Below are 144,179 nucleotides of genomic sequence, written 5' to 3' on the forward strand. Positions count from 1 at the left end.
AGAATATGAGAAGGGTTGTTTCATCAAATACTACAAGGACCATGGGATAGTTTAGCAGTTCATATTACCCCACACTCCTCAACAGAATGGAATTGTAGAGAGGAAGAACATAACCCTTGTGGAGTGTGCTCGAAGCATGTTAAAAGGTAAGAACCTGTCTAATGGATTTTGGGTAGAAGTAATAAATACTGCAATATATTTGAAGAATAAGAGTCCAACAAAAAACCTTGATTTTAAAAATCCATTTGAAGCTTTATTAGGTTTTAAGCCTGAAGTTAATCATTTAAGAGTTTTTGGCTCCAAAGATTTTTCTCATGTTCCAAAAGTGGATAGGAAGAAACATGATTCAAAGGCCATTAAATGCATTTTTGTTGGGTACTGTATAAATTTTAAAGCTTATAAATTGTTTATGATCCAGGTGGATATTGGTGGCCACCCGCCTATTCCACTTGGACCCCCACCATTATTTCTTTCATTTTTTTAGTTTCCTTATTTGTAGCACAATTTACTATTTTTGGAAATTTTTTGGGTCCTGAACTTCCGAAGCCGTTTTGAGGCCCTAAATGACGTTTTTTTTGGGAAAAATGGGACCAAATTGAGTCATATATCAATGTTGGTCACTCAAAAGTTGCAGTCCTCGGATAGATCTTTCTAACGAGGTATTGCGTGTGTCAAACAGAGATCGTATGCCAAAGTTATAACCCCGGGAAGTTGATGTACCAAGTTACCCAAACAGGGCCCATAGTTTGGTGCTTCATCTCCTATGGTTATGTTTTTGGATGTTTAGGGTTTTTCATTGTTTCTCAACAATAAATAGGCCTTCGAGCCTCATTGTAACACAGTTTAGAGGCATGTAGCCACCACATCTCTTCTCAGAGATAAGCTACCATCGCTCGAGCTAGTCTTATTTCCATTATGTTTGTAAGCATATTTCAGTATTTGATATTAATGAAATGAAGTGTTATTTCTATTGCATCTTTGTATCTATGGTTATATCTGTAATTTGTTTCATTCCTATTTAAATCCAGATCAGTGGTATCAGAGCGGTCTGCTCTTTCTCTGTTTTTCTTTGCATGTCCCCAATGAGGTCGGGATATAAGGAGTTAGGTCTTGAACTTGTCGAACCTTTGCAAGACCAACCTCACAAATCCCGATGGCCTCCCATGGTGGATGAAAAGAAAGATGATGGGGCAGCAGATCCTATCAAAATCTTTCTCAAAGAAGCCCTCGAGCGACAAAGGAACGCGATGATGGACAACTTTACCAAGATCCTTCAGCGGCTACCCAAGGGCGACGCATCTACTTCCGGAAACTACTCGAGAAGCGCCACACCCTTTAAGGTACAAGTTAACTTTGAAATTCCCATATTTGAGGGTCAGATAGATGCAAACGTTGTAGATAAATGGTTAAATCTGCTAGAAGGATATTTTTCCGTTCATGATTTTTCCAGCCGGATTTTCACTTCTCAAAGCAGCCCCCCATGTCAAGGACTAGTGGGAAACCTACTGTGAGTAGAAGGATGAAAGTATGAACTCATTGTTTTCAGCCACACCTACTTGGAACTCGTTCCGAGATGCCATCAAGGAGTAGTACTACCCTATTTGGAGCTATGAGGATAAATACATAAAGTGGACAATGCTGCGACAGGGAAGGGACTAAGATGTGCCGGAGTTTACCAATTTTTTTCATACCCTTCGCACGAAGTTGGGTATCAAGGATTCTGAGAAGCATTTGGTTCTCAAGTACCACAACTGCTTGCACAGGTACATCCAAGACGAGATAGAATTCCTGGACATCTCCTCGCTGGGCACAGGATACCGATATTCTGTCAAGATCAAGAAAAAGTTTAAATAGAAGAAGCGAGACTTTGGATCTATGAATCTAAAGCAAGGGAAAGGTGCCCCCAAACCGCAAAACAAAGGACAAAGCCAAGGCAGGGCAGCCCAGGACAACCTGCCAAAGCCGCAAGTAAAGAACAACGTCGCGAAGCAGAAGAAGGACACAGGAAAGTGGTGTAAGTTCCATAAGAGCTCCACTCACAACACAAGTGAGTGTCGGGCCAAGCAGTCACTGGTGGCCGAGCTAAAGGCTTCAGAATCAAATGCATGTTCCAACTCTAAGTCAGAACCTGACAAGGGGAATGGCAAAGGGAAGAAGATTATCAATGCGGAGCCCAATGCCACCATTACCACCACGAAGATCCAAAAGGAGGAACCTGAAGATCCAAAAGGAGGAACCTGAAGATCCAAAGGAGGACGACCGCCTCTTCCACTCCTAGATGTGGGTAAAGGGTTCCCTGCTATAGTTCATTGTCAACAGCAGGAGCCAAAAGAACCTCATTTCGGCAAAGGTCGTGAAGCGACTGGGCTTACCAACCATAACACATCAACAACCATACGCCATCGGGTGGCTTCACCAAGGACGAGATCTTCGTGTGAGCCAGTAGTGTCGGCTTTCATACAACGTCAAGCCCTTCACGAATGAGGTATTATGTGATGTTTCTCCCCTTGATGTTTGTGATGTATTATTAGGCCAACCATACTTATGGAAGTGACATGCTGTGTATGAGTCAAGGCCTCATGCTGTTATTGTTACTTTGGGAAATAAGTTGTACAGGATACCGGAGGTAGCACCGATTACCGCCATCTCTTTGGTTACTGCAAAACAATGCAGTAAGCTCATTTCCAAAACTGGGAAATTTGTTTTCCTGATGATACGCCCTCAGGGAAAGAAGAAGACAGTGGCCGTGACCTCAAGACAGGGCCCCTCCACATGGCAACGACAGATGGACAATGTCGTGGAGGAGTATGAGGACATCTTCACCTCCCTCACAGGGGTGCCTCTGCATTGTTAAGTCAAGCACTCCATCGATCTTACTCCAGGTGTGCTGCTGCCCAATGGACCAATCTATCGGTGCTACGTTCTAGAGAATGGCGAAATCAATAGGTAGATTCAAGAGTTGCTACAAAAAGGTCACATCCATCCAAGTTCATCACCCTGTGGGAGCCTGATCGTGTTGGTATAGAAGAAGGATGGGACTTGGAGACTTTGTATTGACTATCGGGTGCTGAACAAGATCACTGTCTGGAATAGGTACCCGATCCCACGGATTGATGACCTTCTGGACCAACTGAAGGGGGAAAAATATTTCAGCAATATCGGCTTGAAGTCCGGCTATCACCAGGTGCCAATCGAAGCCTCTGATGTGTGGAAGACTGCCTTTAAAGCCAAGGAGGGCCTTTTCGAATGGTTGGTTTTCTTTTTGGGTTGACAAATGCTTCTGCAACCTTCATGAGGCTGATGGATGACATCTTGTGGTCATCGACCGATTCTCGAAGATGGCCATTATGGCAGCCTGCAAGAAGAATATAACAACAGAAACCATTGCTAAAATCTTCTTTGAATGAGTGTGGGTACACTTTGGGATCCCACCGTCTATCATCTCAAATCAGGACAGCAGGTTCCTTAGTAAATTTTAGTCCAGTCTCTGGTTGATGCTAGACACAAAGCTCACTAAGTCCACATCTTTCCATCCCCAAACTGATGGCCAGATAGAGGTCGTCAACAGGATGATCATACACATTTTGCGCATGTACAACTCAAAGCATCCACGCACATGGGATGAGATCCTTCATTATGTCTATCACAGCTATAACCGGGCTTTCCATAGCTTGACTGGCCACAACCCTTTTCAAGTGGGCTTGGGATTCCAGCCACTATGTCCCATTGATGTGGCCATACCATTTGCAGCTACTCAGGTAGATTCGGCTCGTGTCCAATCGGAAGCCGATAAGGCAAACATCTTCATTGAGCACATCCAACATATCTACTAGCAGGTCCATGACATTATGGAAAAATCAAATGCCAAGTACAAGTAGCAACATGATCAACATCGGGCGCCACACAAGTTTCAGGTGGGTGACAAAGTCTGGTTACATTTGCAGAAGGAATGCCTTACTAGAGCCCATCGGAAACTCAGACCACTCCAATATGGTCCTTACACCATTACCAAGGCTGTGGGTGACAATGCATTTGAGCTCAGCATTCCCCCATTCCTTGACCTGCACCCAGTGCTCAATGTGGACCGCCTTCGACCATACTTCCCACCATCACTGGACACATCAGACATTGCAGAACCTAAAGAGCTGAATCCATATTGCATGGAGAAATCCACAACTGATCAGATCATGGAAACATAGATCAAGAACACATGATAGTAAAGGATCCAACTATATCTAGTTGTCAAAGTAGGCCAACTCCTTCACTTGGGCAAGTGGCTCACCAGGGACCAAGTTCAACAAAAGTTTCCTCATCTCATGGAGGAACTCAACGCAATGGGGACCATTGCTTTCTAAGGGGGAAGGAATGATCTAGGTGGATATTGGTGGCCACCCGCCTATTCCACTTGGTCCCCCAACATTGTTTCTTTCAGTTTCCTTATTTGTAGCACAATTTACTATTTTTGGCAATTTTTCGGGTCATGAACTTCCGGAGCCATTTTGAGGCCCTAAACGACGTTTTTTTGGAAAAACTTGGACCATCAAATCAAATTTTATTGATTTGATATGGTCACTCAAAAGTTGTAGTCCTCGGATAGATCTTTCTAACGAGGTATTGTGCGCGTCAAACAGAGATCGTATGCCAAAGTTACGACCCCGGAAAGTTGATGTACCAATTTACCTAAACGGGGCCCATAGTTTGGTGCTTCATATCCTAGGGTTAGGTTTTTGGATGTTTAGGGTTTTCCATTTTTTCTCAACAATAAAAATGCCTTCGAACCGCATTGTAACATAGTTCAGAGGCATGTAGCTGCCACATCTCTTCTTAGAGATAAGCTACCATCGCCTGAGCTAGTCTTATTTCCATTATGTTTGTAAGCATATTTTAGTATTTTATATGAATGAAATGAAGTGTTATTTCTACTACATCTTTGTATTTATGGTTATATCTGTAATTTGTTGCATTCCTGTTTAAATCCAGATTAGTTTAATCCCTCTACTCATGAAATTTTTGCAAGAAGAGATGTGGTATTCCATGAGCAAGTTGATGATGGAAACCATGAAAGAAGCAATGAAGAATGACACATGCCTTTTCTGGTGGAAGATGGAAGTGATGATAGGGACAACCATAAGCAACAACAACAACAATGACAACAACAACAGAAAAAGGAAGATGTGGATGGTACATATGCATGTAGCAGGCCAAGTCCACCAAGGGATGATCATAACAGATTTGAAGTCAGTCCACTATTCAGGAGATCAGGTAGGAAAATTCAGTTGCCAGTAAGATATAGGGATCATGCTCTTATAACTAGTATGTTTTGTTGAACCCTCTAATTATAAAGAAGCAAGTCAATATAGTGAATGGAGGGCATCCATGGAAGAGGAATATGAGTCAATACTGAAAAACAAAACGTGGGATGTAGTTGAACTACCTGAAGGCAAACAACCCATAGGTTGCAAATGGTTATACAAGCCTAAATTTAAAGCAGATGGGAGCATAGATAAATATAAAAGCTAGGCTGGTTGCAAAGGGGTACTCGCAGAAAGAAGCCATAGATTATGAGGAAACCTTCACCCATATAGCTAAATTAAACACAATCAGAATGTTAATTGCCTTAGCTACCAAACATCATTGGATGATACACCAACTAGATGTGAAATCTGCATTCTTAAATGGGAATTAAAAGAAGAAGTGTATTTAATGCAACTTGAAGGGTTTGTTAAATAGGGGGAGGAACATTTAGTCTATAGATTGAAGAAAGCATTGTATGGACTAAAACAGGCACCCAGGTCGTGGTATGATAAAATTGATTCATTTTTCCTACAACATAGTTATAAAAGAAGCAAGAATGACCCTAATCTGTATACCATGTTTGATGAAAAGGGGAAAATTGTTTTGATTTCTTTATATGTAGATGATCTTATCATTATAGGAAATGCTGATGAACTCATTAAAGAAATCAAAGAGTAGATGTCACAGGTTTTTGAGATGAAAGACCTCAGAGAGTTACACTATTGTTTGGGTCTTGAATTCTGGAGGGATTCTGGCTAGACTTTTTTGTCTCAAGGAAATTATGTCAGAGGTTTATTGAAAAGGTTCAGAATGGATCAGTGCAAAGTAGCATTAGTGCCTTTACAATAGAATACCAAACTTTAGAATAATGATGGTTCTAAGGAGGTCGATGCAACACTGTATAGATAGCTGGTTGGGAGTCTAATTTACTTGACTACAATTAGGCCAGATTTGGCTTTTGCAGTCAGTGTATTGAGCCAATTCATGTCAAAGCCTCTTGAGAATCATTGGGCTACAGTGAAAGGAATCTTAAGGTATCTTCAAGGAACCTTAGACTTTGGTATTAAATATACTTATTCGTTTGATGTTAGATTGACAGGTTTCTCAGACTCACACTCGGCCAGAAATCTAGATGACCGATGATCCATAACAGGTTATGTTTTCAACATTGGGTTCGAGGTCATTGCATGGAGCAATAAGAAGATGAACACTATATCCTTGTTTTCATCAGAAGAAGAGTATCAAGCAATGTGCGTAGCAACATGTGAGACAGCTTGGTTGAGGAGACTTCTCCACTATGCCGGAGAAGAACAAAAAGATGTAACTATTATCATATGTGATAACCAAAGCTCAATCAAACTTGCAAATAATTCAGTGTTTCATAAAAACACCAAGCATATTAATACACGATTTCACTTTGTTAAGGAGAAGGTTCAGTCAAAGGAAACCCATATTGAATATTGTAATACTTGTGACAATGTTGTAGATATTTTTACTAAGCCACTTGAAAGAATTAAATTTGAGTTATTTAGGGAGATGTTAGGAGTGCTAGTGAACCCTTTATCCATTAAGGGGGAGTGTTAAAGTTAATGGAGAAATGTATTCTAGGAGAGAGTCAGTTCATTAGTTACGTGTGAGACTTAGATTAGGAATTTGTTCCTATTTTCTAAGTGGTTGTTCTAACCTCCCTATTTGCTTGTAAACTATTTATTCATGGTGATTAATGATGAATGTGTAGAGCGTTCTGCCAGAGGAAGTCTCCAGGTAAAACCTTCACTTGAGAGCTGCTTAGTTTGATGAATAAAGTCTTTGTCTTCCATTTCTAACATAAATGAAGCATTATCTCCAACAGTGAGAGATACAGAGTTGAAGCCATTCCCCAATGATGCAATCTTGCCCTCGAATTGAAATGGTACGCAGAAAGGGAGGTCCATGTTGAGGAACGATGCTAGTAGGTGGCCCTCCCGGAAAACACAATAGGCTGAAAAGCAGACGATTTTAAACCTAGAGTGCAATTAACTTCTCAACATGGTTGCAACTTAACCTAAGCAACATTATTTTGTGAGCGATCATGATCGATTTTGACAATACCCAGATGTTGGAATTGCCAAAAAGTTGAATGTTGGAGACTCAATGAGTGACCCAGTCAAGTTATTAAGGTTTCTGTGATCTATATTTAGTTTCTGAGAAAACTTTTTCTGTGAAAATCACATAAAGAATCATTTGTGGACGTGTTTTGAACTAGCCAATGTGGTTCATCATCACGACAAGATGAAAAATTAGATCATGGCAGCAGGTTAAATAGAGATTAAAGTCATTCTGGCTAAATTAAAACAACTGCGTTTGACTAGGTCAGAAATTAGGTAAAAAATTATTTATATAATAATACCATTAGTCAAGTAAAATATATTTAAGATACTATTTTAATATATATAATATGTTTGACTTAGACTAAGGGATAAGAAAAAACTATTAACCAAATAAGTAAAATAAAATAAAGGAATAATGATGGCATAAAATAAAAAGAAATATATTTAAGTTAATATTTTAATATACAAATTAAGATAGACTAGAACTAAGAGAAAAGAAAAAACTAATAACCAAATAAATAAAATATAAAAGAGACTAAGGAGTAAAGAAGGAACCTCAAAATGAGACATGAGATAACTATAAAAAATGGTAAAAAATTAAAAATGGAAAAAACTAATAACTAAATAAATAAAATATAAAAAAAGACTAAGGACTAAAGAAGGGATTCTACCCAAACCTCAAAATGAGGCATGAGATAACTAAAAAAATTTGGTAAAAAATTTAAAATAAAAACTAAAGCCAATAAGACTTTAATAATTTAATCAAACCATTAATAAAAAAAAATTCAAAAAATATATATAAAAAAATCAAATTCCGTTCCAAAAGTAAAAGATAGAAAATAAAAACAAAATTAAATGACCAATAACCAAAGGGATACAAACGATCCACTAGATCATGATAATGATTTTTTTTGGGATTTTTGAAATTTTGGGATCGATTGCAATGGCGTTCGATCGCGATACTGTATCTCGAAAGCTGAAGGCGAAGTCTGAAAACAAGATCTGGTTTGATTGCATCGCGAAAAACCCCAGTTGGGCATCCGTGACAAATGGAGTATTCATTTGTCTTGATCATTCAACAATGCATTGGAGTCTTGGTGTTCATGTCAGGTTTGTGAGGGTTCTTGCAGCAATTACTGCTGCCGACGCTTTGCAAACCGAGGAAGGGAGCTTCCCAGGATTAGATCGAAGCCCTCATGCAGTCGGGCGAATAGATCTCAGGCTATGGATAGTGCTATGGCCTAGATCTAAAATAAGATATGTCTTATCTGTCGCAGATCATTCTCTCCACAGGACTGACGCGGCTAGGTTTTTCAAGTCTTGGCCAATCCAAAGCTCCGCTCATTGGAACGAGATAGGCCGCATTAGAACATGGTATGAGGGAGAGCTTCGAACGGCCATGAGCGTGTACCCAGCGACAGTCAAAGGGGCGGCGACAATCCTTGACATTTCATTAATCCCCGCACCCTGGTGGAAGGAAGCCTGGAGCTGAGGTCAGGTCTTTCTCCATAGATCTGATTCAGTTTGGTTTTGGCCGGATCTAGAACATGGGAAAGACATGGATCTCATTGAGAAGACAATCTTCAGAATCGAAGGGACTAACAATGCAGAACAGGAGAAGCTAGCCAGGGCTTTGACAGATGGATGGGAGCGTCTCTGGCTAGTTGAGCCCTCAAAGATGGCTAACTACATATCCAGGAAGCTGGGGCTGTCGAATGCAAAGATCATTCTCGATCTCTGCAAGGCCATCGAGGTAGAAGCAGTCGAAGCCACTTTAGCAGGTAAGGAAGTCCTCCAGACTGGATCCCGGCCCCAGATCGCCAGTCCTAGCTCCACCAGGACAGAACCTAATCACTTTCAAATCCTCGTCAGAACGCCCACGGGGAATACAATCTTGATCTGGACTTATGCTACAGATAGTGTAATAGATCTGAAAAACAACATAGCCAACCAGATTGGCTATCCAGCAGGCAAGCAACACCTAGTAACAGGGGGCAGATCGCTATAGGACTACAGAACCTTGAAGGAGTACAACATCAAGCCAGGATCTACAATCATTCTCAATATGAGACTACGAGGAGGTGCAGCAACCAGCAAATCAACAGAAGGAGGCAGTGGGTCCAAATCAAATCACAACCCAGATCAGCACCAGCAATACAGAAGCGAAGGAGCGTCTTACAAGCATATTTTACAAAGTGGGAAAGCTCCTCCGACAATTCCAAAGCAGGCCGGAACAGAACCAAGTCCATACATAGTGGAGCAACTGCAGCATACACCAGAACTAACAATCGATACAGCAGAAGCAGAGAAGGTATGTGACAGCTATGAAAAGCAAGCCATCATCTACCGTTTTAACGGTTTTTGGCCCAAACCTTTGGATCTGTTTCATTGGATACTCACAAAATGGTCTCTGAACTGTGAGATCTGGCCCAAACCTTTGGATCTATTTCATTGGATACTCACAAAATGGTCTCTGAACTGTGAGATCCACCTCTGTTCAAAAGGGTTTTTTATAGTTAAATTTCAGTCGCCAGAAGTTAGAGAGCTCGTGTTTCAGCAAGGACCGTGGTTCTGGGGCTCTTCGGGTCTCTTTATTACTCCATGGTTCCCGGAGTTTGATGCAAACACTTTTGTTGTCTCTCGGATGCCTGTATGGGTACGTCTTCATAATCTCCCTATCCATTTCTGGGACCAAAAGATACTTGCATGCATAGGCAACTCCATAGGTAGATTTATCAAAATGGATACACAAAGAATCGATGAAAGAATTTTTACTTTCGCACGCATATGTGTGGAAGTAGACCTTAGTAAAGGATTACTGGGAAGCATAAAACTGAAACACAAATATCGCAGCTGGTTGTAGTCATTAGACTATGAAAATACAGCTTTCAGGTGCAAAATATGTCGGCAAACTGGACACCGGCAAAATGCATGTCCAGAATACAAAAAGAACAGCCGCAAAAAGAAGAAAACAGGCAACCATCAAAAGGGATGGAAATTCTCCTATTCAGATTTGGAAGAGGAGGAAGATAATGAGGAGGAAGAACCCGCCCCAAATGAAAGCAACCAAACAAAAACTCAGAAGATCTCCCCACAAGGACCTATGGAATCACAATCAAGAAAGAACTCAAATTCAATGGAAATTAGTGGAACTAAAAGGCAGAACTCATCAGACACCTCTGATTCAGAGAAGGAAAATCCTCAACCCAACGAAGAAAATCCACTTCAACTTGTTCCCATAATTCCGTCCCAAGGAGAATGGCAAAAAGTTGAGAAGAAAAAGGGGAGGAAATCATGATTCCTCCCAATATTCTCTTTTGTTCCCGCTGTGGTCCTTTCTCATACTTTTGTTTTTGTTTTTATTTTTTAAGCTCTCCACCTGGACGGGCAATGGCCCGAGCTTTCCTCATATGAGGAGGCCGTGTATCTGTTCAGTGGTCTTCCCTACATGTTTAACTGGACGGGGCTGAAGTTTCTCATCTAGTGAGCTCTATGATTCGCAAATTATAGAGCAAAATGAATGCTGCGGCATATACTATGTAACTTTTTATCCTGGTAATAAAAAGTTCGAATTTTTTTTTTGGAAAAAAACCAAAGGGATACAAACTAAAAGAAAAGGGACCAAGTATAAGCCATTAAACCTTGGAGGCAGAAATCTAAAAAATATAATATTAAAACTACTAAATCAATCTAGCAAAGTTAGAAAACTGAACTAACCGTTGGAAACTTCACGGCCCATGAAATTATGTAATGAATAAAAATTATTACAAAGAAAAATTCTCTTCCAAAGGTCCAAATCAAATTCTTTCGAAACAAATGAGTGGACGTTGACGTAATAAAGTATACCATTCATTACTGTCAACCCTTTTGGGCTTCCAATCATAACTGCCGATATGTCGAGCAGCACAAGGTCACGGAAAAATGTTTCCCTAGTCCTAGCAGTCCTAGCATAGCACGGAAAAATGTCGTGGTCACGATCACAATCCCTGATTGTAAAAATATTGTGGAATAACAGTTGGTAACTTAACCATAACTATAAGTGACACATATACATAAAAAACAGATCAAAACTCAGCCAGATCCTTCAACTTTTTAACTACTTTAAAAAAACGAGGAACTTTAAGGCCTGGGTGAGCCGCCTTTGGTTAGTGTCGAGGTGCCCGTAGATCCATCAGTAAAGATGCAAGGCAGCCACCATGGTTGAGGTACCAATTTAAACATTATAAGTTTGGGAGTTTTTGTTAAAATAGTGATAATTTTCTTTTGATATTTGTTAGTTAAAATTGATTTTTGTTTATGTTTATAAATTCAATATATGAAAAACCTTTAAAACATTTCGATGGTAGAAAATTAATAACTTCAACTTGCTATTTCTAATAAATTCTTGCCTGATTCTGAACCAATTAAATTAGAAAATAGACCTAAAGAAATCCAAATTATATAGCAAATAGCCTACGGCTCCTTAGTAAACATGGAATTGACAACTTTCAAGAAGCTGTCCAACTCCTCAACATCTTTCTTGTATTTGATTTTCCATTCCTAGATCAACTTTCCCTCGCGACGAAGGTACTACCCACACAGGAAGCCTTCTGTCTGTACACATTTTCCGACAAGTTGAGCGGGTTTATCACTCTCAAATGTTTTTTCCACTCATGACTATGCCATGAAATCAATACAAAGATAGGAATCCGAGGTTTCATAATGACATGGCTCAGTCAATTCTTCTTCTTAAAGTTGAAGAAGTTTGCCATTACACAAAATTTAAAGTTGTAGAAGTTTGCCATTACACCAAAACTTGTCAGTATACCTGTATTTTTAAACTAAAATTTCCAAACTGGAAATTATAAATTCCACAAGAGTGCTGTGCAACAAAAATGGAGATACCAAATAAATTTGGTATCAGATTTCCAAACTAGAAATTATAGATTCCACAAAGATGCTGTAATTCCTCCAACAAAAATGGAGATACCAAATTTGGTATCTCTGGGGAAATACCTGGTCAACGTCGCTTCCAATTGGTAATTAGAATTGTAATTTAAGGAATCATCAAAACCAAAATCTTCCTTCAGAAGCTTCACCTTCTGGTTGCTACCTGCGCTGCCAACAATGCGGAAGCCCTCGACTTTGGTGGGCTGCCCAACCAGCATTCCCTATTAGCCCACTATTGCCATGACGAATAATTATTAAAAATTTTTGAATGAATTGATTTTAGTGTTTTTTTTTGGAAGTTTTTCGGGTGGGTTTTTTTGTCTAATTTCTCTAAAATCTTATAGGAATTTATTGGAATCACAAGTTTGATAGGTAATCAGTGCACATTCCAAATGCCCTAGGGATTTTTCAATATGATGAATCCATATATACTCTAAAAAAACCAATTTAAATAATACAAATTAAAATTTCACCTCAATTTTTTCCGCATCTAAAAAATACCACTAAAAACAACTCCGAAGATTAAGTTCTCTGACGATTATGAAAACAGCCCATGCAGTCTAGCCGGGCATACCCAGTACCAAATAATCAGACGGTTTTGTGATACCGGTTTTAAGTTTTCTGAACACCTAGAACAATAGTGTACTCAAAGACATAATAGAACCCAGAAATTATACTGCCCATTTCAACAGTTGGATTAGCACCGAGTGGCGTTGAAGGAGGCTCTAACGGTTCGGAAAGGCCGAGGCCAAAAAGAGGCAGGGGTTAAATTTGACGGGTGACCCTACCCGTCAAGGAATTTTTTTATGACGTTTTTATTTTTAAACTGCCCATCATATGACTTTTAAAATTTATTTGTACAAGTTTCATCTGTGCTCTGTGAACTGGTTTGTTAAGAATAAAATCAAGCATAGCATATTTTTTTAATGGATTATTTATTTATTTTTAAACTGCTTCATACTCATATACTATATCCTAATGGATTATTTATTTATTTTTAAACTGCTTATTACCGTCCATTTATATCCTAATTCATACTCATATACTATAAAATAATATTGCTGTTAATTTATATCCTAATTCATATGTTATAAAATAAAAATCAAAACCATCAAAAGTAATAACTCGTATTACAAAATAACAAAACAGTCCAAGTCACCAAGGACACTATAAATGTAAAATCCATCAAATTTAAAATTAATTCTGTTTTAAAATTCGAAACCTGGGTGAAGAGTTGTATATATCTACGTTATTTTAAATCCAATCCAAACTATATATGTAACACTCCAGGCTGCAGTTAATGTTGAGTGCTGTATATATCGCTGAAATCCAAGCAATATATACAACATTTCAAGCGGCGTGTAGTTCACTGCAGAATTGTTACCAAGCAATATATACAACATTTCAAGCGGCGTGTAGTTCACTGCAGAATTGTTATGGATCATTAAACCGTTAAGAATGAAAATTATTTCAACAGGGTATAAATTCTCATCCATAATAGTTTAGATACAAATAGTAAATACAAATTTGGTAGAAGATGAATTAAACAAAAAAAATATCAATATCTATATATAGTAATACCGGGTCCATATAATTCCATTCTGCATCCCATGCTGCAAAGGTCTCAAACTCGGGATATATTCAGATGCAGGGTATGAAATACAAAAACTGTACAGTTTTCACATTATTCACATTGACAATAATCAGCTAGGAAAAGCTCTGTTTCTGAGCTCCTTTGTTGTTTCCAGGTTCTTTACGTGTTCAGAACGACAACCAGGTTCCTTGGGATATGAGCAAATAGATGCAGATACATTTGCTAAATGGGTACATACATCTAACTCCTCTTGTTCAGGTCCATGGAGTTTACACTGTAAATTTTGACATAATGGAATTATTACCATGAACACTTATTCTTCTCCATTTCATGACAGGGGGACCGGGCTAAAACTTATCATCAGAACTTTTAGTACTATTGGTTACATAGCCTAGGAGTCAAAGGCCGTATCATTATATCCTAAATCCAATCCATTTCCAATTTTCCACCCATGAAATTAGCAGCTATAACAGTGTAATTGTTATTGTTATTTGTACAGAGAGAGAGGGAGGGATTTCAAAAACCTGGCAACGCTGGCGAATCGGCGATGTATATAAACTGATGACAGAAGCTGAAAACCCAACAGAAATCGCACCAGACACACGACCAGAACTCTGTTGGGGACCGGGGTTGATGTTGGTTTTCACTGTGTAGCATCTATGATCTCTGGTGCAAAAGTATAGTTGAACTGTTGACAACTCGGCCCTCGCAGTCGCCGCTCGAGCATACATTCCCAGAATTGTATTTTTTAATGAAAATCCAATCACCGATTCACCTTGTAAGGCTTGTAACTTGTTACTTAAGTTTCCTGTTTCCATATCTTTCCATATCTTGGACACGCGGTCAGGCCCGCGGGCCGCGGTAGTCTGGTACTTGGTATTTGGTAAGTTTACAGTGGACCAGTGGTAAATGCTCCAGCGATCACTGTCCTTTATCAGTAAATTCTAAACTTACCAATACTCAAAATCCATGCTTATCTAGAGTCTTACTAATTACACGCTGTATCTTCTCGGACCTCCAGCGGATGGGTTTCCCATCGATAACTTGTAACTTACACACCCTTTTATCAGCGAAAAAACGAGAAAAAACTCTCTGCCAAATTGCCCGGACCTGCCCGTTTGATACCTTCAAACAGGCCGCCTCGTCGCGGACAGACGATCCTAATAAAATCAAGACCCCACAAAATTTATTTCCATTCGTGAAAGTTGGTGGACGCATTTGTAGTCTCTGGGTAACGGCAGTTGCCCCCGTGGGCCGCCAACTTACAGCCTACAGCCACAGTCACTTCACTATTTATACCGACTTGGCCGGCGTCCGCGTTCCACGTTCAGTGTAAATTTAAAGGAGTCAATGCAGATAGTCCGTTACACGGGTAACAGGTTACGGGTGCCAGGTGGATTATCCCTATTAATAATAACCGTGCATTATTAAATTAAACGTTAAAAATGTTGATGAATCCTTCATTCAGCGCAACTTGCAATGTTAAATATATATATATATATATATCAAAAAATTATTAAAAAAAACTTAAAACTTTTCATTTTCAAACATGCCCGTCATATTGACGTTATTAAAAATTAATAGCAAGTTACCCCTGACGCGGATATTTGAAATTAGAACGTATTTTACGTGTAAAAAACCTAAAAACGAGCATACGGGCGTCAAATTTAACCCCTCGGTGGGCTATACATCGTGGTTTGTTAGGATCTTTGGGAAAGCGTGAGTTTGTTGCTGGATAGCAAGTAAAAGAGACAACAACGTGCGCCATAACTCGCGGGCTTCCCGAGTCGAACCAGCTGGCATCAAATTTCACAGATTCCAGATTTGATTTTCCGTTAAGATTTCCTGAGATGAAAGCGAGCAACTGTCGGCTGCAATTGGGTAGAAGTTTCGCGTACCTTATTCAAATAAAGGTGATTGGAAAAGTTGTGATTTCACATGCCTAAATCCATCAAAGATATGGTCTATAACTCATCCCAGGGAGGGGCAGCATGACACATTGATATGGTCTATAACTCATCCCAGGGAGGGGCAGCATGACACATTTCTCCTAGTCATTACTTGTTGGGATAGCCACAATGCCTCCCTTCCACATCACCCGAGAAGAAGACTCTTTAAGCCTACGCTTATATGTGACAGATACGTATACTTTTATTTTTGAATATATGATCTAAGTAATTAAATTTATATTTATCAGTAAAATTTAAAATAATTTATACTTTACTCTTAAGACATAAAATTAATAAAATAGTCGCATATTGTGGGAGATTGGGTTTAAGATTTGTTGAAGTCGCATGTCTTTTGAATGGGTTTTGTTATGGTTTTTTAATTACATTTTATCAACTTACTTTATTTTATTTTTAAATCTCAGATATTGGGGTTTAAATTGGTTTTTGATTACATGTATCGACTTAAGGCTCTTAAAGTTAACATTATTTTAAGAGCAGGTTAAGATTCTCCGCAGGATGAAGGAATATAACTTTTAATTGTGATGAGGTATTACGGTAATTCCACAACTGTGATTGTGAGTAAAACTGTTAATAAATATAAGCAGCGTGCAACGACGAGAGGAAGCTCGAGAAATTGCCGAGGAGGAATTTCAACCGCTGGATTAGCAGATGCACTACCTTCCTTACTGAACCAGTTCCAATCACCTGATTCAGCTGAGAATTTTGTAAATAAAAGCCATCATTAGATTGCTTCATAAACTGTCGGGGATATGGATCTACAGATTCTTCACAGCGACATCTCCAGGCCGTCTACCATTGCCCACGCTTCCAATGTCTAGCTGGGTTCTCTGATTTTCAAATGTGCATATATGACAGGTCCTCTTCTTCGGACAGCTGTGACTTCCTTCCAACGTGACTTCTTTTGTTTACACGGCGTCTTGTCTTTGCCCCACCAAGCTAACACTAAGAGATCGTTGCTATCTTTACATGGAAAAACTTCTTTCTTAACCTTTTACAAGGCATAAAGCATACCATCCATTAAAAAAACAACATATCATTCCTTAAATGGTTGCAGTTATTCACCATGTAGTTAAAAAAAAAATAAAAAAATGCTTCTAACAATATTAATGCTCTCATGCAAGTAATCAATTATACCTTGATCGACTGAACAGTGAATAAAGTTGAAATATGCAGCAATCATTTTAAGACTTGCCTATCACATGTTATGACGATTATGGCAATGAGATGGAATGAAAATAAGATGGAAAACTAAGGTAACGCACAACACACTAACAACGTCTAACCTTTGTAAATAAACCAATCATGGAGGACTCGCTATTGCAATCGCTACATAAACATTTCACTTTCCTATCTATGCTCATCATATATATACCAATAATACATTAATCATATATTTACATAGGAATAGTAGTGTGGTGGTGTTGCAATCATGGATTCTTTTTTGAAAATGTTATATTTATGGATTTTTTTTTTATGAAAATGTTATATTTGTATTAGTTGTAATATTATTGTAGATTTATTTTAATTTTGTATTTATCTAGTTTTTAGAGTGATCAAATTTTTTAAAATATATTTTTTTAGTTTACAAGAAATTTGATCTCTCAAGTCTTTCATAAACCCAAAATTAAGATAAATCTATACTGATTATATATATGTGTTAATTTTATTTTTAATTTTATGTAATTTGATTAAGCAAAAATATTTAGATAACATAATATAACAACACATAACATCAATCTAGATCTATATCAACTTCGAATTTACTAAAGATGAAATATCTTAAAATACAACCTTTTTTTAGAGTGGAAAAAATTATTACTCTCAAAATAACTCTAAAATTAAAATAAATTTAAATTAATTTCTATAAAACCCATCATGTGAATACATATGCTTACTAAATCTTACATTTTAAACTCAATAACCTCAAAATAGTTTTATAAACCCATCCTGCCTATATGTCGGTGTTTGCGGGTATGTTGGGAATTTCTGATAATTCCAGAACAAAAACGAACAGAGAATAATGCTCTGTTTCTTAACACAGGAAAACTAAAAATGTTTTTGGGATGACAGAGTTTCACACACACAACAAAAACTTGTATTCATTAACGAAACCAACTGTTACAAAACATCTTCGTCTTCGTCTAACAGAGGGATTACAACAAGACTGCTTCAGAGGCAGTTCCAAAAAAACTTCACTCTGTCTCTCCTGAAAATTAACACTGTTGTGTGTAATTTTTCCTTTTACTTCTTACTTTTGCGTTGCTGCGTATTACATTGCATCTACCAAAAAAACATAACATTACATTTTTCTTGTACCGTAGAAACCGACTCCCGTGAATTAAAAACAATAAAAATAAAAATCTTCACCTACATTCAACAACCGTAATAAATTTTCATTAATTACTTCACTGATAAAGCTGGTCATCAATGAAAATGCCAATTCACATCAAGTAATAAATAGCTCCATGGTGCAGGCCTTGCAAAGTGAATCCATATTCATTTACTAGTACGGACAGCCCAGAGGAGTGTACCAAAACTGCTTTTTCCCAAACACAGCCCTCACGTTTATCGGTCCCGCTGGAACTTCAACTTCTCTGTTATTGATGAATATAGTTATTTGGCGGCTGTACATCGAGCCTTGGCATTAATCGGACGGTTGTCGGCAAAATCGCATGGCCTCTTTTACCGAACTTTACGCGCCGGGGAAAGGGTTGTATTGACAAATCGCTCAGGGTATGTGTCGGCCGATGAGTGTGTTCGCTGCCCCCTCGAGAATTACCACCATTCCGTAAAAGGTGATGCGGGGAATCCCATGACGGTTTTCCGAAAAAAATATTTGCGGTCGCTATTTAATTGTCGATTCCGGCAAGCGCTGCAGTTGAAAGTAATATTTCAACACTCCCCTTTAATTTCAACTGCTGGGTTATCAGTCATACCCAGATATTTCCTCAAAAACTCAAAACTTTTCTGCCCCAATGGTTTGGTCAGAATATCTACAACCTGCTCCTGAGTTCTGCAGTGTTCTAAAACAATTTCTCCATTGTTTACCAATTTCCTGATTTTAATGAAACTTTGTGTCAATTTGTTTTGTTCTCTTATGAAACACAAAATTCTTAGATAATGCAATAGCTGAGCTATTGTCACAAAAAATCACAGTTCCTTTTGCTTGCTCTTGGCATAAACTCCTTAACATCCTTCTCATCCAAATTGCTTGACACGTTGCTGCTGTAGCTGCCACATATTCTGCCTCTGCTGTAGACAACGCTACAATAGGTTGTTTTTTAGAAGCCCATGAAATGGCTCTTGAACCCATGTGAAAAACATAACCGGATGTGCTTTTCCGATCATCTACACTTCCAGCCCAATCACTATCAGTGTATCCAATTAAATCTGAACATTCTGAAGCAGTATATAAAATGTCAAACCTTTTAGTACCTTTAACATACCTCAGAATCCTTTTTGCTGCCTGCCAATGTGCTTCTTTAGGCCTCCCCATGAATCTAGAAATCAAACTAATTGCATGCATTATATCCGGCCTAGTTGCAGTCAAATACATGAGGCTATCAACTATGCTCTTGTACAAACTAGGATCAAAATCCTTGATGTTTTCCTCTTTGCTGAGTTTTAATCCCATCACTGTGGGAGTGATTGCTGCTTTGCTCTCCTGCATATTAAATCTTTCCAACACTTCATTAACATATTTCGCTTGTGAGATAAAAATCCCATTTCCATTTTGTTCTACTTCTATTCCTAAGAAGTATCTCAACAAACCCATGTCAGTCATTTCAAATTCTTCTTTCATGACTGTTTTGAAATTTTCAATAAGGTAATCATCATTACCTATGAAAATAACATCATCAACATATAACACAACAATTAGTATTTTACCATCCTTTTCTTTGATGTAGAGGGTGGGTTCTCCCTCACACTTTTCAAATCCATTTTCTAGTAGATATGAATCTATCCTACTGTACCATGCTCTTGGTGCTTGCTTCAACCCATAAAGAGCTTTCTTCAATCTGCACACTTTGTGCTCTTGGCCTTTCTTTTCATAGCCTAGAGGTTGTTCAATGTAAACCTCTTCCATTAACACTCCATTTAGGAATGCTGACTTCACGTCCATTTGGTAAACTTTCCACTTGTTTTGTGCTGCTATGGACAGCACTGCTCTCACGGTTTCCATTCTAGCAACCGGTGCAAAAGTTTCCTCATAGTCTCTCCCATACTGTTGCTTATATCCTTTGACAACAAGTCTTGCCTTGTGTCTTTCTATTTTTCCTTCAGCATTACTCTTGGTCTTGTAGACCCATTTAACTCCAATGACTTCTTTTCCTTTTGGTAGTTCAACTAAATCCCATGTCTTGTTTCTTTCTATGGCATTGATCTCCTCATCCATAGCTTCTATCCATTTCCTATCCTTAATTGCTTCTTCGAAATGAACAGGGTCATCAACATGACAATATAAAACAAAGAAAGAGTTCATACCTTCATTTGTTGCCTCTTGTTCATAAATGTCACTTAAATTTCTGAACTTCTTACCTCTTTCGTTTGGTGTACAAGTGCTTGAAGAAGTACTTGAATTTCCTCCTTGTGGTGTGCTTGGAGAAGCACTTTCATTTCTCCTCAAGGGTGTCTCTTGTTGCCCTTGTGTTGGTGTTGCTATTTGGGGATGTATTTCAGCCATCTCCTCATCATCTTCATCATGAGACAAAGAGTTTTTAACATTCACTTTTTTCTCTATGCTTCCATCCCAAGCTTCATCCTCAATGAACTAAAAATCTCTACTCACAATAAGCTTCTTGGTGGATGGGTTATACAACCTATAAGCTTTGGATTCCTCACTGTATCCAATGAAAATACATTTCTCTCCTTTGCTATCCAACTTCTTCTTTAGTTGATCTGGAATGTGTGCATAAGCCACACATCCAAAAACTTTCATGTGGGTGACTCCTTGCTTTTTCCCACTCCATGCTTCTTTCGGCACTCTGTTCATGACTACTTTTGTAGGGCATCTATTCAAAATGTATTCTGCACAGTGTATAGCTTCAACCCAATAATCATTTGGCAAATGCTTTTCCTTTAACATACTCCTTGCCATATCCATGATTGTCCTATTCTTCCTTTCGGCAACTCCATTTTGCTGCGGAGTGTACCTAGTGGTAAATTGCTTATGAATTCCATTTTATCTACAAAAACGTAGAAATTCTTTGGAGATATACTCACCTCCTCTATCAATTCTTAGGACTTTGATATGCAGCCCACTTTGGTTTTCTACAAGTGCTTTGAAATTGCAAAATCTTTCAAACACTTCACTTTTGTTCTTCAGGAAATAAACCCAAGTTTTTCTAGTAAAATCATCAATAAATGTTAGCATATAGTGGCTGCTTGCAAGTGATGGAGTTTGCTTTGGTCCACATAAATCTGAGTGGACAATTTCTAAGGGTGCTTTTGCCCTTATGCTTTTCCTAGATGGAAAACTTTCTCTGTGTTGTTTCCCCAAGATACAGCCTTCATAAAGGCTGTCTGGTTTCTCTATCAATGGTAATCCTCTTACCATTCCTTTTCTATTCAACAAGTTAAGACCTACAAAGTTGAGATGTCCAAATCTCAAGTGCCACAAGCAATTTTCATCTTTTGGTTCACTTTGGAAAGCCTCTTATGTCACTACTGCTATTTCTTCTCCATTTTTAAATTTGCTTTCATTCTGAGAGGGAACATCCTGTTCCTTGTCATCTTCACTTCAGCAATACATTGTTTCCTGGGTGTTTTATCCATGATGGTGCATACATCATCCACAAAGAAAACATTGTACCCCTTTTGGATAAGCTGTCCAATACTTATGAGATTACATTTCATTCCAAGAACATAATAAACATCTGCTATGGTTTTCTTTTCACCTTTCCTTGTTAAGACATTTACTTATCCTTTTCCCATAACAAAAACTTTACTATTAGTCCCTAGTGTGACTTGTGACTTCACACTCTGATCTAACATAGAAAACGGGGCTATGTTTCCTGTCATATGGTTACTGCAACTGGAGTCTAGAAACCATACATTTTCACTCTTTGCTTCAGTCATATTATAGGCTAAAAACAAATTATCTTGGCTGATATTTTCTCTAGTGAAAATTGCACTAGTTCTATTACTCATATCATGCTGCTTCTTCCTACATTCATTTGCATAATGCCCATATTTTTTACAATAGCAACATTGGACATTGGATTTATCATACCTTTGTCCTTGAGCATGATGTTGTCCACTTTGTTGGCTGCTGCCTTGGCCTTGGTTCTGATTTGGATTGCTACCTCTTCCTTGAGCATTTGCTGGACTGTTTCTTCCACCTATGTTTTGGCTTCTACCTCTTTCTCTCTTGTTTCCTCTACCTTGACCTCTTCCTCTTCCAAAGAACAGCTCGGTCTTAAAGGCATGCTCTAGAGATGAGTTTTCATTTCTACTCAATCTCTGCTCATGTGTCATCAGTGATGCATGTAGTTCATCAACTGAGAAGTTTGTGAGATCCTTTGTCTCTTCTATGGTGGTGACAATCACATCGAACCTTGAGGGTAGGATCCTCAATAGTTTCTCCACAATCCTCCTTTCTTCAAGAATCTCTCCATGAGACCTTATCTGTGTGACCAGACCAATCACATGTGTGAAGAATGAGTCAATATTATCTGACTCCTTCATGCAGAGAGTCTCAAAATCTCTCCTCAGCAACTGTAGTTTTGTTGTCTTCACTTTCTCCATGCCTTGATAGGCTATCTTGAGAGTTTGCCATGCTTCTTTGGATCTCTTGGTTGCTGCTATCCTTGGAAACACACTCTCATGCACTGCTTGATACAAAAAGTAGAGGGCTTTAGAATCCTTCTTCTTATTGCTCTTCAACAGTTCTTTCTCTGCCTGAGTCAAATTATTAAACTCATCTTCATCTGCTGGTTCTTCAAAACCATCCTCAACAAATTCCCATAAGTCTTGGGAAGCAAGCAAAGCTCTCATAGTTATTGCCCAATAGTCATAGTTTTTCCCATTAAATTGTGGGAGCTGAGTATTACAGATACCCATGCTAGTGCTGGCTCCAGCCATTCTTGCACTCTTAACTATGCTTCAAAATACTTGACTATGTATTTAAAATAACTAACTATCCTCAACAGTAACACAAAAACTAACTTGAGAAATACCTTGGATTCTTTCTTGACTGAGTCTTCACTCTGCTGGAGAAGCTGCTGCAACAAGAAATCCTTCCTTCAGCTTCTTTGACACATTCAAAGAGCCTGGACAAGCTCTGATACCATGTTGGGAATTTCTGATAATTCCTGAACAAAAACGAACAAAGAATAATGCTCGGTTTCTTAACACACGAAAACTAAAAATGTTTTTGGGATGACAGAGTTTCATACACACAACAAAAACTTGTATTCATTAACAAAACCAATTGTTACAAAAAATCTTCCTCTAACAGAGGGATTACAGCAAGACTGTTTTAGAGGCAGTTCCAAAAAAAAACTTCACTCTGTCTCTCCTGAAAATTAACACTGCTGTGTGTAATTTTTCCTTTTACTTCTTACTTTTGTGCTGCTACGTATTACATTGCATCTACCAAAAAAACATAACATTACATTTTTCTTGTACCGTATAAACTGACTCCCATGAATTAAAAACAATAAAAATAAAAATCTTCACCTACATTCAACAACCGTAATAAATTTTCATTAATTACTTCACTGATAAAGATGGTCATCAATGAAAATGCCAATTCACATCAAGTAATAAATAGCTCCATGGTGTAGGCCTTGCAAAGTGAATCCATATTCATTTACCAGTATGGACAGCCCAGAGGAGTGTACCAAAACTGCTTTTTCCCAAACACAGCCCTCACGTTTATCGGTCCCGCTGGAACTTCAACTTCTCTGTTATTGATGAATACAGTTATTTGGCAGCTGTACATCAAGCCTTGGCATTAATTGGACGGTTGTCGACAAAATTGCACGGCCTCTTTTACCGAACTTTACGCGCTGGGGAAAGGGTTGTATTGACAAACCGCTCATGGTACGTGTCGGCCGATGAGTGTGTTCGCTGCCCCTCGGAGAATTACCACAATTTCGTAAAAGGCGGTGCGGGGAATCCCATGACGGTTTTTCGAAAAAAATATTTGCGGTCGCTATTTAATGGCGGATTCCGGCAAGCGCTGCAGTTGAAAGTAATATTTCAACAGGGTCCATACAAAGCCTGGTTAAGCGCAAGCGCACAACGAAATGTTATCCACTTAAAAATTGTCGATATAATTAACCTAAAGGATCTACTTTGTATTTACTTATAACCTATTGTTGATTTTACTCATAAACTTTGACAGACCAATTGGACTTGGGCAAATTATTCTAGAAATTTTCACCGAGTTTGGGAAGTATGACGCACATTCATCATTTTCTTCAGACCACCCCTAATTATAGGATGGAAAGTTGGGTTGCTTTGGATTCATTAGAGAATGGACCTATAGAAGTCCTTGGAAGAGGAGTTCAAGGGAGGACCAGAAAAGGAGAAAGATCTTGTTTGATGGCGCATTTTAATGATTCCTAAAAGTGAAAGCGCTAGGCAATAATTAATGGAGCAGGTGACTTTGGGGAGGTTACGACTCCAAATAATTCAGAAAGTAATTTTGTAAATTAAAAGTTGGAGTGAGACGCAAATAGCTGAAATGGATGGAGCAAGGACAACGTCTATAGAACGTGGTTGTTGTTTTTGGCCTTATCAGTTTGAATGAATGCTATAGTGTCGAAATGGGCATTGGTTTTGTTTTAAATGTATAAGGAAGCCAGTGAATTAAATTATTTATGGAGGTGTGAAGGCGTATGGCTATTCATCTTGCATGACTATTGATGGCTGTAAGGAGTCAATTCCTTTGTTAGAGATCAACAGAGCTCTTCCAAATGATGTTATTGAATGATATGAACATAGCCAGGCACAACAAGCTGTAATTGAAGCCAAAATTGAAGGTTTGTTTTGCTGGAAATAATCACACTATGTCAACTCACAGAACACCGCCTCACCATCACCGCCATGACCCGCTAGACTTAAAGTGGCGCCATTGCCTTAACCTATTCAACGTCGAAAGGGAAAATGACCGACTTAGTTTTATGTATAAAAGTAAATGAACAAGCATAGAAGGATACACAAAGTCCGAATTGTACGCAGTTATAGCTACTTGACGTTTTGTAAATTCATGTGTGGTTTTATGCTTTAATTGAATAGTCGTAGCTGTGTTTTGAGTGTGTTATTCTTGTGTTCTTGTTGTGCTCCGTTGTTTTCTCTGAATCCTTTCAATTGGTATCAAAGCCAAGGTATCAGAGTTGAGTCTGAGAGAATTTAAGAAACTCTTGTTTTGTGGAGCCGTTGGGCAGAGTGCATGTGTGGAAGGGCCAGTGAACTTGAGTAGAGAAATTTTGACGCTGGAGTGGCCTGCGACATGAGTTAGCATGTGATACAAGAGTCAACGTGTCTGGTATGTGTGTGGTTATCTTGAAATGTTTTTTTGTCTCGTTAGGAGTTGAACGCATATATAACCAGTAACCTGGAGTTGTGTTGAAGCTTTATATGTTAAGTGAGCTTATTGAGAATCATTATATGTAAAGTGAGTTGCTTAACACAACCAATTATTTTTTTTGAGCCATCCCTATAAAAGATACACAAGAGCTTTGTTCCAGTTTTTTTTTGTGAGATTTGTTGTTTTTATCTGTGGCCACTTGTGCTCAAAATTAGACTGCTTAGTAAAAATTATCTTTGAGGAGAGGAGTAAACTTTAAGGTCACGCACGAGGGCCATGTTTGACGTTTCTTGGTGGTGTATCAAACAACAGTAAACAGTGTGACAATTTCTGTTCCTCTGGCAAGATAATAAACACACGTTTTTAAATATAAATTAGTGTTGTTTCTGGAGCGAGAGCCGATCTCTATGTAGTGCTGTTGGAGCACGTGAAAGAAGTTGAGTGTGTAGTGTTGTTGTGTGAAAGTTGCTGCGGTTTGAGGAAGCATGAATTTTGAGTGCGAAGGTAGAGTAGCTATCAAGTTTCCTAGTACGCTATTGTTCCAGGAGGCCACCTCAGAAGAATTGACAGTAGTGTTACTAAACCATCTGATTATTTGGGACTTGTGGGGATAACCACCTTGACTTCATGGGCTACTTTCACATGCGTTGAAGATGCCGATGTTTAGGAGCAATCTGAGGAGATATGTATAGCGTGGAGCCCTGGGAGAATTCACGTGAAGCTTTTATTTTGAGCCTCCAAGTAATTTGATTGATACATTTATTCAACATAAAAGGTGAGTTGTTGGTCACCTGGAATTGTTTTCGAGTACTTTTTGCCCATATCTATATGGGATTCATCGAATACAACTAGCCCAACGAATGTGTTATAGCTACTTCCCGCTATGGTCTTTGTCTTCCATGCATATACTTTTCTACGAATTAATTCATGGTCTTTGCATGCTCCCTGGTATTTCATTATTTCCCAATTTATCTAGTTCATGTTTCTCACTCTTCACTTTGTTAGCAATATCTGCATACGGATACAATATGATCAAGTATATATGGATCGTGGGTTCGCTTAAACGTTGGTGGAACGAACATAGAATGTGGATGATAAAAGGCGTGCCGGCTTATTTCTTTACATTAACTGATGTCACTGGTCAAGAAAGAATTGTTTAGTAAGGTGTAGTAACGATTGTTGAGGCATATTATTTTTCACTCTGAATTGAGCCAAGGAAGAGCAAGGTTGATTTCGAGACGTTGCGTTGTGAAGAAGAATATAGCAGATTCAAAGAAATTTTTGAGTTTGTTGAAAAGGCGGAGGAGACAAAGCATGAATTCAGACATAAAACATGAGCCACAACTCTTCTATTGACCACACAAAACATGATTCTTACAATGAACCTGGTGAAAGGTATTTAACCTTTTCCAATTGGCGACTTGCCTAAAATATCTTACATGCAATCACATGCAACCACACACTAAAATTCGTCTATCACTTGACTTGACTCAACACTCAAACAATCAATCACTCAATTAACTGACTCTATGTTTAGCCAACTCGTCATGTGGGAGTAATTAATATTTCTAACACTCCCCCTTAATTATGACCATATGACTCAACATAACTCAAACATGACTCAATTATCACTCAAACATGCCTATTGGTTTATGTCTCATTTAGGCTTACAATGACTCAAAAATTTTACAATTTTGCATTTTCTTTTTCTCTGCTTCCAGATTCTATATCCTCGAAATTGCTTCATTCTCTATTGAACTTTCTTGTTGTAGGCTTTATTCGCTTATTGTTGCTGCAATTTTTCTTTGACTTGTTTTGAACTTGTTCTGAAAAATAATTGGATCATGTCTTCTACAACTTCCTCTTCAAATATTCGTTCAACTATGGGCTGCTGCCAAAACATTGCATCTTCAAACTGTCTTCTTTGATTTGCTTCTTGTGTTTCATATTCCTAAATTTCTTTCTACCATATTTCTAGATATCAGAATCTTATCTCTTCTTGACTCCATTGCTGAAAAATGGTTTCAATGCATTCATCTTTGTCTTTCATATTATTCTTTTCACTTTCATCATCAGGCACTGTTGCTTTTTTCTTGTAATCTACACACTCAAGATCAATATTCACCATTTCATTTAATTCTTTTATTCCAGTTGTTGCTTTAAGACTCACATCAATTTGTTCTATTGGTTTTTTAATCCATTCTTCAATAAGCTTCAAATCTGCATCAAATATATTAACAACCTTTCTTTCAACTTCTTTTCCCATGCTATTCTGAACACTTTCATATTCAAAAACAATGTTAAAAACATCTTTATTATGATCTTTAGTGAGAGCTTCTTGCTCTACCTCTTCCTTCTCTGCCTTCTTTTCAACTTCACTGAAGCTATCTTCCACTATTATGTGATCAGTGGATATTCTCATTAAAAACTCTTCAATCACTTTATCTTGTTCTTGATCATCAACTGTTGCTAGATGACATACTGCTTCATGAGCAGTTCCAACTGCTTCATATCTTGCTATTGCAATGGCAACTTCAACCTTCAATGTTTCATCAAACATTGCGCTTACCATATTGTCACAATCGATCCTTGTTTCAAAAAAGAAACCACATATATCATTAACATAATGATCATCCACACTATTTTGGGATATTCGAGCATGCATGTGCTCATTGTCAATTTCATTGACAATTTCAACTTCACCAAATCCATCAACTGCGGTCGAATTCACCAATTCACATATAACTTTGCAGTCATCATCCACATGTGTCTCATCATAGTGGGATTCACCATCATCGGTATCATCCACATTACAGTGGAGTCCTTGAGCATTTATTTTCTCTTACCCTGTTTCATACACAAAGGCTTCAACTTCTCTCTCTTCAGTCTTTGTTGCATCTTCTTTATCCATATGCATGCTTGCATAATGGGTTTCAATTTTATGGTCTTGACAACCATCATCCACTTTTGAGTGAGATTCTCCAAGCTCTGTTTTCCTCTTAGAGTCTTACTCGTTTACTTTCAGATCTGTAGCTGATTTCTTTTCTTGTGACATAACCTGTTGTTGCATGTCACTCTCCTTTGTGCCAAACTCTGCTTCCAAGACCTTCCATGCTTCCTTGGAAGTTGTAGCTTTTTCTACCTTGCACAAACACTTCTCATCCAATGCATATTTTATAAAATTCAATGTTAAAACATCAAATACTACATCATATGGGTTATTAGATTCATACTCAATTAACTCTTTAACTCAAAGAAAAGTTAACATCTTGATAACCCAATGATCAAAATATTCACTTGTAAACATAGGAGGTGGTAGCAAATCAAAGCTACACCAATCACCCTCGATTTATTCTTTGTCTTCTGCTAGACTTCTCAGTTCCTCGGCTGCGCCCAGAACCTCTCTAACCATGGCAATGATCTTTGTCTCTTCTTTTTTATTTCTTCTCTTAATATGCTTCAGTTGTGCTTTGCGACCCATGATTTCCGTCTTTCCTTTTCTTATAGCTGCTTTGCTGATTGCATGAGGTTGTCTCCCATATTTCCCCCAAAAAAAAAAATATATGATTTTCAATATGCGTCGTGGTAAGGCACAATATTCACCAAAAAAATGCTCATGCTTGACAAAACCCCAAATAATTTTGTAGACCAATGGACTTTACAAAACCCTAAATTCTCTTACCAAAAACCATTCAAAAAAATTTCTCTATACCATATATCTTTATTTTTATTTTTTCATATAAAAAAAAAACTTTAAAAAAAATATCTTCCTTCTGCACAAAACCCTCTTGCTACAATTAATCCTTTTTAATGATTCAAACCTTTTTAAAAAAACTTTTCAAGGCAAATTTTAAATCATCTCTTTACCCCTTCTTAATTGTCACCTATTAAAAATAAATTTAATGAAACAAAAAACAACTTGAATTTCACACAAAAAAAATTAATGTTTAAATTTGAGCCCTCAGTTGACTTTAACACTATTCTCATGCTCCTTTTTTTAATTTTTAAACCTTCAGCGGTGTTATACCCTTTAAATAAATCTTTCGTATTTTTGCCGACTATCTGCAACATTGTTGGCTGTGGCTTATGGAAGATTTCTCCTTTGCATGCTCTATTCGGACATAGCGATGGTTCTTGATGGCCGCAAGAATAACCAATGTTCGAATTTCTAAGCCACTACACGGCCCTTCCAATTATTAGCTCTGCAAACCGACTGATCACTAATTGGTAATTGCATCCTCTAGCTCACATAATAATAACTATAGCAAAGAAGGCTACTCACTACTTCGTTATGTTTTATCTTTTGGCTCTGATACCAATTTGTTGAAAAGGCGGAGGAGACAAATTATGAATTCACACATAAAACATGAGTTGTAGCTCTTCTATTGATCACACAAAACATGATTCTTACAATGAACTTAGTGAAGGGTATTTAACCTTTTCCAACTAGCGACTTGCCTAAAATATCTTGACATGCAATCACATGCAAACACACACTAAAATTCGTCTATCACTTAACTCGACTTGACTCAACACTCAAACACTCAATCACTCAATCACTCAGTTAATTGACTCTCTATGTTTAGCCAACTCCTCATGCGGGAGTAATTACTATTTCTAACAATACGGTTACAGTATGATCGATTATATATGGATCGTGGGTTCGCTTAAACGTTGGTGGAATGAACATAGAATGTGGATGATAAAAGACGTGTCAGCATATTTCTTTGCTTTAACTGATGTTGATGGTCAAGAAAGAATTGTTTAGTAAGGTGTAGTATTGATCGTTGAGGCATATTATTTTTCACTCTGAATTGAGCCAAGTAAGAGCAAGGTTGATTTCAAGATGTTGCGTTATGAAGAAGAACACAACAGATTCAATGAAATTTTGAGTTTGTTTGGAAATGGAAGTAATGACCAAGTAAAGAGCATTGAACCTATAGTGTTCAACCCATTTGTGAAGCAGCCATCATCAAATTATTTCTAGCTAGAGAGCAGAGGTGTATGTACCATTGAGTGCAACAAATTCCCTGTGGAGCGGTCAAAGCATCTGAGCAGTTGGTGAGGTGAAAATTTACTATGGTATTATTTATAAATTTAAAGCTTTTTCTTGAAGCAAATACTCGATATAAATCTAGTGAACAGTCCCTAAGAAAAAGGCGTAGTCATTCTACAAGAAAGAAAATGTTTGATTTTACACTGTCGTCTACATTTGGTTTCTGGAGTATATATAAAAAAAAACTATATGTTGTATATGTCACATCTATACTACCGCTGCAAGGCATAAGAGCTTCTTGTGGAAAACATTTGGTATTGCTACCTCTGTAAAGTTGCATTGGAGCTATAGTGATCCATTCCTCGTGCATATCAATGCTTGGTTTCGTTACTTTTCTTTGGATGTCGACACATTTCCTTAGCGAAATCATTGAACTAAAGAGCGTGGGACCTATAGTGTTTTTATGGGAAAAGCCAAGATGCTGAGAAAGTCAAAGCAACATCAAGAGTTGTTTGACGTGTATTTTAAAGAGTCGGATGTCAAAAGGCAAAATAATTCCTTGGCATTAAAATGGATACAGGAGTGCGTAGATGACAACATTCTTCCCCTCATTGCAGATGCAAAGATGACAAAGGAGGCTTGGGATATCCTTGAAAGGAATTTTGGTGCAAGGGGAGTAAACAAGTCGAAGATAATAGTGTTGTTCAGCCTCTTGTAGCAGTGATTGAAGATGAAAATGAAGATGGATCTGTAGCAGTGAATGTACAGAAAGATGAAGAGTTTGGCGAATCTCACTTGAAAGTGGATCACAATGTTGATGACGTGTTACTAGCAGGAGTTGATTTTGGCATAGATAATGTTACCAATGGAGAAGCAACTCGTTCAGTGGATCTATCAATCAAAATTGTTTAATTTTAAATTTGATGAAGAACAATTCAGTAGTGATGAGTGGTTGCAGATGATGCAGCATAAACATCTTATTGATATGTTGTTATTTGGCAAGAGAAACCCACTTGTGTCTAGAAACCAAGTGGAATAAAACCTCTTTGCAGAAGAAGACGTGGAGAATCAATATTATGAGACATCGACAAAGTCAAAGAATGAAAAAGAGAAGAAATCTCTCATTCTAGAGAAGAATGAACAGAACCAATATGGTTCTCAAGATGTTTTTTCATATAAACTTAACATTGATTTTGTGTGTGCATATGTTAGAAGCAACTGAGATGAAACAACAAAATTTGAAGAAGAATTAAAGTTCCTTGAATTATGGATAGAAACATCATGTGTTTATGATGTCTCCATAGAAGTTGCGGCAATGAATGTTGTAGACAGCATGGATGATGTTGAATATGAAAATGTCAATGAAATATTCATGTATTGGAGTCGTGAAGAGATAAAATTCTATTATGAACTTATGCTGCAGCAAATTGATAATCAGAAGATTGATGATGAAGAACAAACTATCGAAGATGACATGTGGCAACAATCCACATACGAGCAGATTCATGAAAAAGTAGAGGACATGCTTGAAAAACTTGAAATGTTTTTTTTCTTTTTATGATAAACAAAGATTTAACGATGGAAGAGTTGAAACCACAAATGAAGAAACTAAAATTTGGAGCATACAAAAAAGAGACAAGATGAAGCAGTTCAGAGGATATCGGATCTGGAAGAAAAGGAAAAAGAAGTCCAGCACAAGAGCTGATGTCAAAGCTTTTGAGTCATTGTAAGCCTAGCTGAGACTTAGGCCAGCATGCATGTTTAAGTTGTGTTGAGTCATGGTTAAGTTGTCAGTCGTAATTAAGGGGGAGTGTTGGAAATAATTATCGCCTGTCAACTCACCGAACACCGCCTCACTGTCAGCACTGCCATGACCTGCTCAGACTTAAAGTGGCACCACCGAATTAACATATTCAACATCGAAAGGGAAAATAACCGACTTAGTTTTGTGTATAAAAGTAGATGATCGGGCATAGGAAGATACACAGAGTGTGAATTGTACGCAGTTGTAGCTACTTGAGGTTCTGTAAATTCATGTGTGGTTTTATGCTTTAATTGAACAACCGTAGCTGTGTTTTGAGTGTGTTTTTCTTGTGCAGTTGTGTTTTGAGTGTGTTGTTCTTCTGTTCTTGTTGTGCTCCGCTGTTTTCTCTAAATCCTTTCATGTTTTATTTCCCATACTATAACATTCCATCTGAAATAGACAAGTGTGTACAAATTTTGGATTGTTCAAACCCTAAATGTTTAAATTTCTTCATTTATTCAATGTAAGAAGCCGAGTCACTTACGATTAAGTTGTGAAGAGGTTGAGAAAAAGTTTTTCATGCTAAACTAAAGAATAACTCTCAACACAACAAATCCAAATAAATATAAAATTTCACATGTTTCTTCCAAATCAAAATTGTTGGCCGATTAGAGCAGAGAAGTTGGGGCATCATATGTAATGTTTGTTTCCATATCAAAATCACACCTTCACTAGAATTACAAGCATTTGGTGATCAACCTGCAAATACGGGTGGAAATTTACATGTTTTTTCCAAATCAAAATTGTTGGCACTTTAGAGCAAAGAAGTTGGGGCATCATATGTAGTGTTTGTCTCCATTCGAAATTATACCTTCATCGAAATTCCAAGCATCTGGTGATCAACCTGCAAATACGGTCATACCTCCACTGCCACCTCAGCCACAATTCTTGAATATTGGTGAGCAACGTGGAAAGGTGGTTGTACCTCCAGCGCTGCCTCCACAAGAATTTTCAGATTTGGTAATAAGTTGGTAAACATGGATGTACTTGCATTGTTACCTCCGCAACAATTTTTCAAATTTGGTAATCAAATTGCAAACATGGTTGTACCTCCCTCATTACCTCTGCCATAATTTTTCACATTTGGTTCTTAGCTTGCAAACAAGGCTGCACATCTGCAAAATTTCTTCAGATTTGATGACGGTGTTCAACTTGCAAACACATTTGTACCTCCGCCACAAGACTTCTTCCTGTTAGATGGGGGTAGTCAGCTTGAAAAAATTGTTGAATATATATAATATTTATTTTTATATAAAAGATAAAATCATGGTTTCTCAAAACCAGTAACTCACACATTTACACTTTAAATTAATTATTTTATTTTTATTTTTATATAATGTAATTTAATTAAGTCAACATATTTATATAACATTACAACATTTCTTCCATATTAAACTAAAAAGTTACTCTCAAAATTTTCCATAGTAATATAAATAAATAAAAAAGTACTCAACATTATTTTTCCAAATCAAAATTTTAACATTATTTTTTAACACATTAATATAAAATTAATAATTTCAATGACGTATCAATCTAAAAATTAAATAATTGAAGAAAACTTCAATATATTTAACATCTTAGAATATAAAAAGAAACATTTTAAATAAACACAAATTATATTTCACACAACATGTTAAAATATAAATAGAAACATTTTAAACAAATACAAATTCTATTTCACATTGATTAATAGAATAACAAACAATAATACTTGATATGATTAAACCTAAAATGTTATTAGTTCCATAATTAATAAAAAAACATTTTAAATAAATACAAATTCTCTTTCACACTGATTAATAGAATAACAAACAATAATACTTTATATGATTAAACCTAAAATGTTATTAGCTCCATAATTAATAAAAAATTATAAATTTAATCGCACCTTTCATACATGTATATGGATGAGGAGATTGGAACCATGTATTGTAGGATAATTTAATTCCAACCACTTGCTAGGTGTTACAATTGTCTATCCAAGTGTCATAATCTATTTTAGTTTAGTCCAATTATTTTGATTTCACTTCAGTGTCACTGCAGTCATTTATTACAAATGTCTTCAATGTAATCTTATTTCACTGATTCATAATATTGAAAAGAGAAACCATCTACTCCAAGATTTATCTTCTTTCTTTGTCATGGTATCAAAGCATAGGCTACATAAGACTCCTTAAGAGCAACACAGAGAAGAACTGCCAGGTCGCATAAGGCTCCACATAGAGAAGCAAATGTCATCAAAGTTTGTGGACAAGAGGCCGAGGAGAAAATACGAAAGCAACTTGAATGTCACACATGTGAAGAAAAAATTACATCAGTTTCACACTTGTCAAGAAAGAAAAATGCATCACTTTCTCACCCCAACAAATAAGAAAGTGCGCAAAAGTGTAAAAAACTTACCAAACTGTGAAATTTTTAAGGTCGACGCACCTTGGGAGTTGAAAGAGTGCGAAAAATTGCACATAGAACCTATGTCGTGCAAAAGACAAAGCCACCAAATTTTCAAAAAGGAGGATTACTTTTTTTAAAAGTGATGACGAGGTCAGCGTCAAGGTCCTCTCCGAACCACGAAGCACAAATTTTATTACTAGCTACAAGTATTAGGAGCACGAAGCACTAAATCCGAAAAATCATTTGGCAGCACCAATGTTTGGAGGACGAAGTTTGAAAGGTCCAAAGGTACATACACATGTATAAATTCAATAAGTCGTTGTTTAATAAGCTGTTTTTTAAAAAGGGGCTTCTATCATGTTTATTTAGGTGCCTTCATATTAAAACAACCAAGGCTTTGTTTTAAATTTTTTTTAATAACCTTACGATATGCCTTTATGAAATATGATATGCCCTCATTGTTAAATTTCCATAAGGAAATATATATTTTATTAATCAAATAATGTTAGAAATAAATACGTGAGGTGTTCTCTCAAGATAGGGAAACTATCTTGGACACACAATCTGTTGGTTGGGAGAATATCTCCACCACACACAAAACTAGGAAACAAAATAGGAACAGACTCCTCTAGTTAGAAAGAATCACAACTGAGACAAGTTGGAATTACATATGCCAACACACCCCCTTAATGAGTACTTGTCTCGATATCAATGTGCAAAGTCTAGTTGTGGTCAAACATAACAGAAGAATATATTGACGTCCATATAAAGGAGCAGCTATCCACCAGAATGCATGGGTTCCAATTGTTGCAACCATTCTTGTTGCAACATAACAGAAGAATATGTTGACCTCCAGTCTTGTAGGATGTCCTTCGCATACATGGTTTTGTCAACCATTATAACTAGATAAATGTACATGTACCTATAAATCCCTCTCCAATATCATCATCATGGGTTTTATCGAATTACCCGTAACCATGCTTTGGGTTTTATCAAATCACCCTCAACCATGCCACCAAGGGATCTCAGCCACCACGGCTCAACTCAACCACCAAGGCTCAACACAACCATGAAGGCTCAACTTAGCCACGAAGGCTCTCTAGCCACTCTGGGCCACAAATCTACCACTAAGGCACTCCAACCACTCTGGGCCACAAACCTACCACTAGGGCACTCCAGCCACTCTGGGCTACAAACTTGCCACTAGGGCACTCCAGCCACTAAGGCTCACCAAAGACCCGACTCAATGAGGCCGAGGGTTTTCTCGGCTAACCCTAAACCATCCCAACAATAATCTCTATCCCACTTCACTCTTACATGTGGTTTATGGCTTACCACAAACTGACACTGCAAATACAAAGTGGGTTTTAGATTACCACAAACTGTATGGGGGTACACATACCTCGTTAGGCTTACATTACACACTTCAACTCTTGGAGTTACCAGGTACATATATTACAAAGACCACTACAAAGCATCCTAGACTTGCTTATTAATCAATGTATGTGACACATAATACATCATGAGTCTATTCCACAAACCCACACTAATTTACACAAACTCGATTATCCATCATCCTCCATTATGTGACGTTTCCATTTTCAGTGTCATGTCTTCATTATATCTTACATCCCTTGAAAACACAACGCCAATAAATTCAAAAAGGAATAGATACATTTTTGAGGAAGTATATGAGAAGTTATTTTCAGGCATAGTACAACAAAGAGAAATTCTCCATGATTTTGAGGATCCTTTGAAAAACCTATTGGAACCTTTAACAAAACTAAATTCTGTGTTGGTTATGGATTATGAAGGCTCCAGCCAGAATTTTGAGTTTCCATTTTTTGTGTTTATTTTTCTATTTGGAGAAATGGAATGCAAACTTCAAATTAGTAGTCATCTGCATGACTGGTTGCATTGGAAATTTGTTATTACCTGATATTATAGTCATTTCATCAGATTAGAGTGAGTAGGGGTGTGCAAATAAACTCAGTGCTCTGAGCATCTTTTTCAAGCATTCTTTTCAGTTTCAGTTTCAATTTGCAATACAGTTTTCAGTTCAATGTATATTTCTTATTTCAGTGTGCATAATGGTTTTGGTTTCAGTTTAAAAGTTTCAGTGACAGAGCTGTTATGACAGAACATGTTGCAGATTTGGGATTAGCCCAATGGATTAAGCTACTAGTATACAATGTTCTTGGCATCTCACAAGGAGAATGCCATCCCCAGCTGGAGCCACTGTTAGGGTCTTATAATTTTTATAGGATCGTTTGATTATAGCTAATCATTACTATGTTTGAGATGTTGTAAATAATATTTCATCTTGCAAATTATTTCCAAATAAACATCAAGTATTAGGATTTAAGGATATTTTTGGATGAAAATGTTTGGATCATATCAGAATGCAGGTGTTTTCATCAGAAAGTGCTCAGAAGCATCTTTCCAACGGTATATCCTGCGCTCAAATGTGATTCCTGGATTGAAAGATAGGCCAAAACGAAGTTGAACTTCAAAAGTAGATAAAGGCTTGAGAACTATTTCCACTACAGTTTCAAATTATATTTGCATCTATCCTTTGTGAAAAATATTTTCCCCATTATGAATATTCCATATGATTTTTAACTCTAGTTGGGACGCACATAATCACCGCCTCATAGATTTATTCCATTATCCCTTCATTTTACTGGGGTTCTCGGAAAAATCCAATGCAGGAAAATAGGTGCAACAACTGAGGGTTTGTATTATTAAGCATTAGTTTTCTTAATACAATTTGTTGGATGCCCAACTAGCTATCCAGTACAGAGAGAAACTAGGCAAAAAAAATAGTGAGATGATCTCACCCTATCACTGGAAAAACCGACACTAATCTGCATTGGAGATGAGCCTCTCCGTTGCCTCTGCGCAGTTCTATGCCACTCCCATGCAGTCATTGTGTCACTGCAATTGGGACTGCGTTGCACCTCCTTCTGATCCTCTGCTGGCTGGAAACTTCATCTCTCTGGCCTCCCGGTCTCACACCTTGGCTCTAGCACTAATTCTTGACTGTTCCTCACTAGAATTTCGATCTCCCTCTGAAGCTCTGCGTGGCCCTGCGTCAGCCTCTCTAGACATCTTTCTGCCCTCTCTGCCTTGTACTCTCTGGACCAAGAAAAATTCCCTCCAGAAACTATTTTTGCCCCTTACTGCAAGAAATCTCCTCGATCGATTCTATAGAAACCACTCCGCTACCCTCTCTGAGAAATTCGATCTCTTGATCTCTCTTTGATGTATGTTCCAAATGGCCATCGAAGTCCTTCTTATAATCCTCCAATTGAATAATCAACGGCCCACATTAGATTCTAATCAATGGCTCAAATCATTTGAGCTCGATCTTCGTCTTCTTTTAGAAGTTTCACCCTCAGTTTAATTAGTACCCTTTAATTATTTTAATTTCTTAAGTTTATACTCAGGCCTCCATTAAAAATAATTAATTATTTTAATAAAACTATCTCCATGTGGAATTTCCGAAAACAATTTATGGGTATTCTAGAATATATGTGTCATAGCCTCCCTGCAAATTTTGTGGCTTAGATCACATTCGATGATACCAGAAATCAACACTACCTCTTAGCGAGGAATGTGCTCTAGTAATGAAACATGCTAAATTATCACCCTTCTCTGTAACATCTCCCTCTGCGTTGTTGATGTCTAACATCATCAGGGCTCTGATACCATGTTATAATTTCCTGAACCCAACACCCAGTATTCAGTTCACAACAATTATTAACTGAACGGATACACAACCATATTCCTAGGAATCAAAATTACTCAATTTGAATCACATACACACAATTTATTTTTTTCCTAACCAACAATTCTTCATTAATAAACTAATAACAAAACTTACTTAGGCTCCCATCCTCAAATAATGGCTCAAATGAGAAAATATAATCACTAGACTCACTGCACTATCTTGGACCCAACACACGCTCACTAAGAAGCCTCTCTCAATATTGTGATGTTGTTGGGTCTTAGCATCAATACTTAGGCTCAATTTATAACTTTCATAAGCTAAGATTGACAGTCAAAATTAGCTGGTCAAGTTAACTGAAGATAGGTGGCTTTACTTTAGTTAATTATCCTATCTTTAGTAATCTCTACTTTAACTGATGTATGAGTCATAAATTTAGCTTGATTTACATGCACATCTCATGCATGTCACATGCATCACATTAGCATGTGTGCAACTCACTTGCACACTTGGCATGTCGCATGCAAGCTCTTAAAGAGGAAAATCAAGGTCCTTCTATTCAAGACACAATACTAGAAGTTCCTTTCAAGCTACAAAACTCAACAGAGCAAGAGTTTTAGCTACACAATTCCATGAAATAACCCCTATTGGATAGGTTGAAAGGCATAGTTTAGTTCCTTAATGAATAGATTTCAAAGTGTAACCACATTATCAATTTATAAGTTACACTAACAAATAGGACCAAATGATTTCTCATCATCCTCAAAGTATTTTGTTTTTATTTTATACACCATCTCTCTGTGACATTACAATAGCTTCTTGGGTTTCATATCTTAGATCTATGATCGACATTTTTCTATAAGACATGGCTATAGCTTTAATCATGGGTTTGATATTCGCTATGTGCCATCAACACTATAAATTATCACTAATATAATAGATCTGTTTGAATAGCTTTACAATATTGGCCAATAGATGAATGTGTAACAATTTTTTATTTTATCTTAAACAAGATAGATTTTGTTCTTGTTTTATATAAATCATTACATGAGTTACGGTGCAGTTGTTGCCACAATGCATTTCATTGTGCTTATACTACTTGCACATTTCATTGTTCCATGTTAGCTTGCATCCTAAATCCTCATCTTTGCTGAATAAAAATTAGCTATGCAAATGTTAAGCTTCAGGACCAGGTTCATAAATTTATAGGAATTTTACTTTAGAATAAAAAATTGCTTATGAAATTCTTAATTAACTTTGATTCTACTCTCTTTATTGGTCATTTCATATATATAAATATATCCTCAACTTTGTTGAATAAAAATGATCTATGCAAATGTTGAGCTATAGGAACAAGATCATATATTTATAGGAATTTTAGTTTTGAGTAAAAAAGTGCTTATGAAATTCTTAATTAAATTTGAGTCCATTCTTTTTATTTATCATTTCTCATGTGTGTGAGGTAGAAATTAGAAGAATAAAAATTTGGTTCAGGCTCACTCACGTCACACATAATCGCTACAATTACAACTTTTAGGTGAGGCCACATGATACATGACTCACTAGCTCAAGAGGGTGTATTTGGACCTTGGGTCACATATTTTACATAATACTTCATAAAATGACCATAGCCAATTGACTTTCCCCGAGTACTTCTCTTGTAATATACTTAATAATTAACTTTTTATTATAATGTGCCTTTAATGTAGTTATTTTGGGTATTTGGACCTTAGATCACATATTTTACATAATACTTTAAAACATGACCATAGCCAATTGACTTGACCAGAAGGATTCTCTTATAATATGCTTAATAATAAACTTTTATTATTAAGTGTCCTTAATGCAATTATGTGGTTATATCTGATTTTTGTTATTCATTTATGTTTTCTTTTATAACATTTATATTTTCTTTTATAATTTTATAATTTTTTGAAAATGAGCTTTATAACCTAGTATGGAGAAGATGTTGTATTATTAATAAAATGAAGTGTGTGTTATATCAAACTCATAATAACAATAATAAGACATTATACAAAAAGTAATAAAAATAATAAATCAATTTAATTCAATTTGTTATATAGTAATATTTTTTTTAAATAAAATTAACAAATCTATAATATACTTAACATATTAAAGTAAAGTTAAATAATAATGATTCATATTCTTTCTCTCTCTAATTTTTTTACTACAGTGGAATTTGTAGTTGGGAAGGCCTAATGTGACCCCACCCGAGATCATCAAGCTTGGTTGTTGCCTCTATAACCACTAGAGAACTGGCCCGACCCATATTGAGCTAGAGAGAGATTCGAATAATATTATCAAGAAATAACATAAATCTATATTCATTTTGGATCTACCAAATTTGGAGAGGAATCAAATATTTTGAAGTGCAAACTATTTTCTTAAATTTTACACTAAAAATAAGTTTACATATTAAATTATTTGATCCTCTAGACACTTGATAAATATTTAATTAAAATGAATATATATTAATAAATTTAATAATAATTTTTTTATTATAATTTTTTTATTTTTCTAATAAATTTTTACTTTTAATATTTTTCTAATTCAAAAATAATTTTTAAATATTATAATAATTTTTAAAGTATTTTAAATATTATTAAAAAAAAAATCCACATATTATATTTTAGTCATCCATCTTATATTTTTATTTATTCATTAAATTTAATTCTTTAGATTCTAATGTTGTCTTACCAACTGTTATATGCATGTAGACCATAGTAGGGAGGTGGCTATAACGAGACTACAAGGTCTCCATCATATGCATGATAGACTATACTATGAGAGGTGGTTGTAACAAGAGTACAATGTGTGGACCTAAATTCAAAAATACCTAGCATAATGATTCCTGATTTAAGCTCAATTTTTGTCATGTTTTCCACCTTCATCATTGTGAAAAAGAAAATTATTATTGTTTTTTAAATTATCAATTTCAAATAAAATTATAACTAAGAAATATTATTGTTTTTTAAATTAATTAATTTTAAATAAGAATAAAATTTATTATGAAATCATTATTATTTATTATAATGAATATTCTTAATATTAAATATAGCATAGGGAAAGCTTACGAAAATTATTAATTTCGAATAAAATAAGATTTAAATAAAAATAAAAATATAAGATTGGTTAAGTTTGAATCATGAATCAACCTTCAACAAATTTTGAACTCCATTTTATTGGATGTAGTTTTTCTGATGATTATTTATATACTATTATGTATATAGCATCTCATAGCATAATAATCATTCTAACTAATATTTGGGAATTGAAGAAAAAAATAGTTAAGAAAGCTAGATAATGGATGATTAAAATTGAAGCCCTAAGGGATAGCTTAATTGACTGATTTCTTGTTGCTAAGTACCTCGCTTATTGGAATGTCACGGGGTGAAATATTATCGACGCCCTTGGGGTTAGGCCTTGTTAGTTTGGTTGACGGGTAGATTCCTTTGCATTGATGTACCTAGATTTTCAGGTGGACGTAGCGGCCACTCAATGTCCATGAACAACATTAAAAAAAAATAGATGGCCAAAATAGAATGAGGATAAAAAATTAAAAAGAAACTAATCTCTGACCCTTAGAGAGTATGTTTTTTTTCCTTTTGGTAAGCTAAATATTTTCTATTGATAATTTAGGAAAATGCAAGTCTAGAGAGTCATTTAATTCCCTAGTTTTCTACTATGAAAACCAAACTAGTGGCAATGCATTAAGTCCTTGGCCATGAGATGTTTGAAATCAAAGTTTAAACAAAATATGACATATTATTTTTTCTCAAAACTAAAACTTTCTATCAAGCTACTAGGAGAAATAAGAAATCTAGTAAATCATGGAATTGTGTAGCTTATGAGGATTCAAAAGGGTCCATCTCAATTGTTTCTATAGCTTGATTTTTGAAGTTTGTTATACCAAGTGGATGAGCCAATTGAGCTTTAATGTTATCCAATGCTTAATCTAGATCCTTCATTTGTAGATTAAACTCACTTGACATGAGCGAGATTCCATGTTTGGAATCATTGCTGTTTGTACACACTTTTCCAAGCAACTTTTTCATCTACCAATATAAAGATATTGTTCATGTACTAATTTTTTCTTCCTCAAGTGTGTCCTTTAGCTAGAATCCAAGAGGTCACCTTTGTTGCAATGTTGAAATCTAAAAGACACCCTTTTTCTCCCAGCACTTCCTCTTCAGTTGCTTGGATTTCAAGTTGTATCTAGATAGGATTTTATTCACGGAACTGATACGCTAAGATTTTTTTCCCTAAATTGGGCCTACAAACCACCCTAAGCTTCATAATATGCCGAATTTTGTGAGCTCTTTTACTTGTCATTGTTAAGAAAAGTGCAAAATGCAAAGGTTGGACTAGGATTACGTTGGAGGGAGAAGGGAAATAAACACCGAGGGGAAGGGAAATAAACACCGAGGGGATTCAGAAGAGATGGGTGAGGAGAAAGCTAGTACTAGAGCTATGCCAAATGCAAACAATATTGTTCTTTGTGATCTATGAGAGGAGGGAAGGGCAACCAATTTTGAGAAAAAACTAACTGAATGGTTTTGGAGAATTAGAAGGGGAGGAAACAACAAATGAAACAAGTAGAAGATTTAGAACTTGGTGAATGATTAAGAGAGAAATCCTTCCCAAATGATAGTAGAAAGTGTTGATAATAAGTTCCCATTAATAATACAACGAAAAACAAACAAACAATAACCATGAAACAAGCACATATATCCCTCCCACTTCGCCTTATAAAAAAACCCTTCAAACATATATATATATATATATATATATATATAAACCTATACTCATATACAATAAATACATATAATTTTCATTTTGAATATATGATCCAAATAATTATATTTATAAATAAAATTTAAAATAATTTATACTTTAATCTTCATACTTAAAATTTTATTATAATACTTAAATATAATAAAAAATAAAATTAGCATGACTTGAAAACATGTTGACTGACTAAATAAGATTAGCACGACTAGATATATATCATAAATTATAATGAGAAGTTTATTATCAAATGTATATATAACTATTATTTAATTATAATAAGAAGTTATTAATAAGCATAGTTGCAGTGTAAGCCATACGACCTCCATCATCACATTCGCAGGGCCAGTGAAGTGTCAACAATAGTAAAGTTTGTTATTAAGTATATTACGGTAAAAATAGTAAATAAATATAGCAGATACAAAGACCATTAATAATTTTACAACATTGTTTAATTCGCAAAAATATATAATCACATAGCTTAACATTTGTGTAAATCATTTTCATCAAAGCTGAGCATTCTAGGATGCAAGGTAACGAGTGATGCAGAATGGAAACAACTGCCGATATAGACAAACACGATTGCGAGTACAGTGGAATGCACTGTGATCGCAGTAGCATACTGGTAAAGACTATCCATTATATAGAGCAGCTTTAAAGCCTTAAATGTAAGTTGTCATTTACCTTCTCTTAAAAGATATGTCATGGTTTATGAGTATGAGCATTGTATATGAAATTTTGAGATATTTTTAGTGGAATTATGTTTTATGAGTATGAGCATTGCATATGAAATTTTGAGATATTTTTAGTGGAATTATGAGTGTAAAGTATTTTATTTGACAATTCACCTTTAAGATAAATATGTATAATAATTAAATTTTATAAAATACACAGAAACCATCTAGTTCAATCAGTTATAAAATAAAAACTGTTAGCCACCGAATTTGTAAAGATAATCAAACAAATCTATTCTATTATATTAGCCCATACCCATCTTTTTGTTCCAGTATCAAGGTTACCAATATTTGATACCTAGCTAATATCAACTCATGGTTGCGCAGAGCCATGTCTTACAGAAAAAGACGTAAATCATATATCTAAGACATGGCACCGAAGAATCTGTTGAAATATCAGAGGTAGATCTGGTATAAAAGAGAAGAAAACCCTTGATGAATATGCTAAATCATTTGATCCGATTGTTATTGTAACTCATATTTTGAGAATATGATTAGTGTGCAATCTGGTAATCAATTACAATTAAACTACGCTCTTTAATTCATCGAAGACGAGCCATTTGGTGGAGTTGTATAGCTTGGATTCCTGTTCTCTCCTTTAGCATGTCCCTGCAATAGTTTGACCAGAGCATTTTTTCCTTTACCATGTCCCTGCATTAGTTTGAATAGAGCATTTTTTGAAGCAGGATTGGAGGCTGATGAGACTGGAATGTATAAGCGTTTTGAATCCGAATGATGTATAAACAAAGCAAAGGAAGTGAGTGGAAATAATTGAAATTGGAGATACAGTATATAGAAATATATTTAAAATAATATAATATAATCATGATCGTGGTTTCAAATTCCAAACTTGATTTTAAATTCCAAATATGAATATAGATGTAAACATATTCTCTTAACAAAATCCCAAACCAACTCTGAGCTCAACCCATTACATTAAATAAAATATTATCTCCAACCGTGAGAGATGCAGAGCTGAAGCGGTGACCCAATGATGCAATCTTTCCCTCCAATCGAAATGCTACGCAGAAAGGGAGGTCTACGTTAAGGAACCGCGCCAGCAGGTGGCCCTCCGGGAAAACGCCATAGGCCGAAAACCGGACGATTTTAAACCTAGAGGCGCGATTAACTTCTCAACGTGGCTGCAACTTAACCTGAGCAATGTTATTTTGTGAGCGATCATGATTGATTTCGACAATACCTAGGTGTTGGAATTGCCAAAACGTTGAACGTTGAGACTCGAGTCAAGTTATTAAGGTTTTTTTATTTATATTTAGTTATTGATTTCGACAATACCTAGGTGTTGGAATTGCCAAAACGTTGAACGTTGAGACTCGAGTCAAGTTATTAAGGTTTTTTTATTTATATTTAGTTTTTGGGAAAAAAGTTTGGGTGAAAATCATATAAAGAATTATTTGTCTATGTGTTTAGAATCAGTTAAAATAAGTTAAGATGAAAAATCAGATCATGACAGCCGATTAAATAGAGATTCAAGCTATTCCAATGACTAAATTGAAACAACTACATTTAACTAAATCAGAAATTATGTAAAAAATTATCTATATAATAATATCATTAGTAAAATAATGATTCGATAAAATAAATATAATATATATATATATATATATTTTAATGTACAAATTAAAATAGACCAGGATTAAAAGAAAGCTAAAAACTAACAACCAAATAAAAAAAATATAAGAAGAGACTTTTTTTTTTTAAAAAGAGACTAATAATAAGGTATGACTAAAGAATGGTAAAATATTAAAATTAAAAACTAAAAGTAATAAGACTTAAATAATTTAATCCAAATTTTTTTTAAAAATATATATATATATATATATATATAAATCAAATTCCCTTTCAAAAGTAAAAAGCAGAAAATAAAAACAAAATTACATAAAATGAAAGGACCAAAGAGACACAAACTAAAGGAAAGGGGACCACGTATAAGCCACTGGGGCAGAAATCTAAAAAATATAATATTAAACTACTCAATCAAACTACCAAACTTAGAAAACTGAACTAACCGTTGCAAACTTCATGGCGCCGGAGATTATGTAACCGTTGGATACTTCGCGGCCCAAGCAATTATGTAAGGGACTAAAGATGGTTTCAAAGTAAACTTCTCTTTTTCCAAATGTCCAAATCAAATATTTTCGAAACAAATGAGTCGACGTTGACGGTAATAAAGTATACCATTCATTATTGTCAAGCCTTTTGGGCTTCCAATCATAACTACCGACATGTCGAGCAGCACAAGGTTTGTTAGACACATTATTTCCCTAGTCCTCTCATAGCACGGAAAAATGTCGTGGTCATTCTTGCAACTATTTGTGGCCAGGATCCCAATCCCTGATTGTAAAAATATTGGGGAACAACCATTGTTATCTTAACCATAACTATAACTGATAAATAAACATTTAAAAATGGAACAAAACTCAGTCATATCGTTCAACTTTTTGACTACATATAATTGTTTGAAGAAAAACTATGGGTACGTTAAGGCCTGGGTGAACCGTCTTGGTTAATCTCGAGGTGCCCCACAGATCCAACGGTAAGATGGCCGCCACCATTGTCGAGGGTATTTAAATATTTTAAGTTTCAGATTTTTTGTTGGAATCCTGCAAAACTCTTTTTCTTTATTTTGAAATCTTGATATTTGGGGTTAAATTGATTTTTGATTAACACTACAAAAGAGTTCTGGAGCCCTCGGATCGTAAAAAGTCAACATTATTTAAGAGCAGGTTAAGATTTCCCGCAAGATGAAAGAAAACAACTTCCAGTTGCAACTGGGTAGAAGTTGTTACTGCATTTCTTCAGCAGATGCACTACCTTCCGTACTGAACCAATTCCGATCATGTGATTCAACTCAGAATTTTGTAAATAGAGATTCTTCACGGCGACATCTCCAGGCTGTCTATCGTTGCCCACGCTTCCAACGTCTATCTCCAGGCTGTCTATCTCTGATTTTCAAATGTGCATATATAACGGGTCCTCTTCTTCGGACAGCTATGACTTCCTTCCAACGTGACAAACCTTCCCTTTTGTGGCCCTACAAGTGGCTTTTGCTTACGCGGTGTCTTGACTTTGACCCACCAAACTAATGTTAAGAGATCGTTGCTGTCTTTACACGGAAAAACTTCATTCTTAACCTTTCAGAAGGCATAACGCGTACCATCCACCAAGAAAACCAACCTATCATTCCTTAATGCTTGCAACAACGTTTGTGCTCTCGTAAAAAAATCATTTATCTATCAAGATGAAAAATCAGATTAACGGGTTAAATAGAGATTCAAATCATTTCAATGGTTAAATGTAAACAATTATATTTGAGTAGGTCAGAAATGGAGTAAAAGATTATTTATATAATAATGTCATTAGTAAAGTAAAATATATTTAAGATACTATTTTAATATATATAATATGTTTGATTTAGATTAAAAATAGAAAAAACTATTAATTAAATAAATAAAATAAGTTAAAGAAATAATGATTAGATAAAATAAAAAGAAATATATTTAAGTTAATATTTTAATATACAAATTAAAATAAACTAGGATTAAAAGAAGGTTAAAAACTAATAACCAAATAAAAAATATAAAAAGAGTCTAAGGACAAAAGAAAGGGATTCTATCCAAACCTCGAAATAAGGTATGACTAAAAATGGTAAAATATAAAAAATAAAAACTAAAACTAATAAGACTTAAATAATTTAATCTAAAAAAAATATGATATATATATATATATAATTTAATCTAAAAAAAATATGATATATATATATATATATATATATATATATATATATATATATATATTAAAATTAAAATTAAAGTAAAATTTAATAAAATAAAAACAAAATTAAATTAAAATAAAAGGACCAAAGAGACCCAAACTAAAAGAAAGGGGACCACGTATAAGCCATTAGGGCAGAAATCTATAAAATATAATATTAAAACTACTCAATCAAACTAGCAAAGTTAGAAAACTGAACTAACCGTTGGAAACTTCATGGCGCAAGAGATTATGTAGCCGTTGGAAACTTCACGGCCCAAGAAATTATGTAATGGACTAAAAATGATCACAAAGCGAAATTCTATTCCAAATGTCCAAATCAAATTCTTTCTAAACAAATGAGTGGACGTTGACGTAATAAAGTATACCCTTCATTATTGTCAATCCTTTTGGGCTTCCAATCATAAGTGCCGATATGTGGAGCAGCACAAGGTATCCTAGACACATTATTTCCCTAGTCGTAGCATAGCACGGAAAAATGTCGTGGTCATTCTTGCAACGGTTTGTGGTCACGATCCCAGTCGTTGATTGTAAAAATATTGTGGAATAACAGTTGGTAACTTAACAATAACTATAAGTGATACATATACATAAAAAATGATCAAAACTCGGCCAGTTCCTTCAACTTTTTAACTACTTGAAAAAAAACGAGGTACTTTAAGGCCACAGATCCAACAGTAAAGACGCAAGGGTAAAAGTTAAGATTTTCCGTTAAGATTTCCTGAGGTGGAGGAGAACAACTACGAGCTGCAATTGGGTAAAAGTTTCGCATCCCTTATTCAAATAGAGATGATTGGAAAAGTGATGATTTCACATGCCTAAATCCATCAAAGATATGGTCTATAACTCATAGAAGAGGGGCAACATGACACATTCCTACTGGTCATTACTTGTTTGGGATAGCGACAATGCGTCCCTCCCACATCACCCCATGTTGCAAAGGAAATGTCGTAAGTCAATAGTGTAGGAAATAATAGAATTAAGGATATGATTAACGTGTAAACACAAGCTCACTATATTGTAAATTAAAATGAATAGAATTTGTACACTACAAGATCATACACACATGGGAAAATAGTTCCATGCAATAACATTAACAATGACAACTTTATCGTCAGCTTATTCGAACTTACTCCATAGATAAAGGAACATCAATCATACCCATGCATTTTTGGGTATAAACAATATATGCATTTGCATATCCAAGGTTAACGTGAACACCATTATGAAAATGCAACTGGTTGTGCCATAACTTTGCAAGTCAAGAATGGAAGTATATTTTCCATCCTAATCAAGGACCTTTTAAGCTTCTTTTGTGGTTTAAAGACCATGCATACTATGAGGCTACACAGACTTATGGATAAATGTAACCAATAGTTTCGGAAGAGCAGGACCTCTCAATTGTGGTCTACTCATACCCAAATCCATTTCATTACTACCCATGAAAAGAAGGCCTGAACATGTGAAAGCCTATGTTGTGGAATACAATAATTCACATTAGATTGAGCCTAATTCATATTAAATTTGTGTTGATAAAGGAGACCTAATTTGTTTTAAATTTATATTGAGAAAGGAGGAAAAACAAGAATTTAGATAGACATAAAAAATGGGAAGTTACGAGAGTTACCTACACTGCACAACTGTGATAATTTGAATTAAAAATAGCAAGGTAGACAGTGCACAATTTTAAGCAAGACAATGTACATTTGCTTTATTCACACTTTATAAAAATAAATGTTCACAATGTGAAATGTAGGTGACTTGTCTATGGGCTGAGTTAGTTCGATTGCCACTAGAATCACAACTAGATTTCCCCAAAAATTAGAGAAGATTATTAGACTTCAATCCCAAAATAACACACTACATCTATAAATTAAAATGCTTATTATTTCCCAAGTTATATGATTGAAATGGCAAGCCAGTACCATCAATTTGGATGATAAAAGCCACTAGTTCCACAAAGATATACTACTACTCCAAGTTCCACAACCCTACCAATGACCACCTTTCCGGGCGGTAGGAACTTCCTCTTCATTTGACTCAATATCCCTGTACTGCCATATATTCAACTTGTCGTGCCTGACTTTTTACTGGTGCTCTTCTAAATTATCAAGGGTAGATTGTCTTTCCTTGGTTTCAAATTTTTTCTGCCTTTCCGATCAAGATAGGCCTTCTTATAAGAAGAAAAACAATGTAATCAATAATTTTTCAAGAAATACTTAGGGAAGGAGACAAACAGAATGTCATAAAATCATCATGCCAAAGTTTGGAAACACAACTATGAATGACTCGACGAAACTCAGAAAAATACTCAGTAACATATTACATTTCTCAAATTGAATATCATTTCTATAAAGCAACCAAAACAATTTTCTAGTTGTAGCACATGGGTAACAACATTGAATACTTTGTTTCAATAAAATATATAAAAAATATTTTTGAGAGTTCAAAGAAGAGAAGCTTCCTTTGAAAATATGGATTTCAAGATTGCCTCTAGGACGTTGAAGCACTTCTAATGTAAAAGAGGAAAGGGGTCAGAAATCTTAGTATTAGAAGCAACCCCAGTATTAGAAGCCTTGTGTAATGGAAAAGGATCCGAACTCTGAATTAGAATAAAAATCGACAACAGGTGGGAGCAACACTTCCGAATGCCAAAATGCAAATCAACCATGAATTTTGTCAAATTTTGACAAACTGGCTAGGTATTTTGATAATAGAAGTTGTAAGGTGCAATAAATTCAACAGGCATGAGAAAGTGTTCAAACATTTCCACAATCTCTTCCCCGTGAGATATAAATTAGATAATTAGCATAAAAATGCAAAAGCCATAATAGAGGTAGAAGGTGCAGATCATAGTGAGAGGCCCTCATGGTTATTTCCTAAGGAACCCTAAGATATTGGAACTTGTTATTCATTAATAGTGCATGAAGGGAATGAATCATTGATCATATATACCTACTGAAAATAAGTTTAATTTTAATATTTTCTAGGTAGAGCCCATACAAGAATGCCTTGAAATTTGAACTTGGACTGGTTATAGTAGATTCCCACCAATCTGAATCAAATAGGGCCTGCACGAATTGTTATACTCCACAACCTAAATTGATATGGAGTTAATGGTAATGTTATTATCACTCTCTCCTAAAATTATTGCATACATATCTTCTTGGACTATAGTATCTGGTTATAGGTGGTAAGCTTTGAACCTCTCTTGAGGAATCTGAGTAACCTCCATGCCCATTGTTGGTAATGTTAGTTTCACTCTCTCCTAAAATTATTCCATACCTATCACTACCATATATGTCAAAAAAATAACTAATTAAAATAATGTGTTAGCTTAAATTCCATACTAATAAGAGATGATATGACAAAAAGATTATAACATATCTGTAATGTTAGTATCACTCTCCTAAAATTATTCCATACCTATCACTACCATATCTATTAAAAAATGAAGAGCACTGATTAATATCATACATTAGCTTGAATTCCATACAAACAAGATATGAACTTCCAGAAAGGTTATAACATATCCACACTAATTAAGATCACACATTAGCTTGAATTCCATACGAACAAAAGAGTAATTGTGAGAAATATTATAACTACATGTTTGTTGTATATAATGCATAGATTTCAACATCATGTCATTTATCTCTTGGAAAAAGGGTCGTGAAAGGGGAGAACACGACATATGAGTATCCCTTTCTCCTCGTTTTTAATCTTTCTTTAGGGATTCAGAGTTATAGGTGCAAACATGATGATACATTGATTGACTGATATTCTTGGAACAATGACAACTATGAATTGAGTGGAAGTAATAAAAAAAATTAAGGCACCAAATAATACAAGATTGTTGGGTGAATTGCAACTCTAGGGAAAGTAATGAACTGCAGCTCTGGGGAAAACAACCATAACAGGGAAACAAGTTACAGAAATCTCATAAAGGAAGCACTCTAATTCTAAAATTGATTATACTTTCAAGTAATCTTTCAGGAAAATGATAAATCAAAGAATACGATCTAAAAATATATGTAAAACATAAAGTAGCAAATGTGAAGCACATGGGACTCCGAAACCTAAAGTGCTCTAGGGAGATTCCAATTTCAAACCAAAAAATAAACATTAAAGAAAACCCTTCTTCAACATTAGGAAACTCATTATTTTGCAACAAACTGAGTGGGAGCCTTGCTAAACATGCCATACTTTAAAGGCAACAACTAATATGAGATTGTTGACCAAACTACAACTATGGGGAAAGAAACCATAATAGGGAAACAAGTAGCAAGAGTCTCATAAGGAAAGCAATCTAACTCTAAAATTGATTATCCTTTCAAGTAATCTTTTAGACAAGTGATACATCAAAGAACATTATCTAAAAATACCTGCAAAACACAATGCAACAAATGTGAAGAACATAGGACTCAAAAACCCAAAGTGCTATAGACGGATTCCAATTTTTTATCAGAAAATAACATTAAAGAAAATCATACTTCATTATAGGAAAATTGTTATTTTGAAAGAAACTAAATGGGAAGAGTGCACAATGAGGTGCATTATCTCCTACTAAAATCGGAAAACTTTTCCTATCCTATTCTAACTTCTATTATGCAACCAACTCACAAAATAGAAGAAAAAATAGATCAAAGGCTTCAGAATCAACCTCTTCGAGGGGGCAACCTCATTTTCATTACATAAATGAACAATTCTTGGATGATTCAAATGACAAGACCTCCTTTCTATATATAGGGGTCTAAGGGGTCCCAATATAATCAGAGCCGACATAAAAATAATAATGTAAGGGCACAACAATAACAATATGGGTCACAATAATAATAATATGGGGACTACATGGGGCACAACAATACAATAAGGGGGTACACTGACAATAACAATGAGGGAATACACTAGTATTATAGGGACCTAACATGTCCCTCTCTGTCAAAAAAGTGTTGTCCTCAACGCTTGAGTAGTTCTGGATGTTTTTGTATAAAATTCTCATCCTCCCATGTGGAATCTTCATCGAGTAAGTAAGTTCTTCCACTTGATGAGATACTCTGAAATTGATCAATTTCATAGCTGTCGAGTTCTTGTTTCTGTGACTACTTCAGGTTCCAATATTATTTTTCCTTCCTCATCAAGTTCTGGTAATATTTTTTGAACTGGGAGTTTATCACCTATAACATTCTTTAAGCATGAAAAATGGAAAACTGGGTGCACTCGGGAAGATGTAGGAAGCTCCAATTTGTATGCCATAGTACCAATATTTTGCAACACCTTGTAAGGACCATAATACTTTGGTGATAATTTATTATCCTTCTTAGCTTGATTGAGGGACATTTATTTGTATGGTTGTAACCGTAAAAATACCTAGTTGCCTACATCAAAACTTCTTTCGTTGTGATGTTGATTTGCCTATTGTTTCATTCTATTTTGTGCCAAAGTGAGGTTATCCTTTAAGAGTTGGAGAACTTGTTGTTGATGCTCGATGTGATATTCCATTGCTTGAACCTTAGAATTTTCTCTTAAACATGATGTGATAGATGGTGGATGATATCCATAAAGTGCCATAAATGGGGTCATTTTTGTTGCAGTATGGAAGGAAGTGTTATACCACCATTCCGCTAGAGGTAACCACTTGACCCATTGTGTTTGTTTATCAGATACAAAGCAACGAATATATCCTTCCAAACATTTGTTAACAATCTCAGTTTTCTCATCAGATTGAGGATGATACGATGAGCTATGAGTTAATTGAGTACCCAGACAAGAAAATAATTTTGTCCAAAAATTTCTAGTGAAAATGGGATCTCTGTCGCTTACAATAATCTTTGGGTTTCCATGTAGCTTTTGAATTGTTTCCATAAATGCAGTAGTAACTTTATTGGCTTTAAATGGATGCGATAATGCACAAAAATGTGCATACTTGGTAAGTCTATCAACTACCACCATGATGGGGAAATCTCATCAACTACCACTTATTTCATCATTATTCATTGAGGGGGAAATCTCATGAAGAAGCACGAAGGAACCACAAGGGAGTTTCTTAATGTAATGAAGAATCAATATGAAAGGTTCCCCCCAATTTCTCCTCTCTGATCCACATAGAAAATTTTATCATATTGTGTCTTTACTATGGAAAGAAGTAGGTGGTTATATGTCCCATGGATGGAAGGCTTGAGGCATTCATATCTTTAGCCTTGATGTGTGACTTATGAATAAGCACACTCTTCCTATTTGGTAGATTGCAAATGATCTCTCGTGCTTGGAGAAAGATTCTCATAGGGGATTTTGCATTATAAATGATGCTTCTTGATATAATTTGGCATGTGGTTAATTCTATCTATTGAAGTAAGTGTGAGAAAAGGAGTTTTCCTCCTCACCAAAATCTGGATTTTTATCTTGGGTATCTAGGGGTGTTGGCAGTCCATGGAGAGGTGTGCATGCCATGTTACTATCCCTACGAGGTATACTAAAGTTAAAAAGGAACATAGAGCACAACACTATAGCCATAGGATCAATGTAATTCAAACTAACAAGGGAAATTGCAAAGATGGGTCCAAGTAGGGAGAAAAAAAATCCTAAATGGGTGAAACCATTAAGAGTAATGATTATATTGATAAGTTTATATTTAAACACACCCCTACTCTTAGAGATTGGGAAATGGATTCCAAGGATACTATCCTCTTATTGTCCTCATCCTTCAAAGAGAGATAAATGAGTTAACTATTGGTATAGGTACTACACAATATTTGCTTGTTTATTTAGCTAAATTTGTGGATCTAAACCTCAGCAAGGTGCCCTTGTTTACTACTTAAGAGTACTACGATGAGAGTGGATATGAAAAGAGAGCAATAAATTCTTAGTGTTCTAGATTTATACATTGAGTTTAGTTATTTTTAAGAAAATGGTCCTTTTAATTTTTTATTAAAAATAGTAGTTAAGGGGCAGAAGGGGCTTATAAAAAATAGATACTCTAGCCCTTAAAGGCACAACAAGACCAAAATCATATGGTCTAGTACTAGAAATTAAGAAACTAAATATTAAAATTATAGAAAGAAATTAAAAGCATGACAAGATTAAAAAAGGTTTGGGTTGGAATGTCAACTAAAGAGGTTTTAAGGAAATGGTGTAGCAACTAAGCTAAAAGGAATTTAGAACCCTTCCTCTACTTATAAAATAGGGCATTTGGATGGCTATAAATTTTAACTTGATTAAAGTTAGTCACATTCCTCAATTTTAATGTGCTTCTCAAGGTTTTACCATTACACAGATTTTCCCCCAAGTGGGGATGGATAAACCTCCAAGGCATGTTGTTGAGGAGGTAGAGGATAACACTATGACTTGAGTTTATTTTGATGGGTCAGACTAAGATGAATCCAAGATTTGTGGAGCTAGAGGAGTCCTACTTTAACTAACTTCCACTAGTTGAAGTTCAAAGCTCAGTTGAGATAAGGTACTAGCAACTATGTTGAACTTATGGGTCTTAAACTTCTATTTTGTTGGTATGTGAAGGAGGAGTTGCAAAATCACAAACAATTGGTGATTCCTTAAATGTACTTAAAATTTGGGTGAAGGGGAAAAAACTACTTAAATTTTCTTTCATATCCATTGAAGCTTATGGTTTTGATAATGCTTTTAATGATATCTTAGGAAAAGAAATATTGTTGTTGATGCTCTTTCAAAATATGGGGCCTAGTTGGATTGGTAAATTGGCATATTCTAGAAGACAAATATGGAAAAAAATTGGTTATTATCACCCTCCTTTTCATAAGTTTACTTCTCTGGGCCTCTTCAATTATTACTATGGAACTATTTTTCATTTTTTTTATTTAGAGGGTATATATGCTTGATGATTAGTTTAATCATCATATAATGCATAATTTTGATGAAGTTGAAATGAGTTTGAGACCCATTATTATGTTATTTTTCTTTTGAAAATTTGGAACGAGTGTTCTATTTAGGGTTGGGCTCGTATGTTATAAGACTTTATACTTCATGTTGAGGATGACATGGTCATCATTGCTATGTATCCAATATTCTTTATGAGGCTTGATGGGATGATGTGTTAGCATTATGAAGACTATCATTTTGATTTTTGAAATAAAATCACAATTTTTTTTATAAGGAGAATAAAATGAGATAGAAAGATATTAAAAGCAACTGAAAAAACTAGTGGGCCATAATAAATATATTTAAACATTCAAGTAGTGACAATGGACCCCTAATTTGGAAGAGATTCACAATAATTAAGGTTGGAGCCCTACCTGATAAATGGTGGATCATGAATGAGTCAAACGACACCCCATCCATCATCTTCCCATTGCTTTGGTTGGTTCTCCATTCAAATAGATAAATCCAACTTGGATATTTTTTTATGCAACAAAAAATTAGGTGTTGGGTGATTACAAGGCTCACAACTTTAGCACTGATGTTTGTTGCACTCTCTAGGAGATCTACTCTATGGTGTGACCTACAAACATACTAATGCAAACATACCAAGCCAAAAGGAGGATAAACTTCCAAGGGACCACGTCATACCACATCCAATTCCACCTTTGCAACATCCATTTGGCATTTTTGTTAAGGATCTTGATCCATAAATAAAATCCATTTTTTATGCAAAAACAATGTCCAATATTAAAACATTAATAAGAGACTATCAAAACAATGAAATTAAATTATTACAAAATAGAAATAATCCAAAGAAATTTTACAAACATCTTATAATATATGTGCACAAACTCAAAAAAAGAAGAAGGAAAACACATATACAATATAAAAACATAAAAACCACTAAAATGCAATAATTGAAAGCAATAAGTATAGGGATCTCTCTATATAAGAATCATGTTCAATATCACATATATCCAAGACATAACATAGAAAGTAGTGAGTAGAATTGTCTTTACAAACAGACACCTAGTAGTATGGGTTAGACTTGCTCATTGACATTTATGTGGGGAATTATTCAAGAGCTTGCAAGCATAGAAAAAAATAAAAATAGATACTTGATGTCTAACTTCAATTGACTAATGAAGTAGAGAAAATAGAAAAGGTGGCCCATAGAATGAATTAACATGTTATTGAAGCCAAATAACAAGTAGATCTCTCAAGAACATTTACACCACAGGTAATCCCAATTTGGAAAAGGCATTTCCTTTCTTAAATTTGTTTATATAAAATTATTTATTAACTTATTCTCATTTTTTTATGCATATTGTTTCATCTTTTCAAGCTACATAAGATTCATCCATGTACATTGTGTGTTCTAAGATTGGTCCATCTGAGTAAAGTTTTAATAGAAAAGATTCTAAATTGTTAATGCTTTTCTGGATAGTTTTTAATGATATTTTAATAGTCATTTTCAAATAAATCAATGTGAATCCATCTTAACTTTGAAACTATCATGTACCAAGAGGGATCACATGCCTCTTGGTATAAAAAATTCCTTAAATTTGCAAAATATAAAAGGTATACATCTCCTATGATTGATACCTCTCAATGCATGATACATTCAAGTTTAAGAGGGGCTATGTTGTTATATTATTTAAAACAATGTCATTAGAATACTTGATGGAAACCATTTCGAGAAAAACCTCTCCCAGAAAAAAATGATTATATATGTTTTTTTAATTAAAGCCATATTATTCATTTTAAAAATGGAAGAATGTAAATTTTAATATTTACATTTTTGCATATCCTAGCTTTTCAAGATATGAATATTATATATCAAATATCAATTTTATGGAATTGAAATTAATTATTTTTCATTAATTAAAATTAAAATTATTCATTCTACCTCACACTCTATGCTTAAGCATAAAGAGGAAAATGGCAAAAGAACAATTTCACAATTTAACAAAATACATGCTTTTCTAATAATCATCCCATTCAACAATATGAATTATAAATTGGTATAGTGCTATCCACCTTCTAATTTGTAGCATCCCCTTAAACTAAGTGGAAAAAGAGGGAAAAAATCTTATAGGCTGTTGTCAAAAACTTCTTTTAATTGTTGTAATATTTCTCATTCATATATATGCAATTTAGAGGAAAGAAACTAACCTCCCTTGAAGCTGGAGAGTACCAAGCTAGCCCACAAGTATACTCACTTAAGAGTTCGCAAGGCTCAAAGCCAATACAACAATATTTATCAAAACATTATAAATCATCATGTCACTATTGAGGATTTGAATTTATGTAAAGATAATTTCTATTCTACCAAACCACCCAAAATAATGCATATATATAATTGTTACAGGTCTATTTTGGAACATCACTCCTGACTTTCAGATCAATACTTTTAGGGCTCATCAAACCCTAATTCAGTTGTTACATTCCCTAGAGAAGTCAACTCATTGAATGCCTCCTTCTATGAAAGTTTCATGGCCTGAAGCCTTCACGAAATGTCTCCTTGGGACACCAGCGCAGCCCAAGCCTTGAAACAGTGCACTGCAGAGCAGGCAAGTCCACTATGGCCGGCACTGTAGTGCACTTAGGCCCTCTTTAGCCTGCGCTGGGTGAGATTGAATGAAATTTGCATAGGGTTATGGGAATATTCCTTCATTCTAGATGATTCTAGAAGGTTCCCATCTCTTATCTCCTCCTATGAGCTCAAAATTGGATAGGATAAGGATCCATTAACCTCTTATCCTCTCATCCCTTACTCCATGGAAACTAACTCCAAGTTTGGAAGGCCATTCAATACCCTCATTTATGACAAAACCACCTCCATTTCCTATAAATTGAGCATTCATCATAGTAATAAGGGGGCTAGAATATGAAGTTTGTAAGGAAATTCTGTTGGTTTGAGGATTGAATTTATGTTAAGCAATGTTATGCGGCTAGAGTGTTGTGCTTTTAATGTGGCGAGGGTTGGAATGAAGCTGGAGGAGTGGCACATGATTGAACTGTATTGTGTGATACTCTTCCTTCTACATTAATAAAGAGCTTATTCCTTTTATCATATGATTGTTCATATCTGTGATGATTATGTGTTTAAATGTATTTGATTCCATTGTTTTATAGTAAATAGATCATGTATGCGTTGATCGTTTCTGGTTTCTGTTTCTCTTGATGCAGGTACCTTTTGAGCGGATTTAGTTCAAGTGGGAGCGACAGGAGCGATTCAAAAGAGATTTAGGAAGCGAAAGGCAATAAGTAAGTTCCTCCATCTCATCTATCTTCTATAAGAAAAGGTTAAACTACTTTCTTTCTGTTGTTCTAGGTGTAGTCACCCACCTAGGGAAAATGTGTTTATCTGTAGATGCAAATTCCATGTAACAAATTGGTGACCATACTGGGGAACGACTGTTGTTCTTATGGGAGCGGTAGGAGCGATTCAAAAGAGATTTAGGAAGTGGAAGGCAACAATTGATTTCCTCCATCTCATCTATCTTCTATAAGAAAATGTTAAACTACTTTCTTTCTGTTGTTCTAGGTGTAGTCACCCACCTAGGGAAAATGTGTTTATTTGTAGATGCAAATTCCATGTAACAAATTGGCAACTCCACTGGGGAATGAATGTCATTCTTGGTGGCTTACCCTCATCATATTACACCCTAGTAGACTTTTCTTATCTTTATTGATCTTATTTCATTCTTTTTGAAGTGTTTTTAGTAAAAAATCGTGCTTGAATGTCCCTTGAATTGACTCTCTGGCACTAGCGCAATGTTAGTCTTGACACAGTGCGGTGTAGAGCAACCCCTGCCTTAGAGAAAGTGAATTTTAGCGCACTGTCTCCCTCTCTGGCCTGCGCTGATTCCTCTTAGGCTAAAAACCCACCTTTGGTCTGATTTTTCGAAAGTTGATTCTCTTGTTGTTTGCTGAAAGATCAATGATGCTTGTGGTTTTGAAATCAACTTGTATATCTCCTCCTAGCCCTACTTTGGCCTTGATTGTTTAATGTTTCTTAAATGATTTATTTATCATTATCAATTCATTGTCAAAGTTAGCTTATAGCTGATTAATCTTTTCTGAAAAGAAATTGTCGTAAAAGTCTTCATTTCTTTTGAAAAGGAGCTATCGTAGAGTCTTCGTTCTTGCAGAAGATTGATTGATTGTATGTGCGTTAGTTTCCTTTTGTTCATATCAACATTAAGGGAATTGAAAAGAAAAACTTGCATTATACAATTAGAGGTTTGTGTGTGCTTATAGGAATATTTAGGGAAATTGCATTAGATGTGTTCTTTGCTCTTTGATTAAACATTTTGATTTCTCTATCCCTTGTAGTTAAGGTTTTCTTTGTTCAAAATCAAATGAAAAGAATGTTTCTCATTATAGTTGCATTCTAAGAATTTCAAATACATCACGTGGTGAACCTCAAAGAAAAACTCTTAATCAAGATCAACTTAAAAGTTATCTCAATTAACCTAATGGAGCATTGTCGCCTAACGAATAACATTTAGAGGTTCTAGGCTAGAGACGTGTTCCGGCGTCGTAAAGCATAGCAGCTTTCGTTAATTGTCTGCAATACATTCCGAGTGTGATACCTCATTCCACGTACGTAAGTATATTGTAGCTTGTCCACATATTTTGGGTATATAGGGCGGTGTTACAGTACATAAAGTATAAAGGAATGCTCTCACTGTGCGGTTTTGCATTAGACAGCGCTAACACAGATTGGGTCTTTACGTACTTTTGGGTATATATGGGAGGACTACATTAGGTTTCTATCCATCTTTAGGTAAACGAGTCGGCCACCTTGTACATTGTGATACACTAAACAAAGCATTTGGGGAGATTACCTGCATGTATGTTAAGTCCTTGGTTTACTGAGGCAGTATATTGTAGTTCATAGTTACTTGATAATCCTTTTTCCTAAATTATCCCTCTTTTGTTTTGTTATGTTATTTTGATTAAAATAAAATTAATTAACGATGGATAACATCCTCCACGTCACTCCATAGTTGATCTTAGATTGAGACATATGGAAACAACTCCGGAGTCCATGGATCAAGGAATTCCTTTTGATGGGAATCCTAGTCCTTTTTCTCCTTTCGAAAATATTGGTTCTCCATATATGGCTACAATATCCCTTCCAAGATTCACCATTGAATTGCCAGTATGGTTGTTTTCAACCTCCTTGGTTCAAAATATCATGATTTCTTCGCAATCGAGTACTCCTTCACCTAGACAAATGAACCTTCAGTTGATCCTAAAATTGACCCTTTACCTTCTTCGTCGATTGTTTCTTCCTCCCCTTCTTCCTCTTCACCTGGTGAAAGTATTCACACTAGTAACCAGGTGGATAAGAAGAAGCAGAAAGGGAAGAAGAAGAAGAAGAAGAAAATTCAACAGGGGGCAACGAAGCAACCATTGCTTTGAATGTAACTTCTCATGAGAAACCGTCTGATAAGATTCACAAACTTCGATATCTATGCAAAACTTTGTACGGGAGACCATCTTCTTTGAAACTGTTTTGGTATTCCTTAGATCTTAGAAGAATGGTCTTCTCGTTCACATCATCCTGTTTCATCAACTTCTGGAGATCATGCTGGTGACACCCCATCAACTAGTGGTAGTAAATTTCATGGAAAGAACGGTAAAGTTAAGTTTCTCGGTAGGTTATGCAAAGGGAATCACCCCATTCACATTTGTCCCTATCTGGATGAAGCCCAAAAGGTGTTGGATAACCGTCCTTCTTCTCCACAACGACTTCCATCTGGTTACAGGAGACTCTCCCTTAATCCTTCACTAGTTGATGAAGTGACTAACCCAAATCAACCATCGGTCAAACCCACTCTCTCTCAATGTGAATCCCATGAGTCTATACCTGACCAATCACAGGTCAAGGAAACAGTTGACCTGATTTAACCTTCAATTAATCGTACTGTTATCACCCCAAGAAACTCTCCTAGGTTGTAGCTCGGAGATGCTCGGGACATCACAAACTCAAATTAATGTTGGAAATGGATGAATGGAAGGAATGATGCATATTCAAGCCAAATAACCACTTCTACCTTGCTTGACTCCAGACATGCGTGAACAGCCCCAGGCTACAAGGCTTTAGACCACCAATTAGTCACAGTTTAAGGATTGAGTGAATGTGGAGAATACTGACCACACCAACAGATGCACAGGACCATGTGATGGCTGGCTACAACTAATAAAAAAAAGGTCTACAAATTTAATTCACTAGTGCACAGACAGGATGACATCTATCTGTCACTAAGTGAAAAGAAACCTGATCAATACATTCACTGATACATACAAGATTATAACACAGAGGTAGGATGATAGCTCCTCTAATGCTACACATCAAGAAATCAGGAAAAATGCATGTCAAGCACAGCCTAGAATAGAATATAAATGTAAAGTGAGCAATTAATAACAAAAGAAGCTTGCATTAGCTAAAAATGAAGACAAGATGCTTCAAGTATCAAAGCAGTTATAGTCTCCAGATGTTGAACCTCACATCAAAACAACAACCACCAACCCTGATTACATCTGTTTTTTGGGTATATATAGAGTTTGATTACAAAAATGTTCTACTATTCTAGGCGTGGAGGGGTCATAATGGACCACCAACCGCTTTAACTGCTTGGCAGAACTTCTGAGTGCACTTGCTTGCTGTAGTGAACAAAATTGATCTTCTTGGATGCTCTGTTGTACTTTTCTAGCAGGTGAAGTGTCATAGAGGATAGAATTCCATAACTGTTAAATGTGTTCACCTGCTCGGACTCTGTCCTTTTTCTCCTTAGCCATATTGTTTCTTGAATGTAGTTGTTGAAGATGAAATGTGTCGGGTACTAGTAGATGATCACCTTCGTCCTCCAGGAGCACAGAACAATCAAAGGTGGCGTACTGCATGATAGATGCACAAGCAGGGCGGAGGAGGGACATCGGCCTTTGGATCAAATGGATGGACGACAGAGGTCGCTCGGCAGAAGGTATCGGGAGGAAGTGGGAGAAAGATGATCGTGAGCTGTTGGATCTCGGGTTGGCAGATCCAACAACTATCGCGAGAAGAAGACGCACGGGGGTTAACGAGCGAAAACGGTTGGATGGGCGGTAAGCGGTATTCCCTGCACCACTGTTGGGGGAAAGAGGTAAACGTACGAGGGCTCGCAATCATAATCATCGCGTGATGCGTGGTAGACAGGGCAGGATGAAACTGCTTTTGATCACGCATTATCACGCGGTCAGTTTGACAGTGCAGGAAAAGCGACTGTCATTGGATCGCGTGGTAGGCGATCAGACGGTGGGGTTTAATGGCACATGTTTTTTGTTTGATGTGACGGGGAACGGCTTGTGAAAGCGTGCGGTCATGTGGTTATGGCCATGTGATGGTTTAAACTCAGCGCCCGGGGGCCTGAGGGAATATGGGTTTATACGGAGTTTTGGAGGAAAATAGAGATAGCGGGGGTTATGAGAGTATAAGCGGAGTGAAAGAGAATATAAAAGATGACTGATGCGAACCTTCTTTAAGCACAAACTACATGGCCAGACCTACATTTGACCCTCAAAGTGCCCAAATATGCAGCAGAGCTAACACTAGCTCCTTCTAGGGATGAGATCCTCCCTGTGAGGTCTTAAGAACTTGCAGATCAATGCCTTTCCTGTGAAAATAAAATAGAAAAATTTCCTAGTGTTCCATTGGGCATGGAGTCTAACTAAAACTGATAAAACAACATATTTACAACTTTAAGGCCAAAAGACCTTAAATCACATAAATTTTTAGAAAACGCCCATTAACTAGGTCATGAAAAATTGTCTCCCTCCCATACTCTACAGCATGAAGGTATTGTTCCCTTGGATATGAGAAATGATAAAAGGCCCTGTCCAGAAAGCATCAAACTTCCCATGGTTGCCTTTCTTTTCTTTCAATGCATCCCACTTCAGAACCAGATCTCCAACCTAAAAATTATCTGTTTTTGTCTTTCTATCAAAAGCTTCCTTGATCTTCTTCTGATGTACTGCTGACTTCGCAACCAGTTGTTCTCTAATCGGATGTACCTCTGCTAAATCAGTGATCCTTTTTGCCATGTCTTCTTCCTCATTCTGTTCTTTTTGCAGGAATTTTGCCACAGGGAGAGTTAACTGAATTGGAAACACAGCCTCAGTGCCATATACCAACCTGAATGGAGAATTCCCTATGGATTTCTTAATGGTCACTCTGTCAGCCCACAGTGCATATTTGAGCTTAGAATCCCAATTCTTTTTATTGTCTTCCAGCAGCTTTTTAATTATCCTTATCAGGCTTTTGTTGGAAGATTCTGCCAGACCATTGCCTTGAGGGTAATATGAGGTGGAATGAACCAGTTTAATGCCCATTGAACCAGACATATCCACCAATTCCTTTGCCCTGAAGACCGCTGCATTATCTGTGATTATTTTATGTGGACAACCAAATTTGGTAAAGATATTCTCTGTTAAAAACTTCATGACCACATGGTGATCAGCGTTTCTGGTAGGGATTGCTTCAATCCATTTAGTGAAGTAATTTGTGGCTACCAATATCCATCTGTGTTGGTCACTAGAACGTGGATTGATTTCTTCAATGAAATCCAAGCCCCATTGCTGAAAAGGACCATTTGCATGTATTGGTTTTAAGGGCAGGGACTTTAGTTGCTATTTTCCTTCAAATATTTGGCACCTATCACAAGATTTAACAAATGATAAGACATTAGAAAACAAGGTGGGCCAACAGTACCCAGCTCTGAGAATTTTGTGGGTTGTATTTTTCCAATAATGATGCCCTCCACACATGCTGGAATGAAATTGCTGCATGACTTTAGTGGATTGTTCTTTGTCCAGACATCTTAAAAGAATTCTAGAAGAATCCCTCCAATAGAGCAGATTTTCATGAATGCAATATTTTGTTGCCCTGAGCTTAATAGTTCTGGCTTGACTTTGAGTAAGGCCTGGAGGGATTTCTAGCTTCAACAAGAATTTAGCTATTGCAAAGTACCAATCACAAGAAGCTAGATTTTCTGCTAATGACTATTTTTTCCCTGGTTCAGCTACTTCCTCTTCTTATATTTGACCATTTTCTGCCATTGTGCCCATGAAATCTATGTCCAATGATCTGCAATTTTCTTCAGCCAATAACTTGGCAAGGCCCTGACCTCTGACAAGCTTGGTGGGCTTCAATTCTATATTAAATTCCATCAGCTTTGTAATCCATTTAGCCCTTCTTCCATCAGCATCAGGCTATGTTAAGACATCCTTTATTGAAGCCGAGGGTACATATGCAATTATCTTGGAATGTAGGATATAAACTCTGAAAGCTTTCAAGGACCTTATAAGAGCATATGCTTGTTTCTCCATAATATCATACCTCAGCTCAGCATCCCTTAAGGTTTTGTTGAAGAATGCGACTGGATGCTTTGAGCCTTGTTCATCTGCTTGCAATAAAACTGCTGCAAGGGTATCTTCAGAGGCAAAAGAAAATATATGGAACTCCTTGCTATAATCTGGACTTATTAAAGTGGGAGATTCCATAATAGCTTTCTTAATGGACTCAAAGGATTTTCTTGCTGAATCTGTCCACTTAATCTTTGACCCCTTTTTCAACATGGAGGTAATATGCTTTACAAGTTCTGCAAAATTCGGTATAAACCTCCTCACAAAATTTATTTTGCCTAGAAAGGACTGGATGTCTTTCTTTGATCTCGGGACAGACAAGGTCTATATTGCTTTTACTCTTTCTAGGTCAATTTTGACACTTGCAGTAGAAACAACATGTCCTAACAGCTTGCCCTCCTCTAAAGCAAACTGTGACTTTTTAGGATTGACTGAAATCCTGAACCTTCTGCACTTCAGGAACACTTTCTTCAAATGTTGTAAATGGTCATGATGGCTACTGGAGTATACTTTTATGTCATCAAGGTAAATAAGGAAAAACTTGTCCTTCTCTCCCACAAATTCTATATCCATAGCTCTCTGAAAGGTGGCTCTAGCATTCATCAGCCCAAAAGGCATCTTGGAATACATAAAAGTGCCCCAAGGAGTGGTGAATGCAGTCTTCTCTTGGTCGTCTGTATGTACAGCAACCTGGTTATAGCCTGAAAATCCATCCAGGAAAGACATCACTTTGGCCCCTAAGACCTTCTGCAGCAAATGCTCCATCTTGGGTAGAGGGTAATGGTCTTTTTTAGAGAATTTGTTCAAGTTTTTGAAATCAACACAGAGTCTGATTTCTCCACTTTTCTTCCTCACTACCACTAAGTTGGCTACCCATTTGGAATATCTGATAGGGACTATGATTTTGGTAGCCAATAACTTCTTAATTTCTTTTTCAATCGAAGGAAGGAGGAAAGGATTTATTGGTTTCATCTTCTACTTGAAAGGGATGGTGTCTTTCTCTAAAGGAATTTTATGTTGTATAATATTTTTGTCATATGTTTTCAGGTCACTATATTTCCAGACAAAGACATCAGCAAATTTCTTCATTAAATTGCAGTATTCAGCACTTTGGGTAGCAGAGAGGCGAGTAGATAGATTTATGTATCTTGGTTGATCTAGACTCCCTATATCGTGCTTACTGGCTACAAATTGGTCTTCCTTTTGGACAATCTTATAAGGCACATCATTCTAGTCAAACAACTTTTCTAATCGAACTAGACCCTTAGGTATATGATTGTTGGGCAGTTGGACAATGCTATCTTTACCAATTCTGTTTCTAAGCTGGGATTGGGGACTTTCTTCGAAGGCTTCATTCTCTTGGTCAATTTGCATTTTAGAAATTCATCAATGACTTGCAGAAACCGATTTACTTCATCATCATCTTCGAAGACTTTCCAATGTTGGACATTATCACGCAAGGATGGTCTATATTTCATTTGGACTTCATAAACTAGTCTGGGAGGCATGGGAGGATTAATCATGCTAGCAGACACAGCAAGGGAATCAGCAAGCTGATTTTTGGCTCTAGGGATATATGAGATACAAAAATTATCAAAAGAATCTTTGAGTCTCCATACCTCATCTCTGTATGCTTTCAGCCTTGGGTGCTTTTCTTGAAATGTTTTATTCACTTGCTGAATGATAAGATCAGCATCTCCAAACTCCTTTATATTCCTAATTCCTCTGTCTTTAGCGGCATTGAGACCCAATATCAGAGCCTCATACTCTGCTATATTGTTTGTGACTTGAAAAGCCAGCTTAAAGGACAGATGTGTACTTTCTTGTTTTGGAGATATCAGCACCACCCCTTCTCTTGCAGTTGATGAGCCCCAAAAATGGATAATTATTTGGGCTCATTCAACCTCCTAATTCGACTTAATCCATCATTCTCATTAGTTTATTGCATGTTTTTTATTATATTTATGCTAATAGAGTGAATTGGGTTATTCATTATGCCAACAAGTCTAATGTGTGCTTTGTGTAGCCTTTTTGGTCAATTTGGAGACAAAATTGAAGGTTTTAATGAGCACTTGGCAGCCAAATTCGTGGGAGAAAAAGGGAGAGGATTTGTAGGAAGGGGTCCCCTTCATTTATGGGCCCTTACCTCGAATTCTCCACCATCATCTCGGAGTTCAAGGGCCACCAAATTAATTAGCACAAGGGCAGCCAAGCAAGTCAAGTAGGACTGCTGTTAACTACAAGTTTTGGGCACCCGAGTCCCTAAAGTTTAGGAGGATTGTTGGGTCCTCAATTTGTATAAATAAGAAGGCTTAGGGCCTCATTTTGGTTAGCCAGTAGTTAGTCACTTTGTAGGCAAAATTTAGCTAGCTTGTAATTTGATTTTAGTCAGTAGATTAGCTTTGCATTTTAGCACATTTTCAAGCTTTCCCTTGTGGACAATTTTGATGTAACTCTTCTTTTCTTGCTCAATAAAGATGAATCCAGCTTTGCACCAGCTCTAAATCTCTCTTAGGAGGCTGTAGCGCTTGGGGTTGGGCCCATCTCAAGTGCCCAGTACCTCTTTTGTTTATCTTTATGTGTTTTTGCTGCATTCTTAGAATAAAATCTGTTATTTATATTTAAATCTTGCTTTGTTATTTAGATTTCTTTTGATGGTTAAAGTAGCTTCTCATGTTTAGAATAGATTGGTAGGATAATAACAAGACAAAGGCTCTAAAAAAGGGTCAGTAAACACTTTTGGTTTCACCTCTTCCTTATTGGATCAGGGGCTGGAGTTGGAATAACCGTGCTGTCCCAAACAAAAACACTAGTTTGCTTTACCATGTAATCCTTAGTGTGTTGTTTTCATTTGCAAAGGTTGGTTACATGTTCAGATCTTTGAATGCTTCATTTCATAGTTAATATACATGGTTTCCTTGCAAATAAAGCTGTTGTCCATTCTCGTTACTGTTAGCCAGATCATATTAGGGTAGCATAGCTAGATCTTTGTTTTCTTGCATGTCTGTGTTGGTTCAGTTGGAAACACAAATTGCAGAGCACCTATACCACTTCTCTATCTGCCCAGACTCCCTCAAACCCATCTTCTCCATCTCCTAACTTGGCTTCTTGCGTCACGTTGCCACATTGTCCTCATAACCCTACCTTTTGTGCATCATTATTCCAACCTTCTTGGAACAAGTCCAGCCATCTACACCTTCTCCTCAACTCCATCCTCCAAGTCTTGAACTGCCCTACACCCCTATTTCACCTCCATACTTATTCCTCCACCTTTTTCCATCCATCCATGCTCCAAAATTCCATTACTAAACATCTTGTAGAAAAATTACAGAACATCCTGTAGAAATCCCAGAACATCCTGTAGAACTCCTGCAGACTTCCTGTAGAAGCTCATAAACGTGGTTTCTTGGCAGCCAAACTTTGTGAAACTCTCTGGAAGGGTGTTAGGGACCCCTTAGACCCTCTCTGAACCTTCCCAACCTTTTCCAAGCATTTCTCCTCCTTGATCCACCCCTGCACAGTAAAAAGCTAGTTAAAAGCACATGCATGTTAATTCTAATAACTTATTCAAAAATACAAAAAGATGTTTTCTTCAGATAGTGATAACTTAGACACATGAATTTTACCTTCTTAGAAGTCAATGGCATCTCTTTCTGTAGCTTTCATCATTCTTCTTGCACCAGTAGAGTTAGGCGGTAAAATTAGGGTTTGCTAGGGTTTGCGTTTCTTTTTGGCTTTCAGTTTCTTTCCGCAAGTAGATTAGCTTCCTTCGAGTTAGCTTTCATCCATCAAATAAAAAGCTTCTTCTAAGAGCTCATAGAAGTTGGCTTAAGCTCCTAGCGGACTTGTGCCAGCTGACCAAGTGACAGCTGCGGCAAGAGCTAGTACTTGTGCATATAGCACCGTCGCTTCCAAGTTTTTTACGAACTACCGGGTTGATAAAATTAAAGAAGGGAGTTCCAGGAGTTGCAGCATTATTGCTGTAATACTGGGGCCCACCATCTTTTTGGCGCCGTTGCCGGGGAAGAGTCAGAGTATTGGTGATTGCTGCTATTCTTCTATTTTCTACTACAACCTTCTGCTAAGTAGTTTATTTCATTTCCATTATGAAATTTCATTTCTGCAAAAGTAGATTACATTTCTCGCTTTCATAGATTAGAATTTCAATTCTGCAATTTCATTTCTGCAAGCGTAGATTAGCATTTCAATTCCGCAAGCGTAGCCTAGCATTTCATTCCTGCAATTTCATTTGAGAAAAATAGATTAGTCCTTTCCTGCTTTCATTTCAATTCCGCATTTTCATTTCAGCAAGATAGTTAGTTGCAGTTCAATCTATTTTAGTTTTTGCAGGTACAAGCAGAAAAAAAGCAAAAATCAACCAAAAAGAGTTCCTTTCTTGTCTTGTAGGAGTAGAGATAAGTTAGAAAAATGTTTGCACAACACCCCCACTGCTTCACACAACCAACATTCTCTCTTCTTCGATGGCTGTGATTAAAGAACCCTTAGGTGGACAGCAAGATATATTTGAAGAACCTCAAGGGAAGAAGAAGAAGAAACCATTCCTCTGGAGCAAATGGCTACAAGAAGAAATGTTGGGAGCAGTCCCTTGTCCAAAGACGAATTTGAAGATCAGATGGAAGATTTCAAGAGTGATATGAGGCAGTTTCTTGCCATGCAATTGGATACCTTGCGGATCCAAAAGAAGCAAGAAGAAGCCAAGAGGGCTTTGGCCATTTTTTTTCCTAGGTGCACTAGAAAGCATCCTAGGAACGAATGTCCATTGTACTCCATAGAAGTGTGTTTTGTCTGTGAAGAATACCATCCTACAGATCAGTGCCCTTCCTTACCCAGAATCAAACCTACATATCAGAGAGCCAAAGAAGCCACTGAATCACTCTATTATATGAACCAAAGGAGGCCGCATGGACCTAGATCTTACCAGCAGGAACTGCAAGGGACACCCGAGACCTATTATGACCCCTATCAAGCCACTTTCATGCCTTCTTGGGGTGCCCCTTCTCATCCTTTCTCGTTCACACCTCCTCCTTGTTCCTTCACAGATCCATATCATGCCCAACCAATTGCTCATTCGTTTCACTCTTATGCTCAGCCACAGCCTCAGTGGAATGCACCTCATCAAGGGTGGAGGCCCCAGTACAACTCTCCTCCCACTCCTTTGCCTCCACCACCTGCTCAATTGCAACCATCGCCTCCTCCTCCACCAAGGCAGCCCCACATGCCTACCCAACCACAAACCCATCCACATCCATCTCAAAAATACACCTCCACTCAGCTACCTGTACCACCATTCCCAAAACCATACTATGGAGTAGCTGCATCCAATTACAATGCTGAGGCACAACATGTCCAAATGACTCCTCTTGAGCTCAATGATCTTCACCATAGCTCAGGAAGAGTATTGCAACACAGAGATTATATTGACAACATTGAAGGACCAAAGGCAAAAGAAGATTCACAAGAAAGGATCAAAGAACCATGGGCTGCTCTTGATGAAGAGAAGAGATCAGAATCAGAGATCAAGAAAGCTCCCTCATGGTTACCATCAAATCTTCCATGTATTCAAGAGAAAGATCAACAAAAAGAGGAAGATGAGAAATTCATGGTAGAAGGTGACCTGAAGCATGATCTAGATCAGAAAAAGGACCAAGGATATCAGAGCTATATTGAGATATGGTTTCAGACGGTCACTAAGTTGCAGCAGTACTCTCTTCCTTAGCTATGTTTGATCCCTTCAAAGTCAAATCATTTGGTCTCTGAAATCCGGATAGCTGTCAAAGCATGCATCTCAAGCCGCCACATAATTTTGTCTCTAATCTCGATGTGCACATGGCTCCATTGGAAGTATTCTTATACTTGAAAAGAATTTTGTTTTTCAAGTAGGGTAGGGTAAAAAAAAAAGAAAAAAGAGAAAAAAAAGATAAAAAATGAAAATAAGAGGAAAATAGAAATCTAAGGTGAAAACCTCCTCGGAGGCACCTTAGATTGGCTCATTGATTGAAAACCTCCATGAGGCGGTCAATGGGCTGGGAAGAAGAGAAAGAAAAAAGAATAAGATCCTTGGGTGAAAACCTCCCTTGGAGGCGCCCGGGGCAGGCAATTAAGGTGAAAACCTCCATGAGGCGCCCTAGTTGTTTTTCAAAAAAAAAAAGAGAAAAAGAAAAGAAAAACAAAGCCAATTCCCATTGAATAATTGCAGGTTGCAAGAAGGACATTGCAAGTTAGGAGGATCGCTCAAAACAAAGACAAAGGAAGTTCTATGCCTTCTACAGGAAGTTCTGTGTCTTCTACAGGAAGCCTACAAACAAGCCAAAATTGATCTCTAAAGAGGACCTGAAGGTCGCGAATCTTTCCATGAGGCCTGCAAGCATCCATGTTTCCATCCCTCGCCTTTTTCCATCATTTTTTCCGCCTCATTTTGCTTCTTTTATGAAAACTGTGTTTTCTACAGGAAGTTCCTGTAGAAATTACAAGAAGCTAAAAATTGATTGCAAAAAGGTGGTTTGGCGAACACGATAGCTTCTGCAAGGGTTCAGAAGTCCTCCTGCAATCTTAAAACTCCTCCTCCATCATCTCCATGCCTGCATCACAGCCCAATCTCAGCTTTTCTTTCCATGCAAAAACTTGTAGAATGCCTTGAAGCAAAAATACCTAGAATAGAATTTGTTTTTGCCGTAACTTGAAAACCATGCATCCATTTAGAAAACTATTTTACAGGGAATTGTATAGGGATGATGGCAACATGCCCGAGCAGTTTCAGCCCATTCCGATGCACGGTTTCCAAGAAACCTGCCTCCATCGCCGTCAGCGATTTTTGCATTTTCTCCATATCCGTGCATCCATTTCAAAACCTGTTTCATGGGGAGATGCACTTGGGTGATAGTAGCCCACCCAAGCAGTTTCAGCCGATTCCGATGCACGGTTTCCAAGAAATTGATCTCTAAAATCTTCAGCCATTTTCCATTTTTCTCAAAATCTGTGCATCCATTGATTGCAATTTTGCTATGGAAGGTGCATAATGATGATAAGAACATGCTCAGCAAGTTTTAGATCGATCCGATCTATTTTTCGGGAGCAATGGCGAAAACAAGTTTTGGTCCTGTGAAAATTCAGCAGCAGCAGCTTGAGGGTGCAAATCTGAACGTGGAAACGAACTCCTGCAGCTTAGATCCGGCTAGAGGATACCTGCACAAGCAAATTGACCACACATCAGACAAAAAAGAGCTTATAGCACAAAGGATCCATCATGCAACCACCGAAACATATGCATGCAGCAGCAAAAAGCACCTCACAGCAACCATTTGACTTCAAGTACGTGACTAAAACTTGTTCCTCTATTGCATGAATCTAATTGAAGAACTGCATGAACGAATGGAGTGGTGGGATTAAGCCGATAGTTCCTTGTCCAATTCTCTAGCAATCAGCCAAGAATCATGCAGCGTACATGTTAGACAACTCACGTGAAAATTAAAAAAGAAATTAAAAAATAAATAAATAAAAGAACAGACTGTGGTAGAGGCTTTAACTCCAGTGCAACTGATTAACAAGAAGAGGACATGCAGCTCATCACAGCACTGCCGTCTGCATGTGGCCACGTACACCTGGCCACCTCACTCCTTCAACACAAATCACGCAGCAATTAAAGAAGGCTCGGCTAAAACTCACAAACTGCTATTCATCTGCACTTGTCACATCCTCAACTGAAGTATGCACAAAACGATTAACTAGTCATCCTCCACCAGTTTCTCTACCTGTCTTCAAGATTTTGCTGCGTATCAGGCTTGCTCAGAGGCGTAGGGGCACTCTACAGGTGTTTCTACAGGAAACACAGAAAACAGCCATGCAGAAAGAAAACCTGGGATTTTCGGCGAATTTCAAGCTCCACACAAGGTAGGATCGGGGAAACTTCTTTGTGCATGATTTGTTGGTGCAAAATGGTGAATTGAACACGACATTAAATTGAAAAATGAGAGTAAAAAGTCTACCTGAGCATTGAGAACAGTGGAAGCCTGCCTACATGATTCAGTGAGTTTACCCATTCTTTTTTTCTGGTTCCGAAATCTCCTCATCAGTTTTAAAAAGAAAAAGAAGAAAATAAAAAAATTCCCTTGCAAGGAAGACATGCAGCAGACCAACCTGTGTGTGGAAAAACCCAAATTTACATATCTATCAATGTGTGAGAAAACCAGTGTCCTTATGCTCTGATCTGTGAAAACTTTCTTTCATAAACAGATAGACCAATTCGAGGTGACAGCAGTTTTAACACAAGGGAATTACTGCCATTTGATGTTGTAAAGAGCACGTGAAAAATTCCTTCTTGGGTTAAAAAAAGACCGAATTCAGTTGTCCTCTATTTCAGTGATTGACTGTGTTTTTTCCACTTGAGCATTTTCTCTTTTTTTTGGTTAAAACACAAACTCAACACCATGCCAACTGAAGAAATTGAGAAGAACATTGATGAGGGAGCATAAGACATGCAAATAGAGGGAAAAACAAAGGAAGAACAGAAGGAAAAAGAGGAATTTGACATGACCGTTGAGCATGAGACAGAAAAGGAGACAACAGCAAAAACATAGAGGGCAAAAAAGGAAAAAAGGATGGAAACAAGGCCAAGAAAGCCCAAATGGGAGTTTTCATACCCAAGGCAACCACAACACAAGTCAAAGAGAAGGCACCCCCAGCCATGCAAGCCAACTCAGGGAAAACTGTTTCTACAGGAAGACAGAAAACTGCTTCTACAGGACTTTCTACAGGAAGTCTGGGGAAAGGGCAGTAGAAGGAGAAATTGGCCGAGATTTTAGCTAGGGAGGCAGCAATTGTGCTGGCCACCCTAAGCACATCCCCCAAGTAGAAGGATAAGTGAAAGAGGGAGCCTTCCATGTATTTTAAGGCGAGAAGGAGCACACGGATCAAAGTGGGCAGACCCAAACCACAAACAAAGGAGAAAATTGTCATTAAGGACACAAAAGCTAAACAAAAGGAGGAGCCTCCTTCAAGGATGTCCATCACCTATAAATGAGGAAGCCAAAAACCTTCACTTGGAGAGAGAGAATTCAGATAATGGACTCAAAGACAATTCTACAAGATGTTGAGACAGTTCTACAGGAAGTTGAGAATTCTCTAGGAAAAGAAGCACAGGCAGTGGAAAGAAGCAAAGAGAAAAGCATGGTTTCATGACTGAGAAGAGGACATCACTTCAGAAGCTTAGCATGACAGGGAGGCCACCAGGGCCATCAAAGATGAGGAGATAGATTGGTTGCGCAGAGGATGAGCAACACTTTCAGTAAGGGGGTGATGATGAGCCCCAAAAATGGATAATTATTTGGGCTCATTCAACCTCCTAATTCGACTTAATCCACCATTCTCATTAGTTTATTGCATGTTTTTGATTATATTTATGCTAATAGAGTGAATTGGGTTAGTCATTATGCCAACAAGTCTAATGTGTGCTTTGTGTAGCCTTTTTGGTCAATTTGGAGACAAAATTGAAGGTTTTAATGAGCACTTGGCAGCCAAATTCGTGGGAGAAGAAGGGAGAGGATTTGTAGGAAGGTGTCCCCTTCATTTATGGGCCCTTACCTCGAATTCTCCACCATCAGCTCGGAGTTCAAGGGCCACCAAATCAATTAGCACAAGGGCAGCCAAGCAAGTCAAGTAGGACCGCTGTTAACTACAACTTTTGGGCAGCCGAGTCCCTAAAGTTAAGGAGGATTGTTGGGGTCCTCAATTTGTATAAATAAGAAGGCTTAGGGTCTCATTTTGGTTAGCCAGTAGTTAGTCACTTTGTAGGCAGAATTTAGCTAGCTTGTCATTCGATTTTAGTCAGTAGATTAGCTTTGCATTTCAGCACATTTTCAAGCTTTCCCTTGTGGACAGTTTTGATGTAACTCTTCTTTTCTTGCTCAATAAAGATGAATCCAGCTTTGCACCAGCTCTAAATCTCTCTTAGGAGGCTGTAGCTCTTAGGGTTGGGCCCATCTCAAGCGCCCAGTACCTCCTTTGTTTATCTTTATGTGTTTTTGCTGCATTCTTAGAATAAAATCTGCTATTTATATTTAAATCTTGCTTTGTTATTTAGATTTCTTTTGATGGTTAAAGTAGCTTCTCATGTTTAGAATAGATTGGTAGGATAATAAAAAGAAAAAGGCTCCAAAAAAGGGTTAGCAAACACTTTTGGTTTCACCTCTTCCTTATTGGATCAGAGGCTGGAGTTGGAATAACCGTGCTGTCCCAAACAAAAACATTAGTTTGCTTTACCATGCAATCCTTAGTGTGTTGTTTTCATTTGCAGAGGTTGGTTATATGTTCAGATATTTGAATGCTTCATTTCATAGTTAATATACATGGTTTCCTTACAAATAAAGCTGCTGTCCATTCTCGTTACTGTTAGCCAGATCATATTAGGGTAGCATAGCTAGATCTTTGTTTTCTTGCATGTCTGTGTTGGTTCAGTTGGAAACACAAATTGCAGAGAACCTATACCACTTCTCTATCTGCCCAGACTCCCTCAAACCCATCTTCTCCATCTCCTAACTTGGTTTCTTGCCTGACGTTGCCACATTGCCCTCATAACCCTACCTTTTGTGCAGCATTATTCCAGCCTTCTTGGAACAAGTCCAGCCATCTACACCTTCTCCTCAACTCCATCCTCCAAGTCTTGAACTCCCCTACACTCCTATTTCACCTCCATACTCATTCCTCCACCTTTTTCCCTCCATCCATGCTCCAAAATTCCATTACTAAACATCTTGTAGAAAAATTACAGAACATCCTGTAGAAATACTAGAACATCCTGTAGAACCCCTGCAGACTTCCTAAAGAAGCTCATAAACGCGGTTTCTTGGTAGCCAAACTTTGTGAAACTCTCTGGAAGGGTGTTAGGGACCCCTTAGACCCTCTCTGAACTTTCCCAACCATTTCCAAGCATTTCCCCTCCTTGATCCACCCCTACACAGTAAAAAGCCAGTTAAAAGCACATTCATGTTAATTCTAATAACTTATTCAAAAATACAAAAAGATGTTTTCTTCAGATAGTGATAACTTAGACACATGCATTTTACCTTCTTAGAAGTCAATGGCATCTCTTTCTGTAGCTTTCATCATTCTTCTTGCACCAGTAGGGTTAGGTGGTAAAATTAGGGTTTGCTAGGGTTTGCATTTCTTTTTGGCTTTCAGTTTCTTTCCGCAAGTAGATTAGCTTCCTTCGAGTTAGCTTTCATCCATCAAATAAAAAGCTTCTTCTAAGAGCTCATAGAAGTTGGCTTAAGCTCCTAGCGGACTTGTGCTAGCTGACCAAATGACAGCTGCGGCAAGAGCTAGTACTTGTGCATACAGTACCGTCACTTCCAAGTTTGTTACGAACTACAGGGTTGATAAAATTAATGAAGGGAGTTCCAGGAGTTGCAGCATTATTGTTGCAATACTAGGGCGCACCAGTAGTCTCCCTAAAACATGCTCCATAAAGAACATCTCTGAAACCAGACCTCCTTGCTCTTCCTTGGCCTAATTTATTTGTTTGCTGAGCTGCAATGAGGCCTTTTGGGATTCCTCAATTTGGAGGATACATGCTCCAAAATCAGTGTCCACAGCATATATGGGATGATTAAAAGGATTATTCTCATCACTGATGATGTAGTCCAGCTGTGCCTCTTTGTACAATCTCCTACTCTCTCCTCCAAAAACTAGGACAATGGCATAAGATAAGTCATTCTGTAATGTCCCACCTAGTCTCTTAATCGACCCTCTAGACAGCAACATGCCAAACTTGGGAGGGGCATCTGCTACCACAATATCCATCATCATACTCTTCATGGGCAGCTGGGTCAGGGTAATGGCCAGGTCTTTGATCAGTCCTAGGCATTTTACTTTCCTTGAATCACATGAGAATAAGTCATGATATGGTCTAGTGATATCAAGGCCTAACTCTTCCATGACAGCTTTAGGCATCAGATTGTGGCTGGCCCCTGTGTCTAGCAGGCAATTGTGGAGGATTTTGTCATGAATGGTCAAGGAGACATAAAATGATGGAGAATTATTATCAGCAGGTTCGATCATAGGGCTAAGCACAACTGCAGGCTTGTCATCTTGCAAATTGACATAGTCAGTGGAGGTTTGCATGGCTTTCAGCTCAAGAGCCTCAAGGATAGGCTTTCTAAACACTTCACTCCTTACAAGTTCTAACAGAGGCACATATATTTTTAACTTCTGGACTTCTGACTCAAAACTGAAAGGGGAAGGGGACTTATCAGGGCCTCTTACCTCTTGAGCTGGTGCTTTGAGGATGACTGGATCAGTTGCTGGTTTTTTTTGTCTGATACTCTGTGACTCTGTTTGGACAGTAGCTTTTTGGGCAGGACTCTCCTTGACATTGTTTGCTTTTGACCTCAGATTATATCTTTGTTGTTCACTAGTCTGTAGAACAGCCTCTTTGTCCCACTCTTGACTGCTTTGGTCCTGTAGTAATGATTCTTCATATGCGGCCAATGTCAAGAAGGTGGCACGACCTTTATCTTCCATGCAATGAATTTCATCCTCCTCTTCAAACCGCTCCTCCTCCATGACTACATTCTGGAAAGGAGTCTTAAATCCTTGTTCTTCATTTGCTTCTTTACCCCTTTGAATGATTTGTAATTGTTCATTTGATCTTCTGAATGGATTTGGATTTTTTGGAGCAAATGTGTTTTGAAATGTTGTTTTCCCAGAACTCTGCTCAACTTTCAGCTTAGATATCTCAGCAGCCAATGACTCTATCATTTTAGTCATTTTATCTAACTTAGGTTCTGAAGATGAAGCAGAGGAAGAAGAAGCCTCACCTCTCTGCCTTCTTCTATGAGCATGACTTTTGAGCTTTTCTGCAGCCATAATATTTGATTCCACCTCTAGTGCTGCATCTTGCATATCAACTAGAGTGGCACATCTTGTTTTTCTCAAAAGCAGGCAGAAATCCGAGTCAAAAGCATTGGCATAAGTGAGTTTGGTAGAGGTGGGGGTAGGCTTTACTTCAGCTGGTATCTTACTATACATACAGTTAAATCTTTTATTAAAGTCAGGTAAAGATTCCCCATTCTCCCTCTTTAGGTTTCCAAACTCTTTATGGTGGTAGAGCAGGTCTTTCCTATCTCCCCATTGTTTCAAGAATGCATCATCCAATGCTTCAATGTCTGTTATGGACCTATGGGGAAATTCTTTGAACCACTTTCTGGCCTCTCCATCGAGGCTCTGGAAAAACACTCTCATCCACACATCATCTTCAATGATATCAAGGTTATCAACATAACTATAGAAGGACTCAAGGTGTTCTTCAGCTGTTACTCCCTCTGTACCAGTGAATTTGGGCATATATTTTTGATATTCCCCTGCAGGCATGGCATTCAAAGGAACAGGCAAGACCAGAGGTCCATACCTAGTAACTATAGTTATTTCCATCTTCATGGGAGCTTGCTGGCCTGCCATGACTGGGATAGGTAGAAGGCTATTGATAGATTGAATGGTAGGAAGTAATGAAATAGATGACAGAACTTAAGGAAAATGATGGACTGTATGGGAGGCTTTCTTTGGACTGAGATCCAAAGGGGAACTGACTGAACAAGGAGCTCTATTAGTCTCTGAAGGAATTTCTTGACTAACAATGTTGGGCTCTAAATCTTCAAACTATATATCATCAGCTGCAATATTTTCTTTCGGAGATGCATACGTTTTCTTAGGCTTACCTGATCCTAATGCTCCTTTCTGTGATGTTTTCTTCAACTTGACAATATTCTCAAGGTTAGGCACTAGGCCAATTGGTGATTTCTGAGGATTTCTCTGGGTATGCCTCACAAATTGAGCCAGAACTGAAACGTGGAGTCGCCACCAGGTAGGTTCTCCAGTAGAGTCTCCAGATAGATGATTACAACCATAAATGTGTCCAGACTTTGTCTATCATCAAAGCATGGAACTATGTCATTCTCCCAGGGAAGCTGAGTTTCAATCTCCTCTCCCTGGCAACGGCGCCAAACTATGTTATCACCCCAAGAAACTCTCCTAGGTTGTAGCTCTGAGATGCTCGGGACATCACAAACTCAACTTAATGTTGGAAATGGATGAATGGAAGGAATGATGCATATTCAAACCAGATAACCACTTCTACTTTGCTTGACTCCAGACATGTGTGAACACCCCCAGGCTACAAGGCTTTAGACCTCCAATTACTCACAGTTTAAGGATTGGGTGAATGTGGAGAATAGTGACCACACCAGAAGATGCACAGGACCCTGTGATGGCTGGTTGCAACCAGTAAAAAAAAGGTCTACAAATCTAATTCACTAGTGCACAGACAGGATGACAACTCTCTGTCACTAAGTGAAAAGAAACCTAATCAATACGTTCACTGATACATAAAAGATTATAACACAGAGGTAGGATGACATCTCCTCTAATGCTACACATCAAGGAATCAGGAAAAATGCATTTCAAGAACAGCCTAGAATAGAATAAAAATGTAAAGTGAGCAATTAACAGCAAAAGAAGCTTGCATTAGCTGAAAATGAAGACGACATGCTGCAAGTATCAAAGTAGTTACAGCCTCCAGAAGTTGAACCTTACATCAAAACAACAACCATCAACCCTGATTACATCTGTTTTTTGGGTATATATAGAGTTTGATTACAAAAATGTTCTGTTATTTTAGGCGTGGAGGGGTCATAATGGACCACCAACTGCTTTAACTGCTTGGCAGAACTTTTGAGTGCACTTGCTTGCTGCAGTGAACAAAATTGATCTTCTTGGATGCTCTGTTGTACTTCTCTAGCAGGTGAAGTGTCGTAGAGGAAAGAATTCCATAAATGTTAAATGTGTTCCCCTGCTCGGACTCTATCCTTTTTCTCCTTAGCCATATTGTTTCTTGAATGCAGTTGTCAAAGATGAAATGCGTCGGGTATTGGTAGATGATCGCCTTCATCCTCTGGGAGCACAGAACAATCAAAGGTGGCGTACTGCATGACATATGCATGAGCAGAGCGGGGGAGGGACATCGACCGTTGGATCAAATTGATGGACGGCGGAGGTCACTCAGCGGAAGGTATCAGGAGGAAGCTGGAGAAAGATGATCGTGAGTCATTGATCTCAGGTTGGTAGATCCAATGGCTATCAGGCGGAGGAGACACACGGGGGTTAACAAGTGGGAACAGTTGGATGGGCGGTAAGCGGTATTCCCTGCACCACCGTTGGGGGAAAGCAGTAAATGTATGAGGGCTCACGATCACAATCATCGCACGACGTGTGGTAGACGGGGCGGGATGAAACCGCTTTTGATTGCGCGTTATCACGCGGTCAGTTTGACGGTGCGGGAAAAGTGACTGCCATTGGATCGCGTGGTAGGCGATCGGACGGCGGGGTTTAATGGCACATGTTTTTTGTTTGATGTGACGGGGAAAGGCCTTGTGAAAGCACGTGGTCATGTGGTTACGGCCATGTGATGGTTTAAACTCAGCGCCTAGGGGCCTGAGGGAATATGGGTTTATACGGAGTTTTGGAGGAAAACAGAGATAGCGGGGGTTATGAGAGTATATGCGGAGTGAAAGAGAATATGAAAGATGACTGATGCAAACCTTCTTTAAGCACAAACCACACGACCAGACCTGCATTTGACCCTCAAAGTGCCCAAATATGCGGCAGAGCTAACACATACCTTTCCCGTAGAGAGTGAGTATGATACCACTCAAGTTCTTTTCATTTCTTTAGATTCCAATGAGCTTGGAGGAAACCCTCCCGTTCCATCAAGACAGGAGGAAAATCCTCCCATTCTCGTAACTCAAGGGGGTAATTCTCCCATTCTGATGGTACCCCCTCCTAGTAATCTGGTTACTTCCTTTGATTGGAATCGACTAGAAGGATGCCATCTTCCTTCTTATGTGCCTTTCCAGATCATAGTACATGTTTTTAATATGATTGTATCTAGCACTTTTATGAATGAAGGTGCATCTATGAGTATCCTTTCCTCCAATGCTTGACAAGAGCTCAGTTTGCCATCACTTGTGCCTGTTACCCATAATCTATTGGCTTTTAACAGAGGAACTAGTCAACCATTAGGGATCCTTCCTCAGTTGCCTATTTCTTTGGGAGAAAAAATTGTTTATCTCAATGTGATGGTAGTCCCAGGCCCATTAGATTATAATTTACTTCTTGGGCGTGACTATGTTTATGACATGGGAGCTATTGTTTCAACACTCTTTCGAGTGATGTGTTTCTCACATGAAGACAGAATTGTCATTGTTGACCAGTTTTCATTTCCCAGTCCAAGTATGGCTTCTAGTCAACCATCTTCCCTAAATGGTCCTCTTGTCCCAGTGGTATCTTCCCTTCCACGAGTAAATTATGTGGCAACTTGTTCCATGCCTACGTCAATTGATGATGTTGTGCATTATGTACTGGGGGCATTGGAACTAGATCTCTCTAATGGATTCCTTGCTACATATCCCTTACAGAGCATTGTTTTCCCATCTGATGAGAACCACTTAGAAGTCATGACCTCTTATGGGTCGTGATCAAGGAATATGAGGATAGTTCTTTTACTGTGTCAACCTCATTAAAAAATGAAACAAGTCCATGAGGATAGTTCCTTCTCTTATGTCAACTTTGTTAAAAAAATGAAACAAAGGGTATAACAATGTAAACTTTGAAATGGGAACTGATACTGTTACCCGTTTCGTAGAGATAGCAAAAAAGTGACCTGATTTTGAAAAGGGGTGATGCAGAACGAACATGTTTTTTTTAGAGCATAGTTTTTGGAAGGAATGTCATGGGAAGGATATTTTTATGTACATTATGTTTTAGAATGGTAGTGATTTTCATGCTGATTTTGAAAAATGAGTATTCTGCATCACCGCCTTTTTTTAAAAGACCTGTTTTTTGGCTTTAAATTTCTAATGTATAAAATGTAAATAATTATTTTGTAAATTTGATCATTTTTGAAGTGGTCGTTTTCTTCACATTTTTTTTTTTTTTTTTTTTTAATTTTAACTTTTATTTTAGTGAGGTTTTTATTTTTTTGCGTTTTTAAATTAGAAGATCGATATTTAGAATTTTCGATATTCTACATATTTATACATCCTTAATTAATTTTTCAATCCACATGAAATAATTGTTTCTAAAAAACAATATTTTTTAACAATGGACATAAAAATAACCATTTTTAACATAAATATAACTAAAAAACTACACGTTTTGATAATTTTTTGCTAGAATTGACATGTCAAAATCACAATTTTTATACGATAATTTTAACTTAAAATGGTTAAATAATAGTTTTTTTTATGAATTTCATGTCAAAAAAATAATAATAATCACTTTTTTTATCAAAAAATAATGATTAACTTAAAAATCAATGCGAAAATCACATATTACAAATATTGAACGGATAACAACCCTAATTGAGTGTTTATTCTTCTCATAAAATGTCAAAGTCAAAACATTGCCAAGCTTGATTTACAAGCATAACTTAAATTTAATCACCAATGTCACGTAATCCAAACTCTTCGTCCTCTAGAGTTTCATCATTGTCTTCTTCCACAATATTTTTTGCTTCCTTTTGCTCATTTTCCTCTTCTAATGGATCTTTGATGTCTGCAAATCTCCCAATGTATGTCTTTCCAAACATTCCATGTAATGGTGGTTGGGGTTCCTTTTCCTTTTTTGCCACACGTGATTCACTAAAGTCCCCTTTCTTCAACCCAATTTCTTGCATTGCATCTGGAAGAAATTGAAGAGCATTAATTCTTTGCTGAATGAAATTGCACTGTAGTGGATCTTTTTCAATTGCAATGCAATTTTCTCCTTTTTGAAGGCAACATGCTAGTGTTGTAACTAATTATCAAGTACAAAATAAATAATGAACTAAATGTGTACAATGACATATTAATTAAAAAATAACATATTGAAATTCAATTCCATATAAGAAAACTTACGTGAGCCAGAAAATAAATCCAGAACCCAATCTCCTTCATTTGAACAAATGTCCATAAGATAGTTAATCAATAATTGTGGTTTTTGATAAATGCTAACTATCTCTCATTTTGCTTCTTTGTCTTCATATGTTAGTTTTCTCACAATAGCATCATAAGTCAGGATTTGGCTATGACTCTTTCTGTCTACCCGATTAAAAATCATAGACATATGGCTCTCATCTTTTGCCCAACTATCAATATGAATGAACTCACAATAATTTATAAATTGTTGATCTTCATTGTTAAGAAGATTTGACTTTTTCATGTAACATGAAATAGTAAAAGTTCAATTAACTTGTACATAAATGAATTTTTCCACATTAATCAAATATACATTTTAAACGTCTTACCATGTAAGCTGCATCCTTGAATTTGTTTTCCCCTTGAAGCTTGACAATATCATTGCCAATTGTGTGTCTGAATGAAATGTCACAAATCTCCATAATTGTGATGACGTGACTTCTACAAATCCTGCAACCACTTTACTAAGAGCTTGATAAGTATGAGGGTCACTATCATAGTCAATGTTTGGAATATTGAAACCAGGGGAAATATCTGCAATGACCACCTGCCATCGCCCATGCCCGCCCCACCCACTCATTCGCCCCCTCACCCACCCTCGCTAACGGCCTCGCCCACCCCACCCCCTCACCCGCCCTCGCGCCACCCCCCCACCCGTCACCCACCCTCGCGCCCCCCCCCCCCCCCACCCGTCACCCACCCTTGCTAACGGCCTCGCCCACCCCACCCCCTCACCCGCCCTCACGCCCCCCCCCCCACCCCTCACCCGCCCTCTCGCTGACCCCGTCACACACCCACCCACCACCTCACCTGCCCTCGCCCACCCCTTCACCTGCTAACCCGCCCTCGCCCACATCCTCGCTCATGCCACCCCCTCACCTGCCCTCGCCCACCCCACCCCATCACCTGCCCTCCCCCACCCCACCCCCTCATCCGCCCTTGCCCACGCCCACCCTACCCCCTCACCAGCCAATGCCCACGGCTAGGGCGCGCCACCCCGACGGCCCACCCACCTGCCCAGCTGGTGGTTGTGCAATTCTCAAGCGGGCAAACTGGGTGGCGCCAGCCCGATGGCCTGCCCGCCCGCCCAGTTGGTGGCTGGGTGATTCCCGGAATCACCCAGCCACTAGCCACCAGCCGAATCACCCAGCCACCATCCACCTGCCCGGCTGGTGGCTGGGTGATTACCGGAATCACCCAGCCACCAGCCAGGCGGCCGCCTGGTGGCTGGGTGATTCCCGGAATCACCCAGCCACCAGCTGGGCGGCCGCCTGGTGGCTGGGTGATTCCCGGAATCACCTAGCCACCAGCCGGGCGGGTGGCTAGTGGCTGGGTGATTCTGAGAATCACCCAGCCACTAGCCGAATAACCCAGCCACTAGCCGGGCGGTCACACGGTGGCTGGGTGATTCTGGAAATCACCCAATCACCAACCGCCCGCCCCGCTGGTGGCTAGGTGACTCCGGGAATCACCCAGCCATGAGGCAGCCGCCCGACTGGTGGCTGGGTGATTCGGCTAGTGGCTGGGTGATTCTCGAAATCACCCAGCGAGAATCACCCAGCAACCAGCCGGGCGGCTGCCTGGTGGCTGGGTGATTCCGAGAACCACCCAGCCTGCGGCCACCTGGTGTCTGGGTTATTCCCGGAATCACCTAGCCACCAGCCGGGCGGTGGCTGGGTGATTCCAAGAATCACCCAGCCACCAACCGGCCAGGTCGCGCCACCCCGGCAGCCCGCCCGCCCGGCTGGTGGCTGGGTGGTTCCCGACGGCCCGCCCACTCTCTCGCCGACCCCCTCACACACCCACCCAACCCCTCACCCTCCGTCACCGTCACCCTCGCCCACCCCTTCACCCGCTCACCCGCCCCCTCACCCACCCTCGCCCACGCCCACGCCTGCCACACCCCCTCAGCTGCCCTCGCCTGTACCCTCACCCGCCCTCACCCACATGCTCGCCCGCACCACCCCCTCACCTACCATCGCCCACCCCACCCCCTCACCTGCCCTCGCCCGTCCCACCCCCTCACATACCCTTGCCCTTGCCCATGCCCACCCTACGCTCTCACCCGCCCACACCCACGGTTGGGGTGCGCCACTTTAGCGTCCCACCCACCCGCTCGGCTGGTGGCTGGGCGATTCTGGGAATCACCCAACCACCATCCGGGCGGGCGGGTGGGCCACCGGGGTGGCGTCAGCCCAGGCCGCGCCACCCCGATGGCCTGCCCGCCCAGCCGGCTGGTGGCTGGGTGATTCCCGGAATCACTAAGCCACCAGCCAGGCAGGCGGTGACTAGGTGATTTCGGGAATCACCTAGCCACCAGCCGGGCGGGCGGGCGGTGGCTGGGTGATTCCCGGAATCAGCCAACCACTAGCCGGGCGGCTGCTTGGTGGCTGGGTGATTCCCGGAATAACCCAGCCACCAGCCGGGCGGGCGGCCGGTGGCTGGGTGATTCCCGGAATCACCCAGCCACTAGCCGGGCCGCTGCTTGGTGGCTGGGTGATTCCGGGAATCACCCAGCCACCAGCCGGGCGGTCGCCTAGTCGCTGGGTGACGGGAATCACCTAGCCACCAGCCAGGCGGGCGGGCGAGATCACCTAGGCACCAGCCCGGCTGGTGGCTGGGTGATTACGGGAATCTGCCCGACTGGTGGCTGGGTGATTCCGGGAATCACCCAGCAACCAGCCGGGAGGGCGGGCGGGCCGCCGAGGTGACGTGGCCTGGGCTGGCGCCACCCCGATAGCCCACCTGCCTGCCGGAATCGCCCAGCCACCAGCCGGGCGAGCGGGCGGATCACCGGGGTAGCGCCAGCCCAGGCCGCGCCACCCCGGCAACCCGCCCGCCCGCCCGACTGGTGGCTGGGTGATTCCTAGAATCACACAACCACAAGGCGGCCGCCCGGCTCGGTGATTCCCGGAATCACCAAACCACTAGTCGGGCGCCCGGCTGGTGGCTGGGTGATTCCAAGAATCACCCAACCACTAGTCGGGCAGCCGCCTGGGTGATACTGGGAATCACCCAGCCACCAGCCGGTGGGAGGCTGGTGGTTGGGTGATTCCGAGAATCACCTAGCCACCAAGCGGCCGCCCGACTGGTGGCTGGGTGATTCCCAGAATCTCCCAGCCACCAGCCAGACGGGCGGGCGCAGGCGGCTGGTGGCTGGACCCTTCCCGAAATCGCCCAGCCACCAACCGGGAGGGCATGCGGGCCGCCAGGGTGGCGTGAATCACCCAGCCACCAGCCGGGCAAGCGGGCAGGCCACCGAGGTGGTGCCAGCGGACGGGCCATCGAGGTGCCACCCGCTCGCTCGGCTGGTGGCTGGGCAATTCCGGGAATCGCCCAACCACCACCGCCTGCCTTTCTAGTGGCTGGGCGATTCCGGGAATCACCCAGCTGCCACCAGTGCAGGCGGGTGGGTCGCTGGGGTGGCACGACTTGGGCTGGCGCTACCTCGGCGGCCCGCCTGCCCGCCTGGCTTGTGGTTGGGCGATTCTGGTCAGGCTGCCGGGGTGGCACGGCCTAGGCTGGCGCCACCCCAGCGGCCCACCTGCCTACCCGCCCAGTTGGTGGCTGGGTGATTCTGAGAATCACCCAACCACCAGTCGCCCGCCCGGCTGGTGGCTAGGCGATTCCGGGAATCACCCAACCACCAGCCGAGCGGGCGGGCGGGCTGTCTGGGTGGCGCAACCCAAGCTGCGCCACCCAGGCGACCCGCCCGCCCTCACGAATAGTGGTTGGGAGATTCAGGGAATTTCCTAGCCACCAGTCGCCCGCCCAGCTAATGGCTGGGCGATTTCGGGAATCACCCAGCCACCAGTCGGACGCGCGGGTGGGCCGTCGGGCTAGCGCGGCCTGGGCTGGCACCACCCCGGCTACCCGCCCGCCCGCCTGGCTGGTGGCTGGGTGATTCTGGGAATCGTCTAGCCACCTGCCGTCCCACCTTGGCGGCCTGCCCGCCTGCCCAGCTAGTGCTAGGCAATTCCCAGAATTGCCCATCCACCAGCCGAGTGGGCAGGCTAGCCGCCGGGGTGGTGCGGCTTGAGCTGGCGGCACCCCGGTGGCCCTCCCGCCCGCTCAGCTGGTAGTTGGGCGATTCCCAGAATCATTTTTCTTTTGTATCTAGCATGTTATGGTTGAAAACATTTTGAATTTATACTTTGGAAAGAAAAATGATATCCTACCAAAAACATTAATGTGTTTTTTTCCTCATAAACAACTTTGTTTGGCACATAAAAATTCGGTTTTACCAGCATTTTTTAAAAAGTTTGAAAAGTGACCCTAAAAAAAAATCATTGTTCCAGTATCATCACTTTTGTTTTGAAGTTATATTTTGCACGAAAATTTCGTAGTGTATTTCGTAGTCACTGCCATTTTTAAAACATGTTCAAAATTGACCCCTAAAAAATAAAATCATCATTCTAGTATACACATTCTTCATTTTTAGCACTGTTTTTGATGTTTTTTCGGGGTTTTTTGGCCAGAGTTCCCGTTTCAAAGTTTAAATTGTTGTATGAGGATAGTTCTTTTACTGTGTCAATCTCATTAAAAAATGAAACAGGTCAATGAGCATAGTTCCTTGTCTTGTTTCAAGCTCGTTAAAAAATGAAACGAGGAATCAGAGCATAGTTCCTTGTCTTGTGTCAAGCTCATTAAAAGATGAAACAAGGTCCCTTGGAAAAATGTTCCAATTCGAATATTTGATTAGATCTCGTAAAATCCCATTCGAGTCTTTCACTTGATCTCGTAAATGAACCTTCATTCCATCCACCTCATATCCATGAGTAGTCTACTTAGGTGAATGCAATGAAGCTTGGGGGGCATGCACCTAGAACGCGTCATCATGCTAGGGGCATGTAAACCAATCTCAAGCATAGCTTTTCATTTCAAGCTTGTGTAAAAATGAAATTGAATCCAAGCATAGTTTTTCGTTACAAGCTTGTGTAAACATGAAACTGAATCCAAGCATAGTTCCCTATGGTTCAAGCTTGTGTAAAAATGAACCCATCTCCATTTTAACTGTCGTGATTGCCATTCTATCAGCCTCTTCCGTCAGATGAGCCTTGGGTTTTCCCTTCCATTGTCACTATCTGCCTGGCAGATCATACGCTTTCACTTGGTTGTTTTACCCTTTTTGAGGAACAATTGCAATGAGTGGTATTAGCCAACCTCTTCACATAAATCAACATGTTTTGAGAAGTTCCAACATCACCAGAACCAGTTGCTATCCTAGACACCACTCGTTCCTCTAAGTGGAGTTCTCTTTATGCACTTTTCAGACTTTCGAAATATGAAAAGATTGTGGAGTGCTTGTTCTTTTCAGCTCATTAACAGAATGGAAACGACATCTACTCAGTATAAGTTTAACCCTTTTCCAGACTAAGACAGATTACTTACGAAAAATGAATACGTTGATCGAACACGGTCAATAGGTTATCACTTGTATTATTTTACGCTTTTTCGGACTTGAGAGACAAATTTAAGAAAAAGAACTTGTGGAGTTTACTTTTTTTTCCCTTTTCAAACTCTCTAAGCATGAAAAGGACCGAGTTTCACCTTCGCTAGACTCGTTAAAACATCACATAATGATGGATTCACCCGAAGGGTGGATTTATACTACAAGCATATGTTATCCTCCTCAATTTTGTTAAAAAATAAAGAGGTAATGGTCAACAATGACTGGGGAAAATGGGAAAAGGGATAAATCACTTTATGGTAGCAAGTCGCTCTTGAACATGACACTTTCACCCCATCTTTACGACTATTTGGGTTGGGTTATCTGCTTGATGGTTATCATACCTATGGTCTATCACGCCATCCATCACTTTGGTTTTGGGTCAATGCTGCCAATTCATTCAGTGTCACCAACATGTTCAAGAGAATTCACTCAGTAAAACTCATCCTTTGCAATACTCATAAACCTTCATTTTCATAATCGCCATTCCTAAACCTTGTGACGTTAGTTACATTTCGTCTCCAAAATCATTACACTCATTTCATGTCGTTCATGTGGGATACATCAAGGCCCTCCTGCGATGAGTCGCTTCTTGTCGACATCAGCACATTATCCAAGAAGTTGACTTAGAAACACCCTTTTAGTACCTTGAGGCTTGCATACATCAATGGCAATTTTCTCACTTCTGGCAACAGGTTGACGTCACTCGCCTTCGACCGAAAGACTTTGTATGGTGTTCGACATCAAAACATACACCATGCAGAATGTACTGCAGTACCTTAAGAATCATTATCATTATCGGTGATCTCTCTCGTGTCTGTTAACAACTTACATCATTGGTTGGTAATCAGACGGTGTCTTCCCATGTTCGACTTCAGATCACATATTCGCATGGTTAAACTCGTACTTGAGTAAACAATTAGACGAGATAGAAGACCCTGGATCTAGTTTCATCCATCTCGGCTGCGATTTCAGGAGAGTACTAAATCATCTGTACGATGAATTTGATGATGATGATGATGATGATGGTTAACGTCCACTGAGACCAAATAATGATCTATCGGACCTAAAAAGACAAATTATTTATTTTGATTTAAGATTTTATTCCTATGCTCAAAAATCTTGGAGAGAAGCCTCCCGAGTTCACTATAATTTTGGCATTGTAAGAGGCTAGGAAGGTCAGTATTGTAACAAAGGTTGTGAAATTGAGATCTAATGTGGTTGTATGCAGGGCACTCTAAGAGGAAGTGGTTTTCATCCTCGATGCTCCTATTCTCACAAATATGGCAGATCCTTTCTATCCATGGCGTTTTAGGAACTGTCCAACGGCCAGTTTCACTATGGAGCTCATGAGAATTCGTTCTAATCTTTGCTATATTAATTTTCTTCTTTGAGCTAGTTAAAATAGAGAGATACTTTTGATCTTCAAGGGTGGGGTTGATGACCCTCTTATAATAACTTAATTTTCTTTTAGACGCTAAATCTTTGTCACACCATAATTTTTCTTTGAACTTAGAAGTAACAATATCTTTAATGTTATTTATGTTTTGCAAAGCATCATTCTCATTGATCTCCCAATAGTTTAACCAGGCCCTTGTGTCCTTATGCCATCCTCGGTTAAGCCTTAGGTGGTTTTGGCTGGAATTTAAAGCTAGCTTAGGAAGTCTATGATTGTCTATGTTATTGAGCTTGTGCTTGTACACCAGAAACCTGAGCCTAGCTAGGCTCTCAATAGGAGAAAGACCTGCTTCTATAAGGAGAATAGGATAGGGTGTATTACTTTTAATTTTCAGGTTATAAATTATAAAACGCTTCTGGATTTGCTCAATCTTTCTCCATGATTCTCTGGAGATGCTGCAGCCCCAAACTTCACAGCCATATAAGATAACAGGAATGACTAAAGTTTCAAAGAGGAACTTCTTTTTATCCCACATTTACACTTATGGTCATCCCATCATGGGTCTATATCTGTAGACGACTATCGATGTACATGTAATGAAAAGTTTATATGTCGAGTATGGGTATGCCTTCCCTCAATAATTCATGAAAAATCTGAAATATCATGATGTTATGTATTGTAATCGATGCAGGTCACCATCCACTTCAATTCCTTTCCGTCACATCGTAAAGCATATCACTCGACATTATCATTTTTGACTTCATGCTTTAGGGGGAAACTGTTATAGGTCTATTTGGGCACATCACTCCACAAATTCGAATCAGTACTTTTAGGGCTCATCAAACCCTAATTCAGTTATTACATTCCCTAGAGAATTCAACTCATTGAATGCCTCCTTCTATGAAATTTTCATGGCCTGAAGCCTCCCTGAAATGCCTCCTTGGGACACCAACGCAGCCCAAGCCTTGAGACACTCCGCTGCAGAGTAGGCAGGCTCACTATGGTCTGCACTGTAGTGCACTTAGGCCCTTTTTAGCCTGCGTTGGGCGAGATTGAGCGAAATTTGCATAGGGTTCTGGGAATATTCCTTCATTCTAGATGATTCTAGAAGGTTCCCATCTCTTATCTCCTCCTTTGAGCTCGAAATTGGATAGGCTAAGGATCCATTAACCTCATATCCTCTCATCCCTTGCTACATGGAAACTGACTCCAAGTTTGGAAAGCCATTCAATACCCTCATTTATGAGAAAACCACCTCCATTTCCTATAAATTGAGCACTCATCATAGTGATAAGGGGGCTAGAATCTGAAGTTTGTAAGGAAATTCTGTTGGTTTGAGGATTGAGTTTATGTTAAGCAATGTTATGCTGTTGGAGTGTTGTGCTTTTGATGTGGCAAGGGTTGGACTGAAGCTAGAGGAGTGGCACGGGATCAAATTGTATTGGGTGATACTCCTCCTTCTACATTAATAAAGAGCTTATTCTTTTTCTCATATGATTGTTCATATCTGTGATGATTATGTGTTTCAATGTATTTGATTCCATTGTTTTATGGTAGATAGATCATGTATGCTTTGATCGTTTCTTATTTCCGTTTCTCTTGATGCAAGGACCTTTTGAGCGGATTTAGTTCAAGTGGGAGTGATAGGAGTGATTCAAAAGAGATTTAGGAAGCGAAAGACAACAAATTCCTCCATCTCATCTATCTTCTATAAGAAAATGTTAAACTACTTTCCTTCTATTGTTCTAGGTGTAGTCACTCATCTAGGGAAAATGTTTTTATCCGTAAATGCAAATTCCATAAATTCCATATAACAATAATTGATTTATTTTATTAAAAAAAATTGAACTACAAAAAAAAATAAAAATCAAAACCTTTATCAAACAATTAAAACTATAATATTAACAAAATTTTATTCTATTTTAATTTACTCTTTCAAATAAATCATTTTCCTATTTCATGAGTGTGAACCATCTTTCAAATATCTATTTTTTAAATGAAAAATATATTTTCTCCGGAAATAAAAACTTTTATTTTTGTGCATTATTCTTATGGAAAAATTTACTTTATTGTGAATTTATTCAATTCCTTTTGGATTTGTCTGAATTTTTTTACTCGTAATTAAATTGTTTAATCGTAATTTAATATTTAATAACTAGTGATCAACATTCCTACCTCTTAAACTATCAAACTGCTATATATTAGGATTTGTTAAAAAAACATCAACAAACCGGTATATATTAGAATCTGTTAAAAAGAATCAACCAAAATATGAATAATAAAATTACAAAACAGGTTCAATTTCCTTTTACGGGTTGAAGCAACATATGAATATTTTTAGCAATCATGAATTCACCATAGATTCATTTAAAAGTTTTCATAAGTACAACAAAAAGTAGAAATACAAAAGGTTGCTAAAATCATTCATATATCCAAACTAAGATTGTCCCCTTTCGGCTTATAAAATATCTCCGATCCAGGACAACAAAGATCCCTATGTATAACTCAGATTTAACCTGTTTGAAATCCCAAAAAATATAATAATGGGCGGGGGTGCTTGAATCTTTCAAGGAGAAAGCAGAATAGCTAGAGGCGGCCTGCGATAAAATAGGCTTCCCATTCTCGTTGACATCTACTTCCCTTTTCCTGCGTTGCCTTTCCTTCTATCTCCAGTTTTACACTCATTGTTATTTGTTGTTTTTCTATGGTCACTCCATCTTTTGTGTTGAACTTCCACCCACTCTCCCACCGAGGTTGCGCGCATGCTGAACACAAAGTGCCAACACTGCAATAACACAAAACCAGTCAATACCATAACATGAGTAACCTTATAAATCAAATATACAGACAGATACATGCTGCTAGTTATTTTTATCATAGAAATATATTGTTGTTGGGGAAGATCGAGACCTTGGGAAATTACTGGATACCTCTGAGTTGTATATGATTTTTAAGATTGTGACAATCACCAGAATACTCCTCCGAATCACATGCCAAATCTTCGCAGTAACTTGGGAATCCATATTATCTATTTGAAGTGAAAAAGATCAAACATACAGTCTCAACCTGCTTAACAAAAATAAATAAACTACTTCAGCATATTGACTTACAGGCTTTTATCTAATTCCTGTCCTGTTATAGATATAAATCGAGAAGCTGGGGAGGGAGAATCCAGCCCCACCTCTCGTTTTGGGGTTTCAAATACAGCAGCGTGAGATTACGGCAAAGAAAAAAAGACAACCCTGGAAGAGACACCTCCAGGCACGCTGGATTGACTCTGAACACAACCCTGCAAATACTATAAAATGCACAATCCAAAGGCAACCCTGCAAATAGTATCAAATCCAAATTATTGCAGAATGTTCTACAAATCCAACACACTACCCCTCTCACTAACATGGTGTGGTGTAGAATCAGAAACAAGGTGATCTGTGCCTCTTATGTGGGACTGGCAGCCTTCTGCTGCACCCTCCAGTCATCGTTATAGCAATTGAATATCCCCATCCTAGCAGATCTTGGAGAAGGCGTCTCTTCCCATTTGAAAGCAGTTGAAGTCGTAAAAACATAGGCCGAGGAGTTATATGAATTCAAATTTTATGTTTCGGCGGGTTTCTAAATTCAAATGAGTTGTGTGAAAAGTATGATTAAAAACACACGTTAAGTACGGTGAAAAGACATACGGCGGCAGAAAGCTCTGAATTGCCCAATTCTAGAGTTTTCTGACTTCGGACAATGGGTCTATCCGTTTATTTACACTGACGTTAACAGGGACCGAGAACCGAGAGGGGCCCGCTTGGCCACGTCGACAAGGCCGAACAATGTGCAATCGAGATAAGCTCCACGATGTATGAGCAAATAAGAATAAAAGATCAGCGATAATAAGAATAAAAATAAGATTAGCCATACTAAGAATACAAATAAGATTGGCCATAAGTAAATATAGCTTAAATTACAAGGAGAAATTTATTATGAAATGTATTAAAAAATAATTCTAAATGAATAATAAGAATATGATATAACTATTATCCATGATAATTATATTTAATAAGGTTTTATTAAATATATTATGGTATAAATAGTAAACTTGTTATTCTATATATTATGGTAAAAATAGTAAATAAATATAGCAGACACAAAGATCACTAACAATTTTATAACGCGGTTTCTTCAGACAGCTATGACTTCCTTTCCTTTCCTTTTCTGGCCCTACAAGTGTCTTTTGCTTACGCGTCTTGACTTTGTCCCCACCAAATTAACATTAAAAGATCGCTGCTTTGTTTACACGGGAAACCTTCTTCTTAACCTTTCAGAAGGCATAACGCGTACCATCCATCAAGAAAACCAACCTATCATTCTTTAATGTTTGCAACAACTTTAGTGCTCTCTCATGCAAGTAATCAATCATACCTTGATCTACTGAACCGTGAATAAAGTTGAAATATGCGGCAATCAATTTAAGACTTGCCTATCACATCTTATGACGATTATGGCAATGAGATGGAATGACAATAAGATGGAAAACTAAGGTAACCCACAACACACTAACAACTTCTAACCATTGTAGTTAAACCAATCATGGAGAACTCGCTATTGCAACCACTGCATAAACATGTCACTTTCCTATTTACGCTGATGATATATATACAAAGATATATTTACATAGGATTAACATTGAACAATATCTACATTAATCCTATATTTACCAAGGAATAGTATTGTGGTGGTGTTACATTGGTGGATTATTTTTATGAAAATGTTATGTTTGTATGAGTGGTAATATTATCTTAAATTTATTTTAATTTTGGATTTATCAAGTTTGTAGAGTGATGAAATATTTCAAGATGCAAATTTTTTTAGGTGCATAATTTGATCAAAAATTTATACCTCAAGAGATTTGATTTCTGGTTTTTGATAGATCTTATATATATATATATATATATATATATATATATATATATATATATAGTAACACCCTTCTCCCAAATATACTCAAATAACGGGCCAACCAAGGTAAACATGTATCAGTTAAGGAAGTGGAATCAACCGAAACACACCATAGAGATTTTCCACATTAGTAATAAAACTCCGAGGAGCTATCCCAACCACTCAAGTAACCAAACCCTGAGACCAATTGAAGGTTTAGACAATTGAACCCTAGAAGCTCTGTTGATATGGACAAGCATGTGTCTAGAAGACTACAAACGCTCCCACAACATGGGTATGGATGCATCTCGAGACTTTTCTGCCCAATGCTATGCCTGCATCTCTAAGATTTGAACCACCTTTTTAGGCCGAGTGTAATATCCCCTAATAATAATAATAAATAAAATATTATAATATTAAAAAATAAGTAAATAAATGATAAACAATTAAAAAAAGATAATAATGGTAAATAAATAATAAAATTAAAGAAAAGATTATAATACTAAATAAATAATAAATAATAAATAATAAAGAGAATATAATAATAATAAATAAATAAATTGGAGTCTACTCTCTTTATTTATCATTTCTCATACTCTCTTTATTTATCATTTCTCATATGTGTGTGAGGGAGAAATTAGAGAAATCAAAATTTGGTTCAGGCTCATATTCAAGTCACACATAATCCCTAAAACAATAACTTTTAGGTGAAGCCACATGATACATGATTGAATTGACTCTTCCCACAGACTTCTCTTGTAATATGCTTAGTAATTAACTTTTTATTATGATGTGTATTTATTGTAGTTAGTTGGGTATTTATTCCTTAGATCACATATTTTACATAATACTTTATAACATGACCATAGCCAATTGACTTGACATGAAAAATTCTCTTGTAATATGCTTAATAATTAATTTTTTATTATTAAATGTTTTTAATTCAATTATGTGATTATATCTTATTTTTGTTATTCATTTACGTTTTCTTTTATAATTTTTATAAGATGAGCTTTGTAACTTAGTATAGAGAAAATATTGTATTATTAGTAAAATGAAATGTCTATTATATCACAATAATAATAATAGTTTTTTTAAATAAAATTAAAAAAACGATAATATACCTAAATATGAATCATTTTCTCTCTTTCAAATTTTATTTTTACTATAATGGAATTGGTAGCTGGGAAGGCCTAATCATGACGCCACCCGTGATCAAGCTTGGTTACTTACTGCCTCTATAACCACTGTAGAAGTTGCGCAACCCACAAGCACATATTACGAGCTTGAGAGGGATTCGAAGGAGGGCTGAAATGTCCCTGTACAAAGCACACAATCATTCAGCCACACCCTCACAACGTAATAATGATTTATATTCATAATCATATTATTTCAAAATATATAATTAATATATATATATAATTGAAAAAATATGAAAACATGTAAAAGAAAAATGTAAGTTTATATATATATATATATATGTGTAACTATATGTATTATGGAAGTTTTAATAAAATGAAAAATAAAAAAATTTCTATATATGTGTGAAATTTGTATAAATATAAAAAATATTATTAAGAACTAGTATAAATTTATATCCATTTTGGATCTATCAAGTTTGGAGAGGAATCAAATATTTTGAAGTGCAAACTATTTTCTCAAATTTTGAACTAAAAAAAGTTTGCGTCTTAAATTGTTTGATTCTTCTAAACACTCGGTAAATATTTAATTAAAATGAATATATATTAATAAATTTAATAATAGTTTTTTTATTATAATTTTCTTTTTCCAATAATTTTTCAGTTTTAATAATTTTTAGTTAAAAACATTTTTTTTAAGTATTTAAAATATTATAAGAAAAATTCCACATATTATATTTTAGTAATCCATCCTATATTTTTGTTATTTATTTATTTATTAAATTTAATTCTTTAGATTCTAATGCGGCCTTACCAGCTGTTATATGCATGTAGGGAGGTGGCTATAATGAGACTACAAAGTCTCTGTCATATGCATGATAGACTATAGTATGTATCATAGACTATAGTATGAGAGGTGGTTGTAACAAAACTGCAATGTGTGGACCTGAATTCAAAAATGCATAGCATGGTGATTCCTTATTTAAGCTCAATTTTTGACATGTCTTCCACCTTAATCACTATAACAAAGAAAATTATTATTGTTTTTTAAATTATCAATTTTAAATAAGATTATAACTAAGAAATTATTATTGTTTTTAAATTATTAATTTTAAATAAGAGTAAAATTTATTATGAAATCATTATTATTTATCATAATGAATATTCTTATTTATCATAATGAACATAGCATAGAGTAAGCTTAGGAAAATTATCAATTTCAAATAAAATAAGATTTAAATAAGAATAAAAATATAATATTGGTTAAGTTCGAGATGATACAAATTTTGAATTTCATTTTGTTGGATGTAGTTTTTCTTATAATTACCTATTTTCTATTAGGCATATAGTAAGTCATAGCATAATAGTCATTCTAATCAATATTTGGGAGTTGAAGAAAAAAATAGTTGAGAAAACTAGATAATGGATGGCCAAAATTGAAGTCACAAGGGATAGCTTAATTGGTTGAGTTCTTGTTGCTAAGTACCTCGTTTATCGGAAGGTCACGAGGTTAAATATTCTCAACGCCCTTGGGGTTAGGCTTTGCTAGCATTGATCTACTTGGATTTTCACGTGGATGTATAGGCCACTCAATGTCCATGAACAACATTAAAAAAAATGGATGGCCAAAATAGAATGAGGATAACAAATTAGAAAGAAACTAATCTTTGACCATTAGAGAGTGTTTTTTTCCTTTTGACAAGCTAAATATTTTATGTTGATAATTCAGGAAAATGCAAGTCTAGTGAGCCATTTAATTCCCTATTTTTCTACTAGGGAAACCAAATTAGTGGCAATTGATTAAGTCCTTGACCATGAGATGTTTGAAATCAAAGTTTAAACAAAATATGACATATTGTTTTTTCTCAAAACTAAAACTTTCTATCAAAGCTACTAGGAGAAATAAGAAAGCTAATAAATCATGGAATTGTGTAGCTTATGAGGATTCAAAAGGGTCTATCTCAATTGTTTCTATAGCTTGATTTCTAGAGTTTCTTGGACTAAGTGGATGAGCCAATTGAGATTTAATGTTATCTTGTGCTTAATCTAGATCCTTCATTTGTAGATTAAAGTCACTTGACATGAGTGAGATTCCATGTTTGGAATCATTGCAGTTCGTACACACTTTTCCAAGCAGCTTTTTCATCTAACAATATAAAGATATTGTTCATGTACTAATTTTTTCTTCCTTAAGTGTATCCTTTAGCTAGAATCCAAGTTGTCATCTTTGCTGCAATGTTGAAATCTAAAAGATACCCTTTTTCTCCCATCACTTTCTCTTTAGTTGCTTGGATTTTAAGTTGTTCCTAACTGCACCCTTGCTACCATTCATATGCAAATGCCAGGGTTTTCTCAGGGAATTACTAACATTGCTAATGTCCTGATTCCATGCCCGCGGCTCTTTCTTACCTCTCCTAGCACCACTCAGCGCCCAAGACATGACATGCCCGTTAACCTCGATACCCCCCGTCTAAGAAAATAGGTAGGGGCCTGTATCTCGGCTCAACCTAGTATTATCCATGTCGTGGCCAAGACTTTGGCTTAAAAGCAATATAAATAAAATGCAGAGCCGGGCCATGGCCCTCCCTTTCCTCCCCTTATTTCTCCCTGACAGTGCTAAGCCCCATTGGGACGGCCTCTTGCCTCTCCCTTCCCTAGTGGAACCCCCACCAGCACATGTAATTGCCACAGGAACCCAACCAGAGCATATAAATTATACAGGAGCGAGACCGGACTACATACCAGAGAGCCGTTGCAGACAAGGTTCCTCCGCCTCTCTTCCGCTCTGAATTGCCTTCCTTCTCCACTGCGAATTTCTCCTACCCGGCATGTCGAATGCCATTCCCATCTCCGCCACCCTTCCTTATTCCTCCCTCTACCACCTTGCCAGCCCACTGTCCATGCATTCATGGCTAAAGACACCGCACCCATTGCCTTGAGCATGTGGGGGGGCAGTGGTAATTATCGCCCTGGTATTAACCATGTCACCTCATGGCCTATCGCCTCTGACACCCTCTCTCATCTCGATCGCGAGCTTGGATTGCCTGTTTCCAGCTCTGTCTGAGGTCTATAAATTTATTATTAAATGTATATATAGCTATTATTTAATTATAATAAGAATTATAGATGAAATGTAAGCCATATGACCTCCATCATCACATTCGCAAGGCTGGTGAAAGTGTCAACCATAGTAAAGTTTGTTATTAAGTATATTACTGTAAAAATAGTAAATAAATAGAACATATACAGAGATCATTAACAATTTTACAACATTGCTTAATTTGCAAAAATATATAATCACATACCTTAACGTTTGTGTCGATCCTTTTCATCAACGCTGAGCATTCTAAGATGCAAGGTAACGAGGGATGCACAATTGAAACAGCAGCCGATATAGCAAACACCATTGCAAGTAGGGTGGAATGCACTGTGATAGCAATAGCATACTGACAACAATTATCCATTATATATAGCAGCTTTAAAGCCTTAAATGTGAATTGTTAATTTACTTTCTCTTAAAAGATATGTCATGGTTTATGACTATGAACATTGAATATGAAATTTTCAGATTTTTTAGTGGAATTATGAGTGTAAAGGATTTTAATTGAGAATTTACATTTAAAACTAGTCTGTATTTTACTCTCTTAAAAGATATGTCATGGTTTATGAGTATGAGAATTGAATATGAAATTTTGAGATATTTTTAGTGGAATTATGAGCGTGAAGGATTTTAGTTGATAATTTACATTTAAAACTAGTTTGTATAATGAATAGATTTTATAAAATACACAGAAACTATCTTTATATCATTTATAAAATAAAAACAATTTTATAAATACACAGAAGCCATCTAGTTCTATCAGTTATAAAATAAAAAATATTAGCCACCGAATTTGTAAAGATAATCAAACAAATCTATTCTATTATATTAGCCCATACCCATCTTTTTGTTCCGGTATCAAGGTTACCAATATCTGATACATAGCTAATATCAACTCATGGCTGAGCAGAGCCATGTCTTACAGAAAAACACGTAAATCGTATATCTAAGACATGGCACCGTTGAAATATCAGAGGGAGATCTTGTATAAAAGAGAAAAAAACCCTTGAGGAATATGCTAAATCATCTTGTTCCAATTGTTACTGTAACTCATATTTTGAGAATATAATTAGTGTGCAATCTGGTAATCAATAACAATTAAACTATGCTCTTTAATTCATTAAAGATGAGCCATTTGGTGGAGTTGTATAGCTTGGATTCCTATTCTCTCCTTTACCAGTCCCTGCATTAGTTTGAACAGAGCATTTTTTGAAGCAGCGTTGGAGGCTTATGAGACTTGAATGTATCAGAACTGAGACTTGAATGTATAAGCATTCTGAATCCAAATGATGTAAAAACGAAGCAAGGGAAGTGAATGGAAATACTTGAAATTGGAGATATAGTATACAAAAATATACTTAAAATAATATTTTTATGTTGTATATCTTATTTAATTGAAATATCATATTATATAATTGGTTCCAAATTCCAAACATGAATATAAAAATAGACATATTCTTTCAACAAAATCCCAAACCAACTCTAAACTTAACACACTACAAACATTATCTACACTATAAACATTATCTATAACCGTGAGAGATACAAAGCTAAAGCCTTTCCCCAATGATGCAATCTTGCCCTCCAGTCGAAATGGTATGCAGAAAGGGAGGTCTATGTTGAGGAACGATGCTAGCAGGTGGCCCTCCCGGAAAATGCCATTGGTCGAAAACCTGACGATTTTAAACATAGAGGCACAATTAAGGAGTTTTCTTTAGTGTGACTTTTTGGAGATTCTGGTGACGGAATCTGGTGGAAAAAATTGAGGTTAAATATTGATTTGTATTATTCAAAATGGTTTTTTAACTGCATATTTGGATTCAGCACCGTGAAAAACCCCTGGGACATTTTGATTGTGCAGAAATTAGCTATCAAACTTGCGATTCCAATAAATTGTTGCCCCTGGGACATTTTGATTGTGCAGAAATTAGCTATCAAACTTGCGATTCCAATAAATTGTTGCCGGATTTTGACCGGAAAAGCCCACAAAAAAAGCTTCCAAAAAATCTCTTTAAAGACAACTCCGGCAATTAACTTCTCAACGTGGCTGCAACTTAACTTGAGCAATGATCAATGTTATTTTGTAAGTGATCATGATCGATTTCGACAATACCTAGATGTTGGAATTTTCCGAACGTTGGAGACTCAATGAGTGATATAGTATTAAGGTTTTTGTGATTTATATTTAATTTTTCAAAAAAAAAAATTGGATTAAAATTACATAAAAAATTATTTATTTATCAAGATGAAAAATCAGATTATAATAGTTGGTTAAATAGAAATTTAAATTATTTCAACTAAATATAAATAAAAGTAAAAAATTATTTATATAATAATACCATTAGTAAAGTAAAATATATTTAAGATGTTATTTTAATATATATAATATGTTTGACTTAGACTAAAGGATAGAACTATTAGCCAAATAAATAAAAAATAATAATTGAATAAAATAAAAAGAAATATATTTAAATTAATATTTTAATATACAAACTAAAATAGATTAAGATTAAAAGAAAGCTAAAAACTAATAACCAAATAAAAAAAAATATAAAAAGAGACTAAAGACAAAAAGAAGGGATTCTTCCCAAACCTCAAAATAATAAGGTATGACTAAAGAATGGTAAACTATTAAAATAGAAATTAAAATTAATAAGAGTTAAATAATTGAATCCAAAAAACTTTAAAAAATATGTATAAAAAAAAGTCAAATTTCCTTTCAAAAGTAAAAAATAAAAACAAAATTAAATAAAATGAAAAGACCAAAAGACACATATTAAAGGAAAGGGGACCACGTATAAGCCATTTGGGCAAATCTAAAAAATATAATATTAAAACTACTCATTCAAACTAGCAAAGTTAGAAAATTGAACTAACCGTTGGAAACTTCATGGCGCAAGAGATTATGTAACCGTTGGAAACTTCACGGCCCAAGAAATTATGTAATGGACTAAAAATGATAACAAAGCAAAATTCTCTTCCAAATGTCCAAATCAATTTCTTTCGAAACAAATGAGTGGACGTTGACGTAATAAAGTATACCATTCATTATTGTCGATCCTTTTGGGCTTCCAATCATAACTGCTGATATGTCGAGCAGCACAAGGTTTGTTAGACACATTATTTCCCTAGTCCTAGCATAGCACGGAAAAATGTAGTGGTCATTCTTGCAACGGTTTGTGGTCACGATCCCATAGCACGGAAAAATGTCGTGGTCATTATTGCAACGGTTTGTGGTCATGATCCCAATCCCTGATTGTAAAAATATTGTGGAATAACAGTTGGTAACTTAACCATAACTATAAGCGATACATATACATAAAAAATGATCAAAACTCACCCACATCTTTCAACTTTTTAACTGACATATTTGCTTTAGAAAAACGAGGTACTTTAAAGCCTGGGTGAGGCGCCTTTGGTTAGTGTCGAGGTGCCTGCAGATCCAACATTAAAGACGCAAGGCAGCCACCATTGTTGAGGGTATGAATTTAAACCTTGTAAGTTTTAGAGTTTTTGTTAAAATCGGGTTAATTTTTTTGAAATTCTGATATTTGTTATTTAAAATTAGTTTTTGAATATATTTATAGATTCAACACTATACATTAAATTTTTTTAAGAACATTTTAATTATAAAAAATTAATAACTTTAACTTATTATTTCTAATAAATTCTGAATCAATTAAATCATAAAATATACGCCTAGAAAACCATCCAAAACATATAGCAAATAGGCTACGGCTCCTTAGTAAACATGGAAGTGACACATTAACATTTTTCTTGTATTTGATTTTCCATTATCAACTTTCCCTGGCGACGAAGGTATTACCCACACAGGAAGCCTTCTGTCTCTGCACATTTTCCCACAAGTTGACCGGAATTTGTCACTCTCAAATGTTGTTTCCACTTATGACTATACCAAGAAATCAATCCAAAGATAAGAATCCGAGGTTTCATAATGACATGGCTCAGAACAGGTTCCAACATGGGTCAATCTATATTGTTAAAGTTGTAGAGGTTTGTCACCAAAACCTAAACCTAAAGTTGAAGAAGTGTGCCATTATACCAAAATTTACATGTGTTAGTAAACTTTTTAAAACCTAAACCTAAAGTTGAAGAAGTGTGCCATTATACCAAAATTTACATGTGTTAGTAAATTTTTTAAACTAGTAACTAGGATTTCCAAATTAGAAATTATAGATTCTACAAAGTTGCTGTGATTCCTCAAAAAAAATTAGTAAACTTTTTAAACTAGTAACTAAGATTTTGCTGTGATTCCTAAAAAAATTAGTAAACTTTTTAAACGAGTAACTAGGATTTCCAAATTAGAAATTATAGATTCTACAGAGTTGCTATGATTCCTCCAAAAAAAAAAATAGAGATACCAAATTTGGTATCTCTGGGGAAGTACCTTGTCAACGTCGCTTCCAATCGGTCTCAGAATTGTAATTGTAATTTAAGGAATCATCAAAACCAAAATCTTCGTTCAGAAGCTTCACCTTCTGGTTGCTACCTGCGCGGTCAACAACGCGGAAGCCCTCGATTTTGGTGAGCTGCCCAACCAGCATTTCCACTGAGCCCACTACTTCCGGGACGAATATTTATCTCGAGGATTAAGTTCTCCGACGATTATGAAACCAGCCCATGCAGTCTAGCCTAGCCGGGCATACCCAGTACCAAATAATCAGACGGTTTTGTAATACCGATCTCAAGTTTTCTGAAGATCTGGAACAATAGTGTACTCAAAGACTTAATAGAACCCAGAAACGATATTGCCCATTTCAACAGCTGGATTAGCACCGAGTGCGTGTTGAAGGAGGCTCGAACAGTTGGGAAAGGCCGAGGCCGAAAAGAGGATGGTGGGCTACACATCGTGGTTTGTTAGGATCTTTGGGAAAGGGCGAGTTTGTTGCTGGATAGCAAGTGAAAGAGACAACATTCTGGGCCATAACTCGCGGGCTTACCGAGTCGAAACAGCCTGGCATTAAATTTCACAGATTCCAGATTTGATTTACCGAGTCGAAACAACCTGGCATTAAATTTCACAGATTCCAGATTTGATTTTCCGTTAAGATTTCCTGAGATGGTATCAGAGCCATGGTCGTAAAGGCTCCGAGAAAGCGAGCATGTGTTGACTGTGTACCTAGGGTTACAGTAAGTGGCTGCCGAGTGCACCAAAGATTGGAGGTTGGAGGTTGTCCTGCATGTGGAGCGGCCGCGGTGCAGGATTTGACAGTTGAGTGAGCGTGATGAGAGTTGTCACTGCTGTTTTGGATCCCGCGTGACTAGGACAGCTGATAACTGCTATATGAGCGTGGGAGAAGCTGTGTCGTATGTTGTGTGCAGACGTTGAATAGAACCTATGGAGACTGTGTTGCTGGGGATTGTGTTTAAGATTTGTTTAAGTAGCAGATCTTTTGAATGAGTTTTGTTATGATTTTTTAACTATGTTTTATCAACTTAAATCCATTTTAATTTGGGATTTCAATCTATTAAAATCTAAATTTTTTAGAATGTAAAGAGATTTAATTCTGAATACTTAGTAGATATACATTTAGTAATACAATCTTGCCCTCCAACTCAGTGAATCTAAATGGTATTCAGAAATGGAGGTTAATGAGCGCGCAGGTGACCCTCTCTGGAAAACGCCATAGGCTGAAAAGCAGACGATTGCACAATGCAAACTTAGAGGCAGCCATTAACTCCTCAACGTGGCTGCAACTTAACTTCAGCAATGTTATTTTGACGGCGATCATGTTATTTCGACAATACCTAGATGTTGGAATTGCCAAAAATGTTAAAAGTTGGAGATTCAATGAGTGACCAAGAAGTTAATAAAAAGAGAAAGTTAATAAGGAATTTAGACTTCTGTGATCCATAACATTGTTTAGATAATCTTCGGCAAAATCACGCGTTTCGAACCAACCAGTGTGGTTCATCGTCAGGACAAGTTGAAGAACCAACCCAGCTTAGCTTGTTTAAATAGAGTGTGCATAGACTCCAACGGCTATATTGCTAACGGCTACTTTGACCTAATGATCTTAGTCAAACCCCTAATATTCTTGTTATATTATTATTATTCTTAGAAAATAGTTAAATTAGGAAAATAATATATTAAAAGAAATCCTTTGTTAATTTACACAAATATCCAAAAACAAATAATATATAATATATTAGAAATTAGCTAAATGAGGTAACTTATATATCAAAAGAATTCATTGGTTAAATATATATAATCCCTATTTATTATTAAATTACTAAACTATATAATAATTCATAATTATTAAACAATCTATATTTATTATTATTCCTATATTATACAACCAAATAGTATTAAAAAACTACTATTTTTAGAATTTAGTTACATTAGTTAATTGTAAATTCAATTTAATAATTATCTAAAACTAGTTCATCTCTATTTGTTTATTATAGATAAATATGCATATCTAAAAACGAATAATATATTATTTATTATTTAAACATAATGAAATTAAATTAATAATTATGTATAATAATTTATATTTGCTAAATCATCTATATTTATAATTCCAAACAAATAAATAGTATTCTTGTTAGATAAATACTTGTTTAATAATAATTGAATATCTAACTTAGTAATATTTTCTTAGATCTCATCCTAAGATCTAATAATTTATATTCATTAAGTAATTTACATAATCTGTTATTCCAATAAAATTAGTAAGATTAACTATGTAATTAGGTAAATATATTATTCCTTATAAGGTTTAAAGAAGGGTTTTTTTTTTTTTTTTTTTTTTTACTAAATAAAGGGATTTTTAATTATAAAATAATGGAAAAATTCTACTAAAAAGGGGGACCAACCGCCTAAAACAAAACCTAAGGAGAGGGAAGACAGAAACCCTAAAACAAAAGGGGAATGAGGAGGCTAGGAAGACAAGGCTGGGACCCAGCAACTGCTAATCCTCCAGCCATCATCCCTATTAAGATTGTTCGGCCTTTTCTCAATCTCCAGGGCCTCTCTAAATTTGCGATGGTGAAACTGCGCAACTTTGGCAATGACTTGAGCCTCTTCTATACATACATGATGCATAGTCTTCCCCGCATGCTCAGCCAGGGCTGAAGATTTGGTCCTACCATGTCTCAAGTCAGCCGAATGCTCGCTAATCCTTTGATTGATGGAGCGACCGGTTTCACCAATATAGGGGATCCCACAGGAACAGGGAATGACATAGACGCCCTTCATGTCCTTAGGGTCAATAGGGTCTTTCACAGACCTGAGGGAGCCACGGATAGTGTTGAGAGGTCTAAAAGATGCGGGCACATCATACTTCCTCAGAATCCTTGCAATCCTATCAGTGGTCCCTTGGATGTAAGGAAGGTTCACACCCAAGATACGATCCTTAGGAACACTTCGGATTGAAGGCTCCTTCTTGGCCTTGAGGAAGGCTTTTTGACCGAGGTGTCTATTGTAACCATTCTTCTCAAAGACATCTAGGAGATGAGCCTTCTATTGTAACCATTCTTCTCAAAGACATCTTAATAGGGATGATGGCTAGAGGATTAGCAGTTGCTGGGTCCCAGCCTTGTCTTCCTAGCCTGCTCATTCCCCTTTTGTTTTAGGGTTTCTGTCTTCCCTCTCCTTAGGTTTTGTTTTAGGCGGTTGGTCCCCCCTTTTTTCCCATGTTTTCTTCCCGTTATTCCTTGCATCCTATAGTATTAGCACTGGTTAATAAGTTTTTTTTTTTTTCCCCGGCTAACCTTATCTCGTTAGTGTAGAATTTTTCCATTATTTATAATTAAAAATCCCTTTATTTAGTAAAAAATAAAAATAAAACCCCTTCTTTAAACCTTATAAGTAATAATATATTTACCTAATTACATAGTTAATCTTAGTAATTTTATTGGAATAACAGATTATGTAAATTACTTAATGAATATAAATTATTAGATCTTAGGATGAGATCTAAGAAAATATTACTAAGTTAGATATTCAATTATTATTAAACAAGTATTTATCTAACAAGAATACTATTTATTTGTTTGGAATTATAAATATAGATGATTTAGCAAATATAAATTATTATACATAATTATTAATTTAATTTCATTATGTTTAAATAATAAATGATATATTATTCGTTTTTAGATATGCATATTTATCTATAATAAACAAATAGAGATGAACTAGTTTTAGATAATTATTAAATTGAATTTACAATTACCTAATGTAACTAAATTCTAAAAATAGTAGTATTTTAATACTATTTGGTTGTATAATATAGGAATAATAATAAATATAGATTGTTTAATAATTATGAATTATTATATAGTTTAGTAATTTAATAATAAATAGGGATTATATATATTTAACAAATGAATTCTTTTGATATATAAGTTACCTCATTTAGCTAATTTCTAATATATTATATATTATTTGTTTTTGGATATTTGTGTAAATTAACAAATGATTTCTTTTAATATATTATTTTCCTAATTTAACTATTTTCTAAGAATAATAATAATATAACAAGAATATTAGGGGTTTGACTAAGATCATTAGGTCAAAGTAGCCGTTAGCAATATAGCCGTTGGAGTCTCTGCACACTCTATTTAAACAAGCTACGCTGGGTTGGTTCTTCACACTGGTTGGTTCGAAACGCGTCGACAAAAGATTGGTTATGTGATTTTGCCGAAGATTATCTAAACAAAGAGAAAATTAAGTCAAACGAGCAGTTCAAAAACTCAACTAACCGTTGGAAACTACATGGCCCAAGAGATTATGTAACCGTTGGAAACTTCATGCCCAAGAAATTACAGTTTCCAAGGCCCGAGAAATTATGTAATGGACTAAAAAGTATTACCAAACAAAATTCTCTATCTTACAGGGATTAAATCTATTAAATTGTAAATTTAAAAACAAAATTATCTATCTTAATAAGGGTTGATCAGGATTAAATCTATTAAGTTGTAAATTTCTTTTGAATTAAAAAAAATTAATCTTTCTAAATGATTGATAGATCCAAAACTAAATGCTCGGTAGTATTTAGTAATGCAATCTTCCCCTCCAACTCAGTGAATTTAGATGGTATTCAAAAATGGAGGTCGATGAGCGCGCAGGTGACCCTCTCTGGAAAACGCCATAGGCCGAAAAGCGGACGATTGCAAACTTAGGGGCAGCCATTAACTCCTCAACGTGGCTGCAACTCAACCTTAGCAATGTTATTTTGAGAGCGATAATGCTATTTCGACAATACCTAGATGTTGGAATGGCCAAAAATGTTAAAAGTGGGAGATTCAATGAGTGACCAAGTCAAGTTAATAAAAAGGAAAAAGTTAAGTCAAACGAGCAGTTCGAAAAACTATTAGCCACCGAATTTGTAAAGATAATCAAACAAATCTATTCTATTATATTAGCCCATACCCATCTTTTTGTTCCGGTATGAAGGTTACCAATATCTGATACATAGCTAATATCAACTCATGGCTGGGCAGGGCCATGTCTTACAGCAAAACACGTAAATCGTATATCTAAGACATGGCACTGTTGAAATATCAGAGGGAGATCTTGTATAAAAGAGAAAAAAACCCTTGAGGAATATGCTAAATCATATTGTTCGGATTGTTATTGTACTCATATTTTGAGAATATGATTAGTGTGCAATCTGGTAATGAATTATAATTAAACTATGCTCTTTAATTCATCAAAGACAAAGACGAGCCATTTGGTGGAGTTGCATAGCTTGGATTCCTGTTCTCTCCTTTACCATGTCCCTGCATTAGTTTGAACAGAGCATTTTTTGAAGCAGGCTTGGAGGCTGATGAGACTTGAATGTATCATAACTGAGACTTGAATGTATAAGCGTTCTGAATCCGAATGATGTAAAAACGAAGCAAAGGAAGTGTGTGGAAATAATTGAAAGTGGAAATATAGTATATAAAATATATTTAAAATAATATTTTTATGTTGTATATTTTATTATTTAATTGTGTTGTTTAATTAATTTCAAATTCTAAATATAAATATAAAAGTAGACTTTTTATCAACAAAATCCCAAACCAATTTTAAACTCAACTCACTATATTAAATAAAACATTATCTCCCACCCAAAGAGATGCAGAGCTTCCCAATGATGCAATCTTGCCATCCAATCGAAATGGTACGCAGAAAGGGAGGTCCATGTTGAGGAACGGCGCCAGCAGGTGGCCCTGCTGGAAAACGCCATAGGCTGAAAACCGAGCGATTTTAAACCTAGAGGCGCAATTAACTTCTCAACGTGGCTGCAACTTAAGCTGAGCAATGTTATTTTGTGAGCGATCGATTCTGAGAATACCTGGATGTTAGAATTGCCAAAGATCAGATTATGGTAGTTGGTTAAAAAAAGTTTTAAGTAATTTTAATTCTAAATTGAAATAGCTACATTTGATTGGGTCAAAATTGCGGTAAAAGATTATTTATATAATAATACTATTAGTCAAGTAAGATATATTTTATATAATAGTATTATTAGTCAAAGGATTATTTATATAATAATATCATTAGTCAATGACTAAAATATATTGAAGATACTATTTTAATATATATAATATGTTTGATTTATATTAAAATATAATATGTTTGATTTATATTAAAATATAGGAAAAAATTATTAATCAAATAAATAAAATAAGATAAAGGAATAATGATGAGATAAAATGAAAAGAAATATATTTAAGTTAATATTTTAATATACAAATTAAGATAGACCAAGACTAAGGGAAAGGAAAAATCTAATAACCAAATAAATAAAATAGAGAAAGGGATTAAGGACTACTTAATTTTTGATAGTGCACACAATATCATATATTCACATCAAATAAGATTACATATAAATACATTTAGTGTTGTCTCAAGATAAGATAGGGAAACTATCATGGACACACAATCACCTGGTTGAGAGAATATCTCAACCACACACTAAGCTAGGAATATCTAGATACAACAACTCTAAAGAATAGGAACGGATTCCTCTAGATAAAAAATCACAACTCAGACAAATAAGAATTACATATTCCAACAAGACTAAAGAAAAGATTCTACCCAAACCTCAAAATGAGACATAAAATAACTAAAAAAATAATTAAAAATAGAAATTAAAACCAATAAAACTTAAATAATTTAATTAAAACAAATAATAATAAAAATTTCAAAAAATATATATAAAAAAATTAAATTCCCTTAAAAAAATAAAAAGTAAAAAATAAAACAAAATTAAATAAAATTAAAGACGAACCAAAGAAAAAGGGACCAAGTATAAGCCATTAAATTCTCGGGTCAGAAATCTAAAAAAATATAATATTAAAACTACTCAATCAAAGTAGCAAAGTTAGAAGACTGAACTTAGTTCAATTGGAAACTGCATGATGCAAGAGATTATGTAACCGTTGGAAACTTCACGGCCCAAGAAATTATGTAATGGACTAAAATACATTACAAAACAAAATTCTCTTCCAACTGTCCAAATCAAATATTTTCGAAACAAATGAGTGGAGGTTGACATAATAAAGTATACCATTCATTATTGTCAATCTTTTGGGCTTCCAATCGTAACTGCCGATATGTCGAGCAGCACAAGGTTTGTTAGACACATTATTTCCCTAGTCCTAGCATAGCACGGAAAAATGTCGTGGTCATTCTTGCAACGGTGGAAAAATGTCGTGGTCATTCTTTCAACGGTTTGTGGTCACGATCCCAGTCGTTGATTGTAAAAATATTCTGGAATAACAGTTGGTAACTTAACCATAACCATAACTATAAGTGATACATATACATTAAAAACTGGATCAAAACTCAGCCAGATCCTTCAACTTTTTAACTACTTTAAAAGAACGACGTACTTTAAGGCGTGGGTGAGCCGCCTTTGGTTAGTGTCGAGGTGCCCGCAGATCCAACAGTAAAGACGCAAGGCAGCCACCATTGTTGAGGGTATCAATTTAAAGGAGGTGTTTTTTTGGGCGGTAAAATAGAGATAATTTTTTTTTGAAATTTTGATATTTGTTATTTAAAATTAGTTTTTAGAAATATTTGTTATTTAAAATTGGTTTTGTCATTATAGATTCAACACTATCAAAGATTACTATAAAAACTTTTAAAACATTTTGATCCTAGAAAATTATAACTTCAATAATAAATTCTTGCCTGATTCTGAACCAATTAAATCAGAAAATAGACTAAAAAAGTCCAAAACATATAGCAAATAGGCTACGCTCCTTAGTAAACATGGAATTGACAAATTTCAAAAAGCTGTCCAACTCCTTAACATCTTTCTTGTATTTGATTTTCCATTCCTTGATCAACTTTCCCTCGCGACGAAGGTACTACCCACAGAGGAAACCTTCTGTCTCTGCACATTTTCCCACAAGTTGAGCGGGAATTTGTCACTCTCAAATGTTGTTTCCACTTATGACTATACCATGAAATCAATACAAAGATAGGAATGCGAGGTTTCATAATGACATGGCTCAGAACAGTTTCCAACATCAGTTAATTCTTATTCTTAAAGTTGAAGAAGTTTGCCATTACACCAAAATTTAAAATTGAAGAAGTTTGCTATTACACCAAAACCAACCGGTGTACCGTGTTAGTAAATTTTTTAAATTAAGATTTTCAAACTAGAAATTATAGACTTCACAAAGGTGCTGTAATTCCTACAACAAAATCAGAGATACCAAATTTGCTATCGGATTTCTAAACTAGAAATTATAGATTCCACAAAGATGCTGTAATTCCTAACCCAAAAAAAGAAATACCAAATTTGGTACCTCTGGGGAAGTACCTGGTCAACGTCGCTTCCAATGGGTTTCAGAATTGTATTTTAAGGAATCATCACAATCAAATTCTTCCTTCAGAAGCTTCACCTTCTGGTTGCTACCTCCGCTGCCAACAACGCGGAAGCCCTCGATTTTGGTGAGCTGCCCAACCGGCATTCCCACTGAGCCCACTACTTCCGGGACGAATATTTATTGGTTGGGCATTCCCACTGAGCCCACTACTTCCGGGACGAATATTTATCTTGGCGATTAAGTTCTCCGACGATTATGAAACCAGCCCATGCAGTCTAGCCGGACATACCCAGTACCAAATAATCAGACGGTTTTGTAATACCGGTCTCAAGTTTTCTAAAGACCTGGAAAAATAGTGTACTCAAAGACTTGATAGAACCCAGAAACGAATTAAGTTACCAAGTTCGGCCGTATCGGCCCAAAAAATTCGGAAATCCGTCGGTACGATTCAGTTCGCGTTTTAATAGGGTACGGAGTTTTTAGTTTATGGATCCAAAGTTTGCGGGTTCTTATTATCTTCCAACCGGTCGTCGTTGCAGTTATTAGCAAAGACGCTGAGAAGAAGGCACGGCCCTTCGGAATAGCGTTTGAATCTTTTTTCATCAATTAGCAAGGATGCAATGTAAAATAAGCTGAAAAATAATAATTTTTATATTCAATAATGTGATAGAAATTTTTAGTATTAAAAAATTCTAAGTTATATATTAAAAAAATTGTAAAAATTTTAAAATAGTTTTTCTCATTCTTATTTATATGATAGTTATTAGTAAATTGGATAATAGTGGTTCATTGCAATTGTTGGTATGGAATTCGAATTTAATTTAAAGGGTTCAGAGATTAATTTATACATATTTATTATTGAATAAATTTGGATTTGAAGAAGAAAGAGATTGAGATATAAGTTTTTTGATCTGTGTTGATCACTTGAAACTTAATTTTAATATTCAATATCTAATTTTTTATATAAATATCAGGTTTGAATTTTTGTTATTTATATTATTATATTTTTTCAAATTTGTAATATTAATAAATTTTGTTTGATGCATTTTTTCTTTCATTATTAGGTAATTTTAAATAGACATAAAAGATTAATATTGGAAATAAGTATGACATTATTCAAAGTATCAAGTGAGGAAAGATTCATTTCATTTTTCTTTTTTATTTTGAAAAAAGTAAAAACATTTTAGCCTTTATAAGATGTATAGTAAAAACATTGTTAGTCTTTATAAGATGTATATTGTGAAATTTTTCTTTACATTGTCAAATTTTTTTCAGTATTGAATTGAATTGAAATCCATAACTATGGTAACTATGGAAACGATACCGCCCATTTGAATTCGAATTTGGTAACTATGGAAACGATACTGCCCATTTCAACAGCTGGATTAGCACCGACTGCGTCTTGAAAGAGGCTCGAACAGTGGGGAAAGACCGAGGCCAAAAAGAGGATGGTGGGCTATACATCGTGGTTTGTTAGGATCTTTGGGAAACGGCGAGTTTGTTGCTGGATAGCAAGTGAAAGAGACAACATCGTGGGCCATAACTTGCGGGCTTTCCGAGTCGAAATAGCTGGGCATCAAATTTCACACATTCCAGATTTGATTTTCCGTTGAGATTTCTGAGAGGGTATCAGATTTCTGAGAGGGTATCAGAGCCATGGTCGTAAAGGCTCCGAGAAAGCAAGCGTGTGTTGACTGTATACCTAGGGTTACAGTAAGTGGCTGCCGAGTGCACCAAAGGTTGGAGGTTGTCCTGCATGTGGAGCGGCCGCCCTGCAGGATTTCACAGTGGAGTGAGCGTGATGAGAGTTGTCACTGCTGTTTTGAATCCAGCGTGACTAGGATGTTGAAAATGTAATTTCAACCGCACATCAGTGGACCCATGCAGCAGCATTAAGGAAATAAACGTGCAGCATTTAATTTGCCAAAACCGCTTCAGTAAAACCTCTGACACATTTCGGACCGCCTTTTGCTGTCAGGCTGTTTCCTTAAAATCGACTCCGATGCAATGAAATGACTCCACGCGTCCTCTGTATCTTCTGCAAAATCATTCATACCAACCGTTCGATTCCACGAGGGCAAATCAACCTTTGTCGGACTTCCAAACCTGCAGCAAATTAATTTAACTTGGCGTAAAAGTTTTTTGTTTGACCGCCGTAAAAGTATTTAATGCAAAGTTATTGTGATGGGTAGACCGCCGTAAAAGTATCTAATGCAAAGTTATTGTGATGGGTAGAAAGTAGATAAAACTTTTAATTTTAATGTTTTTATTTCCCACGGAGATATGGGCATGGTAAATATGCATTTACCTGTTATTTTTTTAAGTATTGCATTGCATATACATTGTATATGTAATGTTTTTTTTGATTGAGTTGACCATTCTGTAATGAAGCAACAGAACGCACAACAGTGCGCGGGTGAATGAAAAACAAAAACGAAGACGACCAATGTGTGATGCGGGGAGTATTATGCACAGCAGTGCATAGATTATAAGTGTTGACTCTTGTAATGTAAAAACTGTGAAAACGCAGCAGCGTAAGATGAATCCAAGATTTTGGTATTGTATTTGAAAACATTTGTGAGATATTGTAACGTGCAGTAGCACATAATGTTTTTGATCTGCATATGTACAATCATTTTTATAGTAGTATATGTAAAATGTTTTTATAGCAGTGAATGTAAATGAGGTTTTTACACACAGTAGTGTAAAATCTCAGGAGGAGACAGAGTAATTTTGTTGAAATGTTTTGGTGAATCCCTCTGAGTGAAAGAGGATAAAGTTTGTATTCGACATTATATTTTAATGAATACAAATCTTTTTGTGTGTGTAATACTCTGTTCTTAGAAATTTTTAAGCTTCCCTGTGTTAAAGATCCTGGAGAGAAAAACAGAACATTGTCTATGTGTGCAGTTTGTTTGTTTGTTTTTGAGATTTTCCCAGAAAAATCTCCAACATAGGACAGCGGATCACTGCTATATGAGCGTGGTTGTTTTTGAGATTTTCCCAGAAAAATCTCCAACATAGGACAGCTGATCACTGCTATATGAGCGTGGGAGAAGCTGTGTCTATGTTGTGTGCAGACGTTGAATAGAACCTATGGAGACTATGTTGCTCGAGATTGTTTTAAGATTGCTGGAGATTGTTTTAAGATTTTTTTAAGTAGCAGATCTTTTCAATGAATTTTGTTATGATTTTTTAACTATGTTTTATCAACTTAAATCCATTTTAATTTGGGATTTAAATCTATCAAATTGTAAGTTTTTTTAGAATGTAAAGAGATTTAATTCTGAATACTCAGTACATCTACGTTAGACCATTATTTAGTAATACAATCTTGCCCTCCAACTCAGTGAATCTAAATGGTATTCAGCAATGGAGGTCCATGAGCGCGCAGTCTCTGGAAAACGCCATAGGCCGAAAAGCGGACGATTGCAAACTTAGAGGCAGCCATTAACTCCTCAACGTGGCTGCAACTTAACCTTAGCAATGCTATTTTGAGAGCGATCATGTTCTTTCGACAATAGCTAGATGTTGGAATTGCCAAAAATGTTAAAAGTTGGAGATTCAATGAGTGACCATGTCAAAGCTAGTAAAAAGAAAAGTTAAGTCAAACGAGCAGTTCGAAAACTAAACTACCCGTTGGAAATTTCATGGCCCTCCAATTTCATGGCCCAAGAGATTATGTAACCTAAACTACCCGTTGGAAATTTCAAGGCCCAAGAGATTTGTAACCGTTGGAAACTTCATGGCCCAAGAAATTATGTAATGGACTATAAAAATTATTACAAAACAAAATTCTTTTATCTTACAGGGATTAAATCTATTAAATTGTAAATTTCTTTTGAATGCAAATAAAATTAATGCTTCTAAATGTTCGATAGATCCAAAATTAAATGCTTGGTAGTATTTAGTAATGCAATCTTGCCCTCCAACTCAGTGAATTTAAATGGTATTAAAAAAAGGAGGTCTATGAGCGCGCAGGTGACCCTTTCTGGAAAACGCCATAGGCCGAAAAACGGACGATTGCAAACTTAGAGGCAGCCGTTAACTCCTCAACGTGGCTGCAACTTAACCTTAGCAATGTCATTTTCAGAGCGATAACGCTATTTCGAACAATACCTAGATGTCGGAATTGCCAAAAATGTTAAAAGTTGGAGATTCAATGAGTGGCCAAGTCAAGTTGATAAAAAGAAAAAGTTAAGTCAAACGAGCAGTTCGAAAACTCAACTAACCGTTGGAATTTCATGGCCCAAGAGATTATGTAACCGTTGGAAACTTCATGGCCCAAGAAATTATGTAATGGACTAAAAATCATTACAAAGCAAAATTCTCTTCCAAAGGAAGATATATATACAAATGAGTGGGACGTTGAGCTACTAAAATATAGTATTCATTATTGTCGACTGTAAATTATAGTGTTCATTATTGTCAACCATTTTGGGCTTCGAATCATGAGTGCCAATATGTCCAGCAACACAAGGTTTCTTAGACACATTAATTCCTTCGTCCTCGCATAGCACGGAAAAATGTCGTGGTCATTCTTTCAACTATTTGTGGCCAGGATCCCAGATTCCCAATCCCTGATTGTAAAAATATTGTGGAACAGCAATTTTTACCTTAACCATAACTATAATTGATACATAAACATTTAAAAATGGAACAAAACTCAGCCATATCCTTCAACTTTTTAACAACATATAATTGTTTGAAGAAAAACGATGGGTACGTTAACGCCTGGGTGAGCCGTCCTGGTTTATCTCGAGGTGGCCCACAGATCCAACGGTAAAAGCATGGCCGCCACCATTGTCGAGGATATTTAAACATTTTAAGTTTCAGATTTTTTGTTGGAATCCTGCTAAACTCTTTTTCTTTATTTTGAAATCTTGATATTTGGGTTTAAATTGGTTTTTGATTACATGTATGTATTTAACACTAGGAAAAAATCCTGGAGCACTCGGGTGGTGAAAAGTTAACATTATTTAAGAGCAGGTTAAGATTTCCCGCAAGATGAAAATAACTTCCAGTTGCAACTGGGTAGAAGTTGTTACTGCATTTCCACAACTGTGGTTGTGGCTCATTTCTTCCGCTGGATTAGCAGATGCACTACCTTCCGTACTGAACCAATTCCGATCACGTGATTCAACTCATAATTTTGTGGCCCTACATCTCCAGGCTGTCTATCATTGCCCACGCTTCCAATGTCTAGCTGGGTTCTTTGATTTGCAAATGTGCTGCATATATAACGGGTCCTCTTCTTCAGACAGCTGTGACTTCCTTCCAACTTCACAAATCTTACCTTTTGTGGCCCTACAAGTGTCTTTTGCTTACGCGGCGTCTTGTCTTTGCCCTACCAAACTAACGTTAAGAGATCCTCGCTGTCTTTACACGGAAAAACTTCTTTCTTAACCTTTCAAAAGGCATAACTCATACCATCCATCAAGAAAACAAACATATCATTCCTTAATGCTTGCATCAACGTTAGTGTTCTCTCATGCAAGTAATCAATTATACCTGAATCGATTAAACCGTGAATAAAGTTGAAATATGCAGCAATCAATTTAAGACTTGCCTATCACATCTTATGAAGATTATGGCAATGAGATGGAATGACAATAAGATGGAAAACTAAGGTAACCCACAACACACTGAGAACCTCTAACCATTGTAGTTAAACCAATCATGGAGAACTCGCTATTGCAATCACTACATAAACATGCCACTTTCCTATTTACGCTAATCATATATATACAAAAATATATTTACATAGGATTAGCATTGAGAATACCTACATTAATCCTATATTTACATAGGAATAGTAGTGTGGTGGTGTTACAATAGTGGATTATTTTTATGAAAATGTTATGTTTGCTTCAGTTGTAATATTGATATATTGATATGAAAATGTTATGTTTGCATTAGTTGTAATATTGATATATCAAGCTTGTAGAGTGATGAAATATTTTAAGATGTAATTTTTTTTTTTGGGTACATAACTTGACCAAAAGTTTACATCTCAAGAGATTTGATCCCTTTCAAGTTTTTTATAGATTCCAATATATATATATATATATATATAGTGACACTCTCCTCCAAGATATATCCAAGTAACCGACCAACTGAAGTAAACATGTGATAGGAAGTTACTATGATATGATTTGACTCCCTATGTGTCAGTGGAGGAAGTGGAATCGACGGAAACACGCCATACAAACCTTCCACATTAGCAATAGAACTCCTAGGAGCCATCCCAGCGACTCAAATAACTCGTTCCTGAGACCAACTGAAGATTTAGACCATTGAACCATTGGATGGTCCCTTGATATGGACAGGCATATGTCCACGAAGCTCCAAACTCCCCCACAACATGGAAATGCATGTGTCTAGGGACTTTTATGCCGAGTGCTATGCGTGCATCTATGGGATTTTAGACACTTTTTCAGGCCTAGAGCTCAGGGCATTGCTCATAACTCAATGACAATTTCAGAACTGAAAGATAACAGTGGAACAATGATACAAATGCAATTACCTGAACAAGGAATTGGCTAGACCCCTACTAGCCATGACAAGGATTTCATTAAACATGTCACAATTATGTAATCTATAGGTTTAAACAACATATCTGAGCATAGGGGTCTCATACTCATCCGAGAGTCGCTAAGAAGCATTGATGCCTTAACACATTAGCTGCAATTTTATTTGTTAGGCCATAGATACATTGTTCATTCATTTACAAGTAAAAGCTTGAACTGCGTGCATATCGATTCTTATTGCAAGCTTCATGTGACACACTGTTAGGACTCAGAATTGACTTATTTTGACCTTATATTTTTGCCTTAATATTATCCTTTTCAGTCATAAGGTGTAAGCTTTGATTACATAATGACTTAATCACCCCAAGGTACGAAGTGACTTTCCGCATATCTATATGTTTAATTGTTCATTGCATATTCGTGAGTATCTTTATATTTATCTGTGAAAAGCTGACTAAGTTGCCAAGTAATTGTCTTAAGCCTGCAGGAATTATAATTTATAGTTGCTGTAACACCAGAAACAACAACCACGCAGTTGCTGCAACACCAGAAACAGCAACTACGTAGTTGCTGCAACACCAGAAGCAGCAACTACGCAATTGCTACAGTCAACAACAACAACTATCTAAAGCAGGCTATTTTGCAACAGCTGGGAATAACAACCGACAACTATCTGAAGAACGCTGACGCGGCACGATCTGCAGCTATCTAAAGTGGGTAGAACACAGTTACCATTGCTTAAATCAGGAACAGCATGGGGAAACGGCAAAGGAATGCGAAGATCCCGAGAAGACGGTCGAAGACAGTTACTAGCTGTGTAACAACCAGAACCTAAGAAAGAATATGTTGATATACTATTGTAACAATGGTCTGTAATTCTTATTTTTGATAGAATGGGTTAACTGAATGAACTGTAATAATCTATTGTAATAGATGTCTCCTCTATAAAGAGGAGACATCTACATTAGAAGGGGGGTCAATGCGTGATCCGTAAGTGAGATTTTGAAAGACATCAGCAAAGTCTGAACTTTATTGTACTTGAGTCTTTTGGCAGATGAATAGAAGATTATTCTGAGCACTTAATCTAGCCTTTGTGTTCTGGGGAATCTTGTGAGAGGGACTGGGCCTGCCTTCCTCACAAGATTCACCCATTTACTTTTCTGTTAAAGTGTGTAAGTGTGTGATAGTTTCTTTCCGCTGGTACTTTGTTTGGATTCTATAGCATTACCTCTGGTATTTCCGCTTTGCTAGTACTCTGTTTCATTCATTGCTTGAAGTTGTGCAAGGATATTTCACCGGTGAATTAGAGTGCAGTGCGTGTTAGCAATTTGGTTACAGAGGCAGGTGCTGAACGTCCTCACCTGGAGGATAGGGTCCTGATCCTCTGCCAACAGAGCATCCATCATTTTGCTTTTCAGATTTGTAATCTTAATTAATTACTTTCATTTTATCAGTACAATGATAACTTAGCGTAAGGATTACGTATACTACAACTTTTTAATGATTTCAGGATTAAGTACATACAGTACACGGTAGCCTTTGGAATACAAAGACTTTCCCAGGTTGACAATTAATGTGGTACTTGATTGTTTAATCAATAAACAATTCAACTAGCCAACATTTTGGCGCCGTTGTCGGGGAAGGAAACTAAAGATTTCTGAAAGCATTAATGATTTCTTTGTGAAAATAACTGGTGCATGAGAGGACGCAAGAAACCTAATTTCACAGGCGGCAAGGGAGGAAGAAAGACTTATATCGACGAAATCATCTCAAAGGCTGAAACATCACAGAGGACGAGTTCCCGGAGACCTCAGATCCAATACTCCTCACAAACAGACCGACAGACGGAGGAAGTAATAGGACCTGAAAGGAAGCTGGAAGTACCAGAATACACCGAGGAACCGGTAGAAGAACCTGAAGAAACAGAAGACACAGAAGATAAAGCAAGTGATTTAGGAAAAAGACCAATGGAGGATAACATAACAGAAGGAAGAGGGGAAAACTTGCTCTCTACCCTGGAGTTCCCTATTGGGGAGCTCCTGAGAGGAACAACCCCCATGAAAAACATTCCACTCTCGGCATTACCCAACTTTCATGGGTTATCCTCTGAAGACCCGGATGAATTCCTCTTCGAATTCGACATACTATGTAGGAGTTATGATTATATAAGTCTTAATCAGAAACTAAAACTGTTTCTAGCAACACTAAAAGGGAATGCGTTGAGGTGGTTTATGAGCTTAGGAGCTCAGGCAATCACCACCTGGGACCAGATGAAAGAGGGATTTCTGGCCAAATATCAAGACTACTGCTGAACAAGAGAAAGGAAAGAAGAATTGTTTAAAATGGTTCAGAAAGAGGACAAGAATTTGGAAGATTTTGTGGAAAGGTTACAATATAATCTGCAGCGGTCTGCTCATCCTAATATGAGTAAAGATATTCTGAAGACTATACTGCTGAAAGGAGTACGAGATGACTGCCTGGACATGTTAAACATGCTGGGAAAAGGGGACATTTCCAAAGAACCCTTTGATGAAATTATCAATCTCTGCATGAGATGTTCGAGGGGAGCAGTAGGCAGATAAAAAAGCAGAGATAATGTATATTCAAGAGTTCAGAAGTCAGCAAGTGGAGGAGCAACAAGGGCTGAAATAGGTAATTTATTAGAAGAATTTAAAACTGAGATGTTAAGCTCTTTTGCTTCACAAATTGATGCTCTGCAGGCGAAGAAGAAACAGGCGGAAGCAGAAGCTGCTCTAGCTATTTTCTGTTCCAAATGCAGAGAAAAACACCCACTCAGAGAATGCCCACTGGATAAGATACCCATATGCACAATCTGCGAGAAGGACCATGAAACACAGCAATGCCCCTCTCTGCCTAGAATCAAAGGAGCACTGCAGTCAACTGAAGAAGAGGCTGAAGCAGTGTACCTGATGACACAGAGGAGGCAATGGCCACAAAGATAAGGTATGAACTCTAATACAGCATTCAGTCGTTGGAATAATAACTCTCCTTTTCAAACAAACTACCAACCCATAAACCAAATGCAGTACCCACCCTTTAATACAATGAATTTTCCACTTATGCAGCAACCAAATCTCCCTTTTCCTGATCCTACTATATGGAATCCTTGGGCTCCCCAGCAACCGTATTTTAATCAATGGAATCCAAACTGGGCAGCCCAACAGATACCATTTCCTCAACAACAACAGTCTCTTTCCTTACCATCCAATACTCCTCCAAATAATCAGGCAATGAGACCACAGCTGCCTGTGCAACCTAACCCCAATCCAAATAATAATAAAGCCCTGCAAGTTATTGACATTCAAAATCAGCCTGTCTCTCCCCTGCAATGTAATGATATTCATCTTCGCTCAGGGAGAATTGTTGAACCCATTATAGATGATATTACTGACTCTGACAAAGAAGAAGCTAGAAAAGAGAAACCAGCTAACAATAATGCTGAAACAGCAGAATCAACACCTAATAATAATGATCAAACAATAGATCCGCCATTCCCTGAACGGCTGGCTCTCACTAAAACACCTGAGCAACCTACCTTTAACCTTTTAGGAGAGCTACAGAACTTGTATGTTAAAATCCCATTATTGCAAGCATTAAGGGATGTTCCTATTTATGCTAGAACTATTAGAGACATTTGTATAAAAAAGCCTGGAAGGAAGGCTAAGGATCCCCTCACAGTTCATGTGATGGGAGAATTAACTACTTTAATGACCGAAAAAGATTATCCTGTAAAGTATGGTGACCCTGGTCACCCTACAGTAACAGTCCAGGTTGGAAAAACCTTTATCTCTAAAGTCCTAGTAGATTTAGGAGCTGCAATAATATTATGACACTCGAAATAGCACAATTGCTCCAGTTAAAAAACTTTATCAGGGAAACTCCAACTATCTTGGAGTTGGATGACCGTTCTACGATTAAACCTGAAGGGGTCATTGAAGATCTTATAATCTCTGTAGAATCCTGGAATTACCCAGTTGACTTTGTGGTGTTACAAACTAAAACAAAGTTGGGGGGTCATCCGTTGATTCTAGGGAGACCTTGGTTGGCTACAGCAGATGCTTTCATCAGCTGTAGATCTGGATCAATGACCATCTCTAATGGACAGGAAACCAAACAGCTTACCCTCTATCCTCATGCTACACCCATGATTAATAATGACAATTCTGTATGGGTAGACTATGAGGATGAAGAGACCCAACCTATATTAACTATTGGACAAGCCTTGACTTTTAAGGACTCCACCGAAGATGAATTAATCAGCAGCTTTATTTCTGAACCCTCTTCGGTCAGCCCTTAAACATATAATCACTTCACTGCAATCTTAGAATCTGAATCCTAGCAGAACATGAAAGATGAAAACTTATTTCAGACAGCAGTAGGCAGCCCTTCCAAAAGTACAACAATTGAAATTGAACCTGGCAAAACATTAAATATAAATCCTGACTTGACTGATAATGAAAAACAGAAATTAATAAAGTTACTCCAAGAAAATAAAGAGGCATTTGCATGGGACTACACAGACATGAAAGGGATCTCCCCTGAACTATGCACTCACCGTATCTATATTAAGGAGGGATCCCGACCAGTCTGTCAACCCCAACGAAGAATGAACCCCAACCTTAGAGAAATTGTCAAGGAGGAACTTCAAAAACTCCTGAATGCAGGATTTATATACCCTATATCTGATAGTGAGTGGGTTTCCCCACTTGTAATTGTACCCAAGAAAAATGGGAAATGGAGAGCATGTGTGGATTACAGAGCATTGAATAAAGCCACCCAAAAAGACCATTTCCCTTTACCATTTATTGATCAGGTATTGGATAATTTAGCAGGTAAGAAATTCTTTTCATTCTTGGATGGGTTTAGTGGATATAATCAGATTAAGATTGCACCCCAGGACCAGGAAAAAACCACATTTACTAGCCCATGGGGGACCTTTGCTTACAGAGTACTTCCATGTGTAACGCTCGAGCAACATTTCAAATAGCAGTGATAGGGATCTTTTCTGATATGTTAAATGATTCATTAGAAATATTTATGGATGACTTTACTCCCTATGGAGTGACCTTTGAGGATGCACTGCAAAATCTTGAAAAAGTACTTAAGCGGTGTATAGAAGCACACCTTGCTTTAAGCATTGAAAAGTGCCATATGATGATGAATCAAGGTATTGTATTGGGTCACTTTGTTTCATTTTTAGGAATTCAAGTCGATCCAGCTAAAATACAGGTAATTCAGAACCTTCCTATCCCCAAAACGCAAACTGATGTAAGAAGCTTTTTAGGACATGCTGGATACTGTAGAAGATTCATTAAGGATTTTTCCAAAATAGCTTCTCCTCTATTTGTGTTGTTAATGAAAAATGCTGAATTTAAGTGGACTGATGATTGTGAAAATGCATTCAATAAACTTAAACATCAGTTGTCCGCAGCTCCCATTTTGAGAGGACCTGATTGGGCATTACCCTTTCATATCTCCCCTATGCTATCTATTTTATTAGCAAGAACATGACACCAGCTGAGCTAAATTACACAGTTACTGAGAAGGAATTTCTAGCAGTTATTTATGCTATCAACAAATTTAGATATTATATTACTGGTTACACTACCTTTGTGCATACTGATCACTCGACCATTAAGTATTTAATGAATAAATCAGTTACAAATGCCCGAGTCACCAGATGGTTATTACTGTTACAAGAATTTGATATCACAATTGTAGATAGGCCAGGAAAAGAAAATGTAGTTGCTGATTTCCTTTCTCGTTTAAAAACTGATGAAAATGCTCCAGTAGATGATTCTTTTCCTGATGAGTATTTATTTGCAGTATCTGCTCACTCACCTTGGTATGCAGACATTGCCAATTATCTAGTTGCAGGAAAATTACCATCACACCTATCACACAGGGAAAGAAGAAAGATCATCCAGCAAAGTGCTAGGTACAGCTGGATAAGCGGGTGTCTGTTCCACACAGGAATAGATCAAGAAATCCGGAGATGCATTGGGGAAGACGAGATTTATGATATACTAAAAGCTTGTCACGATGGCCCTTGTGGAGGACATTTTGCAAACAAAAGAACAACACACAAGGTACTTAGAATGGGTTATTATTGGCCATCACTTTTTAAAGATGCTAGAAAATATGTGAAGGCTTGTGACAAATGTCAAAGAATGGACCAGCCTAACCATAGGGATGAAATGCCACTTAATCCCTAGGTAACTCTTGAACCTTTTGAGAAATGGGCATTAGATTTCATAGGTCCCATTAATCCTCCATCTAATCAAAGAGTCTATATATTAGTATGCACAGATTACATGACTAAATGGGTAGAGGCCAAAGCACTCATTAAAGCTAATGAAGAAGCGGTACTAACATTCTTATTTGAAGAAATCTTTGTTAGATTTGGACTACCCAGAGAATTAGTCACTGATGGAGGACCTCCTTTTAATTCTCATGGCTTCAAAAATACGCTCCAAAAATATCATATCAAGCACAAAATGACTACACCGTACCACCCCCAAGCAAATGGGCAGATGGAAAGTACCAACAAAGTCATAGAAGCCATCTTAACAAAAACGATAAAGGAGAATAGAAGGGATTGGTTTCAGAGGTTTCCCGAGGCTCTATGGGCCTATAGAACCACTTGGAGGAATACAACAGGCTTTTCACCCTATGAATTAGTTTTTGGAAAGAATGCCATTTTCCCTGTAGAGTTTGAGATTAAAACCTTAAGAACTGCCTTAGCTGTTAACCTTGACCTAAATGATGCACAGATAGCCAGGTTGTAGCAGCTTCAGGAATTGGATGAGAAAAGACTGGATGCCGTCCATCAAACAATTATGATACAGCAACAAAGAAGCAGATGGCATGACAGAACCATCAAGCAAAAGCAGTTCCAGAAAGGTAACTGGGCTCTACTTTATGATTCACGTTTTGAGAATTTCTAAGGGAAGCTAAGAACAAGATGGTTAGGGCCGTATGAAGTGGATGCTGTTTTCCCAAATGGAATAGTTAGACTTGTAACAATTGATGGAAGCAGAACACCACTGTTAGTGAATGGCTACCGACTTCGGTAATATCAGCGGCTGGTTTCCAAAGAAGATTTTAAAGCCACTTGCATGGCAATAAAACAATATTCTTTTCCAGGGGAACTTGCTGTCCCTCAAAGCACTTGAGTTTCTATTATATATGTAATTTTTTTTTAGGTTAGATATTCTTTTTTTTTTTCTTAAGAAACTAATAAATCCTGCCAAGGATTGCGATATTACATTTCAGTATTTTGCAGATTTTAGCCTGGGAAGTAGCTGAGAACAAAAGTTTCAAAGGAATTACTTTGCGGACTCGGAACTCCTGTTGCTGCAACACCATTTCCCTGTTGCTGCAACACCACTCCCGTTGCTGCAACACCATTCCCCGTTGCTGCAACACCACTCCCGTTGCTGCAACACCATTCTCTGTTGCTGCAACACCATTCCTATTGCTCCAGCACAATTCCCGTTTTTACAAACGTCTCACATCATTCCCTGTTGCCACATCAGCAATTTTCCGTGGCTGCAAAACCAATCCCAGTGCTACAACATCACTTCCCGATCACGGAATATCTTTCCCAGCAAATTCCTTCATGTACGAAAATGCCAGTCTTACCACTTCAGCCCCAAGGAACAAATTTTGATAAAATATACCAGTTCTTGTGATGATTACAGCACCCTACTATCACTTCCTGTCATTATCATTACAAATCACCAGTATTCCCATTCTTGTAGATCTGCGGTAATCATTATGATCTAGCACAAGACAAGACAAGACTTTTTGACGCAGCAATCAAAAAGGTAAAATACAAAGGTACGCATGATTATGTATGGACATTAAATAATAGATAATGCGGAGAAGTTGATAGGACTATCAAATCATTGTACTTCCAATCATATCATTGACACGTAGGAGGGGGGGATCACCAAAGAAACTCTCATGATGACATACCACGCCAACTACCGCCACCCTTAACTCTCCCGGTAATATGTAAAAGCCACCCTATCACGGCATGTTACCATTTGCGACGTTCTACTCTGAACTGAAATCGGAAGCTCGGCTCTGAACTCTGAAATTTACTGAAACAACAGCTATGGGAGGAACCCTCATTACACATGAGCCTGGCACGACAGCAGTCCTTGAACTCTTTCCGGAGATTTATCAAATTTTCTTGCAAGCGGGATGGATAGAGTACTTCAGGAGACTTCCGGACTTTGACGAGCAGCAAGTCCTTGAATTCACATGCAATTTAACAGAAGGATTCTCTGTCGTCCAGGGAATTCAAGTTCCAGTCATGGAGGAAATCATAGCCGAAGTTACCGGGCTACTAGCTAATGGCACATGGTGGTTCAGCAGAAAGCACCTGATTCTTAATGCGCAGCAGGATTTTCTCCGACCAGGCGAGCAGGTAGAGCCCAAAGGCAGAGGCGTAGCACTTCGGTTGTTACCTCAACCGTGGCTAAAAGTCGCTGAATTTGTCAAGCAATATCTGACGTGCGAGGGGCGCTACCAGGTAATTTACCAGCACGATTTCGTCCTGTTAAATAATTTGAGAAACGATCAGTTAATAAACATGCCATATTATTTATTGGGTTGTCTCCAAAATATGTCACGTTACGCTGTGAAAGCGAAGCATCCACTAGTTTCCTTAAAACACCACCGCTTAGCCCAATTGCTGATTAATAGAGCCCTCGCTCTAAATAACCCTCCACCCCCCATTAATCCCCATCAGGAGACAAAAATCCCACAGCCGGAACATGAAATTCCTCACCAAGAAGAGGAAATTCTTCACCAAGTTGAGGACATACCTCAGCAAGATGAAGAACTTCCTCAGCAAACGAAGGATATGCCTAAAAAAATCCCTTTGGAAAACCCTCAGCAAGCAGAGCACATTCCTGAACAAATCCAGCAAACACCCCCGGAAGTTGCTGAGAATGCCACAAGAACAACCCCATCTCCCAAAGGAATCAATCCTTCCATTCCCATACTGGGTATTTCTACTGATGACTCCGATGACAATATCCCCATTACCCTGCTTAAACGAAAAAGGCAGCAAGAAAAGAAAACCCCATTGAAAAGAAGGAGAACCAGGGTTTCAGCTAAGGCACCTGCTACTCCAGCTACTGTCCCCACCCTAAAGAAAGCTAGCCTAAAGAGAAAAACGCCTGAATTCCCTGCTTCTCTACCAAAGAGAAGAACTCGGTCATCGGTAGCAGCTAAATCTCCTAATTCCCCCAGTTCACCGCCCATCACTATAAGGACCCGCACTCCCACCAGTCCTCAAAACTCCTCTCCCTCACCCTCGGAAGCTGAGATGCAGAGTGTTCATAGCTTCGTGACATCATACTTTAAGGCAGCTGACACACAAGAACCAGCTGCCGACACCCAAGATAATAGTGACCAAGTGGCTGCAACACAAGAAACAACCACTACCCCAGGTGACACACAAGAACCACCTGTGGGGAATACTAATCAGAATGATGAAACACAACCTCTGCCTCCATTGGAATCTACTGCTCCGCAGGACCAGCCTACCATACTTGCCCTACAGGAAGAAATTAAATTCTTGAAATCTCAGATTCAGGACTATCAGGAGGAAATAATAAGGGTTAAGGAAGCATATCAGAATGAATTCATCCTGCATGTTTTAGCACGAGTAGCGTCTGCAGCAGAGAAAAGTAAGGATAATGAATATGTGTGTACCAATTTTGGTGAAATATACACTCAGGCAGGATATAAGGTAGTGGCAGAACCAATGAAGGAAGCCTCCGATGCTGTAGATGAAACAAAAGAGCCTGCTGTTACACAGACGGAAATGCCACAATCCTCTACTGAAATAAAAGAACCTGTTGTCACACAAGAACCAACAGGTACTCCAGAAGAAGTGCAGACAGAAGAACCTGTTGTCACACAAGAACCAACAAGCTCTCCAGAGAAGATGCAGGACCAAACTGAAGAGCTTACTGACACACAAGAACCAGTAAGTTCCCCAGAAACTGCACAGGACCAAACTGAAGAGCTTACTGACACACAAGAACCAGTAAGTTCCCCAGAAACTGCACAAGACCAAACTGAAGAGCTTACTGACACACAAGAACCAGTAAGTTCCCCAGAAACTGCACAGGTCCGAACAAAAGAACTTACTGACACACAAGAACCAGTAAGTTCTCCAGAGATGACACAAGAACCAGCAAGTTCCCCATAAATTATGCAGGAAGAAACAAGGAATGAGAAAGAGGAAAATACAGATTCACCCCGGCCTACCCAAATTGCTATGGAAGAAGTAGTTACACAAAAAGCAGGAAATGCAGAAGAAAAAACAGACTCACCCCGGCCCACTCAAAGTGTCATGGAACGAGAGGAAGAAATAGAAGAAAATCAGGAAAAAGGTATAGACTCACCTCGGCCTACCCAAACTGTTATGGAGGAAAAAGAAATAGTTTCAGGAGGAAATGAAGAAAAATTGGACTCACCCAGCTCTATTCAAATTGCCAAGGAAGCAGAAAAAGAAGAAGAAAATCAGGAAAAAGAAGAAGAAGAAGGAAATGAGGAAAAAGGCACAGACTCACCCCGGCCCACCCAAATCACCATGGAACAAAATGAATCAATACAACAGGAAGAAGAGACACTAGCCAGAAATGAAGAAAAAGATGTTGGATCATCCCAGACTATTCCTACAGAGCAGGTTATCCTTGTGGACGCCTTTACACAGATAGAGCTTCCCTCCGTTACTGATGTATGCACAGAAACAGATAGTTTTGAAGCATTAAAGGGACAGTGGTGGAGGGAATATGAGCAGTCGCAAGGCAAGGCATTCCAACAGCAAAAAGGGATCTGGTTTAGTCATGCATACAAGAACTGGGAAGCACTTGAGCAGTGCAGAGCCCAGTATAAAGAAATCAAGGAACTCAAAGCCAGATTGACCCAGATGTTTGAATTGTTCCAAAGACTACTTGCTACAAGGAAACCCTCTTTTAATTATGCAACATTTTTGAGGGAAAGACTCACATTTTTGCAGATAAAGGCTGTCAAAGAAGGTAGACCTCATCAGGTAGTTACGTCAGAGCAGTTTATGCAAACCTTTGCAGAGGCACCTAAAAATGATCAACATTTGTTATGCGAGCTCTATCTCCATAATGAAGCCATGTCCGAAGAAAGAAATATGAATATGATACATGTAGTCGGCGACATACAACTGAGAGCCTTTATCTCCTTTTTAGCTAATCAACTTACATGGCAGAACGCCTTTGCTTCAGCTCAGCATAATGAACAGAATTGTCTTCTGTGGATTAGAGCTGAACCGCAGAACGCAGCCACTTTTATTGCACAACACCTGAGAATGGTAAGTGATCCTGAAATGAAGGACCATGTTAAGCAACTGCAAGCAATGTCCTGAAAGTCTGTCAGCATTATGTAAAGACTAAGGCATCCTTGGCTATCAAGGCAAACAAACTGTTTTGGGAAAACTGCCCAAAGGAGAGGCAGGAATATCACCCTTATAATCCACCTAATTTGCAGGTGGCACTCTCAAGGGTACCTCATTATGTTAATTGCATGCAGTACTGTGCTGAAAATTGGATGGGTTACAGATTTAGATTTCCACTTTTATGGCTGTCTGGTGAACAATATAAAGGACAGTTTGGATTGTCCAGCAGGGAAGAAGCAGCAGCATGGAAGCAAATACAGACTGCCTGTGGATTCAGGAAGAAGTTTGATGCCACTTCCTATAACTATTGTCTCAGTAATCTACATTGTTCATCCCAGTACTCCGACTCAGACTCAGAGTAGCCATTGCATAGGGACATGCAATCTCTTCAGTTGGGGGGGATGTTAGGACTCAGAATTGACCTATTTTGACCTTATATTTTTGCCTTAATATTATCCTTTTCAGTCATAAGTTGTAAGCTTTGATTACATAATGACTTAATCACCCCAAGGTATGAAGTGACTTTTCGCATATCTATATGTTTAATTGTTCATTGCATATTCGTGAGTATCTTTATATTTATCTATGAAAAGCTGACTAAGTTGCCAAGTAATTGTCTTAAGCCTGCAGGAATTATAATTTATAGTTGCTGTAACACCAGAAACAGCAACCACGCAGTTGCTGCAACACCAGAAACAACAACTACGTAGTTGCTGCAACACCAGAAGCAGCAACTACGCAGTTGCTACAGTCAGCAACAACAACTATCTAAAGCAGGCTATTTTGCAACAGTTGGAAATAACAACCGTCAACTATCTGAAGAACACTGACGCGGCACGATCTGCAGCTATCTAAAGTGGGTAGAACACAGTTACCATTGCTTAAATCAGGAACAACATGGGGAAACGACAAAGGAATGTGAAGATCCCGAGAAGACGGTCGAAGACAGTTACCGGCTGTGTAACAGCTAGAACCTACGAAAGAATATGTTGATATACTATTGTAACAGTGGTCTGTAATTCTTATTTTTGATAGAATGGGTTAACTGAATGAACTGTAATAATCTATTGTAATAGATGTCTCCTCTATAAAGAGGAGACATCTACATTAGAAGGGGGGTTAATGTGTGATCCGTAAGTGAGATTTTGAAAGACATCAGCAAAGTCTGAACTTTATTGTACTTGAGTCTTTTGGCAGATGAATAGAAGATTATTCTGAGCACTTAATCTAGTGTTTGTGTTCTGGGGAATCTTGTGAGAGGGCCTGGGTCCGCCTTCCTCACAAGATTCACCCACTTACTTTTTTGTTAAAGTGTGTAAGTGTGTGATAGTTTCTTTCCGCTGGTACTCTGTTTGGATTCTGTAGCATTACCTCTGGTATTTCCGCTTTGCTAGTACTCTGTTTCATTCATTGCTTGAAGTTGTGCAAGGATATTTCACCGGTGAATTAGAGTGCAGTGTGTGTTAGCAATCTGGTTATAGAGGCAGGTGCTGAACGTCCTCACCTGGAGGACAGGGTCCTGATCCTCTGCCAACAGAGCATCCATCATTTCGCTTTTCAGATTTGTAATCTTAATTAATTACTTTCATTTTATCAGTACAGTGATAACTTAGCGTAAGGATTACGTATACTACAACTTTTTAATGCTTTCAGGATTAAGTACATACAGTACGCGGTAGCCTTTGGAATACAAAGACTTTCCCAGGTTGACAATTAATGTGGTACTTGATTGTTTAATCAATAAACAATTCAACTAGCCAACACACACGTCGCATATTGATGATCATTGATAGGTGGTTCTTTTGTGTTGTTTGTCCATTCGCCATCATCATGACTACTGCTGTTAGTACTAGGGATCTTATAAAATCCAATCCTGGTATGATTGTTGTAGGTGTCTTCATGGCCCCTGGCTATCATCCTTAGCCACATCCTTGACTGCAACTGAGTCTAACTGAAAGAAAAAATAAAACCTCGAAATAGAATTCCAAATATCGCTTCTTCTAACACATATTTGGCCCAAATTAATCCCAAATTCGCTGACCAACAGAGACGATGTTGTACCATTGAAGGCTTATCTCCACACAATCTCCACATAGGTTTAGAATAAGCCAATGAATTAGTGATGAAGCTGCGAAGTCCATTTGCAATTTTTGTTAATGTGGTGATGATGATGCACTCATTCACTATTAATTTTTCCTCTTGAATATTCATCTTTGGTGATTCACTCATGGACACACGCAACAAATAATACATGACCATGTTTCCGAGGGCCGACATGTGGTAAAGTAGCTTCTCAGTATGAAATATAATACTTCCTTGCTACCTGCTTCAAAATATGATATTAAGGCCCGTTCCTTCCAACCTTGCTCCTAGAATTCTGGTCTCGAGCATCTAACAATGTGATATCATACTAGCTAAGGTTCGTAGAAGTACCCGAATAATCACTCTTGCTCACCACTTACTCCCTCTTAACAACTAACACTCACCCTATATCCAAGATCCCCTCTGATATACCTAAAACATGCCCTAGCAACCTATATGATTGTCCTTGTCTCATGCCAAGCACTCTAGCTACATCCAAGGCCATTCATTTCAAATATAGAAGCACATGTCCATCTCCAAATGAAACTCTATATCTAACATCCTCCAAGGCCAATACTGAGAGAACATGTACCATTAACCTTGGGAGAAATAATATCCTTTTCACCTCCATAAATCCTCGTGAATCTAGCTAGAATCTAACACATCCACCCCCCTTCACTGCATGCATAGTGTTAGTCCCACTAAATACATTACAATATAAGTCTACCTCTAAAATACTACAGAACGCTAACCTCATTCTTGTCATGTGACTGGATTCTCTACTATCCATTAGCCATAACCCTTATCCCCATATAAAATAATACTACTATCTGAATCACATGAAATTGGAGAAAATTCCTTCTCAAATTTTTCCATAAAGTCATTAATCTTAGTTGATGTTGAAGCAGCCGCCTGACCTTCCTTCCTTCTTCTTATATGTGCAAATTCTCACATAGTGACTAGTCTTCTGACATGTAAATAACTTTACTTTTCTCATGTCCTTCATTGAACCAGATCCCCCACTTTCCCTTTTCTTAAAAAACGTTTGGCCCTTTTTTTACTTTTATTATATATATATATATATATATATAGATATATATATATATATTCTACTCATAATTTTTTTTTTCCCATAAAAGGATTCTTTTCAACCTAAAAGAAATTATTTTGTTCATATGATCCCAACAAACCTAGCCTTGACGATCCAATATGAGTTCAACATGTATAATTATGAGATTGATTCATATTTGGGGCTCTAATACCATGTTAGAATTTCCTGAACCTAACACCTAGTATTTGGTTTACAACAATTATTAACTAAATGGATACACAACCATATTCCTAGGCATCAAAATTACTCAGTTTGAATCACATACAAACAAACAAATATTTTCCCAATGAAGAATTATTCATTGATAAACTAATAACAAAACTTACTTAGGCTCCCATCCTCAAATAATGGATCAATTGAGAAAATATAATCACCAGCCTCATTGCACTATATTGGACCCAACATATGCTCACGAGAAGCCTCTCTCAATTTTGTGATGTTGTTGTGTCTTAGCATCAATACTTAGGCTCAATTTATAATTTTCATAAGCTAATATTGATAGTCAAAATTAACTGGTCAAGTTAATTGAAGATAAGTGGCTTTACTTCAGTTAAGTATTCTATCTTTAGTCTTCTCTACTTTAACTCAAGTATGAGTCATAAATTTAGCTTGATTTACATGCACATCTCATGCATGTCATATGCATCACATTAACATGTGTGCAACTCACTTGCACACTTGGCATGTGGCATGCAAGTTGCTAAAGAGACAAATCAAGGTCCTTCTATTCAAGACACAATACTAGAAGTACCTTTCAAGCTACCAAACTGAACAGAGCAAGAGTTTAAACTACACAATTCCATGAAACAACCCCTCTTTAATAGGTTGAAAGGCATAATTTAGTTCCTTAATGGCTAGATTTCAAAATGTAGTCACATTCTCAATTTATAAGTTACACTAACAAATAAGACCAAATGATTTCTCATCATCCTCAAATTATTTTGTTTTTCTTTTATACACCATCTCTATGTGACATTACAATAGTTAGGTTTCATGTCTTAGATCATGATCTACATTTTTCTATAAGACATGGATATAGGTTTAGTCATGGGTTTGATAGTGGCTATGTATCATCAACACCATAAATTATGACACGTATGGAAAGATATAATATAATAGATCTATTTGAATAGCTTTACAATAATCATTGGCCAATAGATGAATGTGAAACAATCTTTTATTTTATCTAAAACAAGATGGATTTTGTTCTTGTTTTATATAAATCATTACATGGGTTATGTTGCAATTGTTGCCACAATGCATTTCATTGTGCTTATACTACTTGCGCATATCATTGTTCCATGTTAGCTTTCATCCTAAATCCTCAATTTTGTTGAATAAAAATGAGTTATGTAAATGTTAAGCTACAAGATTTGGTTCATAAATTTATAGGAATTTTATTTTAGAGTAAAAATGTGCTTAATTAACTTTGAGTCTACTCTCTTTATATATATATATTCAACTTTGTTGAAAAAAATGATATATGCAAATGTTGAGTCACAAGAACTAGATCATATATTTATAGGAATTTTAGTTTTGAGTAAAAATGTGCTTATGAAATTCTTAATTAAATTTGAGTCTATTGTCTTTATTTATCAGTTCTCATATGTGTGTTTGTGAGGGAGAGATTAGAGGAATCAAAATTTGGTTCAGGCTCATACTCACGTGACACATAATCACTACAACTATAACTTTTAGGTGAAGCCACATGATATATGACTTACTCGCTCAAGGGGGTGTATTTGCATCTTGGGTCACGTATTTTACATAATACTTCATAAAATGACCATATTCAATTGACTTTCCCCAAAGGCTTCTCTTGTAATATGCTTAATAATTAAATTTTCTTATAATGTGCCTTTAATGTAGTTATTTGGGTATTTGGACCATATATCACATATTTTATATAATACTTTATAACATGACCATATCCAGTTAAAGAAAGATTTCGGCAAAAATCACATGGAATGTCATTTGTCGACGCGTTTCGAACCAACCAGTGTGGTTCATCGTCAGGACAAGTTGAAGAAACAGATCCAGCTTAGCATGTTATATAGACCGAGCAGAGCCTCCAACGGCTAGTTTGACCAACCGCTAATATTGACCAAAGGACCAGGATCAAAATAATAGTTTATCAGTAAATAACCAAAAAATAAAGGTCAATTATTATTAAAAGAAAAATTAGTTGCAACGGACCGCTTAATAAAAATCACAAAATAAATAAATAAATAAATAGATATAAAAAACCCTGAAATAAATACACAAACAAATAAAATAAAATAAAAATAAAAATGAAATCAGATAATAATAATTAAAATAATAAAATAAATAACTCGATATGAATAAGAGTTAAAACGTGAATAAATAAAATTAAAAATAAATAAATAAAATAAAAAGAATAACAATAGTAAAAAAAAAAAAAAAAAGTAATAATAAATAAATAAATAAATTAATTACTAAAAATTAAAAATGAATAATAATAATAATAAAGATAAAACAATAATAAAGCACGAAAATTAATAAAAATGAAAATGAAATAAAATAATAAAATAATAAATAAATAAAATTGAATAACTAAAAGAGGAATAAAATCTAACTGAATGAATAAAAATAAAAATAATAGTAAAATAAATAAATGAATAAAATAATAAATAAAATAAAATAAATTAATTAAATTAAATTAATAAAAATTAATAATAATAATAATATTAATACTAATAGTAATAATAATAATAAATAAAATAATTAAAAATTAAAAATTAATAATAATAATAATAATTGTTAAAAGTGAATAAAAATAATAACTATAATAACAAAACACGAAAAATAAAAAATGAAATAAAATTGAATAACTAAAAGGGGGATCTGTTTCTTCAACTTGTCCTGACGATGAACCACACTGGTTGGTTCGAAACGCGTCGACAAATGACATTCCATGTGATTTTTGCCGAAATCTTTCTCTAACTTAATATGGATCACAGAAGCCTAAACTCTATGACCATATCCAATCAATTTGATCCCAAAGATTCTCTTATAATATGCAAAATACTTAATTTTTTATTATTAAATGTCTGTATTGCAATTATGTGGTTATATCTTATTTTTGTTATTCATTTATGTTTTCTTTTATAATTTTTCAAAGAGGAGATAACCTAATATGGAGAATATGTTGTACTATTAGTAAAATGAAGTGTGTATTATATCAAAATAATAATAACAATAATAAGACATTATAGAAAAATAATAAAAATAATAAATCAATCTATTATATAGTGATCTATATATATATATAGTTTAATAAAATTAAGAAATCTATAATATACCTATTAAAGTAAATTTAAATAATAATGATTCATATTAATTTTCTCTTCTTTTCTTTTTTAATACAGTGGAATCAGTAGTTGAGAAGGCCTAATCGCAACACCACCTGAGATCAAGCAATTGCGACACCACCTGAATTTAAGCTTGGTTGCTGCCTCTATAACCACACCACCTGACTTCAAGCTTGGTTGCTACCTCTATAACCACACCACCTAAGGTCAAGCTTGGTTGATGCATCTATAACCACTGTAGAAATGGCACGACCCGCAATCACAAATCTCGGGCTTGAGAGGGATTCGACGAGGGCTGAAATGTCCTTGTACAAGGCACACAACCATTTGGCCACACCCTCACAGGCTAATAATGATTTATATTTATAATCATAATATTTCAAAACATATATATAAAAAATTCATATTATATTAAAAATTAAATTGAAAAAATATTAAAACATGTAAAAGAAAAATACAAGTTTATATATATGTGTAACTATATGTATTATGGAAGTTTTAATAAAATGAAAAATAAGAATATTTCTATATATATATGTGAAATTTATATAAATATAAATAATATTATCAAGAAATAACATAAATTTATATTCATTTTGAATCTATAAAATTTAGAAGGAATTAAATATTTTGACGTGCAATTTTTTTTTTTTAAATTTTACACTAAAAAACAGGTTTGGATCTTAAATTGTTTGATTTTTCCTAAACACTTAGTAAATTTTTAATTAAGATGAATATATATTAATAAAATTAATAATATTTTTTTATTCTTCAACTAATTTTTCACTTTTAATATATTTTTTAATTCAAAAATATTTTTTTAAATATTATAATATTTTTCCAAAGAATTTTAAATATTATAGAAAAATTTCCTACATTATATTTTAGTTATCCATCTTATATTTTTGTACTTTATTTATTTATTTATTAAATTTAATTCTTTACATTCTAATGTGGTCTTACCAGCTGTTATATGCATCTAGACCATAGTAGGGAGGTGGCTACAACGAGACTACAATGTCTTTGTCATATGCATGATCGACTATCGTATGAAAGGTGGTTGTAACAAGACTACAATGTGTGGACCCAGATTCAAAAATACCTAGCATAATGATTCTTGATTTAAGCTCAATTTTTGTCCTATCTTCCGCCTTCATCACTGTAACAAAGCAAATCATTATTGTTTTCTAAATTTTTAATTTTAAATAAGAATAAAATTTATTATGAAATAATTATTATTTATTGTAATGAATATATCATAGAGCAAGCTTAAGAAAATTATCAATTTCAAATAAAATAAGAATAAAAATATAAGATTGGTTAAGTTTGAATCATGAGTTAACATGCTACAAATTTCAAACTCCATTCTATTAAATGTAGTTCTCTTTATGATTACTTATATATTATTATGCATATAACAACTTATAGCATAATAGTCATTCCATTCAATATTGGGGAATTGAAGAAAAAAAATAGTTGAAAAAACTAAATAATGGATGGCCAAAATTGAAGCTCTAATATATAGCTCAATTGGTTGAGTTCGTGTTGCTAAGTATATCACCTATATGAAGGCGACGGGGTGAAATATTCTCGACGCCCTTGGGGTTAGGCCTTGCTAGTTTGGCCGGTGGGTAGATTCCTTTGCATTGATCTACTTGAATTTTCTCGTGGATAATGTGGCCACTCAATGTCCATGAACAACATAAAAAAAAAATGGATGGCCAAAATAGAATGAGGATAACAAATTAGAAAGAAACAAATCTCTGACCCTTAGAGAATATGTTTTTTTTCCTTTTAGTAAACTAAATATTTTCTATTGATAATTCAGGAAAATGCAAGTCTAGAGAGTTATTTAATTCCCTAGTTTTCTAGTAGGGAAACCAAACTAGTGGCAATGCATTAAGTCTTTGGCCATGAGATGTTTGAAATCAAAGTTTAAACAAAATATGACATATTAATTTTTCTCAAAACTAAAACTTTCTATAAAACTACTAGGAGAAATAAGAAAGCTAGTAAATAATGGAATTTTGTAGCTTATGAGGATTCAAAAGGGCCATCTCAATTGTTTATATAGCTTGCTTCTTGGAGTTTCTTGGACCAAGTGGATGGGACAATTGATCTTTAGTGTTCTCCTGTGTTTAATGTAGATCTTTCATTTGTAGATTAAACTCACTTGACATGAGTGGGATTCCATGTTTGGAATCATTGCGATTTGTATACACTTTTCCAAGCAACGTTTTCATCTACCAATATAAATATATTGTTCATGTACTAGTTTCTTCTTCCTCAAGTGTGTCCTTTAGCTAGAATCGAAGCTGTCACTGATCCAAGATCTTTTGCTTATAGATGTATTAAAGAATTATATGGATAAATTGTAGCTTAACTATAGAAATTTAATGTGCACATGAAAGAAGAGGAGAAACACATAAAAGCATGAAAAGAAGACAAGAGACTTGATAACGAACTTCGTCCAATTTGAACTACGTCTCTAGGCCCTGCTCGATCAATGAGGAGGCCTCATTCATTAAGTGGCATGAGTAAGAAGAAGTACAATCAACATTTACAAAATGAGTCTTATACCTCCAATCTGGAAAATGGCCAAAAAATGGAGAGCTCTGTTGCAGAAACTGACATCACCATTGAGTTCCTATTGCTGAGAGGTGCAAAATTGATATAAAACTTGCCCAATTCTAACACTGGACCAAAACTGACCCCCTAGAAAATGTGCTCAGGCAAGGTTCCGCCCCCTATCACAGGTATGCTCAAGGTTCCACCTCCTCTGTCTTGAAATCTATGTCATGCTCCCCCAGACGCACTGTGCATAAGTGTTTAAATAATATTTGAGTGGGCAGATGTCCCAAGGAAAGCCGTTGGTGCACTGGCTAAAATAGTCGGATGGTTGAGGAGGGGTCAAGGGATCAAATCTTGCCCCTTCCTTTTTTATTATATAGCACTTAAAACGTTGTGATGGGAGGCGGGTCTGCTGGTCTGGTGGCCCGCTTCCCCAAATCTTCGATGGAATTTATGTGGTAAGGTAATGTGGAGGGGCGGCGGGGTTGACTGCCTGCCCCCCATACGTTAATACATGGTGGATCCTAGGGGCAGCGGGGTTGATTGCTTGCCCCCCATACGTTAATACATGATGGATCTCGGGGGCAGCGGGGGTTATGGCCTGCCACCCCATTTAAAACATTTCTCGAACCTTAGAGAATATTAGGCAAATTAACGGAACCACAATTTCGCCTGGAAAACTGGCCGGATTTTGGTACTGGATTCCTACCAAATTGTGCCATCCTTAAGCCTACGACATGGGTAAGTCAATCCCAGACTTTGACTGCTTCTATCTTCTTCATACGGACTCGGATTGAAGTGTCATTCACACCGTTGGAATCAGGGCAATGATCACTTTGATCTGATGTCAAGTTAATCAACTTTCTGCCACTTTGAATTTTGAGCCTTTTTCATGCCCCTAGTGTCTGGAGATCCACCTCGATCAATCCTCCCCATTGAGAGCTTTTGGACCACCAAAAGAATTAACACTATTCAACATATGACCCGTGTCCTTACAAAATCACACTTTCAATCATTTGCACACAAAACTAGTACATCTTCTACATTCACTCATGACTCAATAATCCCTCACTTGCCAAGAGTTTATAGCACAGACTCTTTGGTCAAGGATTACACAATAACAATCAATACTTCGACCACTCATAAGAAGGCCTAAAAACATCATTGTTTCATTTTGAAGTGATGGAAACACATCATCACTTTTACATTTACTTGCAACGCATGATTTACAAATCGAGACCATACAAACTACTATTAAAAAAAACGTCATTTTCTTAATAAACCAGACCACCATGTATGTGTTTGAGCATTGTCACCGGCTGGCTTAATTATTTATATTTTCTATTTTTGTAGCATTTGGCACGTGCTTTCCTGATGTCTCTCTTTGTTGCAGTGACTACAACAATTTTTCTTTCCCCAAACCTTCTAGGTCCTCTTGAAGCACTTCCCTTTGGTGTTCCTCTAATAAGGGTTCATAGAGCCCTTACTATCATTGGAATAGGAGGAGGAAGTCTCGTCATCCGTTGTTGACTGATCACTAACTGCGTTGGAGATTTCCCCAATGTCCTTCTTGACATAACTGAGTGCTACATGATGAGCCATTTCCTCTACTTTGATGGGGTTCATGATGCCCTAGCCATTAATCCCAAGTCCCTTTCCTTGGTAGCCCATCTTCCTCAACAGCTTGGACCCAATACCTGTAGTATACTTTTCAAATGCAGCGATATCATCATCAGGAAAGGTACATGGAATCGAAGAACTATTTTTTACCTCAAGGGGGTTAGGTTGCAATCTTCCCAAGGCCACATTCTTAGCTTGCAACTGGCATAACAACCTCTGTTTCTCCCCCTCTGCTCCCTGTAGGAGCCTCCGTAACTTAGAATTTGTTGCTTGAAGGTTTTGGATGGTCTCCTTAAGTTCCTAGAGCCCTACCACATTGGGTTCCCTTTCCATCTTTCGTACAGTATCTATTGAAATTTTTGCTTCATCATCTGAATCAGAACCCAAATCGATGGGTCTGTCTGTTGCTATTCCAAGAGCTGCAATCCTCTTTTCTTTACCGGAATCTGATTCCAAGTCAATGGGTCTACTTTGCGCAAAACCTGTAGCTGTGACCTTCTCGTCTTCTTCTGACTCAGAAGTTTGATCTTGTTGTATGGTGGCAGTGGTTTTCTGCTTCTCCTTTCTGTCATTTCTCTTAGGTCTCAACTCAGGGCAAAGTTTCCAACAATTCTCTTCATTGTGTCCCTCTTTCTCACAATGTGTAGAAGAGGGCTTTGTCCCTCTCCTCTTGGTTGTTGCAGCTCTTTTTTGGTGGTCATTTTGTGCATGCATCCAACTACTTTCAAGATGCATGGCTTTCACACTGGCCTCATTGATAGTAACAGTTTAAAATAATAATAATGAATGCCTTATGTAACTATGTAAAGAACTGATATACTTCATTATAATCTCTGGTGAATCTAAGGAAATGCTTAAATTCAATGCTTGTCTTCAAAATTCCTCAATAAAGTTTTGCACATTTTGACCTTTGCTTTGCCTTAGGTGTTTCCATTCTATTAATGCCTTCTGCATATAGCCCAAGGGGTAAAATTGTTTTTCATTGCAGAAACAAAATTTGACCATGAGGAGACGAGGTTACCCAGATTTGTGTTGCCCTGCAATTTGCTCTCCCACCAAACAAGAGCGGTGCCACTCAGTCGAAGGGATGCCAACTAGATCTTCTCCTTGTCCTCCTCGATCTATTGAATTCTGCAGTAGACTTCAATATGCCTAATCCAATTGTTAAGCTTTTCGGCATTACTTTCACCGTTATACATGGGAAGATCAATTTTGACATCTAATTTAAGGAAAGGTTTCTTGGATGCATTTCTTGAATTCCTATGAAAATGGTGAGAATAAGAAGTGGAACTTTCACTTGTGGAAGGAGAAGGAGGGGGTTCTTCTCCACCATTTGCATGCACCGAACCTTGTTCTTCTGGCTTTCTCCAACCTTGAAAACAACTAATCGACCTTCTTTACCATTGTATAGAAGGTTTTGTGATAGTTGCACTCCTCTTCATAACAAGCCTCTTCATTTTCCATGTTTCTGCTTCAATGTGCACGCCCCGCCTCGGGATCAAAAGACTTTAGTTTCCCTTTGCCTCTTCGGAGACTATTTCTTGTTAGCATACAAACATGCAATTCACATCTACAAAGACCTACTCTGATACCACTTGATCCAAGATCTTTTGCTTATAGATGTATTAAAGAATTACATGGATAAATTGCAGCTTAACCATAGAAATTTAATGTGCACATGAAAGAAGAGGAGAAACACATAAAAGCATGAAAAGAAGACAAGAGACTTGATAACAGACTTCATCCAATTTGGAATATGTCTACGGGCCCTGCTCGATCAATGGGGAGGCCTTCATTCATTAAGTGACATGAGAAAGAAGAAGTACAATCAACATTTACAAAAGGAGTCTTATACCTCCAACCTGTTAAAAGGCTGAAAAATGGAGAGCTTTGTTGTAGAAACTGGCATCACCATTGATTTCCTGTCTCTGAGAGGTGCAAAATCAATATACAACTTGCCCAATTCTGACACTATACAAAAACTGACCCCCTGGAAAATGTGCTCAAGGAAGTTTCTGCTCCCTGTTACAGGTTTGCTCAAGGTTTCGCCTCCTCTGTCTCTAAATCTGTGTCGCGATCCACCAGAAACACTATGCATAAGTGTTTAAATAATATTTGAGTGGGTAGATGTCCCAAGGAAAGCTGTTGGCGGGCTGGCTAAAATAGGCAGACGATTGAGGCGGGGTCGGGGGATCAAATCCCGCCCCTCCATTTTTTTATTATATAGCAGTTAAAACATTGTGATGGGAGGCGGGTCCCTTGGTTAGGTGGCCCGCTCCCCCAAAACTCCACCGGAATTTATGTGGTAAGGCAATGTGGAGGGGCGGCGGGGTCGACTGCCTGCCCGCCATACGTTTATACATGGTGGATCCCGGGGGCGGCGGAGTCATCGTCACCCACCCCATACATATATATTATGTTTGTTACACAGTGTTTCAGGGGGCAGCAGGATCATGACCGCCCTCCCCTCTTTTATATATTTTTTGTTTTGTTTTTTACAATATATTAAATCACGGTTCCACCGAGGGCGGTGGGGGTTATGGCCTGCCACCCCATTTGAAAAATTTCTTGAACCTTAGATAATATTAGGCAAATTAACGGACCCACAATTTCGCCTGGAAAATTGGCTAGATTCCAGTGCCGGATTCCTGCCAAATTGCGCCCTCCTTAAGCCTGCCACATGGGTAAGTCAACCTCGGACTTTGTCTGCTTCTATCTTCTTCATACAGACTCGGATTGGAGTGTCGTTCACACCGTTAGAATCAGGGTGATGAGCACTTCGATTTGATGTCAAGTTAATCGAATTTCTGCCACTTTGAATTTTGAGCCTGTTTCATGCTCCATGTGTCTGGAGATCCACCTGGATCAGTCACCTTTGCTGCAATGTTGAAATGTAAAAGACACCCTTCTTCTCCCATTACTTCCTCTTTAGTTTCTTGGATTTCAAGTTGTATCTCGATAGGATTTTATTCACAGAACTGATATGCTAAGAATTTTTCCCTAAATTGGGCTTACAAACCACCCCAAGCTTCATAATATGATGAATGTCATTGATTGTGAGCTCTTTTACTTGTCATTGTTAATAAATGTAGGAAATGCAAAGGTTGAAACGATATTAAGTTGCAAGGAGAAGGGGAATAAACACTAAGGGGATCGAGAAGAGCCAGGTGAGGAGAATGTTAGTACTAGAGCAATGCCAAATGTAAAAAATATTGTTCTTTATGATCTATGAGAGGAGGGAAGAGCAACCAATTTTGATGAAAAACTAACTAAGGGCGATAAATTTTGAGGAAAAACTAACTGAATGGTTTTGGAGGATGCGAAGGGGAGGAAACAACAAATGAAACAAGTAGATGATTTGGAACTTGGTGAATGCGTAAGAGAGAAATCCTTCCCAAATTATTAGAAAGTGTGAATAGTAAGTTCCCATTAATAATACAATGAGAAATAAACACTCAATAACCATGAAACAATATGAGATCAAAGTTTCATGTCCCTTATTCACATAGAAGTGATTGGAAAAGTTATGATTTGACATGCCTAAATCCATAAAAAATATAGTTTGTAACTCATTTAAGAGAAAGGTAGCATGCCACATCCCATCTATTCATTACTTGTTAGAACAAATACAATGTATCCTTCCC

General features: G+C 37.1%; 1 pseudogene; it reads right to left on the reverse strand.

Annotated features, from left to right (window-relative positions):
• Positions 1 to 12,146: 12,146 nt before the first annotated feature.
• Positions 12,147 to 98,846, reverse strand: LOC149172819 (2-alkenal reductase (NADP(+)-dependent)-like; annotated as a pseudogene).
• Between the last annotated feature and the right edge of the window lie 45,333 nt (positions 98,847 to 144,179).

This window comes from Pinus tabuliformis, chromosome 4_2 (genome assembly GCF_031772625.1).
Source record: "Pinus tabuliformis cultivar Carrire ecotype Pingquan chromosome 4_2, CPIR1, whole genome shotgun sequence".
Taxonomy (NCBI): domain Eukaryota; kingdom Viridiplantae; phylum Streptophyta; class Pinopsida; order Pinales; family Pinaceae; genus Pinus; species Pinus tabuliformis.